The sequence below is a fragment of the Zonotrichia leucophrys genome, chromosome 2, assembly GCF_028769735.1.
Source record: "Zonotrichia leucophrys gambelii isolate GWCS_2022_RI chromosome 2, RI_Zleu_2.0, whole genome shotgun sequence".
In the NCBI taxonomy this organism is placed as follows: domain Eukaryota; kingdom Metazoa; phylum Chordata; class Aves; order Passeriformes; family Passerellidae; genus Zonotrichia; species Zonotrichia leucophrys.
In genome coordinates this window covers 69656080-69800258 of record NC_088171.1, presented here as the reverse complement: position 1 = coordinate 69800258, position 144179 = coordinate 69656080, and the positions used below count along the sequence as shown (strand labels likewise).

The 144179-nt window shown below is 42.9% G+C and overlaps 2 protein-coding genes and 3 long non-coding RNA genes across 8 annotated transcripts; 3 read left to right on the top strand and 2 right to left on the bottom strand.

The window, feature by feature from the left end:
• Nucleotides 1-26297: 26297 nt before the first annotated feature.
• Nucleotides 26298-32120, bottom strand: FOXF2 (forkhead box F2). The gene is made up of 2 exons (XM_064703431.1): nt 31094-32120; nt 26298-27230 (listed from the first exon to the last, which is right to left on the bottom strand). The coding sequence occupies exons 1-2, from the start codon at nt 32103-32105 to the stop codon at nt 27064-27066; spliced, it is 1179 nt and encodes a 392-aa protein (XP_064559501.1). The 5' UTR covers nt 32106-32120; the 3' UTR covers nt 26298-27063.
• A 15472-nt stretch (nt 32121-47592) lies between these two features.
• LOC135443205 (uncharacterized) lies at nt 47593-49399 on the top strand. Of its 2 annotated transcripts, none has more exons than XR_010438880.1 (3): nt 47593-47699; nt 48239-48339; nt 49117-49399. It is a non-coding gene; the product is annotated as an uncharacterized LOC135443205 (long non-coding RNA). The 2 variants fall into 2 exon arrangements; XR_010438881.1 differs by having other exon boundaries at nt 47650-47699; nt 48234-48339.
• Nucleotides 49400-65734: 16335 nt separating this feature from the next.
• Nucleotides 65735-68535, bottom strand: FOXQ1 (forkhead box Q1). The gene has a single exon (XM_064705377.1). The coding sequence runs from the start codon at nt 67857-67859 to the stop codon at nt 66621-66623; it is 1239 nt and encodes a 412-aa protein (XP_064561447.1). The 5' UTR covers nt 67860-68535; the 3' UTR covers nt 65735-66620.
• A 3090-nt stretch (nt 68536-71625) lies between these two features.
• On the top strand, nt 71626-74325 carry LOC135444148 (uncharacterized). The gene is made up of 2 exons (XR_010439178.1): nt 71626-72586; nt 74065-74325. It is a non-coding gene; the product is annotated as an uncharacterized LOC135444148 (long non-coding RNA).
• Nucleotides 74326-78699: 4374 nt separating this feature from the next.
• Nucleotides 78700-112524, top strand: LOC135443202 (uncharacterized). 3 transcript variants are annotated; one of them, XR_010438877.1, is made up of 5 exons: nt 78700-79066; nt 107597-107731; nt 111063-111185; nt 112055-112169; nt 112266-112524. It is a non-coding gene; the product is annotated as an uncharacterized LOC135443202 (long non-coding RNA). The 3 variants fall into 3 exon arrangements; XR_010438876.1 differs by lacking the exon at nt 78700-79066 and adding an exon at nt 86186-86324; XR_010438878.1 differs by lacking the exons at nt 78700-79066; nt 111063-111185 and adding an exon at nt 86121-86324.
• Nucleotides 112525-144179: the final 31655 nt, after the last annotated feature.

The window sequence follows — 144179 nt, the reverse complement described above, 5'->3', positions numbered from 1 at the left end:
ATTTCTTTCACACTTGGTGTAACCACTGTCACCCTTCCTGCTTTGTGCCACCAAGCACTGTGGTGCTGATTTTCACCTGTGCCACAGACATGGCTTCAAACGTTGAGAAGTAAGGGAGGAAAAATGGCTTGATGGCTTCTGTGCTTCCCTAATTTCCTGGTCTTGCATGGGGAAAGGTGCATTCAATTGGTTTGCTGAGGTTTCTACCACACGGGCCACCACCCCAGATGCCATGATTTCTTCCCATGCTCCCTACCTCTCTCCCAAACATGCCAGTCATGCTCCATAGCAGAAAAATTTAAAGGGTATGAATTCTTCCCACCACAGGTGCCCTGTGCCAAGTTAGCATTTCCCTCACACGGAGGAAGCCCCAGATGGCCAAGCTAAGGAATGTGCCTTTGGGCCAAGGCATCACTTTAGATTTTTGCTTAATATTGTGTTTCTCTAAAGGCAGCAGACAAAGTTTGGAGCTTTATAAATATAACTAGCTCTAATAACTCAATCATAATAATGTTTTTTTGGAATGAATTTATTTATATGAGTGTAAATACGTTGCTTGTATTTAATAATTCTAATTTAAAGACATTTCTTTACAAAATTCTTCAGATTAAATTGCAGTCATCCCTTTTCCTATGCAATGGTTTATGAGTGTATATTGGATCTACTCTTGCATTTTTTTTCTTCTCTCTAATCCAGCCAAACCCTTATAAGCAGTATAATTTTTTACTAATATAAGAGCTGTCTCTTGTTGATATTATGGGCACTTCAACCTGACTGTGTTTGGGGGTATTTATTTTGGCTGTTGCATCATCACACATTTAGACAAGAGGAAATAGCTGTGTGCCTTCTAAATTGCTAACACTAACGGGAGCACTTAATCTTTAGAATATCTTAAGTATACATCCAACATCAACACGTGTGTCAGAAAACACATGAATTCTTTGTGCTTGAACATTCAATGATCATGATTAATGCTTAAAGCGAAACACTCATGAGGTGCGTGGAAATGGAATACTGCTTGCTTTAGGTCCTATTCAAGAACCTCAAAATCCACATTTAATTATATTCCTGGAAAATCCTTTGTATACCTCCTGAGCTATTTGTGTTTCTTTACTGCTTGCTTGCTGTAAGTCTCCCAGTGTAACGACTGTGCCTTTTTGCCACTCTCCAGCCAGGAGTCAGTCACCCTTGGGAATGTGAACCTGGGGGTGGAGACAGCAGGAGTAAAAGGAAGAGGCTGTGCCCTGCCAACAGCTCACTTCCAGCTGAGTTAGTCAGCGGAATGCAAGGTGATTTACTCATGTGGCAGGGCAGAGAGGCCCATTTACTGCCCAGGGCGAAGGCAGGACAAGGGCTAATGGAACCAGTTCTTCAGTCCCTGCTGCTCCTGGGGCCCCTTCAGACAGGCAGCTCCTCACTGGACCCAGTGCCCTGTGGATGTGTGAGCACTGTGACTGCTCAGGCAGCCCAGGTGTGCTGGGAGACAGCCCCAGCAATGCTTGGAGCCACCACAGGTCCCCTGTGCCCTGGAACCAGTGCAATGCTGAGATTTCAAAAGCAGTTGTCCTGTGAAAAGCTGGGCAGATTCACTCCAGACACACCACAGCACACAGCAAAACCTGCCTTTGGAGGTCCCCCTTGGCCCTCACTGTAAGTGAGGGTGGCTGAGAAACCTGTAAACTCTGAGCTGCACACCTGTGGGGATCCAGTGGGTGGCCTTGGACCCGGCCCTTCAGCTGTTTTATGCTGTTGCATTTCCTTGGGAAAAGGCTTTTATGTAAATGCTGCTTCATCAGTTGTCAAAGCAGTGCTTTCACTCAGGCTCTGGTGTGCTTTGCTCCATGCACACAATCCTTAGATTTACTTTTGGTTTGTATCCTTCACATTGTCTCTAAGTACAATGCACACATAGTGTTCTCTAAAATGTCCTGTGAGTTGAAGGTGCAGTTTTTATGTCATTCCATTAATATGTTTTCCTCTTTACCTCCTCAAAGAAAGCCATCTCAATAAATCTACTGCACTTTCCCTAGATCCTATACTTACAGTAGAAGAGAAATTTTATTCTCTATAACACCAAGAGTTTGTGAGAGTTTGAAATTTTGTTACACATTTACTTTAAACCAGATTTTTCTATATTATTTATTTACCTTTTTTTAGCATTGCAAGACAAAGGTGGCTATCAGCAAAGAAATGCCCAGGAAGTTCAGAGTTATGTCAGGTTAAAGGTCTGAGATGACAAACAGCACTCAAAAACATTTTGACTCTTCTGAGCAAAGCAACACCTGCCAGAATGTTGCAGCCACTGACACTGGAGCAGGTGCAGAGATGTTTATTCTGTATGAAAGTACGTATCTTCTCTTTTTTTTTCTTTTTCTTCCTGAGATAGCTTCACTGTAAAATCCTATGGATAAAGAGCTGGTCTCACACCCAGTTTTACTGTGGAGGATATATCTGCCATGACAGTACTCTTTTGGCAGTGTATACAGATAAAGATAAGTGTAATAAGGACTCACAGGCTGCAGCTTTATCTGTTGATGAGCCAGAAAAGGACTTAAATAGGAGGCTGCAAGTACTAGTAGATACGGCATTTACATTGTTATGTTCTCCCCATGATAATATTTTATAGTCTACTGTTCCTGGGAAACAGCATTCTTAATCTCCTTTAAGTTGTTAAGGTGGCACTCATGAGCATTTTTGGGAAAATGCAATATTCAAGAATAATAAACTGCCAGAAGACACCTTTATTTAAGAGCCCTTCAGATCAGAAACTCTGTGAGCAGCTTTCCTGTTAAGAAGGAAAAGTTCAGTATTCAAGGCAGGCATTATCCCACTGCAGGCCTAAGACTCTCTCCCCTGGGGTTTGTCTTGCAGAGAAGCGTGCCTGTATTACCCACCCTTTGCAAGCCTTTCCTGACCTTGCAGGGAGAATGCCAGGCTCTGTGCCATGGGATCTCTCCCATATGAGACTTCTCCATAGCAAACTGAGAAAATCAGATTTAAGTTGGGAAAGGGATGATGATCCTCGCCGTCTTTTAGGAAGACCAGCTGTCTGTTTTTACTGATGTAATTGAAGAAAGCTGGTTGGTGTCTTGGTTCAAAGCATTATAGCTTAAGCAAAAGAGAGTTAATGTTTCAGCTTTTCTGGCAGTGGTAAATGGCCACTGACTACTTTTAGTAATTGATATACTAGGGAAAAAAAGGCTTAATTTTTTTTTTTTTTTTATAGGTGCAGCAGCTATTCTGTGATGTGTATATGTGATTTACACAAGAAGTTGAGTGATTTTGGAACTTAGTGCTATGTTATAACTTACCAGCAATTCAATTAAGGAACACCTGTAATGGCAGCTTTCCTTCCCTCATACTTCTTTCAGATGCGCCTTTCTTTCTTTCTTGCTATTACACTTGACATTATTTGAATCTCTTATTTCGTTTTCATTCAAGAATGAGTCTTGCAATGGTTCAGTTTTATTCCTGCCTGTTCCTGTTGTCAAGTGCAAATTTGGACACAGTGTGAGTCACTCTAGGGCCCATAACCAGAAATAACTCACAGATCTCATTAAAATTGTTTGTTTTCCACAGACACATGAAGAATAGAGACTTGAGTGAGAAGGTCCCATCTGGGCTGTCGTGCTGGACTGCCTGCATGGTCCTGCGCTGGCATTCAAAGCAGTGGGAACCCAAGCTGTTCTGCAGAAAGCTGGGAAATCTGTGAATTCTGGCACCTGCCATGACTTTAACCAACAAATCCAAAACAGGTTTTGTTGTAAATATTGGACTAAATTAAGACTTCTGGGATTCAATTTTGCTGGAAAAATACATGACAAAGCAAAGCATGAAGTAATAGTTTCTCATTCCTTCATTTTGCTATCATTCTCTTTACAAAGCCCAGGTAGAGAGGTTTCATTTTAAGGAAAAGTCTGCATTGCTGAAAACAGGTATATGATGCTTGCATCTTTTGGAAGTGGGCCCTTATGCATACCTCATGGTCTGCATCATGGAACCCAGCCATTCTGGAGTCTTTCCTCCTTACGTGGGATTGGGAATGTTTCTATTCAATGTAACTCATGCTGTGCAGATTTTCAGTAGTCGGGTGATATTTTAAATAAACAAGAACACGTATTACATCCCACTTACAGAGCCTTTCCTATTCCTGGGCCCACACAGGCACTGTATGACAGCAGGAATCTGTGTGTTTCCTTATGATACAATTTCCCTCAGTGCTCCTTTGCAATGGTGCTTGGATTAAAATTAACCTTGGAAAGAATTTAGATCTTATTTCAAAACAAAACTGCTGAGTAGTATGGGAACATCACATACATTCTAAGTTATTAGAAGCAGTCCTGTCAAGATATTTGGTGACAGACTTGCACTTGACCAAACAGAAGAGCTGTGGTGGGTAGACAAGCTGGATGGTCTTCTGTTTGCCATTTTCATTAAACTGCATTAGGACTGACAGAAAGTGCTTAACCCATATGTCAAAATTATTAGTTTTCCCACATAAAAATATGCTGTTATTGCAGGTTCTGCCAGGTGGTATTGATAAATATAAACTTTTGACTTAATTTCTCTAGTGTGAGAAGAAACATTTGATTTAATGTGTGGTTAGTAGGTTCTGCTGTTCAGAGTTATGTGAAGAGGCAGCAGTCCAAAGTGGACAAGGTAAGCAAAACAGTGTTTGCTTCTTGCCTGGTTCTCTGATTAGAGTAAACTTTTGAGGCAGAAATAGGTTTTATTTGACATTCCTGAAAGGATAATTTGTTTGCACATTCTCTGACCTGCTCTGTGCTGAGACTGACATAGATGGGTAAATAAAGCAGTTGATGTTTTGAGGCTAGCTAGGCCCAGTTTCACCAGGGTTTTTCCCTTCTCTCCAGAAAAACAAATTGTGCTGCCATTCAGAGACAGAACAGGAGCACCGTGTGACAGACGAGGTGCACTATCAATTGCATCATTAACGGAGGAATGATTGATGTATAGTGCACATTCCCTAGCCTGGCTGGTATGCTAGTCTGATTTCAGGATTCCCATGTGATCTTGACGCTTCAGCATATTTATATCCTTCTTTCTGGCGGAGAAGGGAGCTGATATTCTAGTCCCATATAAATAAAATTGCACTCAGTGAGCCACAGTGTGCCATATCACCATGGAAATACGTGGTGGAGAGCATTTCTGAGAGAGCAATCAGTGCTGTTGTCTATCACATCTCTCTACCAGCAGCTGTTTCCTGCCAAGCTCATTTCCTCCTGGTCTCGTCTGCTCTCTGCCCAGTTGAGTCTTTCTAGGCTGTGCAGATCATGAACAGCAAACTTAGGACAGTACTAAGCCATTCACTAAACAAACTTTAGCAGTGTATCTGTTCCTGATTTTGCCTGGTCCCCTATGGCCTTGATTCCAAACACTCATGAAAATATACAGCAAACATGGCATGACTTGATTCTCCCTTTGGAATTCTGTGGAAGTGGTGACAGTGCACAGTGGTGACAATTCATGGTTTGCTGGACAATACCTATAGATGTATATGTAGAAAAGTGTAGGTTGATGTAAAAAAGTGTATCAATCACCAGTAATTTCTACTAGGCCCTCCCTAAGAAAAAAATTCAATAGTAGCATTCAGTTTAAAAATCCTTAAAGTTGAAAAAACACACAAAGATCTCACCTATTTCAGATAAAATACTAAACTGTGTTTTAACTGCTGTATAGTTTCTACTACAATTCATGGTAAAATGAATACTCAGAAGTTCAGTCCTTATACATGCTATGACCATAAGATGGAGATATTGGGCTACAAAAGAAATAATGTACTTAATTCCCTCACCACTTTGGTTAGTGTGGGTTTATTTAAGGAAAAACAATGGTGATTAGCTAAAATAAGTATTGTGGTAGGGATTAGATACCAGCCAAACCAGGATGGCAGAGTACTAGGAATACAAAGTCTTGCTTGCAAAATGAACTATTAGAAGTGAAAATGTGAGCTTGCTACTGTAATAATTTCAGTAGTGGATTATGTGTGCTTTTGTTTCACAAAAATGGGTTGAAATGTCAGGTTCCCAATTAAGAGATGCCCTCCTTTTTGATAAGTGGGAAGCTATATGTGCTCTCAAGGCAGGCTGAGTGGCTTGTGGCTTACACAATCTGTACAGTTATTTTCTAATCTTCAAGGACATCATAACAGCACCGGGTCTAGCTTGTGTTTCACTCTCTGCAAGAGGCTCTGAGTTTGTGATAACTGAGTAGAGGAAATTTTTGGTGGCATTAAAGAGAGGGAGAAAGAGCTTTCAGGGGAAACTGGAAGGGACAGGTACACTCAGCTCCTTTGGTACATATCAAACAGGAAACCTTTGCCAACATCTGGGTGGTAATTTTATTATTGAGGGGATAATTTTACTTTGAAAAGCATCTTAAAAATGTTACGTTCTTGCTCAGCCAATCCACTTTTCTCTCTGGATAGGAAGTCCATTGTCCCCTCCTTTACTTGTCTCAGTCTGAAAGAGATAGTTGGCCCCAGTTTTTGGTCATGTGTCACCCTCAGAAACATCTGGAAAGTTTAAGTCAGCTGTACTGGGTTTCAGGTCAGTGCATGCAGTATTTTTGCACAAGCAGAAATGAGGGCTTAATTTAGTTGATTGAAATTTCAAATTATTAGCTGTTAAATATTAATGGGGGAAGATGATGATTAGGTAAGTGAAGGGTGTTTTATTAATGGCAAAGGGAATTACTGAAGGTATAACTCCATCAAGGGCATAGTGAGTTTGCCATCAGTCAGAATCTTACAGCCAAGTGCAGATACTTCTCTAAAAGTGACATTTTGTTCAGTTAGCAGAATCTGATGTGTGCATATGAGGAAGCCATGAATGAAACTGTGGGTTGTGTACAGCATGAGATTAGGCAAAAGGATTGCAGAGGTCACAGGATCACAGAAAAGCTAAAGTGGGAAGGCAGATCTGGAGACCATCTAGTTCAAAGAGGTTTCAGCTACAGCAAATTTCTCAGGACTATGTCTGTTTTTGTGTATCTCCTAGGATGGACACACTGCTGTGTCTCAGGACGGCCTGTGACAGTATCTGACCACCCTCTCAGTGAATTTTTTTTTTTTTTTGTATTTAAATGGAATTTCCTGTATTTCAGTTTGTGCCCATTTTCTCTTGTCCCATCCCTGGGTAACTCTGAGAAGGATCTGGTCCCATTTTCCCTCCTTACAGGTATTTTTCCAGATTGATGAGATTCCTCTGAGCCGTCTTTACTCTAGAATGTACAGTCACAGCTCTCCCATCTTCTCCTCACATGAGGAATGCTCCAACCTCTCACCATCTTTGTGACTCCCTGACAAACATGTTCTGGAATGTTCATGTATCTCTGGTCCTGGGGAGCCCAGATCCAGACCCAGCACTGCATATGGGTCTCACCAGAGCTGAACAGAGATGAAGGATCATACCCCTGGACCTGCCAGTAATGCTTTCCCTAGAGCAACCCAGGATGCTGTTGACCTTCTTAGGTTCATTGCTGGTTCATGGGCAGCTGGATGGCCACCAGGATCCCCTGGATCCTTTTCTGCAAAGCTGATATCCAGCTGGCCACTCTCCAGCCTGTACTGTGCATGGGGTTATTCTGCTCATATGCAGGACTTTGCAATTCCCTTTGCTGAACATCATGAGGCCCAGGTTGGCCAATTTATGCATCCTCTTGAGGTCCCTCTGAAAGCACCACACCTGCCTAGTGTGTCAGACATCACTTTGTATCATCAGCTGAGTCTCTTCATTTTAGAAGGCCATCAGGTCAGTCAGGCATGATTTCCCCTGCATAAATCCACAGTGGATACTCTGAATCTTGGGGTTTTTGTGTGTGTTTGGAAATTATTTCCAGAATATTTTGCTTCATCATGTTCACAGGGATCAAGGTGAGACTGCGGTTCTCCAGGTCATCGTTATTGCCCCTCTGGAAGCTAGCAGTGACACTTTTATCCAGTCCTGAGGAACTTCCCCAGTTGCCATGACCTTCCAAATATTATCAAGAACGGCCTCACAATGATATGTGCTCAGCATTCATGAACACTCAGTGATGCCTCAGCACTCATGGCTGCAGCCCATCAGAGTCTGTAGATTTGTGTATTAAATCTGCTTAAATATTATCTAACTAGGTGCTCCTCCAGAGAGGGTAAATTTTTATTGGTCCAGATTTTCACAGGCATGACCTATTCTTCCTCATTTGTAAGTAACAGGTCCAGGAGAGCATCTCTCCTCATTAGTCCCTCAGTCACCTGTGTCAGGCAGTCCTTTCTGACCTTATAGATTCAGGGAAATTGATTCTCAGCACTTGTCTGAATTCTCCATATTAGCCATAGGTAAAAAGATGTCTACCAGTAAGCTAATCAGAATTCATGGGGAGAACAAAGACAGAGAATTCAACTGTCTAGAATTCTACTTTTACATTGATTCTCCTGGCTAGAACTACACTTCAAGAATTCTGTTAAAATTTTCTGTCCATTTCAAAGTTAATAGCAGTAACTAAATTTGAGCCAAGGAATACACCTGTGACCAGAAATTTAAAGAAAAATTCCCTTGAGAAAAATAATTTATTTATGAGAAAGTGGACAGGTGTTGAACTTAATATGGCCAGATCATGTATTTCAAGTTTGACAAGTGTATAAAGATGCCCTTTTAAGAAGGCTGAATGGTGTAATATTTATACATGATTACTTCTTTAGTGTTAAATTAGGAGTTATCTAAATTAATTTGGGAGATTTTAATATAATAGAAGAAGTCAGGGGAAACATTGCTCAAAGAAATTTATGGAATATACCACATAATTTGGCGTAAGGAAAATACTGGGTAGTTGCCAAAGGTGGAAGCCCAGTGTGCCCAGCCCATTTATGGAGGCAGTGGGAAGAGACAGGATCCCCCTCGGAAGAAGCCAAATTTGGGTCTGGTCTGGGCAACTCAGTAGTGCCATTTGGTTTCCTGCATATGTGTGTGATCATTTATTTGAACACAAGGTGAGAGCCCCTCTAATCCTCAATGCCTCCTTGTCCTCATCTGTTTTCCATGAGAAAGTAACCTAGGCAAGGAGAAGTGAGAGCCCATTACAGCAGATGAGCAGCCTGAATGACAAGGGCACTGCAAATGGGGGTCTCCCTAGAACCAAAGTGCATTTCCTGCTGTAAAATTCCTTTGAGGATCCTCTCTCCTTACCATGCCAGTGAGGCAGCACAGATATGCAAACAGGTACAGCACCACACACTGACCCCATGGGAGCTTAGCTCTACAAACCATAGTGCTTATTTCTGCCTGTCAATCTGCTCTTGGGTGTCTAGGTGCAGTTACTTTTCCTTCTGTGTGAAGATAAACAGTGCTATTGACAATGGAAATTACTCTTGCCGAAGAGAGTTTGATCTTTGGGCAGCCAAGCTGGGGAGTGCTGGTGTCAGCAATCCATCTGGAGCTGTATGATAGATGGGAGCACAGTCAGGAAAGCACCCAGGTGCCCTGACACTGGGCCCAAGCCTCCCCACTCTGCAGCCACTGCACTCCTTAAGGTATTTTATTGCTTATGCCTTTCAGGACATGTGAAAAAGGCTTAAAATACACAAGACAAATTATCCAACATGATTCTCTGGAAAATGTTGTGTATCTTAAATGCAGCCAAAGTGCAGAGTGTATGCCAGTTGTAACAGTAATCACTCATTTTCTGTTTTGACCTAGCTGAGAAATTACAGACTTGGAAAGGAGTAATTTGAATGTAACAATCTTTGCTGTTTCAAAGGTTTTCTTTCTCTTTTACCCTTCTGGGAGCAGCATGTACTGTGTGTTTTTTCTCCACTTGTTCAGAACACATCCTATTTAATCTGCCCTTCTTTCTAAAGGCAGTTAATCTATTAGAGATACATAATTATATCATATCTCACTTTCTGTCGCTCAAGCTCTGTCTCAAACATTCATGCAGATGCAGATGCCTGAAGTGGAGCTGGTAAGGGTTAAACATTAGAAGATCAGTGAATTGCAGAAGAATTTATCGCTGCTTCCAGGTCAAGTATTCACAGGTTGTTTTGTTTTGAGCTGCAGCTTCTAGACTTGGATCATGTCAACATACAGAGCAGGGCTGACACTGAGACATCCATTTAATAAATATTTACTTTTATATGTGTGTTAGTGCATGTGTGTGTGTGTGTGCAGGCTTGCATGCCTATGCGTATTCACTGAGCTCACATCCAATGTCCATCCTCAGAAGATGGATTTATCCCACTCCCTGACTTGCCCACAAGGACACATATTTACCAGCAACAACATTTTGGAATGCATTTGTGGTTGTAGAGTGCATTTTGTGGTATCCTGCTTAAAACTTGCAATATTACTACTGTTTTTAACAGCAGAGTAGCTGCATCACTCAGCTGTTGGCACAATGAACTGAAGTAGAAAAAATTGTTCTTTACAATACAGTTTCCACTGATACAATAAGTTACATTGAAAACATTTCCTCACAGTTATTGTCTCCTTAGAAATTGAAATAAAACATTTGAAGGTTTTCATCCTTCCACTAGTTTGTTTTCAAAAATATGTGAGCTAAAAAAGGAAGCTGAGAATATTTTTAAGATGGATGAAAAAAACATTGATATGTCAGTATACAAGGATTAAAATTACATACAAAGGCATAGGCAATAAAAAACAGTTACTTTCAAGCATACATGAAAAAATCGTAATTAAGATGAGGCTTAAAAGCACATGTTGGCATAGCATATGTGGACACAACCAGTGTGCAATGGTATTTCTAACTTACACTTCTTCGAAACAATCCTGTTTCTGAAAGCCCAAACAAATCAATTCAATATGTCACAAATATTTGTCATGGTCAGGGCATTCTCAAATTCATCAGATTTCTTGGATTAGACTGTAATTTTCTCTTATTTATGTATTGAAAATTTATTCTATTGCTCTTTATATTGATAGCTATATTCTAAATTTGAACTGCAGGGCCTAAACAAGACAGTGAAGCCAACAAGTGATCTTTCATATTTGGCAATGGCACAACTCTTTCTAGCATGAATACTGCCAATTCTTTTGAACATTTCTGTATACAGCATTTTATTATTAATACTTTCTATAGATCTCAGCTGTCTTTGGATGAAGCCATGGATTGCATGTGACTGACTTTTCAAATCTTATGAAAAGTCCATGGATATTAAATTTATTTATTCATCTGTGGTATAACCCATTGATCTTCTGTACACATTTGCCTGCCATGAAGTGTCCTTGCCTTTTAATTAGAGTTATATTCCACTTCTGCCCAGGACCCATCTGTGGTAGTCAGACCACAAGGTGTTTGTCAGTAGGAAGTCAAGAGCAGCCTCCAACACAGTTTTAACTTCATGGAGAAAAATGAGGAAGGTTTCTCTTTCTGTTGGCATTTCTTGGGCAACTGCATTGTACCACCCACACTGTAAAGGTGATTGACTCTCATTCTAAGACTCATCACATAATTCATCCAGGCACCATTCACTGCTTTATATATGACACAATAATAAAATTTTCCCTTTGATTATGATATCTTAATATAAAATAACCTATTATCATTCATAATGGCCACAAGCACTTAAACCTATGCAAACCACAAAAAGAATCATTCTTCACCGTGATTTAGTAAGTTAATAATTCAGTGTAGTAATGCAAAACTGGCAGACTATTTAGATAGAACAACCTTCACCTGAATTACTAGAGTTAAAACCTTTTCCTCCAGGGAAATGTGACCCACAGAAATGTTTTGCATTATCCCAGGCAAGAGAGCCATGCTGAAAAGATTAGGAGCCATCTCATGCACACGTGCACACATGTGTCTGCATGCACGCACGCTCTCCCACCCCGAGCAGTGCTGTGGGCAGCAGAAGGAGCAGTGCCCTTCCACAGACTCCTGCCTTGTGCTCAAAGGAAATGCAGCAGACATTTAAATATTTCCAAACCAAACAAGACATCCTGAAGGATTCTCCTCCTGTGGCCTCATTATCTGCTTACATCTGTGTTTTTAAATTCAAAAGAAAGGCTGAAGCAGTCAGAGCCACCCTTGACAGGAGCAGAAATGGGAAGTGGAATGAGAAAAAGTTTGAGATCTTGACTCAAGCAGCCCTCACTTTCTGACAAGACCAGCTTTAAAATACAGTAGTTAGAAATTAAAATCATAATTTAAAAAGGCATCTTTCTTCTCTAAGGCATCACCTCTAAGTGTATAGATTTAAAACATATAGGAAAGCTGATCTTGCAAAAACAGTGATGACCTCTTTGTAAGTTCATTCCTCTAGAGTTTAGGGGCTAATTCTTCCCTAAAGCTGCACCTTTGCATTTGCTTTCCCATAGGAAGATCTGAGGCAGCAACTCTTCTCCCTGTATGACCCTGGGGCCCCAGCAGGGCCTGAGGCTGACGTGATGAGCAAGCTGCTGACATGAGCAATAGGCTGACACAGACAAGACCTTTTTCAGTGAGTGCCAAATGTCATCAAAGCCCCATCCAAGCCTGAGGAGGACCTTCTAAAGGGTGCTCCCCACATCACCTACCTTCACAGTGTCACTTCCTGTACCTAATACTCCCTGGATTTTACTTTAGTTTTGGACATCTTTGCACCAAATAAAAATAGAGCTTTCTCCATTCTCTCTGATGGTCTTGTGCACCTACTAACATGAGAGGGTACTCACTGAAAAATTCCCAATCATTTTTAATGCGTGGGGATGGAACTGCAAGAGTGTTTGAGCACCTCATACTTACTGCCTGTAAACATTCAGTTTTGAGGAAAAAAGAGTAATCAGTGAGGAATTTGGCTTCAAAATCAATGGCATGATACTGTGTGGTCAGGCTGCATTCTCCAAAGCCAGCTGAGTAGCCCTGGAGGGAGGGACTGAGCCTTGCTGCTGCAAAGTGTCTGGTAAGCATCTCCAGAATGTTTGCTCCAAAGATGTCTCATCTATAAAGCAGGTTAGCCACAACCTGTGAGCTGCAGTCACAGAGCCACCACCCATGTCAGCCTGGGAAAGGGCTGAGTGTGAGCAGCCCCATTGCTCCTTCCCACCACTGCTGGGAAGCTGTAATTTTGGCACTGGGTACAGGTCTTGCAGAGAAAGGGAACAGGGGACAGAAACAAAGGAAGGGTTTCAAATTTGCTGGGAGTGAGGTAGAGATAGAAAGAGAATAATCCTGAAGCAAAGGAGATGAGAAGTGAAAATGAGGAAAAGAAGAGCATCCTTGTTCCTTGCTCCAGATGCACTCCTCCCATTGAATAGGTGCTGTTTCTTCACCTTGGGAATGTCAACCTGTAAATAAATTATTTTTGTATCTGATAATAACAAGCATCTCTACCTTGGCAGGTTGTGTTACAACTGAGTGCTGACCAACCTTAGTGCTGCTTTTTGTTGTGAATAACCTCCTGCCTTGCATTTGAATTACCCTGCAGCAAAGGCAAAAGCTGTTTCAGGCATGCCAGGGAGCAGGCTGAGGCAAGGGCAGAGACAGAGCTAAGGAGAAGGGCATGCAAGGGGCCATGAGCACAAAGACTCTGCTCCCCTGGGCTGAAGAAAGCATGGATGAAATATGTTGGCCTAATCATATAAAAACACACAAAAAGTTAGCCCAGGGGCAGAAACTGGCTTCTTGCTTCAAAACCCTGGTGTTATTCCCGTGCTTCTGCTACCAGCAGTCAAGCTGAATTCAAATATTCTTCAGACTGGGTCTCTCAAGATACTGCAGATCCCAAAAGCCCTGGGAGTGATGAGTGACAAACAGCATCCAATTTTAGGCAACAGGCTTCTTGTCTTGCTGAAGTGGCACATGCCTTCCCTAGTAAAGGCATCCTGGGTTCCCCAGATGAAAGCTGAGGTTGATCCTGGAAGATGACACACAGCGTCCCACACCAACCACCCTGCTTTGCCAGTGCTCTTGTTGCCATGACACAAATCCTAACAGGAATCTGTCACACTTGAGTCTCTTTCCTTGGCTGGGAGGCAGTTTCTCAATACTGGCTGTCCAAAGGCTACAGATGAACATTTTTACAGCCTCAAACCAAACACTGTATCTTTCCTACTAGGAGAGCTGCCATCACTGAAATCCAGGACCTACTGGTTGCTGACATTTACATGAGAATTTATAGCTGTAATAAATTATGCTTCAGATTTTCCTTATTTGGAATAATTTTGGAGTATCTTTTCTCCACATTTTTTATGGCAATGTTGCAGACTACTTTTTAAAGGACCAGGAAGATGTTAATGCTACCTTCACTGCCTAAAGAGCTTGGATATAAAGCTTTCCAAGAAAGGAGTTTTTGGACAATGCAATGTTATTTATTTACTTAAGCCATTTTATAATAATCTGGCAGTGTAAGCCAATGGTGAGGTCTTGAGCAATTTGGATTCTTTATTTTTTTTTTTTTAGTCTCTGTGCACAGGATGTACTTATTTCACTGATAAGACAAAAATAAGACTTTTCTGAAGAAGAAAATCTATATTCTCTCAGTGACTTTATCTCTGCAGACAGACTACAGGTATAAGGAAAACAGGAATACTGAGACAGTTATGACAGCTAAAACTCATTTGAAGGAATCAACGAATGTTATCCATGTGCACACTAATTGCATTTTTATGGGGCAGCAAAAACCATTTTTAATAGGGGATACCATATATTGAGATCTCCATGTCCCTCTGAGCACAGAAACCACATGCGCTTCAGTAAGGATCTGATATGCCTTTAGTCACCTAGGTATGTCTTGGAGAGAGGAAAATAAAACCTCTAAAGAAATGAGTAGGACATGGCCTATCCAGGATTAATGAAATATCATTTTCACCTCCATGCAGATTTGTCTTTTCCCCATGACCTCATGCATTTTCATTGCATGCATTGCTGTGTTTCGGCAGCTGTTCCCCTCCTGCAGTGTACCAAACAGGAAGGACTTCCCCTCCTGCATGTTAGCCATCCCAACTTCCCTCTTTCATTTGGAAAGGCCTTCTCAGCATCATCATTTTATTCAGTCCTCCCAACCGCCCCAGCCTCCTTCTGTCCCACCCCACCCATTGCACAATGCTTTCCTTTCTTTGGGTTTCCCATTCTCTTTCTCCGTCAGAATGACTCTGACCACTTCTCTTTTGTCTTTTTCTTTATTCATATCTGTTTCCCAGACCTAATCCCATATGTGCTTTCCCATTCATGGATCAGAAACCTTTCTTTGTAGGCTAGCTTTTTGTAAAGCCATCCTTCTCCTGTAGTCATTCCTCTGGGTTTCCCTATTTTCCGGACACATTACTGGTGATACATCTCCTTGGTGGCACCTCTCAGGACCAAGGGGATGTCAGGCTTTCCCCAGACTTATTTCCCAGGCAATTTTGTGTCTGCGAAATGTAGAATCACAAATGAAAGAGGGGGAAACCCTGACAGCTGTGAAAGCCTTGCTCACATCAGCATGCCCCAGTCCCAAATTATGATGAGAGCCAGTATCCATCTGCCAATATCAACAAAACCCCTCCATGGCCAATGTGCCTGCTGCTCTCCCTTGCTCTCCTTGGGCACCCCTTCCCTGTGTTCTCCCTCATTTCAGATGGGGACCATCCCTTTCAGACTAGATCTCTGGTTTCAGATCCCCTTGTCTCCTCATTTTGCTGAGCTGGTTTGGAAGCTGGCTGGAAGTTCCCCACTCCTGGGAGCTCTGCAACCAGACAATGCATCCATCCAGTGACGCAGTTTGGCCTTTTCTAAACAAAATAGGGTTTAAAAAATCAACAGGAACACATTGCTTCTGTAACTGGGTTAAAATAACAAAAGAAGGCCTGCACGCGTGAATATGACTGAAGCTTCATTCTTCTCTCCCAAATTTTGGGCAAGTTCCATGGCATCTTGGCACCTCTGCTCTTGGGCTGGGAGAGGCAGGACACAGCTCTCTGTCTTTCTGTCGGAAATGGTGTTGGACTGGAATGTCTGTCAGTGCTGGGTCTGGATGGGGCTGGTGGCATGCCAGCTCCTGGGCCAAACAGGCCAGGACTGGGATCATCAGCTGCCTCCCGATGCCCTGGGCGTTGCTCACTCTCTCTGGGGGAACCTTAGAACCTCCTTTATTTCATTTCCTGAGCACTTCCTCCTACCCACCTCCTTTGTTTCTCACTGCACAGAAAATAACACTTAGGAAAGACATGGTGACATATCTCATAACAAATTTTATTTTTAATTTTCTATGGGTTCCTCATTTTTGCTGGTTTTCTTTCTCATTCTCATCTCTTCCTACTGTGTTCTCCAGATCACTGTTACTGCATTAGCATGTGCATTCAATAACAAAACACTGGTATCTGCAAGTGTTTAGTGTTTCCAGTGCAGTGGACAAGGTGATTTTACAAACGACATTGTTATTGAAAATATTAGCTTATTATATTTATAATACAATATCTGATCAGACTGTAAAATTCCAAAATATTGTTAGCAGGTTTTTCTTTCAGTTAGGATAAGTATGCCCAAGTAATCAGCCCAAACTAACAGCCCAAACTAACAAAGCTTTTGCTTGCTTTCTTAGTTTGCACTGGTGTAACTAAGTTGAGAAGTTTATCCACAGGCCTGAAAAGCAATGTATACACTCTGGGAATTGATTTTTCAATTGCATCTATATGTTTCCAGCCTAATTGTTGTATCAAAAAATACAACAATCCCAACCAAACAAATAAAAAATACCAAACCAAAATTCCAGCGTCCCACATCCTTCTATTAAAGAGCTTTGATGAGATCTTTATTAAGTTTTTACTAAAGAAATTAAAGCTATCACGTGATGAGAAACCATGAAACGAAGATATCTAAGAAATTGGAGGCAATTGACATAAAAAATAGTCAATTTTTGTCTCTGAAAAAATGTTGACACAGAAGTGCCAGAGTCTAGTACTATTTAACAAATATATTGGCAGTCTGGAGAGGGGAATGAGAGTAAGGATGCCAAATTGATGAAGTTATGTATTTTAGTCAAAGCTCAGTGCTTCTGTGGGGGCAGCATGTCAGTGCCACTTCAGTAAAGCAGGCAATGGCCCAATACAATGGCGGATAGAGGTAAGTGGGGGAAAATGCAAAAAAAGATGCAGTAGAGGGGAAGACGAAATATTCATGTGTGGGGGAGCACTTGATAATAGCTCTGAAAAAAGACTTGGGTCTTTCTGAAGGCAGCTTGATAGAAACTTCTGCTTCCTGTGGAGAATTGTGGGGACTACACAGCATGACTCTAGAAGCCAGCAATGCAATTTTGTCTATTACTTGTTGTTCAGGATTTGGCATCTTGGCCAGGATTCATGGTTTCAGGATTCAGGATTCAAGATGTCTTCACCTGAGCCTGCTGTCAGAGCTGTTTTACAGATGATGGAAAGAAGTGTGCATGCAGAGGTTGAGTCATGTTCTTCTAAAAAAGACACCTCCAAGAGATCTCATCACTCTTCCTCAGATTCCTATTTTGACTTTTTCTCTAAAAGGGGTTTTGTCAACTACTGTTAATATGCATGCTATAGAAAAATGCAGTCTCCTGCCCAAGCAGTTTTAATTTTCTGTGATGGGAGATTTAAAGGTATCACAGTAAAAAGCCAGAGGCCAGGATATCTGAAGATGGTGCTGAGCTGCTTCAGGAAGGGGACAAGGGCAGATGTGGCAAAATCAGTTAAAAATAATAAAAAAGTAATTGATATGAATCAAGAGCTTCTGTTTTGGCAACTAAGACAAAATAAACACAGAAGAATGCACAGAAAGAAATGTATCTTTAAAATACTAACTAGCTACCTCTGATATCCCCCAGCACAGGATGCTAGAGAGGCCAAGAGCTGAGTTTAAATATGAGTGCAAATCTCACTCTAAGAGAGATTGGTGTGGATACAGACTTGACTGCTGCAAAATTTCTTGCATCTCCTGAAGCACCTGGGGTGGAATAGGCTTAGCAGGATGAAAGAATACCTTATGTATTCTTAATATCTGTATGTGCATAATTCACCTATGGGCTCGGAAAATAAATCAATTCTGAGTTCAATCGGAAATTCTTAGACTGCTAAGTGGATATCTTGGGAACTGAATGCCCTGGCAAAATTATGTGTGATGACTATCTTTTTAAAACAAGGAAGGACATTCAGGATGTAGGTCACACCCTCCAGAGACACTTCACAAGGAGCAGGGGATGTTAGACTGTTAATGGTATTTTTAAGGTCCACCAATTTTCTGCTCCCTTTTCAAATACAAGTTCCTAGAGCACATGGGCTTTGAGACTGGACTGATGAGGAACTTGCTACATTTTCTTAATGATGTGAGTCCACCTGAAAGAACATGAAAGCTTGTGCACTTCATGCACAGATGGGGTTTTTTGTAGGCTTCTGCCTACTGCCTGTGTCTGTAAGGACATGAGAGAGTTGTCAGGTCCTCTTTCTGGTGGAAAAAAGTGACCTTGTGAATGACAGCTGTGTGGGCAAGAGACAACTTTATTAACATCTCCCCAGAGCAGACTATGAAGAACATATGCTATAAGTGGGGGCTTTCCCAGCTCTGGGGGGTCTTCTGTCTGCTCTCCCTGTGCTCAAGTGCCTCCTGAAGTGCTGAGCTTGGAACTTTTGCTAGCTGCATGTTTCTTCTTCTGTTTTTATTTTACTCTGCATTCAAAGGACTAAATAGTGAGAAAGGGCTCTGGCTGCTTCAAACAGCGTACAGGAAATGAACAAGCTGAATAGCATGTTTGCCAGCACACGGGTCTTTTTGGCATACTCAGAGCCTATGTGCACTATGGCTTGTCTCATTCTTAGCCGTTACTAGCCAACCATCAAAGGCTTTTCCATATAGAAGGAGCTCCATGTTTTGTCACGGTTCATGCTCCCGACTAATTATTATGTCCTGAAATGCCCCTAGATGGGATGGTCTGTTTCATATGACCATCTGTTTTCTGTTCCTCACCCCTGGAGTGTGGCTCCTGCCTGGGGACCCTGGGGGTACTTAAAGCCAGAAACAACTGTGGGCAGGTGGAAACAACTCAGATGTCTGTATTTCTGTACTTCTCTTAGATACATCCCTGAGGAGGCAGCCAACCCAACCAGTGGTGGTTGAAAAGGAGGACAGAGATCTCCTGGAACAGACAAATGTCAGCTGCTTACAGTAGATGCTCCTCTACTCAATGAGAACATGGAATTTTGATTACATTTCCCTTGAAGTTTGAAGGATGGGGCCAAGAAGGATCTAACCAAATACAGTAATGGTTGGTAGAAGACCTAGCCCACTTCTGCTGGGCTAAATCCAATGTTTGTCCTCTCTTGCCCCTCCCTACATCTCCCGTGGGTCTGATGTGTTGAGTTGCCTTGAGTCTGCCCTCATTTGTTCTGGTCACTTTCTCTCTTGACCCCTTCCTTCAGAAACTGAGTTAGAGGAAATTTCCTTCCACAGGTGGGAACTGAGAGACTCAGAATTCAGAATCAGCAGACAACAGTAAAAAAAATACTAATAATTTTGGGAATCCTGGTTGTTCCTTCAGATGTGGGAAACAAGTAGCTGTGGATGTCTTTCCTTTTGCCAAGGGGTATCATTAAACCCCGATCCTGTAGGAGGACTGCAGTGCAAGCAACTAATCAGTAACAATAAGGAGGAAATCAGTGGAAAAAGCAGAGGAAATGTCAAGGGCTTGCAGAGGTCTGCATATCTGGTGATATAATATTAGAACAGAAACAGTAGTGTATGAATCACTCACAGTCATTCCTTGCCCCCATAGTTTTGGTAACAAAGGCCATTGTCTGAAGTAGTATGGGAGCAAGGTTTGTGTCCCAGGATTGAAATAAAGCTCAATTTGGCAGACATAGAAATCTTCTGGGTAACCAACAGGCATGGAAATGTGAAAGGGGACAGCAGAAGATTAGACTCTTGCTGCTGTCATCACCTTCCTGAATATTCACCTCTGTTACCATCACAAACACACTGACATCGGGCATAAAGTGCTCCAGCTGAGACCCATCCTTGTCCTCGTTATGGCCTTGCTGAAGGCAAGCACAGAGCTGTGGTCCTTTCCTCTCTTGGGGGCTAGATCAGGCTTCACTGTCTGGAGGCTGCAGTGGGCTGCTATGTGCCAGTTGCACTTCCCAGGATGTTGGCAGGGATGAGCATTTGCCATCTTTGAGAAAGCCTGAAATGGCACATATCCAGGGATAAAGTAGTCTTCTGAAATTCAGAAGACTTGTTGATTCCCGTGGAAGAAATAATGCTTTAAAAAAAGGAATTTGAAGAGCTACCATCTCTGCATGTTTCTCCATACTGCCTACTGCTGGAAGCTTGAGCAAGGCTGGACTGCTTTACATGTGCCTGTGTCTAAGATAGACTTCACCAAACAGTTTCTACTGCTTTATTGACAGAGCCTCTGAGCCTGCTGAGCAACTTGGCTGAGTCCTGCACTCTGGTTGTGCTTGCTCAGACTACACTGGACACCTTCAACGAGTAGTCAAGCCAGAATTCTCCTACCCCCTGCTCCTCTTCTGCCCTGGAACAAGCTTATGTTTGTTTACTGGAGGTCACTTATCTTGAGCTATTGCTTTTTTCCTGTCCACTCATCCTTGCTGCCTCACACTAAGCAAGACTAAGCACACTGATGTGTGGGGTGTTCCCGCTTCCCAGGGCAGCTTGTTTCTCTTTCAGAAAGGAAAAGGGGGTACACTGCAATCAAAGCAGGATTTAGCACTTGATATGACGAGTAGAACTTGATATCTGATTTTAAGGGACCTAATAATTCTGGCTTTCATTATGACATAGAGGATTTTCCTATCTTGGCTGCAAATGTTACTCCTGTTCTCGAACCTTTTTTATTGATGATTGCCCCAACTTGATAACATTCACATCTCTCCTGGAATCTTCATCCTCTCTGTTATGGCTCTGCCTGTTAAGTCACCTGGAATCAAAGTACACTCCTTCAGTGCTTTTCTGATGCCCCTTTTTCCTCTGTGATGATCAACTCTGCTTTCCCTTCATTAATGGCCGGGACACCATCTGACATTAAGATACCATGTGTTAAAAGACAAGTGGAAGAACACGGAAATATTTCTGTGTTCTGCAATTTTAATTTATCTTTTATTTGAGCCTATTGAAGGCTCTTTATTCCTTTTTTAAAGAGGAGTGAATCCTGTAGCTGACTCTAATCTTCACTACATCTTCCCCCTCCCAACTGTTCATATTGTCTCCAGCACAGAGGATGAGAAGCACCATCCCATAACCAAATAACTTTCTCTAAGCCACCAGAAAGTGCTCTGAAAGCCACCAGTGGTCAACAAATCTCTGTCAAGGAAACATTCAGATTAAAAAAAAACAAACACCTCCCCAGCAAAAAAAAAAAACCAACCAAACAAAACAACACAAGAAAACATTTATTCAAGAAGGCTCAAGGTCTGATTTTAAGGCCTTGATTCCATAAGTAAGGCTGTCCAGAAAGTTATAGTATTGATCATGCTTTGGATCCAGTTTCTAACATTCAGCTATTTCAAAGGGAAAAGCTGCAGTCCTTTAACACAAGAACACCTAGTCACAGACACTGCCTTGTTTAGTTTCAATGAGTTTTGGGCAGCTGATACCACTTTAAAGTTGGTCGTATTGGTGCAGCTTGCAGCTGTACGTGTCTAAAAGAGGGATTACAGTAATGGAGTGTCCATAAACACCAGTTATGCGGTTTGAACTAAATCACACTTTTCATCATATCAGAAAATTGTTGTGCATGAGACACTGTCTCAAAGAATGATTTTAAACTAGTTAGAGAGATTTTTCATCAAGTAAAATGTGTTTGGTATATGTTAATCGGGACAGGTATAAACCAATCCAAAGAGGATCTCTGAAAATGAGATAAGATTGTGTACATAAGGGATTTCAGTAGCTCAACTAAATCAGTTATAAAACTTCTAATTTAAACTAATGCTACCTATATTTGGACAGTAAGAATTAATGGGCTACAACTCTACTGCAAGGAAAATGTTACCAGTGGGGATCCAGTCCAAGAAATCCTGTTCCTCAAAAGCAGCACAGTCTCTTTGAATCGCCCTAAAAACATCACATTACCTGTGAACTCAGTTGTACTTTGCACACCACCACAAATTCATTTTGCAATGCTTAAAATAATCAATGTAAGGCAGTTAGCATTTCTCCATAATCTTCTAAATTAATCTAAATCCACTGTTAAAATATCTCTAATTTCCAGCTGCAGTTTGGTAGCAGTATCCCAACATATTTTAAAACCTCCTCCTCCTCCCTGCATATTTCTTTTTAGAAAAGACCAGTGGAGAAGCCAATAGATTTCTATAAATCACTGCTGGATGAAAACAAGCATAAAAAGGAGGCTTGAAGTTGTTTAATATTACAGATGTTTTGGAGCTCTATTCAGTAGTTGGCAAGTCACATGAAGCTGCTCTGAATTCTTTATAATCTAGACACAAAGATCATTGAACTCTGAAAGAACCTCTGGGCTTTTATTCAAAACTATGTTGGCTTCTATTTACCTCTTTCTTCATTTATATCTATCAAATGGCTCAATGTATAAATAAAGCCCGGGTGTTCTTATTAGCTAAGGCAGTATTTCATGCAGATTAATGCCAGCAGGTTTTGCAGAATACATCTCTATTCAAAGCTGGAGTATGTTTTGAATTAATTTTCATCCTGTATATGAATCAGGTATATTCTACTCCTTTTCTTATACAGACCTCAGCTGCAGCACATAGGAGGAACCTGTAGTGTTTAATTCTAGTCCTATCATCCTTCTTCAGCAAAGCACTTTTAACTCTAAGCGTCTGCATAATCCCATTGACTTTAATGGGAGTACTCACGTGCTCAGGTATATTAAAATTATAATTGAAAACAGCACCTTGCTTTCTCTAAGTGACATACCTAGCATTTTATTGAACAGTCTTATTTAAATATTACTTCATGTATATGTTATGAGCAAATCTTTCTAGTTCAATAAAATCAGGCTTATTGTTATTGAGTTAAAAAAATCTTTACTTTTCTTGCCTCCAAAGCAGGCTAAAACTGTCACACTAAACTGAAAATATTGTGTTGGCTAAAGGTATTTTTCTAGCTGAGCCAAAGCACAGCAAGATGTTAATCTGCTGTTGGTCTTAATAGAATAATGGGCAAGGAGATTTAATGGGATTGATAAACTCATTTTTTTATAGAATGCTTTGGTCCACTACCGGCTAGAAATTCAACATCCCACATAAGATATCTCAGCATTTGGCTAATTTTGCCAAAGTTAAAATGATTACTCAAATGATCCCAGCTTTCAAGTGGTTGAGTGGGGTTTTTTCTGTGTAATATAAACACCCTCACAAGCAAAATCCCTCCACTGAGGCAGTAAGACTGTGATGAAACCAGAGAATGGAGAAAATATATATGTAAGATTACAGCGGATCACACGCAAACTGTTTGAGGCACTCCAGCGTGATTTCTTTCCCATCCCACGGAGACTCTGCCTAGCGTGTTCTAATAATGGAAATGTTTGGATTAGTCTATGTTCAATCCATTTACCTCAGCACCTCACCAAATGTGAGCTATGCCATCAGTCTACATGACTAACTATTTGTAATTTAGTTGTAGCTCTCTTGTAGCTGTGGCGCTCCGGGGTCATTAGGGAGGCACGGTTTGCATTACTAGTGCATTAGGCCGACCGGTCTGGTTGGAAAAGCTCATGCAGATTTCTGGATACACAACCTCTTCACTAGGATAGACTAGAAGTGTACCTACAAGTTCTCTGCTCACATCCTTCTTTGAGCCCACCTGAAAGGACAAAGTGACTGTGAGGGCTGAAGTCCTAGGCTGAAAGTCAGCAGTGACTTTTTTCCAGACACAGCAGAGGTGTGAGACTGTTGTTGGGTGCTACTTGGGTTACAACACTGCTAAAGGGGGAAAAAAGCATCTTGTAACTCCCTACAATCAAAACATAGGAAACAAAGCAGTCAGGGACATGTTAGCAGGCAAGGAATCAAGAGAGTAAGAGGAAGAGAATAGACTATTGTCAAAGAAAAGAGCGGTAAGGAAGAGCTGCAGAAACACAGACCTTCCCATGTTTTATACCCACTGGTGCTCCTTTAGCATAGCAGCCACAGGGATCCCTACAGACCAGCAAATGCATGCTGAGTTTTGGGTCTGCCTTCCTGGACTCTTTCACAATGCTGAGACTAAACGTATACATCTAGATTTCAGGGGTTTTTCTAATGCTGGAAATTTCAGCTTTCCCCAGCACTTTGACACCGTAAATCCCCACAAGTCTCAGAGATGAGTACTGCGTCACTGCTGCTGTGATTAGAAGTCTCAGTGTGCTGGATATCTAACACAGAATTTCTCTTTCTGAAATGTGAAGTATTTGGGAATGCTCAATGGCTGTTAACAAATGTTAAAAGATGCAGGGAATTTTTAACTGTATGGCTAAAATGTAAATACCTTGTCCTCACAGGGGCATAGCTCTTGGTCATGACTCTCGCTGGCTCTGCAGCCACTGGAGTTCTTTAGACTAAACAAGGGTTGAATTCCTAGGGTAGAAGGTACTGCAATAAAATCAAATATCAAAACAAAATCAGATCAAATTAACTTAAAAATCTGTCCACTTTTTTCTTCCCTGTCATTTTAGTCACCCTTAAATTCAGAAGAAGGAGTTTGAGCTCGTTTTACTGCCAGCACCCAGAAACATACTGATGTCTAAAGAGTACAGCTTCTGAAACGTCCTTTGTTTGAGAGGCTTAAACGGGGAAAAGGGAACCTTAATAGTCTTAAATTACCAAGGAAGAACACAGAAGTCCAAAACCGAAAGATGCCCTAGCAAATCTTTCCCCTCTCTTAGGAGACCGGCCGCTGGGAACGTTACTCACATCTTCTGCTATATAACAGCACTCAGAAGGTGAGGGAAAAAATAATAATAATTAAAAAGCATTCTCTGCGGCGGCATCGTGCGGAGCTGCGGGGCTGCGGGAGCCGGGCGCGGTGCGGGCCGGGGCCGCTGGAGGGCACTGGAGCCCCGCGCCGGCCGCCGGCAGGGAAAGGCAGTTTTTTTCTCTTTGAGGTCCTGTCATTCCTGTGTAAACAAGTTACGTTCAAGTGTTTAGGATATAAATTACGACCATGCAGGCTTGCCTCGGAAAGAATGTAAACACAGCACTGTGGTCGGAGCAAACGCTGAAACTGACTTTATAATTTATCACAGGCCCTGAGAAGCTCAGGGAAGAAAAGGGCATGTCTGAGCATAAATATGTATTTTAAAGATGGAGAGTTTTATGTCTATGTATAATTACATAGATATAATTTTTATATACATACATATATATATATATGGCTGGGGGGGGTGTGCGTGCATGCATATATGTGTGTGTGTGTGTGTGTGTGTGTGTAAATATATATATCTACACTTATATGTGTGCACACATGCACAGAGCATTTTGCTGAAACTCTCTGCCCTGTTTCAGCGCTCGGGCTCGGTGCTGGGCAGAGTCGGGGGTCGGTGCGCGTTGCGGTGCGGGGCCCATTCTGTGTCCCCGTCCCACGGGGGGTGGTGGCCGTGCCCAGCTGTCCCCGGGCCGGTCCCCGCGGTGGGCCCGGGGTGGGTTCGGAGCGCATCCCCCGGCCGTGGGGCTGGCGCGGCCCCGGGCTCTGCAGGATGCCCAGACGAGCAGCTCCTGGCGCCCGGCTCCGACTCTTGGCCGCTCGCCATCCACGGGGCACCGTGGGGACAGGGATCGCCTCGCCCGGGGTGCTTGAGAGGCCTCTTTTTGTTTTCTTTTGTACTTTTATTTTCTATTTTTCTCCCCTCTGGCCCGGTTCCCTGCCTTCACCTTGGTGGGTGCTTGCCCCAGACCTTATCAAGCCACGGTTTTATCGCCGCCCCCACGCGTGACCTGCCCTCCCGGGTCCAAGCCCGCATCGCACAGCGGCTGCTGCAAAAGTCCCCTCGGGCACAAAGGGACTTCGAGGGCGCTATGAGGAAAGGGGACACGGGGACACCCAGACGCATCCCCAAAGAGCGGGGTGGGCGTTTCAGACCTGGAGGCGCCCTCCAAAAGAGGATCATGCACTCCCGACCCTCCTGCTTTTGTGTCCTCTGCCTCGGTTATTCCAAAGCCTATCCAGCAGCTGTGGAAAGCAGGGTGGGAAGTGGGTGACGGCGGGAAGTGAGGCCCGGAGAGTGTGGCACTGGCCTCGCTCTCCTCCTCCGCCTGCAGTGACTGGAGGATTTGGGGTTACATCCTCAACTCTCCTCGGATGCCGGAGTGGAAGATTTTTCTCAGAAGGAGCCAAGGGAAAAGAAACGCCTGTCTAGTGATAGTCGTTATATACATTTTATTGGAAAAAAAATTTTTACATCAAAATATTTTGGCAAACTGTAAAAAGTATACATAAGTGCAAATATATTCTCCTTTAAAAGCAATAGTGTGTGAGTATACACGAGATTTATTTAAAATATTTTTTTAAAAAATATTGTGGTAGAAAACAGCTTTTGTAAAAATAAAAAACAAAACGTTGTATTGCTGCAATACTGGAAAAAAATTGAACTTTTCTTACAGTCTATACACGAAAGGGCTAAACAATACTGATTTAATAATATCAATTGGTCGGTGCTGAAGTCCATACAAAGTGTCCTTGGTGGGGCTCGGGGAGAGAACACAATAAAAAAGTACATTTGCCGCTAACGCAGTAACAGAAGGGGGAGTCCTCGCAGGTGCGGAGACATTTACTTTTCTTATGCAAAGACACTTTCTCGTATAAAAACATGTCGAATTGTTCCCTTTCCCAAAGCTCGGTTCTTTGGGAGATGGCAGAAAGGCGATTTGTGATTAAGGTGGTCAGACTTGGCATAAGGACACTTAGGTCCCCCCTAAGCCAAAACATCACACAAGGCATTTTTCTTTTAGTAAGACCTTTGGAGCACTATACCGGCTGTACGGGTCCTTCGGGGGGTGGAGTGGGACGGAAAACACTGCTTCCTTAGGCAAATTCGCTAAGTGACTCGTGTACTACCAATGCTACCAGAGTGCACATTATATTTAATCTGCGTGGCTCCGTCTACACCTCGGCTCTGTTCGGTGACACCTGATTGTCTCTGTTGGGGCGCGGCCTTCACATCACGCAGGGCTTGATGTCTTGGCAGACGCTTTGGTGGTGGTGGTGGTGGTAGTAAGATCCACTAGCGGACGGGTGAAACGAAGAAATGCCATTAAAATTGAGGACAAAATCTTTCCTGTCACACACCGGGGAGGGATGATGCTGGTAGCGAGGCAGTCCCACTGCAAGAGAAGGAAATAACAAGAGCTGCTCAGAAGTCGGAGAGCTTTGCCCGGGTGGAGCAGTCCTTCCTCCCTCACCCCAGGGAGAAGAGGCTGCCTGCACAGAGCTGGCACACCGCTCCCTCACGCCCAGGAGTCACCAAGGTTTGGTAACTCGTCTTTGCCTTTCCTGGCGGAGGACTCGGACGCTCCCCCAGAGGCAGCGCCTGACGTGCTGCGGGGCAGAGAGCCCGGGGGTTCCATTGCCCCAGCGAGGAGGAGAAGGGCATTCCGCGGAGCCCCCATCGCCTGCAGGTCGGCTTGGAGCTGCGGCCGTGCCCGTAGGAGCCCCGAGCCCGTTCCAGACCGCACGGCCGTGCGGCACGCAGGCTGAGGAGAGGAAGGCATGCGGAGGGGGATGCCCACGCACACGTGCCCGGCCGCATCCCGGCCTCGCGGGCATCCCTCCTGCGGGGGCACACACGCGCTGCTTCTGTCTGCCCTCTGCCTCGGTACTCATCAGCGCGGAGGGGTAGCGCAGCCCCCGCGTGGGGGTGGATAAGGGAGAGTGTGTTTTGTGCGTGTGTGTGAGAGGGAAAGAGAAGGCGATGCCCCTTGCGTGTTTTCCTGCGCTCACCACAGCCATTTGAACCCGATTCCCACCTTTCCTCGCTCTTCCCGCTCCCTACGCCGTTCCTGGGAAGATTTTGCTTCTGACTTGAGCGGCTGCAGGTTGAATTCCAGTCAGGATCCGTTTGTGTGTTGATACAGTATGTATTTATTTATGTGTATGTGTGTGTAAGAGCGTTCACGCCTTTTCGCGTGTGCGCTTTCATAAACACAAGATACACCCTACGGTTCATCAACAACAACAAGACGAGTACATCCGTGGCACCGACATGCAAATGACCTCGCAAATTCCCATTGTGATTTCCCACAGCCCAAGGCAGCCTTTCGGGGACCGCATGGGAGACGCCACCCCAGCCCCAACCCCGAGCCTTAGGACGGTGCTGGGATCCCTGGTCTGGCAGGATTCCTGCTGGATCCGGAGGGGAGGGGAGCACTGCCCGAGCAAGGCCCGCAGGGCAGAGCCAGAGAGGGTTTGGCGTGTGGATGTCAAACTCGGCTAGCGGGATCCTGTCAAATGTGACCGAGGGTCAAGGGGGAAAAAAAAAAAAAAAAAGGCGAGGAGAAAAAAAAAACAGCAAAAGAAAGAGCAGGAGAGTGAGTGTGTAAGGGAAAAAAAGAAAAAAAAAAAAAAAGGAAAGAAAAAGAAACAGGAGGGAAAGGTCCCCGGTTTTCCTCGGGACGGCGGAGCCGAACCCTTTGGCAGCGCCGGCCGGCGGCGCGCACAGCCCGCTCTCCTCCGGCGCTGTCCCCTCCTTCACCCCGCAGAGCTCACTTTATAAAAGTGATTATTTCGCTGGATTTCCTCGGCTTTCTAATAACCCTGCTGGTATGCTCACCATAAACTGGGGCACTTTATTACAATCCTGATTCAATCATTTAGCAGGATTTAATAGTCTGCGAAAAAAATCCGGCTCCCCCCGCCCCCCAGCTTCAAAATCCTTTTAGCAGAACCAAGCCTCCTGTTTCCAATTTTTACCTCTCTTATTCTTGAGTCTGATATAAATTCACGGTTTTAAGTCCTCCCTGACGCTGTCATGGGTAGAGAATTATTGACCGACCAACAGCGATTAGCCACTGAATTTGCTTTGCATTTCACTAAGAGAAAGGGAAAGGCGAATTTCACTTGCTACTGCTTTCGCGGGGACAGCAGGAGAAAGATTACTGCTGACTTTAAGTACAAATAAAAGAGCTCGGATCCTTTTTCCCATCTCCTTTCACTCTTCTGAAATATTTGTGCTACAGAGATTTTACTTATCGTGTACAAATGAGGACTGGATCTACTAAAAACAAAATTAAAAAATAAAATGAAATAAATAATTTTGTTTGATTTTTTTGTCCAGTTAATCAAGGACTGCGTATGATTTGCACTAAAGCCTTGGGCCCAGATACTGAAGTTGTAGAAAATAAGCGGAGAAACACCGTTTTGCAAAGTAATTGCATTAAATCTGAGCTGCTGGAAACGGACGCTGGTGGTCGACATTAAGACAGAGTCCAGCGGTTCGTATGAGTCTGTATCCGTCCTTGAACAGAAACAATTCGGATTTAAACCGCCCGGCCTCGGAAACCGCAGTGGAACTCAGGGAAGACCAGAACCCTCGCTGCCTCTCCCTCTGCTTTTTGTTTTGTAGAGGTATTCTCGGGCTGTTTCTGGATGAAAATGAAAAATTCTCTTCCAGGAATCAGCTTTCTTACCTCAGGTGTCTGGCAGGAGGAGGGGGCAGCTGCCTCCCAGCCCCTCTGCCCGGGCCAGCCCCACTCCTGCACCACGCGTGGCCCCATGGGCCCTGCGTGGCGAACTGTGCGGCCGCAAATAGTAAAACAAACAGAGGGGGGAAAGATCCAAAGAAAGAAAAAGAAAAGAAAACAAAAATCCAAGCAAAAACAACAAACCAAAGCAGAAATTCTTAACGGAGAAGGTACGTAGTCCGGCGGGGATGCCCCTGTGAACCCGCCGGCCTCTCGCCCCGGCTCCAAAAATCACGTGGAAGGATTCCCTATGGCTCCGAAAAGTTGGTTTGAGCCTGAGCAGCAGAGCCCTGTGGGCACAGGGGAGCCCGGCTGGGGACGCATCCCGTCCGCTTTCTCCCTGCGCGGAAAAGCCGGAGAGACGCGACCCGCTCCGGGGCCGCCTCTGCCCAGAAGGCGCATCAGGGCTCTTTAGAGGTTCGCCTCTTTTGTTGTTAAGGGGGGAAAGTTTGCAACCGCTCGTTGTCTGTGCCCTGACAGCCCCCGTCCCTTGTGCGGTGGCGGCGAGAGGACTCTCACCGCGCTGCTCTCCCCGCGGCACAGCGGGCTGAGGGGCGGCCAGGGCAGGCTGCGGCGCTCAGGGGACACGAGAATGATTGACAGGAGCCCAGCGAGGGGGCGGGAGGGGACCCAGGGCTGAGGGTCGCCTGTATTTGTTACTTGTTGAAATTCCCATAAAATTGAACAAGACCCCGCTCTCATAGGGGTTAAGTCAGGCTAAAATCCTCTTCGGTGTGGTCCAGCCCAGACTGTCTTTGTTTGCTTAACCTCTGGGACCCACGTTTAAAAGGGCTATTTGGAAAAATTCCCCGTAAGAGCCCAACATCTTTTACCCATTTTTGCGCTCGGATTTTTCTGAGCAGACATTGTCTGTAATCACCGGCCGGGGAGGGGGTGAGGGGGTGGGAGACAGCGACCAGAAAACTCTTTCCCTCCGGTTGCAGAGTTGTACTAGATCCGCTTTAATCTTTCTAGCAAAGATAAGCGGGTGGTTTGGTGTTGGAGGGTTTTTTATTTTCTTTTTAATTCTTTCTCTCTCTCTTTTTTTTTTTTTTTTTCCCGGTAGGGTTTGGAGGATAATATTTGACGCCTTTATTTGATTACTGCCGCGGCGCGTCTCCGCGGAGCGCGGTTTACCGAGGCGGCGGCGATGCCCGGCGGCGCTCCCCGCCAAGCAAAGCCTCAGCAAGGAGCGGAGGGGCAGCCCCGCTGCCTCCTCGCCGGCACCGGGAGGGGGACGCGACAACCGGGACGAAGCCGGGACGAAGCCAGGCTTTCCTCGGAGCGCTTCTTCTCGGCGCCGGGCAAGCGGGAGGGATGCTCGCCGCCGTGCCCACTGCCGCCCCCCTCAAACAGCCCCCCTATCCCGAAACAGAGCAGCTCCAACCCACGCGTATTTTTCCCCTCTCGCAGACAATACGCCTCTTTTCTCCGACACCGTGGCGGTCCGGGGCTCCCCCGAGAGAAGCCTTTGTGGCCGCGGTCCCCGCCGCCCCCGCCGCCCCTACCTGAGAGGTCGTCGCGGGGGCTCTGGTGCAGATATCCCTGCTCCAGGGAGTAGGAGGGCACGCTGGAGTGGATGCCGGAGGAGGCGGCGTTGGCGGCGGGGAGGCCCTGCTGCTTTATGTAGGGCGAGGCCCCCGAGGCTGTCCAGTGAGCCGAAGGGCTCGTGTAAGGCGAGTGGCACTCGATGGCGCTGGCCATGGCCGGCGAGGAGGGCACGGGGCTGCTGCTGCTGTCGGGGCCGTAGTCCCCGTTGGCAGTCACCGGGCAGCTGGCCATGTAGGTCGAGCCGGGGTTGGGAGACATGTGCGGGACGTGGTGGCCGCCGCTGAGTCCCTCGTAGCCGCCGGCCATGGCGTTGGGCATCATGTCCAGGTTGTAGCCGTTGGAGTGGCAGGCGAGGGAGGCGGGGGGCGCCTGGAAGTCGAAGCCCTGCGGGATGATGGAGGCGCCGAAGCCCAGCCCGTTCATCATGCGGTACATCGGCTTCAGCGCCTGGCATTTCCTTCTGAAGCCGCGGGGCCGCCGTCGGAAGGAGCCCTCCTCGAACATGAACTCGCTGGCCGGGTCGATGGTCCAGTAGTGGCCCTTGCCCGGGCGGCCCAGGCCCTTGGGCAGCTTGATGAAGCACTCGTTGAGGGAGAGGTTGTGGCGCACGGAGTTCTTCCAGCCCTGGTAGGAGCCGCGAAAGAAGGGGAAGCGGGCCTGCAGGAACTGGTAGATCTCGCTGAGGGTCAGGCGCTTGGAGGGCGAGCTCTGGATGGCCATGACGATGAGGGCGATGTAGGAGTAGGGGGGCTTCTCGGGCCGCCGCAGCCCCGAGCTGGCCTTCTTGCTCTTGGAGGACGCCGCCGCCGCCGAGGAGGAGGAGGAGGAGGTGGAGGTGGAGGAAGAGGAGGTGGAGGTCTCCAGGGCGGAGGAGGGCGGCCGGCTCATCTGGAGAGCTCCGGGAGCCGGGCTGCAGGAGCGGAGAGGGACGGGGGGCTCCAGCCGCTGCTGCCCGCTCTCGGTGGTCATCTGGCGGAGGGAGGGGAATGGGGCAGGGTGGGGTGAGGCTGCGGGGGAAGGGGGGGAGCCGGGCGGGGTGGGTACCGGGGCGGGGGTGCCCTGAAGGGGGAGAGCGGGGGGGGCGGTGGGAGCCGCTGTCCTGCGGGCACCTCCTCAGTGCGGCGGGCGGCGGTGGGGCGGCGGCAGCGCCCTGCGCATCTCTCCCCGCGGTCCCTTGCGCAATGGCTCCTCTGCTTTCCGCCGGAGCCAGGCACTAGGCGGGATGGACCGGCCCAGCCCCGGCCCCGGCCCCGGCCCCGGCCCTGGTCCGCCCCCCTCCCTCCCTGCTCCGCGCAGCTCAGCTCAGCGCCGCTCCGCTTCCTCCTCTGCCCCCCACCTGGGGACCATCCCGCTGCCTAATCCGGCAAGGAGAGGAAGCGCAAAAGCCTGCCCCCCGCCCCGCAATCTCTTCCGCACTGTTACTCTTTCATATATCCTTTTTTTTTTCTTCGTCAAAGACACAGCGCGATCGCCTATCAGTTCCTTCAATCTCGCTATTATTTTTTTTCCCTTTCCCCGCAGACCCCCCTAAATCCGGTCGAGAAATCAGCAGAGATAGAGGGAGAGGGGGAGCGAGAGGGGGAAGAAAGAGACCACCCCTTTTCCAGCTGGCCTCTGTCCACCCGTCATCTGGGCAAGAGCCGCTGCTGCTGCGGCTGCTGCCGCTGCCGCTGCGGCACCATCCCGACTCGCTCCCGCTACCGGACTAGCGCCGGTCCCGCTTTCCGCCTTCCCGGGGCTCCCTCAGGGGCCCCACGGGCACCGCTTTGCCCTCTGCTCCCGACACGGCCCCGGGGCGAGGCGAGCACCCCGAGTTCCGCGGGTGCGCCCCGTGACACACGGGCGCTGGTGCGGGACACGCGTGTGAGGGATGGCCCACCGCTCCTCAAGCCTGCAAGGCATTTGCTTTGTAAGACTTTTAGCTACCCCTTGCCACCTCCCATGGCCCTATAAAATGTCATTCATTTTCTCGAGCAGCCGTGGCAGAGTCCGAGGAGCAGGGATGCGCCCTCCCTACACGCCCCGGGATGTTCCACCCGTGCAAAGCGGGGGTCACGCTTGCTGGCGAGCGCCCTTCGCTCGGGGAAACGGGACAGGCAGGGGGGGGCCGGCGGAGGGCACAGGCCTGCTCACGAATGATGGAGGAGGCTCCAGAATCAAACTGGAGACGCGAGGAGGACTGCGGCGGGGAGAAAGGCAGAGCAGACAGGGATGCTGGGGCGAAGGGACGGGGGTGGGAAGGACGCGGGCAGAGCGGGACGCCGTGTCAGCGGCGTGCCTGCAGTTCTCTGTGTGTGTCTGTGTGTCCGTCTGTCTCCAGTGCAGCTCCGTGCTGAGAGCTCGCTGGTGGGTACGGGCAGGGAGGGGGTGGGGCTGGTCCCAGACAGTGACCTGCAGTTGAGTGGAAGCAGGCTTTTTCCATCAAACTCTGCCTGGATACCACACACAGAGCCCAAGTGTCAGTTTACTGCCCTGAGCCCAGCTCCTTTTCCCTAAGCTCCACAGTAATTAGACAAAGAAAACCTAAATTAACTGAACAGGCGTCGACAGCTTCCTCCAGATCACCACTGCTACATACATGGGAATGTGTCCGAAAATGGCTTGATTGTATCTGAGGATAAGCTAAGAAAAACACTACCAAGCCCTGCTATGTTTATGACACATTTTAATAGAAAAAATAATAGGTCGGTCCATAGACCCATGTTTACCTTTCCTAAGGCATCGATTTAAATTGTTCCCATAATTACAAAAAAAAGAAAAATTCTATCAGCCCATCTGTCTTCTTATCTTTTTTTTTTCCTGTTGTTCCCTAGAAAGACAGGGAGGCCGATGTGAGATTCCTGATCTCGTTGTAACGACCTATTTTGCCTTTTTTTCCCCTTTTTTTTTTTTAATATCTGTGGTTTTATATAAAAACATCTTTCCTTGCTCTAGGAAAGATGTTCGGTGAGCGAGGGTGCTTTTCCACCTTCCTCGGCGGGATTTCTGTCTAAATGTCATCTTCGGATGACGCGTTGAAGTAATCTCTGCAATCTTCAGGAGACCAAAGGAATTAAAGGCAGGGGGGAGGATCATCGCCTGTAAATCACTCTAACCTGCCCCCGATTCAGACTGTTCGTTTGGAGCATTACTTTTAGTCGAGCGAGAAAAATCTTTTACACGCAGCACAAGGTGTCACGACGTACCGGGGTGTCACTGGTGTCTCGGCGGTGAGAGATGGGACAGGCAGCAGAGCAAAGCCAGGAGAGGCAGCCCGGTGGCACTGCCGAACGCTGCTTCCATCCTGACTTGACACGGCTCTGATATCGGGGCTAACACATTCAATCCTCTACCTGTCAGCAACCTCCTCTTCCTCGCAGCAGATACTTGTTTGAAGCACAGCATTAAAAAGTCTCCAAGACATGATCCCGATACTTTAAAAGATGATTTAAATTGCCTATGATTAAACAGAAGTGCATTTGCTGTTTTGTGGAGATGTTTATTTTGGTTGGTGTATCCATTTCTGAGCTGATCCTAGTTTAGGAGCACAACTGGTTTGTTTTACCAAAGTATACGGAAATTAAACTTTTTGGCAGATTTGGTTACTCAGATGTTGTTGTATAATCATAGTTTTTATTCTAGGAAATCTCTTCATTATTGCGGTTTCAGTTTCACGTTCATAACAGAGTCCCTTCTGCTTCGTGAGCTAAATGAAATAAGTTAGACTAAACCAGTTAAGAAAATGGAAGACAAATATGAAAGATAAATGTTTACGGTTATGTTGGAGTTCTTTCCTCCCCCCCCCCCTCCGCCTCTTTTTGTTCTTTTTCTGTCTTTTCCTCCCTTTTTTAACTGTGTGCTTCAGGCTCTTTCCTCTCCTCTGAGGTTCTGCAGATGAGAAGCGTTTTTTCAATTAAAGCCGAGACTGAAACTTAAACAAATCCCTCCAGTATTGTAAAAGTGCGTTTCCTTAAGCCCTGGAGGATTTTCCTCCAACTGTCAGTTTCAGGGTGCCTGGATTTAGATCTCGATCTGCAGCGGCTGACAGAGATCCCTTTCCGCATGAGGGGCATGCGGGCATTTTAACGAGATGGAAGCAGCCTTGCTGCCGCAGTGCAGCGCCCAATTCCCGGCTCCGGGAGCCCGGGGGGACCACCTGGAGGGTGTGGAGGGGGGCAATCCCACCGCGGCGCAGGGAGCAAAAGGGCCAGCATGGGAAGGGACTCCCAGCGGTCTTGTCCCGTCCTTTGTGCTGCTCCCGGGACCTCTTGACTTCTCGGGACCTCTGGCAGTAGCCGTGCGATCCCGATGTTTGTTTAGAGAGGTTTTTCCGCTTTTTTTCTAACGCCCCCCCTTCCTTTTTTTTTTTTTTTTTTTTCTTAGCATACGCAATGGGCAGCAGGCGTGACCCTTTTTATAGAAGTCTCCCTGAAGGCCGCCATCAGGACCTTTCTTCCCAGCTCCTGTTGAAGTGTCGGTCTCTCCCTCCTTTCCGAAGCAGAGGAAAAGGGGAGATGATCACGGCAATCCGAGGGGTTGAGACGTCTCGCATCTCAAGGGCAGACAAGGACATTCAACTCTAATGCATTGCTTTTTCCCGTGTTGGGAAAAAACCCCAAAAATAAGCCTGACTCCAAGAGCATCCCCAGACACTCTCCTTGCACAGAGCGGGCACCTCTCGTAGCATTTTACAGGGGATCACCTGGGGATCACCACGTGGGTTTGGCTGGCTTTCCGTGAAGATACCTTAAGACATTTTTCACCAGTGTCTGAATGTGTCAGAAAGCTAAGCCAGGCGCAGGACACCTACACGAGTGTGGTGATCGCAAAATCGTAGGGCCGCACCTTTGCCTTTCCTCCCTGCTCCACAGCCCTCAGGGCCGGGGCAGCTTTGTTCGAGGACTGTTCAGCCTCCCAGTCCTCAGAGGACGGAGAGAAAGACCAGGGGGGAAACAAGGTTTGGGCGAGGAGCCAGCCGAAGGGCAGAATCTAGTTGCCTTTAGGGAAGTGTGTTCCAGGGGAAAATCGGCCTCAGCAGGTGGGAGAAGAGCCTCTACTCGACTCTCCCACGCTGGACCCGCAGGACCCGGCTCCTGGGGGCGTCCCGCAGGGAACCGGGGCTCCGCGGGCCTCCGGAGGACCCCGCCGAGGGGAAGTGCGAGCATTGAACACCGGGGACGAGAAATATCCGCCCCCCGCCGCCCGTCCCATCCTCCGCCTCCGGACAGGTCCTGCTGTCACAGGCATTTGGTCTCTTCAGAGGGCTGGAAAAGAGTTTCTCAGAGTTTAGACTTTCCGGGGGACACCTAAGCCTAAGATTTTGTCGCATTTAACCCCCCAGCTCTCCCCCTCCAAGACTGCCCGCATCCCCCGCATCCCACCGCAGCCTCCTCGCTGCCCGGGAGCCGTGGCACTCAGACATCCTGCGAGCCTGAGGTGCCCGCTGAGCTCCGTCTGAGCTCCCGAAACCCAGGGCTCAGCCTCGCCGAATCCCACCGGGCTGCGGGGCTGTGCCAGCGACCCGCTGGCGCTGTGCCGGGCCCCACGGGCACCCTGTCCCGCACGCCCTTCTGTGCTGTCCCGCGGTTCGGGATGGTGGGACACGGGATAAAGGGGGGTCCCCAGATGCGGGGCTCTGACACATGGAGGGGACCTGGCTGCCCTGCAAATAACGCGGGTGTTTCAACCACCGGCCGGAGCTGCGCGGACACCGCAGCCAATAAACCTGCCCAGAGACCCGCTCCTCTTGTAGCAACAGCGCTGGTTTTGTGTCAGCCCCCGAGTACTTCCAGCCGGGTGTTTTTGTGCGTAGACTTTGAGTTTCCTATACCAGATGACAATGTTAAAGATTTTGTCCCCTCCCATCTCTGCACAGCTCCAACTGAACTTCCCGGAGCATCAAAATAAACCCCCTACAGCGGTCAGGATATAGGTCACCTCTCTAAAAGGAAACACAACCCTTCCAAAAATATAAAACATCTTTGACGTAGAAAAAAAAAAATACTCTTTTGTCTCCGAGCATCCTCTGTCGGTGTAAATAAAACGTGACAGGCGCGGGGTAAAATAAGAAGCGGGATGTTTCGAGATCACAGGAGAGGCGAGGTGCCGGCGCAGCAGAGCAGAGGCTCCGGGCAGGTGGAGGCTCCACCGCGCTCCCGGGAAGGAGTCAGGCTGGGGGCTCGGGCAGAACTGCGAGGGAAGGCTGCAAAAGATGCGGGTGGGACGCGATGCCCTCCACCCGTTCACAACCTAAAGGCTTCTCGGTGGTAAAGGTCGCGCAAGTGCCAGCCAGCAGCGCCAGAGCAAAAAATGTGAGCGGCAGCCCTCGCAGGGATTCATCGTGTCTCTGCAAGGCTGTAGGAAGAGCCCCCCCGTCTCCCGATGCTGCTCTGCATACCCCGTTGACAGCCGCGAATAAGGGCAAACACGCTTTGGCCCGAGATCTGAACACACGGCACCTTTTTGACTGGTTTCTCCCCCGCCCAAGTTTACATTCCGATCAAATGAGATTTCTAACTTTACACATTGTCAATAATTTTCATACATGCGCCGACCTTAATTACTTTCCATACCATTTGCAGCAGACAAATAGTTTCAGTGGGATGAGGGAGCCAGCGGTGCCCCCGGCTCTGGCGGAGGGCTGCGCTTTTCTCCCGCCCCAGGAACTCCTCCCTCACCCCGAGCCCTCCGGCCGCCGCCGCTCCCGGCCGGACAGCATCCTCTTCCCGCAGAAACCCGCGTGGAAAGCTCCGCGGGACGCCCCCGGAGGGTGGGCAGCGAGAGGGGAGCCCTCGGGGGCTGCTGGCGTGTCGGCAGCATCGCAGGGTGTGTGAAGGGGTTTTAATTTCGGGGGAAGAAGGGCTCGGAGCTATGCGCGCAGCCACCGCCGGCGACCCTGCGCCCCTCGCCCGCACCGCGGCGGTGCCCGCAGCCCCGGCCCCGAGCTGGGGAAGGCGCTAATCAGGAGCAGCTTTCGCCGCTTTCCCTCTCCTTCCCTCCTCGCCGCCTCCCCCTCCGTACCCCCCTCTCCTTTCGTGAGAGGTTTGCATTAATTTTTAAGTAAAGCCCATAAAACATAACGACCCACTCAAAGGTAGGGCAGAGTTACTGAGTGCCGGATTATTACATGATTTACGAACATAGTTTGGAAAAAAGTAATAATCCAAGATCGCACCTCAGCAGCGAGCCTGCCAGGCCCGGGCACGGCTGCTGCGGCCGCGGTCCCGCTACCTCCAGCCTCGGTGACCCTCAGCAGGGCCGGTTCAAGGTGCGGGAGCAGGAAACCGTAAAACCAATTTTAAATTTTTTTTTGTTATTTTGTTTTTGCTGCTTTATTGTTTTTTTTTTGTTGTTGGTTTTTTTTTTGTTTGGTTTTTTTTTTTTTTTTGGGTTTTTTTTTGTTTTTTTTTTTTTGGGCTGTGGGTTTTCCGGCTGCATCTGCCCGCCTTTCCCCCTCCATACACACCTTTTTTACACCGATACGTCCGAAGCCCCGTGTCTGCTACGATTGCCCGTCAGATCAAAAGGAAAGGGGGAGCAGTTGTGTCTCTGGGGTCCATGTACCCCCCACTTCCATCACCCTTTCTCGCTTTGCCTCCTCCATCCGGGAGGCTTTTATTGATGAGCTGCCTTCGAGCCCCCGCACGAAATGTCTCTGAAGGGTTTAGACAATTCATCAGCCATCACTTTCGGTATCTGCTTCCTCCCTTTCAAATACAATCCTCGCACACCACGCTGGGAGGGGAGGCGAGCCGACTTGAGATCAGAACAGCTACATAATCAACGTCAAAATGATACCACTGACCTTTCGGAATCATGGAGTCCTGGCCAAAAAACCCTCCTCATGATTTATTTTTCCTTTTTATTTTATTTTTTTTTTAACTTTCACTGCCACACCATTTACACCATTATTGCTTGCTTTCCCAAATTCTTTAAGGCTTTGCAGCTTGGCAGATCCAGCTCCTCCACTGCAGTAGAGGAGCAAAAATATGAGAATACAATGTGAGGTTGTAAAACCATGTCCTCGCAAGCTGTCCATCTCCTCCGCGCGGTGTGTCCGGGCGAGGAGGGAGGGACCGTGGGACCACCGGGATGCTCGGTCTGCCCCGGGAGGGGACCCAGGCGGCGGCCCGGCCGCTCCGCTGGGTGGCGCTGGGATCCTGGGAATGGGGGCTCGGGCATCCCTCACCTGCCGGGGCAGGAGCCCGGGGACCCCGCTGCCCCAGCCCAAGGCTGCCAGCCTCGCCCCGCTGGGCGCCTTCCCACAGCAGCTCCCGAACAGCCCGGTTTTAAAGATACGTCTATATCGATATTTTTCGCCCCCTACCCAAATGGATTATGTCACTGCGTGGAGAGAAAGAGGGGGGACCCCTCCGATTTCAAAGGGCCCCTTGTTTGGCTCTCATGTCATCCCTACCGATAACGCCAGCCATGCCTGCTTCTTGCCACGAAAATAAATTCCCAAGCTGACAGGCGGAGAGGGGCGGCCCCAGCCGGGTCCCGCTCCTCCTCTCAGCCAGGCTGGATTTGAACATCCCTCATCACTCCAGAAGCGAAAGCTGCCGCCTCGGATTTGTCCCAGGGCAGAGCAATATCCTCTGCTTATAAAGACCTGCTATGCCTTTTAAACACGAGGCTGACATCACACAGACATTATATATATGTTCGTCTTTATTAAAACTTTGAGAGAAGTTTTTATAGTTTGGACCAAAGGGAGAGGAAGGGTGAGATTTGTTGGGAGGGACGGTGCTGGTTATGTGGACCTGAATAAACCTCTTGTCCTGGGTCTGGGCGGTGAGCAGGGAGCCCGGGGCTCCCTCTGCCGTGGCCAAAGGGGGAACCTGGATGCCAGGCACCCCGGGCAGTGCATGGGCACAGGCTGCTTCATCCCCGAGGTCTCTCAAAGGCAGCTTGGCACCGACTCTGGCTTCTTCTTCCTTCCTTGGAAGGAAGAAACACTTGTGGTTGCTTGGGTGTGAAAAGCCATTTGAATGGCACCAGAGAAGAAGCAGAAAAATGTCCAAGTGATGCAGTCGTGAAGGCATTTTTCTATTCCCCTTCTGCAAACCCAGACAGCCTTTAAAGCTGCATGTGACATGCAGCTTTGGATGTGACATGCAAAGCAATGGATCTCTTCCAGCACTAGATATAGTTAAATTCCCTTCTCTTCCTTGTCTTCAGTCTTCAGAAAAACAAAAAGGCAAATAAAAATAGGATAAAATGGATTTGAGGGACAATTTTTCTTTAGCCTTTCTTTATTTCCTTTCCCTTGTCTTCTTCATGAAAGGAAAAGAAATGAAAAGAAAATACTTTCATCTTCCCACCCTGGTTGAAGGACCTCAGGATGGAGGGATAGCTCCTGTGGTTAGAATCTGACTCCATCTCCAGCTGTCACCCCAGAAATACAGTGTCATGCACGATAGAAGTGAGGAGAGCAAATTAATGCTCTGGGAGTTTACAGATTTCTGGATTTCATCACAGAGATCCATGCCATGTCCAAGGAAATATGTTCCATACTCACTGTATTCAGGAGTCCTTGTTGTGTGTCTCCTTGTTGTGTGTCCAGCCCCAGGACAATGCAGCCACGGTGTGCAGTGGGAATTGACAGATGCCCTTGTTGCACAAGATACACAGTGAGAGAAATTGCGTGGAGTGCCTGATTCAGGCTGCACATGAAAACAGAAATATGTCCTCTCCCCCCTTTTCCAGAGGCTCTGCACTGGAACAACAGTGTACATCTTCATGGGATAGAGGCTTAATTTCCTGCATCCTCAGAAGACATTAGCTAAAGTGTCTTATGGCTAACCATGCATCTGATTGCTTCAACAGATCAGACAAACAGGCTTGGAGGCTTTGAAGACATCTAAGAGAGAGCCAAGAAATAAGTGGAACAACAGCCGTGAAGAGGATGAGAGGTAGAGATTCCCCCCAGGGAAGGCAGCTCTGCTGCTTCTCATGGTACTGAGGCTAGAAAGTCCTGTATTTATTCAAATTCAGCTATTCAAATCCTGCTTAATTTTAATTAGGCTTCCCCCCCCTCTTCTACTACTAACCCTTCTACTCTTTTTGTTCTCATAAGAGACAGAAAGAAAAGGAAAAAAATCCCATGGGCCTTAATAGAGCAGGAGCATATCTATTTAACAGAAAACATCACATCTTTCACTCTCCAAATTGAATCTTATTACCAACTCATTCCAAGAAACACCAGACCCAAGAGGAAGAGGACATGGCCTTTTTCCCCAGCTAGAAGAATGCTAGCAGAGCAACTGATTGGGAGATGAATCTGTTGCCAAAGTTGTCCTGCCAGTAACTAATTTATTCTCCAAAGCATAACTTATTCCAGCTCTTGAAATCTGCAGTGCGGATCCAAGGGGAAATTGCCTCACAGAAGGCAGCAGGTTCAAGTCTCTGAGCTCCACACAGAAAAATGAATCTGGTGCTGAGGATGAAGGTATGTAATTCTCCTTAATAATTTGAGCACTTGTAAGACTCTGGCACATTCATCTCACCAGGATGTCTGGATGTAGAAATAACTGGCAGTGATATCTGTGCACATCCAGATCATATCTCAGTGGTTGTCTGTCTTTCCAAATCATCAATAATTTTATTTTAAACTTATTTCTTCCCAGAGACTGGACCTAGCCCTGCAAAGTGGCACATTCCCAGCTGAGAGTTGGGAGCAACCGGATTGTCATCAATTACTGAGCTCCTAAATGGAAAACCATAAAAGATTTTTTTATACATTGGTATAAACACACGTTTGCACATACACACAACTTTTACCTTTGTATCTTTACGTAGGCATACATATAGCATGTACCTAAAGTATTTGCATAAACTCACCAGCAAGTGCAGTCCAGACAGGCTGTGTGTTAAAGGAACAATTATCCATGTACAATTCATGTATCCATGTACAATTATCTTTCTTTCCATGATGTTCCCCTCAGCTGTGGCTCAATCAATTCCCAACACAACTACTCAGTAATGTCAGAGTGACCAACACAGAGGTGAAATCTTAGCCATCCTATTTTGCAAATGGTATTTATGCATGAGGTAAATCTGATATCACTGCACTTGTCTGGATGCATTGGTGATCTCTGATGCAGGTGAATAAGATGTGGCAGCATAAGTATTCTCCATATAAGTGACTTGGTGATGCCTTTGATTTACAGGATTGGAGGGATGTGATAGAAATTTGCCTGGTTTGTGCCTTGATCCCCTCTCTGTGCACACTGTTGCCTTTTGGGCCTTGCGTGTTTTGATGGCACAGAGAAATTCTCAGACCTGGAGGACTATTGTTAACTAGACACTCGTTTTCTGTGGCCATCTGAGTGGATCAATAAGTACCTCGAATCACTGACAAATTGTCTGCTGCCCCTGGGTAGATCTGGCAAAGAAGGAAGCCCAGCAGCAGAAGGAGGGAGGAGAACTGAAAGACTGGTGCAAGAGTGAACTTAACAAAATGGCTGTGGAAAGCAAGAAAAGGTGTAAAATCTTAGGTGACTAAAAAAGCCAATGATAAAACTAAACTTCAGTTCCAAAACCAGAGCAATCTTGATGGACAGGATAATAGGATTGTTTCTTATCCCATTTGCCTTGATTTTCCACTCACTTCCACTGCAATAAACAAGGACTAATTCAGATAAGTTAATGAAACTGTGATAGTGCTAGTCTGGAATACAGAGCTTATTGAAGCCAATAGAAATTTTACTGTGAACACGAGTAAAAGCAGGGGGGAAAAAAGCAAGCTTACAGTTTTCCTCCATTTTGCATGTTTTTGTACAGCAGAATTAATCAGCAGTAATATCTCAGTGTGACTGGAACAATGCCGGCACATTGAAAAAAAGTGGAAGTGGTGGGGTTATTTTTGGGCTCCTGCCATTGGGTGCAGTCCATTTCTGAGGCTGTGAGCTGGTCCCCCATGCAACCACCATGAGAGGGTGTTCAATTGGCCTTGCTGTCAGGAGTTGGGGTGGGGTTTGAAGTAGCTGACAAGTGCATTAGAAAAAATAAATATAACTGGAATGCTTGGGAAGTTACCTCATCCAGAGCTAGAAAATAATTTGGACTGCTGTAAGAAGGAATATTTGAAAAAAGATTATTCAGTAGGAAAATGCTTGGATTGGCTATTAATCCCCAGTGCTAAGCATATTTTTCTATATTTTTGCAATTATAATATTGCCAGCTACTGTGGGACAATTGACAAATAACATCTGGTCACAAAGCCTGTTCAGGGTGATGGAAAAATCACTACAGCAGCAATTAAAATGCTTAGAGCCAAAGAATAAAACAGCATGCAGCAATCAAATGAAACAGAGCATACTCTACAGTCAACAGTTTTTCTCCCTCAGTTTTAAACACAGCAGTGCCAGTACTGGTTGTTACAAGCACAGACTCACTGCTTTCTCAAGTGGTTCCTGCAGACTCTCCTGACACATTAAACTAACCAGGGCTTTTGCATCAAATTCTGCTTGATCCTAGATGCTTCATGCATCCACAGTTGTTCTGTGAAGAAATACATATTTCAATTAATGCTTCAGTCTCTTTTTGATAAAATACCTTTAGATTTAGAAAGCTTAAAACGTTTTTGTTCCTTTCTGTGTTTAATTCTTTGCTGTTCCTCTTTTCTTTATTTGTTTCCTCTTTTTTTTCCTTTTTGTTTAAGTCTGAATGGGGAGTGAAAAGAGGGCAGTGAAAATTGTTTTCAGTTTGTCTTATTTCTGAACACCTTATGCATATGCTTAAGTTATAATTTAACAGATAACTTTTGCATAAAAATAAATATCTCACAATTACCCCTGTACATATATATAATTCTGTATGTGGCACATATGAAGAAACAATAGTGGATGTTTACAACCCAAGCCATATGATTTTTTCAGTTTACAGGAACAGTTTAAAAGATCTGCTCAATAGCTGAGGTGTATACATCAGTAGAATGATTACCTTTAAACTTTTGAAACAATATTTCAGCAACAATTTCCTTGTCTACAACTTTACAAGGCTGTAAATAGCCCCTGTGTGCATAATGAATTCTGACATCATAGGCCAAGGTTCTTATACACAGCAGGTTTTCCAGAACTTTTATGAGCAAGTTACACCTTGAGGCAAAACTAAACCCCCCAACTTCTATTATAAATGTTACAATAAAATGTTCCTTTGAGTTTTCCTAGAGCTCAATGTTCCGTCTTTCTTCCCGTTCCAAGTCATTCTTTCTGTGTCGTGCCCGGATTTGATGCATGAAAAATGTGTTTTGCTGCAGACATATTGGATATTAGGTATGGTTACAAGGTGTTTTTTATGGCTAGGCTTGCAGGACCAATGTAACAAGGTGATAAAGAACAAAATCTCTTGCTCTTACAGTGCTGTACTCAAGGCTGTTGCTATTCCTACATGAACCACGCGCGGTGATTTTATTTATCCACGTGCTGGGTGTAACAAACCTCCAGTATGTCACAAGCAAGGACTGGGAGGAGAAAGAGTCAAATGATTTTTTCAAAAGATTGAATAGAGACAGGCTTGCAATGAAACTATTCTGTGTAGCCTGTGTTTCTCTTCACCCAGTGCTGTGGTGAGCCCACCGAACAGTGCTGCTCTAGGTCCCTTTGTATTCCACTACAAAGCTGATGAAAGGTCTTTCTCCTCAATTTTTCCACAGTAAGCCCAAGCTTTAGAAATACAAACAAGTTAAACTAGATATATAAGGTAGATATTAAACTGATTCTTGCAATCTCCTTTTAATCACTAGAGTCATTCCCAGCAGCTAAAAATGACCCTGGTTAGAGAAAACAAAGAAACATCCCTTCTGTCCTCTGCATTGTCACTGAGCAAACCACTTCCATGTACATTTCTGAGCAGTAGACTAGCTAAAGGGTGGGGACAGTTGAATTAGCCAAGAAAGCACTTCAAAAGAAGCAAGCAGGCATCATTCCTAGGTGAAAAATGCAAATGGTAGTGCATCCTCACTGTGTAACGCCCCTTCCCAGCCCTTCCTGTACAGAAAGGATTTGATGACAGTGTGACCAATACCTGACTGTGCACAGGAAAAAGAAACCTAGGCAAGGTGAACTGAAGGTATTTATACAATCAGCTGCTTTCTGAATGTGAGCTGCTGTCAATGGCCATGCAAACAACCCCCATTCCTGCTTTTGACCCTAGTTTCCCCTTCACTTTCAATTCTGCATCTGCACTTGCATTTCTGGTATCCTCTGGTATGAATGACCAAAATCCACACTGAGACTATAAATCTAAGGCAGAAGAGCTTGATTTGCCCACTCCCTCTGTGCCTTCAGGTTGAAAAGCTGTGTACAGTGTGGAGCTACTTTTTCTTTGGATTCCATTTCACCTTGGTCTGTGGAAAAGCAGAGTTGTCAGGTAAGAGGATCAAGGCAAGTGGAGGCAGCACCACTTAGCTGGTGCTGCTAGGGCACAAAAATTCGCTTCAAATCTCTGTCAGGAAATAGTTTTTTAGAAAGCTGATACTCTTCTCCTTTTACAAACTCATCAGACGAACATCAAAATGATGACAGAGTTTTCCTTGGCCCACTTCCTATGGCAGCAAAGCATCTTCCCATCGCTGCCCCTCCGCCTCCCCGGCACACTGTAAGTTTCATTGTTGCTGAAGTAGGTTATCTAGAGGTCAGTAGGCTAACAGGGTGTTTGGATTTCCTAAAATTGTGCCTGTCCTTAATCGTGGCAAATGGGATTGTTTACCCACCACGGGGTGAGCCAGGACCGCACACCAAAAGCCGCATTCAATGCTGCTATTCCTGCTTCCCTATTCCTGCTTTCCTGCTCCCTGCCCCCTCCCTGCAGGTATTTGGCTTTCCGTGGGGGGGCTCATTAAGGTTCATAAAACACAGTAAAGGACCTGGCTGGAGACACTTGTAATTCTACAGGTCCACCATGTGGGATATGCAATAAAAAAAATTGCATAGCTGGAAAGAGATGTCCTCAGTAAAAGGCTTAATTGAAAGCAGCCCTGATGGTCAAAGTGGTATCAAGAGGAAGGAACTACCATGACACTAAGGTTTGAATTTGTTGCCCCTGACACTGATTTCCTGTATGGCTTTGAGCAGCAAGGCACTTAATTTCTTCAGAGCTCTGTTTCCCACCCATAAAACAGGCATAAGAAGATTGCTTTTATTTTATTGCATTTTATCTTACCTATTTGGACTGTGAGTCCTTCAGCACAGAACCTGTCTCTAGCCAGCTAACAGTATCCATGTGGCTGTTTAAGGCGCCAGCATTACACTGTCTAAAGACAGACAATATCTCTGTTCTCTTCTGCTATTTTGGGGTTCAAGAGGGTTTTATTATGAAGTGCAGGAGTGAGTGTTACATTCTGCTCTCCTTCCTAGACCAGTAAAAAAGCCCCTTTGGAAGAACTCACTTGAATTATTGAGGGCCCTTTTGGGGCTTCATTAAGAACTATATTAAAACTATTTATCCCAATGTACTTCCACTGAGATAATTTCACTGTCTTGACAGGTATTTTACCTTCTGTTTTTTCTCAATAAAAATATACCTGTAAAAGAGCAACCCAATTAATATTCTAAGCTGGAAACTTTCCACTAATGTCAACAGCTTTGGATTGAGTATGAGAAACAAGGAAGAACCTCCAACAATAATTTTTTTACTGCTAAAGTAGTGGTAATCAGAAAAAAGTCCTGGTTCTGGTTGAAGTGAGTGACATTTCTATGGCTTTTTGCTTTTCCTAAACACAATATTCAAACTCAATCTTAACTTTGGCTGCTGTTCACTGAAAATACAGCATAGCACAAACACAGTACTCCTGCTACATTTTCTTGCCCATTTATGTAGTGTGGATAATGTTAGAAATCACCCATTACTTTGCTTACAGATTGACACTCAAACATTACTGTTAAAAAGGCCTTTAGGTGCATAGTGAAATTTTGGGCCAGAAAAAGACAGTTTTGGAGAGGCTGAAAAATCACACAGATTTTGAAGACATCTATGTCTACCTTAAGGGTACAGAAAGTTAAGGAGCTTTTACTGGAATATTAAAACATATATAATAAACTGAACTTATGAGGTTCACATCATTCTGTCTTTTTGTCATGGCTTCATATTGTCTCCCTCCTTCTGTGCATGCCTGGCACCCATCCTGGAAACCACCACTGGGGTGAGCATCAAGCAGTGTGAGGGATCCATCTACACACAGGAAAAGTAGCCAAAATGACAAAGTTGAGGCCATTCCAATAGATAATGCCCACCACATCCCTTCCAGTTGTGCCTGCATCAGACAGCTGCAGGAGAGATACCATGGCACTAGGAGCTGCACTGGGGACAAGGGACCCAACATCCATCCCAAATCCACTCTTGCACAGATGTGAGAGACCACTTGAAGGGTGATGACCATCACCTGCCTGCTCTTCTGAGGGAATGTAGGGCCAGGCTGAGGGCCTGCAAATGCTCTGAGCCCAAGCAGCGCAGTTCTTTTCAATATACTGCTGATCAGGGGCAACCATAAAAGTGAGGGTGGCCAACAGGTTGGGTTAGGGGGTTGCAACAGGGAAGTTGCTATAGTATGTGCTATGTGTTTTTTAGACCAAACAAAATCTGGTGAGTAGGTGTAGTGTGAGTTGTTCCAATCCCCTTTGGGTAACCTGGGAGAGACAGAAGAAAAGGAGTGGTCATCTTTAGCAGAAAGGGATCCAATGTATGCTTGAGCCTTTTGTTGTTTGGCTTTTTAACACATGGCCTTGTTCTTGGTATCTTTGAAGGTAAAGGTGTGTGATTCTTTATTGATATGGTGTTAATTAGAAATCATTGAGGCAGAGGGTGTGGATAAGACAAGTTGTAATTTTGTATGTGAGCCTGTGAAAGACTTTTTCTAGAAGAAAAGGCAGAAGATGACATGAGTGCAATGTCTGCAATATTGAGAGATGAGAACTCATTGGTGGTCAGAGAGGTTGTTGATCAGCAGCAGGCTTCAGAAGGGCACAGAAATGGTCTTCAGACTGCTTGCCCTGTTGTTCTGTGCAGTAGGAAGTACTCAAGGTGGAGACATGATGGGAAGATGACTTGTGATAGTGTTTCTCTGTTGTATTGCACTAAGGTGTCTCACATTTCTCTGACTGCTTTTTGTTATGTCAGTGCAGAGGAGCCCCAGCCAGATGTGACCCTACCCAAATGGGAAACAATTTTGGGGCTTGGGAGAGTCACAGCTCCTGTCCTCATAAGTAAAGTCAAGCAGGAACAGGTAAGTAGCAGAGGGGAGTGTGTGGCTGAGCAAAGGGACCAGATAGTCTCTGTGTCTGCTGATCATGAAATTTGTGTGCTCTGAGAAAGAAGAAATAGAAGGTGATGTCCAGTTAGTTAAGCAGGGAGAAAGCATTTATTGGCAGAAGACAGAACTAGATTTGAAAAGGTTTTGGCAAGAGTCCACAGCTAAATGAGTATCCTGACACCTGTTGGGGGTAGAATGGGGAGCCTTGTAAAAGCCATCCCAGAAACAGAACTGAGAATAATAGGGCAGTGAACTGAGCACTTGGGATCTCTCTATACTAATGCTAGTGGTATGGCAATTGAAAAAAAATGTCCAAAGCATTAGACCACAGCTGAAGATAAGTTATAACAGGTATTGTAGAAACTAGGGGGATGGATTTTATGGCTGCTACATCAGAATAAATTACCAGGGAAGAGAGACAGGGGAATGAAGGAGAGAGATTGTAGTACATGCCAAGAATTTTAGACTTTCTCCAGAGAAGAAGAGATGAGTACCTGGTTTACTGGATGCTTCTGGGAAATAGAAGTAAAGATCCTTTTGCCTTTTGAGGTCACAAAACTGAATGGAGGCATTAGAGCAGAATCTGCTTTGAGCAACTATTAGAAGGATTTAAAAGGCAGGCCATGGAAGAGCTTTAATAAAAAATATAGCAGGACAAGACTAATCAAAATTTTGGAGTGTGCTGAGAACATTTAACTGTGGGAATGTGGAGAAAGCAGTAAAAGATGTTATTTCTGGCTCTTATTTAAGATGCTGACAGAAGATCTGAAGTTCTGAGGTAATTTAAGTGAAGAGGATCAAGTGAAATATCTTGAAAATGGTGGTGGTAAAGCACCTGAGCTCCAAGGAGAGAAATATGTTAAAGCAATGGAAGGGGACAATAGACTTGAAAAAAGCTGCCCTCACCAGGTTGCCTATTGGGACTTTAGCAGGTTATCTGGCTGCTAAATCAAAGAAGGTAATGAGTGTTGGCTGATTTGGTCCCCACTTGTGTGTTCCTTCTCAGTCCCAAGTCTGTATTTCCCTGTTGTGCTCCCAGTTCTGTGTAAAATTATATTTGTTGTTCATCATCTTGAGGTTTTTAGAGTTTCCCATGCACATAAACATCTGTGGATAAATACAGAATTCTACAAATAACCTTCATCAAGTCCTTCAATTATTGAGAAGGGTGGGGGCTGGGGGGGAGACGGAAGGAAAGGTAAATAATTATTTCCTTCTAGTTATGAACACAGCCTGAATAATTTATTTTTTGTCTACTCAATACATACATATCCCATTGAAGTGACTTCAGAAGATCCTCTACTCTGTCACTGCCAGTGTGCTGTCCTCAGGGAGTGGAGAACAGGGGAGTATCCAGGTGTGTCCTGGTGTTATCTTAAAACACACCTGCAGGCTGCAGTGTTGCCTTGATTATCTGCTCACCTCCACGGAGGCTCTGCTTTGTTTTTATTCTTAATGGTGTACTAATCACCAGCTGTAGAAACTGGAGTCAAGAGAAAGCTAGCAAACTGGCTCCAAACTAAGACAATGCTGGTTAAACTTTTTAAATGGTGTTGCTCAGGCTAATTGGGGAGAAAGAATAATGTGGGTGTTTCATCAGTTCTAATAGTAATGTGTCTATTCCTACCAAATAAATCTAAGAGACACAACGTTTGTAAGGGTTGCTGATGTTCCTGCTGAAAGCTAAACCCATCTTGGCTTAGAAAAGTGCCTTTTCCTACAAGTACCTACAAATTCCCTCATATTGAAAGATGTTTACCTTTGAGTCCAAAAAGTAGTATCAAATTCTGTCTTATCTTTTTTCTTTGGAAAACATGAATCTCAAGAATAGAAGGAGGGCCAAATATGTTCTGTAGGAATAGCTTCTCCTTTTGTAAGGGTGGATGATAGAAAAGGGAAAGTTTTGAATCTGAGATTTTTCAGTCTGTGTAGAAAAGAGTTAGTGCGTCCAGGGCTTGTTGCTGAAGAACATGGAAGACTGAATACCTTGGGAAAGGCAAATTGACCAAATTATCATTTGGATAGTGGAAAGAGAGGGATCTCCTCATCACTGGGGGTTGTGTAAGTGTGAAGTTTTTTGTTCTGATCCTTGACTGCAAAGTGACTTTGCCTAGTGCACGGCACAGGCATTGCACTTGCTGGATCAGATTTGCACATCACAGAAACAGAAAATGGGGCATCTCCAGTGCCTCTATAGAGCTGAGCTCCTGGGCAAGTCCTCGGTAGATTCAGTCCCTCTGCAGACATAAGTCAAGACATGCAGACCAGCACCTCCTTGTGCTACAGGTCTCTGCTCTGCCGAGTGAGAATCAAATGGATTTAGAAATGGAATTTGGATGCTTTGGTTGGGTCCTTGGCTGCAAGGGTCAGCACCATGAATCGTTCTATCTAGAAAACAATTAACAACAAGAAATTGTGCCCCACTGAGCGGTACCAACTGTTGTGTTGACCTGATTAAACTACCAGACTGTGTCCGTGAAAAAGAAGAATGTATGTTGGAGCACTGTGCAGCTCTTCGTTGATGCCAAGCTTAGGCTTGTAAACTGCACTGAGAGAGCTGTGGGCTAAAGGAGAAGTTATGAATCTGGAGAGACCAAGGGTGTTCTGTTGGTCCTGAGTAGTGTCACTGTCAGATGGTGATCTGGAGATGTGAATTTCCAAATGAGTTAGAGGCACAGAAACCAAGTGAAGTCCCAGGTTCGTCTGCCCATGTGGGCTGTCCTGCTCAGTTGCAAGGAGACTTCTCTGGGAGTTATTAAACTTTTTCTTTTTTTCTATAACAAAAAAGGCATCTAGATCCTGCAGGCCTCATTTAATGGCAATTAAGTTTTTAGGAAAACTTAGCAATTAACAAAACTGACCTTGTCTACATTCACCCCAATATTCAAGACTCCGTAGATTTCTGTTCCCCCACTCACTTGTTGACTCTGGGTTAGTTATGTTAACTGCTACAGAGCAGCACTTCCACAGCAAGCTATTTTTGAGCCTGATCCTGCAGATTGTTACCCATCAAGTAAATTCAAAGTCTTAGTTTTGATTTTATGCAGAAGTCTTATGTTTTCTACGTCAATATATATGACTGTATGTGAGAGAATGTTTTTCTTTTTTTTTTTTCCTCCTAGTATTTCCCCACTGAGTTGTGTACTCCCCACAGCCCTTAACAAGCCTGGAGGAAGGGAATAAGTAGTCCTCACCTGCAGCTTTACAGATAAATTGTCTCACTAGAGTGTCCACTCCTATCCAAAAGGGCTTCCTGATGGATAGAGATAGACTTACAGCTGAGGACTCCACTTCCATGCTGCACATGTAATTTTCCTGTTATAACAGTACAGCTGGTCACGTGTTTTGCATTTTTCTTGACATAAAACTGCCTAGGAATAGATATATCCACTTGTATCTCAACAGCTTCAGATGCTTCCTGCAAATCTTGCTAGGATTGTCTGCACAGGTCAGAACATTCCCTGAAGTGAAATACCTAGAAAGTATTCAAACCTATATTTAGGAATATGAATTGATGGCCTGCTTTTTTTTTTCTTTTTTTTTCTTTTTTTTTTTTTTCTTTTTTTTTTTTCTTTTTTTTTTTTTCCTTTCCCTGGAAGGATGTAAAACAGATGCTACCACCACCAAAATCAGTGCCAACTCGGATTTCTCAGCTCCGACAGGAACATATGTCCACTTTAATTTCCAGTTCAAGTCCGTTAGTTCCACAGAAGCAAAAAAGGGAACAACATGGAAAACACTCAATGCCTGATCCAAAGCATGTTGAAATGTGTGCAAATCACTATCATGGGCTTTGGATCAAGTCCTAAGTAAACTAATTCTTGGATTGTCACCTCTGGTCATAATGACCCTTTGTTTTGCCTTTTTAATGATAAATGATTGTTATAAAAAGCCTTATGTAATTTCTGGCATGGTTAGGCATCATAAGCAAGGTGTGTAATCTTAGAAATGCTCTAGCTAGTTTCTTGGGTTGTGTAACAAATAATTATGGAATCTCGCAGAGTCTTGCTTTATTATTATACAGCTTCAGGCTCTTACCCCCAGTGGCTTTACATGCTTGTTAATATTTAAGCTATCTTGTAGCTTGGGTAATTTGTAATGAGTTTTTTTGTTGTTGTTACTGAAGCTAGTATTAAACAAAAGTAGTTGTTGGAGGAAAGGGGGAAAGATGTGATGGATGATTTGTTCTTCTGAAAATCCTTTTCCTTGTTTTAATACCTTTTGGCTCATTCAGAGATACAAATATGAACTAGAAAGCTCTTCCAAACCCTTCCTTGTGTGCTTCTCGAGCTAATCAGGAATACACAGCACTGTACTTCTCAGCAGGTGGGGCAGTGGTGAGCACTTAGTTTTGATATAAAGAATACTTTGGTATAAAGTACAGATCACTCTCAAAGATGGTGGTTTTGCTTACTAAGACTGAAGATCTAGACAAATACTATTAAAACAGAGGAGGCTTTCTGACTACAGAAAGTATCCAGACTCATAGAAAGGACAGAGAGAATTTGGTCAACCTTTGCTGTGAAAAAGGTGGACAAGATAGCTCTTGTCCCTGATGATTTTGGCCCATCCTGCTTAACCACGAGATCTTTCTTTGACAGCTCTAGTCAAAACCCAAGAACTTTCTAGTTACTTATTCAAGACATATGTGGTCTGTCTTCAGGGTCAGAAGAACAGATCAAAACCAGAAACCTTTTGTGGAGAGTTGGAGTTGGTCTTTGGCAGGCCAGAGTTTCTGCTTATATATGTGGTAGACAAGGTTTCAAGAATGGAATGTGAAACAATGAAAGATCCTGGTATGGATGGAATGGTGGGGGATTGCCTGGAGGGATTTCAAACTTGGCTTATTGTTAGCCTTACCCTCTCCCACCAGCCTTTGTGGCCTTCACAGGGACCTGAGGACAGCACGTGCTGCACGCTCTGCATGCTGCTTGCTCAAAGACAAAGGGACAGAGCTGGACAGCCCAATACTGATAGCATAGACAGGTCCAATCCTCCCTACCAAAGCTGAAGTATGTCTGGCTTTTTGAAAGAGAGCAATTTTAATGGGGAAAAAAAAGAAAAGAGCTTCGGGTAGGCTCTGAAACAACATTTACCACACAGGAGTGCTGCTTTGATTTTCCTAATGGGAAGTCCAGATTGAGCTGCAATTGGAGAGAACAATAGCAACCAGTAAAGGTATTTTGTTCATGATTATCAGTTCACTTGTGTTTGCATAATATGAGTCCTTGGTATACTCAGCTCTCAAATCCTGTCTGTGGTTGGAGGCCTCCCAGCCCTGAAGCTTTTGCCAACCACCTCTACTTCTCAAAGCAAGGTACAGAAAAGGCAGAATAAGGTTCACATGTATAATCAGGATGAGGGATGAGTTTATCAAGACCCTTTGAGAGATTTCTCATAAGGGAATTTCATGCAAGTCTGAAGTTAGGAGTGAAGAGCTTCGGGCAATGGTTGCAAATTTCTCCCAGATGGCGACTACAGTTGATCCTGTGGCCTGTTATCAGGAGGCACTTTTGTAACAAAATAGCAGCACGTCCTCCTTCACATGATAGAAATCTGAAATTGAGCTGAAAAATTTGAGTTGGGCTCAAAAAGTGACAGGACTGACTTGCTGAAAAAGGTTTTTCAGGGCTATTAAGCACAAAAGTCCTGTTTTGATTTAGGAATACCCTAATCTTCATGTAGAGTTAGGAAATGCGCGGGACTATGTTTACCTGCTGTTGACCATTCCCTAAGCTATAGAGAATAGGTGTACTGGAGATAGGGTCTTGGACTAACCAAAGTTCCTCTTTGATATAGGACTGGCAGAGTTTTGGACATATCTGAAGGGATTTTGGAATTGCACGGCTTCCTATGAAAAGATGCATAACAATTCTCCCAATCAAGCTTGGTGTTCCTCATGACATTTTCCCACCAATTACAGGAGAGTTGGAAAGCTCTATTCAGGTTTGCTGTAAATTTGGACTTTTAGTAAGGTATATTTCAGCTGCATGGAATGTGCTGGAGTTCTCCTGGACAGAGCAGCCAGGGAAAGGCTAATTCACCTGGCAGGCCATGCTGGTGATAGCCCAGCAAGCCTGTCCACCCTGCTTGGGTCTTCCAGCATCCCATGCAGGAGCAGGCTGGGAGATGCTGCTGAACTCACAGGTTCAAGTGGAACATGTGGGCCCCTGGGGGATGAACAGCACTGTCACCCGTGCCACTTGTGGTGCAGGTATGTGCTAGTGTCCAGAAGGACACATTCCTTTGCTTGCCCACATCAAAAGGATGGATCCCTTCTTCTCTGTAGCATGTGGGTCTTGCTCTGATTGCAGAATAAGAAACTGGCTCTGCAGGTCTTTTCTCATACAAAACCTTTATTTTTTTATGCTCCCATTGACATCAGTGAAACTTGGAGATTTAAGACCTGTACTTTTTCCTAGCTTTGAACTCTGTGTTCATTGTGCAAATATGAATATAAATAGTACATTTAATCCATATTTCTACTTTGTCATATTGCACAGCTGTTCACCAAGACATACTTGTTATTTCAGTGAATGTCAATATATATTTATCTCTGCAGCCATAAAAATATTATGCTTTCATTTTCATATAAGTGTAAAAGGCAATTTGCCAAATAATTGACAGTTTTACTTGTAGATAACATTTTGATTCTTATTCAGATTGTGTATTGATGGGGCCTTTGCTATTACTTTTATTGGATTATATTTAAAAAAATTTGGGTTTTTTTGTCCTTATTTTGTGTGGAGCTACTAAGTAAAGCAGGTACTGAAGTAAATCAAGGAAATGAAAAGTAGTTTTGACAGTGTTGATCAGGTCTCTGAAAAAGAAACCAAAGTTGAAATGTGAATAATTTAAAATAGGATATTTTTTTCCCTTCCTGACTGAAAATCAGATTCTGGTTTTGTTCTCACTATAACTTTATTTTAATGAAAAAAATATTTTAGTTGAAAATTTAGTTTTTCCTGTATGTTCAATCTGTAGAACTAACAGACAAGGAGAAAGCCTTATGCAAGCAGGGCCACCAGTCAGTTCTCTACCAGTCTGTACATATAAACACCTCAGAGTTCAGGTATGTTTTCAGCCTGATATGGGTGATCAACACTGCATGGTTATCATGCATCAGTGCAACTCGAACAGTAGTTGAGTTTACATGATAGAAAATGATGATAACATATCTATGCATTGATGGGCAGGAGGGAACCCCCAGGGCTCAGAGCTATACATGGTGATAAGAGTGTTTAGGTTGGAAGCTTATAAACCTTTAGACTTGTGACTGATATGGTGTCAGGCAGAGCTGCAGCAAGGCGTTCAGGAGACTGAGTTGTTTCCTCCTCCTCTCCCAGGCTCCTTCCAGCAGCTGCTGTGTTTGGCAGCTGATTGTCCTGAGAGGCAGCAGGGGTTGGCAGGGCTTGGACAAAGCTTCTATCTCTGCAGACATCCTGTGGGTAGTTTTAGTTGGAACATGAATCCGTGACGCTCTGGACCTCAGGATTGTCTCCAAGGTCCTAGCTCTGAAAGATTTTCCCCTTCTTTGTTAAAGAATGATGTGTCCTTGTCCAAGAGTATCTGACTAACTCCTGCCTATCATGACTCTCCCTGAAGAATTAGTGTGTATTTTGAAGGCTTAAGTGGTTTTGTTCTGCCCATTAAGGGGATGTGCCCTTGCAAGACCTGGTCTGTCAGACATTCCAGAGTTGTTCATTGATTTCACCTCCCACTGGAGTAAAAATTCTTCTATCTATGGTAAGGATGGCACTGCATGTACTTCTGGGTATGAGGTGGAATTCTCTGTTCCATGCTGAGAACCTCAGAAGAAGGGGATGCAGCCTGGCCCGTGGTAAGCTCAGTACCCTGAAATCCCTCTGGCTCCTCCCAACTTGCTGCCATAAGATCGTGGCCATAAGGCTCTTTGAAATAAGTTGAAGATCCAGGAAAACAGTTACTATGCAAATGATCATCTGTTCAGCATCTTGAGATCTCAAATTTGGCTGTTATAAGGCAAGTTTAAAGAAGTGCAACAGAGAAATATGAAAATATATAATAAATGATCAGGTGAAATTTAGGATTTCTTGGCTTCATGCCAAAACAAGTCTCTTGCTCAAAACAGAGTTCAATGTCAGTGTTTGAGCCTTCTAATTTGAACACCTATTTGGCCTTTTAATAATGCAGGGGACACAAAAATACCCCTTCATGCCTCTGGTTGCTCAATTTGGCTGGGGTTTCCCATTACCTTCTTTCCCAGACTATTTATAGAATAGCAATTAAGATTAATGTGTAGCTGCTCAAATTTAGTTCCTGGCTCAGCTGGGTTTTGAGCCACTCCCAACAAGAGCTGAGTGACTGGGATATTTAATGTCCATGAGAACTACTGCTGAAATCAGCTGGAGCCATCTGTCATGTAGGTAGATACTTGCCTATCTTGAAAACAAATGGACCTTTTTTACTTTTTTCACCATTGTGAAATACAATTTTGAGGCTGAAGTCAAATGGAACATACTTCTGAGTCAATCTATGGAAATATGTTTTCTGTTTTTCTCAGTCTATTTGTGTCATTGAATGGGAAATTTATTTAATAACTAAAAGTGACCTCACTATGTGCATCCAATTCTAACCCAGCCCTTTTGATGGGAAATATCCATACAACTCAAGTATTTTTCAATTGTTATGAAGTGATGAAATGCAGTGGTTGGTGAGGTTTTCTTTACTGCCTGCAAGTTTTGTGGCTAGGATGTGACTGGTACGAGTAGAAATTGTGTAGGCAGGGTCTGGGGGCTGCATGTGCCACTTAGAGGAACTTACTCCAGTAACAAGTGTACAACACCAAAGTTCTTTCTGTGATGGAGATCCTGTGATAGTCCTGTGCTGCACTTTGTGTAGTGGGGGCTGATAGATCCAGGCTACTGGCACAATCCCTGATCATAGGATGTTACTTGCTGGCTTTGATTCAGGGGATATGGATGGATGGTGCTTACAAAAGCAGCCAACCAAAATAAATTGAACTGGAGCAGTGTTCAATCCTGTTTTGCAAGCAATTAAATAAGAATGAATATGATGATATGGCTTTGTCAGCCCTCATCACATCTGGGAGACCTGTAGGCTCCAGCCTGCTGAGCCAGACTGCTTGTGCTGGTAAGGAAGAGCAGAACTGTGCCAAAGGGAAGGGTCCCACGGATCAGATTATTATCTGAGTTAGATTCAAGTCTGGGTGCCTGTGACTCCTCAGAAATTGCAAAACCTCATTTCTTAAGGATACTATGACAGAGTGTGCAAGTCCACAGGAGCCCTGCTTTTCCACAGCAGTGTCCCTTGGATTAGAATGGATTCTGGTAAAGTAACACAACTGTCTGTGTTCCTGATAAAACTAACTACCAGAAGTACTCCAAAAAAAAAAAAAAGGCTTCATTTACAACAGGTTTCTATATATCCTGACACCAAGCTGACTGAAAAGAAATTAAAGACTTTAGTTCTCCCATGTATATGCACATCTATAATACTATGACTTTAATATTTAAAACATTCATTCTTTTCCAGAGGTTTTTATTCTCACTTGGAATAAAAGTCCGGACTTCCACTGAGTCAGGGCCCTGAAAACAATTTTCCATTTAGTTCCACAAGACAGTTTCCTTTCCACAACAACTAGTTACATCGGATGGGGCAGCAATCCTAGAGGAAGAGAAGGAGTGTGGTCCTTTAATTTAAATAGTTCACTACACTGATATGTGCACTGAATTAAAAGGTGCTAAAATAACAGTGTACACTGGTCCATTTTTAAAATTTATTTGCTTTAAGATGTTTTATTGCAGGGGCTTTTTTTAATGTAATACATATAAATGTGAAAATAATTACTAATTGCTGATATCACACTGTATCAGCAATTAGCAATTAGACCTGAATAAAAAGGCTTTTATGGCATCTTAGAGTAAGACAGTAAACTACAGCTCTGGCTAATTAGCACAAGTACTAGCCCTAGAACTATATCCCATGCTCTTCTCTGTTATACAGATTTACTCCTCCAACTAACAGGCCTTTGGCAGCACTGCAGTGTTCATAAACCTGTGGGTGACCTGAATGACTTCTAGCTGCTTCAGCTTTTCCTAGTTTGAGTCATCTCCACCCTGTAGGAAACCCCAGCACAGTTCCCCAACATTTAAATCAAGCTATGAAAATTTACCTTTTACTTCTTTTCATACAGACTATCTCTTGGTCTTGAGGTTTCATTGGGCAAGAAACAAATGATGTCTAACATAAATTTTCTTGATGAAAACATTAATTAAAGCTTGGATAATCTTACAGTCCTTGTTCTAGTTGTTTGTAGTGGATAGGAAGATATTATAACAACAAGATGATTGTATATGTTGATTGTGTCAAGTCACCTGCTCAATTTGAACTTCTCATCTGCAGTGCTAGAAATAATGATGCAAAGAGGATATTCTCCCTTGCGTCCACTAGTAACAGTATGGGATAAGGGAAATTTATTCCCAGCAAAGAATAAAACCAATCTTCTTTGTATGGAATAAAGAAACAGGGAGCAGTATCTAGTTCCTGTGGAAAAGGAAAATCCTAACCTGAATTCTCCTTGGGAGCTCTGACATGCATTTTATCCTGTTAGCTGTGGAAGACCCAAGAATTTCCCAATACCCTTGGGAAATTGGCACTAGTAGTGCTATACTGTGGGTTTGCTTTGGCCAAGGTCTCAGCAGTGACTTTGCTACAGGATGAGTGGGCTTTGGTTTAGGAACTCTGATTAGACAAAATACAGTTCATATGCTTTATTGTCCCAGTTTAGGATCTGGAAGGACAGATGCTGTCTGTTAGAGACTTGGGGCAAAGTTCTCTTAGCAGAGGATGCTAAGGCATGAGAAAAATCTATGTTAAGTTCTGTCATTTTCTGCCCAGTGTTTTGTAGACTACATTCTAAAACAAAATTGTTTCTCTTTCCTTAAGGATAGCTTTGGATAAGAGCAAGCAAGAAGAGTGAGCAGAGGAAAGTGAAAGGGGAAGACTGTTTCTCTGACTGAACAAGGTTGTTGAAATGTTACACTGAAGTGTTTTTTTTTTTAATGATTATTGCTGAGAAGGTTGAGTAACTGCAGTCTGTACTCTGTTGTCATGTGTGAGCCTGGCTGCTTTGAACATAATTTATAACTTCTTTGTCCTTTTCTAACCTGCTTCTTCTGGAGCTGTGGGGCATGGGAAGAGCCTGATATGACTCCAGGTATTGTGACACAGAAAGCTATGCCTTTGCTGTGTTCTTACAATTAGTCAGAAAGAGATGATCCAGAGAAGTTCAGAGAAACACAGAAATGACTTGGGGGCTTCCTGGACTGACTTACGAGGAAAGAATTGGGAAAGTTGCTGCTGTACATCTGTAGAGTTCTGCTAAATGATTAATGGGGAATGTGATGATAACATACAACTAATTGAGGCTTGTGTAAGCCAAAGTGAGGGGAATTACTCTGGTGCTGTATGAGGATGAGTACTGAGCACTTACTACTGCAATGAAGATGGCTCTGTGAAGTACCCAGAGCAACAAAAGTTGCTTGATGCTGAAAGAGAACTGCATTATACTCTTGTTTTAGGAATAATACTAAAAATCTACTGCCACCTGGTTATGCAACTTAACTAGTCTCACAAAGAAAACCATATCTTTGTAGGGTTTCCTCTTCATTGCTTAGGATGCTTTAAACATAGCTACTAAATAATGCCTTGCTTCAGAAGTTATTAAAAATAGACTGAAAGAAACTGCACAGGAGGGAAAGTAACTGGGCAATTCCAGAAGATGTTCATGTCCATATTTTTTATACATGCTTATTGAAAATCTAGTGAAGCTATTTCTGTAGTAAGATCCTGTGATTTTCAACAGTAAATGCTGTGGAAGAAACTGAAATGGACAGTTTGGTGTCATGTCTGGTTTGAAGGACCATAGGCAATCTATAGGTTTTACAGAAAATTGTCTTTTCAGAAAACCAAGATTGACAACTTCTACTTGGAATGTTGAAGTTCATCTGCCTGTTTGTAACTGAATAAAGTAATAGGCCAGGAAAATGGAGTCCCAGGTTTCTGCTGAAACACTGAGGTCTTTAAGGCAGGTAACTTAAAGATCTACCAAATAAAAAATGAATTTCACAGAAGCGGTCTTGTTGAAGAGTCCTCCCAGTAAAGTATCCTGGGATACCTCAAGGCCCCACAGAGTGCCTGTAGTTAGGCCCAATTTGACTCAGGTATGTTATTCATTAACACTATTGTGGACTACAGTGGACTAAAAATACTTTAGCAATATTAAGGATAAACAAGAAGTGTACTATTTACGTGAAGGGTTACTAGCTGACTGACAGATGGTATTGGAATTATACTCCAGTACCAAATTATGTCTTAAAATAACAACAGCAATTCAAACACAGCTAAAATAAACCCATTGGACCCTAAACCAGATAAATTATACTTATTAAAGCATTTATGAACACATACTGCATATAAACGTGTTCTGTGAATAGTTACAATCAGGAAGCAACTACAGCGGAATTTGGAGAATTGGGTGTCAGCCTATTTTTCCTGTTTTTTCCCCTCTTACATGTTTTTTCAACTTTGTGGTCCTAGGTCCCACATTCTCTGCTCAAGACTTTGTACTGAAGACTAGAGTTGAATTGCTCCATCTTGAATATTCTCTGCAATTAAGGAGGGGAAAGAACCCACAAAAACATTGCTTTTCCCCATAGCAGAGGAGGCTATTAGTGTGCCATGCTGCTTGAAAGGGCTCTGAGATTTTGAAACAGGTCATAACAAAGAAAACAATAGCATGGTGCAAGAGCAAAAATGTGTAATGACTGTGTTCTCTCAATCCTTCCTCATGCTCTCCCGCTCTGGCCCTGGAATAGAGGACAAAGGCCTAGTCCATCCAGATGTGTGGAGGTATAACTTCCTGAAGGCAACAGCAATGTTCACCTCCTATGCAGGGCTAGAGACCATGAGAATTTGTAGCTTTCTGAAGCTGTCAATAGATAACCTGAAAAATGATCATTAATATGTTTGCATGTTTAGAAGGGCTTATGTGTTCTTAGCCATTTGTCTGATGTCATGATAGGGTGTTTGCACTCCATAGATGTCTTTGAAGCTGGTTTTGAGGCTTCTGAGAGTCAATGAAGACAATTTAGTCAAGAGGAAAATGTTTCCTCTTCAGGATGTAAGCAAAAGATGGAACTGTATTCACTCCATCATTAAAGAGCTACTGTAGTGCTCAGCAAAATTGCAACAAGCACTCTTGCCAAAATCACAGCTTAGTGCCTCGAATTTGGCTGGAGGTGGATTTCAACTTTGTTTTTGTCTACTTCAGACTTAAAAGGCAAAAAGCCTGGCACAAACAAAAGAACTGACTCTCTTACCTGTTATTAAATGAAACACCTCCCCCAGCCCAGTGAAGAGTTGTGCAAAATGTGGGCTTTGGTTAGAAGCACTACCCTTCTGTGTAGGGCTGTGCTTGTTCTCCTTGCTCTTGTGTAGGAGGTTTCACCTTGGGCTTCTTAAAGCATGGTGTGAAAAGTGAAGGCCTTGTGAATCTGAGTCCTTTGTATGTGCCTTTTCTGGGGTGGAATTTCTTTTTCTAAGGGTGCTCTCTTCCTGAAACATCCAGCCCTTAAGAATCACCATTTTGAAAAATGATTTGGGTAAGAAAAACCTGCAAATTCCCAAGACAAAATTCTATCCAACTTCTTTCGGTCTTTTTAGCATCGAGTATGATACAAAGGACAGCACATTTTTCCTCAGAAGCCTTCTTTAAAGATCTGTGTTAAACTGAGTTTTGTAGCTAGCACTGCTGTGCTGGCTGTTGAATAAAATTTATTTTAGTGGATTCCTTCCTGAGTAGCATTATGGATACTGATGGGATACTTATACCATCTTATGGATGATTTGGAAGGTAAGCTGAAAGGAAATTTCAGGCTTCATCAGATCTGGATGGTGAAAATTTGGGTTAATTAATCTGATGGGAAAATAACAATCAAAAGGCTGTCCTGCTGGCATGCCTCCGCTGAGATACAAGAGTTAAACACTTTGCCTCCACTACAGAGGAGACTAGGCACAGCTTTATTGTATTGTCCTGCTGCATGGACTCTATGTAATATATACAAGCTGTTATCTACAGATCACTTTTGCAAGCTTATTTCTTCTAGGATTTACTGTTTGGCAGTCATTAATTCCTCAAATGCACAAAATTCTTCTTAAACATCTCCTTTACATTGATTTAGTTTTATTCCATTCAGGAGAATTTTAGGCAGTTCTGCTGCTCACCAGGCTAAAATCTGAAGATATTTAGGAAAGTGGCTAGGACAAACATTATTCAGGTAACCATTTTAATCACTATCTGCCATAGTTGGGTTGGGACAGGATATGGAGAAGCTGCCCAAAATATTTGATGAAAATATTTTGATTGTCAGGTATGATTTTTCCCCCCTGCTTTAAAGCACATTTAAACACTCAAGCCTGAAAGAAACGAATCAGTTATAGGGGGGAAAAATCTCAGGAACAAAATATATTTATTTGGAAAACTAAATCTTTCCTCAAAAAAGTGCTTAAAACCAGAACCCGGTCTGAATCTGAGTTCTCATGCAATTCTGCTCGGGCTCGTGTTTCCATTGAAGAAACTGCAGTGGAGTTGGAGCAGCCAGCATGGGATATTTTCAGGTCCTCTCACGCGGTGACAGATTTGTTTTCCTCCTTGCTCCTGTCAGGCTTTCTTTGCTATTGACCTGATTTTGCCTGTGCAGTGTGTAAAAATCCCTCGAGTATCATCACAAACGGCACTCACCCAACAACCATGCTGTGGGTGATGCAGACACCGGTAGGACTAAAAGGCCATGGCGCCAAAGTGTTGGCTGGCTGCTGATGTGTCAAATATCACAAGGCAAAAGGCTTTGTCTCTCTTCTGTCACCCTGATTTATTAGACGTTAAAAAAGACAAAGTACCCAGACACACAAACATCGCTGTTTTGGGAAGGTCTGTGAAATGGTTAATGCGCTTGTTCCACACAAAAATGCAAAGTGTCGGTTCTCTGATTACCTGCTGCTGGAAAGTGTTTGGACAGGTGCTGTGTTTCACCAGCCGTCTGTCAGGGCTGACAGCTCGGATTTATGGCTGCGCACCGGGGCCGGCCGTGCCCCTCGGCCGGCTCCGCTCCGAGCGGCGGGCGGCGGCTGCGGGCCGGGGGCTGCCGGCCAGTCCCTGCGGCCGCTCCTCCCGCCCGCCCTCCCGGCGGGGCTGCAGCTTCTCCCTGCCCGTGCGCTCATTCGCTCGGAAGAAATCAGCCGGCGTGCTCTGAGAAGTAGCGCGAACGGGACAATTCCCGCCCAAAGGTCAACAGGGGGAAATTCGTCTCTTGCCTCCTCTTAGGTGGATGGTGCTTAAGCAGGAGGAGGTGGAGAAGACCTTCCCTACAGAAAGCCGCACAGTCCCGCCGCCGAGTGGGCTCCGGACAGCAGCCGATACCCGCCCCCTGCTCCCACCGCCCCGCACCGGGGACCGCTTTAAACCCTCATTTAGAGAGTCTGAGGAGATTCGAACAAGGGCTAAGAAACGACCGCGAGGACCCTGTTACTGTCCTGTTGACATATGTTTCTCGACATATCAAAAAATGGAGTTTCGTAGAAGAAGAATACAGAATAGAATACTTGTTAACAAGGGATATATGGAACTCTGTGGGCTTTTTTCTCCTTTTTTTTCTTTTTTTTCTTTTTTTTCTTTTTTTTCTTTTTTCGTAAGTAAAAAGCTCCATGTCATCCTGTTTAAGCATACGTTTACACACAATTCCCCCCTATTCACACTTAAATGCATCCGATTAAAATACACATTTGTGGCTATAACAACAAATTCCGCTTTCCATCAAGGTACTTCTAACGCACCCTGAAATATGACCTTTAGAGATGGACAAAAGCAAAAGATACTAGGAGCTGCATGTTAACAGGTCATACGGACTCCTATAAAAAAGAGATGGTAAAATACAAGCCAGAGGAAAGAGCAGATTATGGAAGGGTAGATTAATATTTGCACAGAGCCTGTCGAAATAGTGTGTGTGTATGTGTGCGTGCGCGTGTGTACATAAAAACCAATTCCTTCAAGGGCTGGATTACTTCATACATTAGTCACTAATCTCTCGCAATGTTCTGATGGATGTTATGGTCTGAGCTTAACGCACCGTGAAATCTGTTTGAGCTGTATTGAAACAAGTCGGTGTTTTCGGCCGCAGATTGTTCTGTTTAAAGCTTTCCTTTCACAACACACCTTTGCTTTTTGGAATAATTTTTGCGAGTAGGGCAGAAGATAGCCGCTGAGTCTCAGCGCTGAGAGAAAAAGAGGTGGGAGAGAAACTCCAAGGTCCGAAATAGGTGTAATTGAAAATTCTCCTTGACGTCGTTTTCTTTTTAGGTAACCTGTGCTTGCAGAGGACTTGAAGGGGAAAAACCCCTCCGATTTTCATACTTTTAAAAGTATTAATTAAAACAAGCAACCGAACAAACGAGCCCCGAATGATCATTTCAGCATTTGTATAAGCTCTTCGAGTTCGGGGACGACACTGATTTTACTTCAGCAGCACAGGCAGTTAGCCCCTAACCTTTCCTTTTCCCGATTTAGCCTTTCTGAGGCTTTGCTGATAACTTCTGCCAACACAAATCAGCCTTAACACAACGCCCGTCGGGAGAAGGCAACGCGTGCGAACTTTTTATTACCAGCAGAATCTCCCCAGCTTTCAACCCGCTGAGGATTCGTCCGCTGTAAGTGCCACCGGGGATGTCTCCACCAGAAGTAACCGGAGCCCGGTAGCGCCAGCGACCTTCCTGAAGCGAGTTTTCCTTGGACCGAGAGATGACAACAGGATTACATGTCACCTGCTGTCCTTCGTGGAAAAAATAACAAAAAAACCCGCCAAAAACAAACAAACAAACAAACAAAAAACCCCAAACCAAACCAAACAAAAAAAAAAACCGAGGGAAAAGAAAAAAAAAAAAAAAAAGGCAGGCAGAAGGCAGATGTACAGGATTTTCACAGGCTGCCCCTACGTCAGGCGGTTTTCCTTCAAATCTCTCTGCCAGCATTTCTGCAGGGCTGAGCCCCGGCGAGAAATTCTGATTTGACTCGAGGAATTGCAGAAGACTTTCATTCCTGGCGGCAGCCCAAGAGGAGAACCTCTCATGTCCCTGACTAAAATAAGGCGGGTCCATAGGTGGCACCTCTACCCGCCGGCAGGGATGGGGATGAAGGGGCGGGCAGCCCGGCAGCTCCCCCGGCCCTGCCAAGCCTCTCGGTCAAGGCTGTCCCACGACAGGCTTCCCTCCCTCACGCCAGCACAGACAGCACGCTCTTCTCCTTATTACCGCCTTTATTTAGGGGGCAGCTTTTATTCGGGGGAAAGGAGAAAGGAAAACATGGTGGCCGAGCGTCAATAAAATGCACACGCACATATATTACATACAAACACAAAAATAAAATACGAAAAAAATTTACTCTTCTCTTTCCAGTAGCAATAATCTTGGCCATAAACGTAGAACGCCAGCCAGTACAGGACATACCGCCTGACATTTCCTTGAGCCCTTTCCCCTCTCCCGCCCCCTCCAATAATTAATTTAAAAAGCTGCACTCTCATTGTGTTAAAAACACTACTTTTATAAATAATTTAATATCCTCCCTCCCCAGGAAATGCCAGTTGCCGGACAGGAGAAAAGGTTTCTTTTGGCACAGTGATGCATTGCTTTGCAGTACAGACCTACGGCTCCTCAGCAGACCCCGGCCCCCTCCCAGACTCTCTGGCTGCTGCTCCCGGCCCCGTCCCTGCTCCCCGCCCTCCCAAGCGCACAGCGCATCCCCCAGCGGCCGCCACCGCGCCCCTCCGCGGCACCCCCGCCCTGCTGCCCCCGCCTTCGGGAGCGGGAGATGTGGGGACAAGAGAGGGACACACAAAGGGGATGGCGAGGGACTGGCTTAAGTCAAGTAGTCTCAACGAACAGTAAGAAGCACTTGAGGCTCATGGCTTTGTCCAAACCGACAGTTGCTTGATTTTTTTCTAATTTTTCCTTTTTTTTTTTTTTTTTTTTTTTTTTTTGGCTTAAGTTAAACTCACTGTCATTTCACTAAGGCACAGTCACCGAGGCTTTTGCTTGGAGGCTGCGGTCGCCTCTGGAGTTTAAAGTGCGGGATCCAGAGCCTCCTCATTTCCCCCTCCACGCCTCCCCGGGCAGGTCCCTCGCAGGGGAGGAGGGGGGCTCCATTAAGCCAGCGGGGTCTCCAAGGCGTACGGCTGGAAGGAGGCCGAGCCCCCCGCCGCCGGCGGCAGCGGCCCGGCCAGCCGGAGGGGCGCGTACAGCGGGGAGCCCGGCGGCGGCCCCCGCCCGCCCTTGGCCATCCCGCCGTGGAACAGCGGCGCCCGCGGCCGCTCCGCCAGCGGCGCCGCCTCCCCCGGGGCCAGCGCGGGCCGCCCGCCCCCCAGCAGCAGCGGCGGCGGCGGCGGCGAGGGCTCTCCCAGCCCGTAGGCGCAGAGCTGCAGGAGGCCCCCGCCGTAGAGGGCGGCGGCGGGCGGGGGCTGCGCGGCAGGTGGGTAGGGCAGCAGCGGGTACGGGCCGGGCAGCAGGTGCGGGGGCGCGGGCGGCGCCGGCCACAGGAGGCGGCCGTGCGGGGCCGGCGGCGGCTGCGGGGCGGCGCGGGGTCCTGCCGGCCGCTGCAGGAGGCTCTCGATGGCGAAGGAGCTGGAGAACTTGGCACCGCCGCCGCCCGCCGGCCTCGCCCCGCCGCCCCCCGTCGCCGCCGCGTCCTTGGCTCCCGCCGCGCAGTGACAGGGCGAGGAGGCGCAGCAGCACCGCGGGGAAGCGCCGGGGGACGCGGCGCCCGCTCCGGCCGCCTCCTGCGGCACTTGCGGCGGGACGCCGGCGGCCGGGCGGGCGGGCTGCGGCGGCGGGGCGGCGCGGCTCAGGCGCTTGCGGCGGCGGCGGAAGACGCCGTCGGCGAAGGTGTACTCGCTGCTGGGGTTCAGCATCCAGTAGTTGTCCTTGCCCCAGGGCCGCGCCGGGTCGCGCAGCACCTTGACGAAGCAGTCGTTGAGGGAGAGGTTGTGGCGCACCGAGTTGCGCCAGCCGGTGTAGGCGCCGCGGAAGAAGGGGAAGCGGCTCATCAGGTAGTCATTGATCTCGGCCAGGGTCAGGCGGCCGCCGGCCGAGTCGCGGATGGCCATGGCGATGAGCGCGATGTAGGAGTAGGGCGGTTTCGGGCGCCGCGTGTAGGGCTTCCCCTTGGCGCTCTCGGCGGGCGGCGGCGGCGGGGGCTGCGGCGTGGGGGGCGGCGGCGGGGGATGCCCCGGCCGCCCGGCCCCGCCGCCCGGGCTGTTGGCCGCGCAGTCACCGTCCGAGCCCAGCTCGCTCTCCGCCGGAGCCGGGGAGAGCGAGCCGCTGCCTTCCTGGTCGCTGCCGGCGCTCAGCTTGTCCTCATAGTGCTGCGAGAACACCTCCAGCTTCATGGCGGCGCCGCCGGCCCCCCCGCACCCCGCGGCTCCGCTGGGCGGGCGCGACCCCCGCCCCTCAGCGCGGCCTCAAGGGATGGAGGCGGGAGGCAGCCGGGCGACCCTGCGGCTGCTGTCCCCTGGCCGGCTTGGACAGCTCCGCGGCGGCAGCGCCCGCCTCAGCGCCGCTCGGTGCCCGGGTCGCTGGCAGGGGCCGGCCCCTTCGCGGCCGGTGGGCGCCGAGGACGGGCTGCGGTGCCCTGCCGCCTTCGGGACCGGGCGATTCCTCCCGGGCTTCCACCTCCTTCTTCCCCACTGGGGTGCTCGCTCTCCTTTCGCCCCCTTTTTGTCCTTCTCGCCCCTTACTCTCGCTGCTCCATGGGGCCGAAGGAGGGGGGCGAGGAGGTCCCCGTGGAGCCGGTGCGAGCAGAGGGCGGGCGGGCAGGCGGCTGCCGGAGCCGGCGCTTCTCCGCGTCCGCCCGGGCTCGGTGCTCCTCGGGGGCGCTGCCGCTGCTGCCGTTCGGCGCTCCCGGGACGCGGGGAGAAGCTCTCAGGGCCGTCGGGGTTACTCCGCTCTCTCCGGCTTCGAGCGCTGTCAGTGCCGGGACGCCGGGCTGGCTCCTCGCTGCGAGGCGGGCAGCAGACGGGTTATTAGGGTTATTAGTGTTATTGTCATTATCTCTCCCTTCCCCTGTGGTTGTGTGTCTCTCCACCACTTTCAGACCAGCCCATTATAACGCCGGCGAGAGGCGGAGCCAGGACAAAGATCTGAAAGGGTGGTGGGTGGAGAAGCAAGGTAGCAAAGGTGGGTATGCCCTAATAAGCCGTATCAGAGCCATAATTAGCCAAGATGACAGCGAGGTCTTGTTGGAAAGTTATTTTACGAAACTTGTTTGTATTTTCTCCTGCCAGGTCCCTCCCCTTGCCGGGTATTTCGAACGAAGCCGCAGTTCGGCGCGACTAAGCAGAGCCGGCCCGCCTCCCAGGTGTAAAATGCAGAATGACTTATAGGTGGCAGAGCTGAACCTGTTACGTGCAGTGATTTATTTTAATAGCGCCGTATAAAGCAACAAGTTGTAATATGACAGCTCAACAACCTGTTGGAAAATAATACATGGCTTTGCAGTTGTGAATTCCTAATGATTTATGTAGCCTGACAAAACAGTTTCAGTCCTGGTCTTCTCTTTCCTTCTGTCATAAGCACACCTGGTGCAGAGGTAGAATGGGAACAGGTAGGCAATGCTTTGGAGTTTTGCTATGAGAGAGTTAGACAAAGCCTTCACCTCAGTTTTACATGTGCTACTCTTTCTGTAGCAGCATTTCTTAACCTCTTCTGGATGGTGTGTTTGTAACCTCTCTCTTACAACTGACACTCTCTAGTAAAATCTTTCATTGTGTAGGTTTTGGGTTCGGGTGTTTTTAATGGTAACTTTAACATTTTTTTAAATCACCGTGAGTCTGTAAATTTCCCATAAAACTTGGGACTATGTATTCTGCAATTTTACCTAGACACTCTTCTTCTTTAAAAAAATTAGTCATCCTTTTTGGGTTTCTTTTTAGGTTTAAGTTGTCAGGGTCTTGCCCTCCTTCAGAGTTTTTTATTTCTCCTTCAACATTATGCTAGGTAGAAGAACTCAATGAAGAGAGCTGGCTGGCAGCAGCTTCTCTGAAAGCTCCCTGTTCTGCTCACTCTTCAGAGTCCATTGCAAAATTCCATTTCACTTAATATGGCAGTAGCGCTGGCGTCTGCAAAACAATAACAATAACATCAGCAGAAATCCAGTGTGGTGCTTATGTTTTATTTCTCATATGTATGCTTTGAATTTTGTGTCCTGGAGTAAGAGTTGGATTGCTCCATATTTTCCAAAAGCACTCTTTCTAAATCAGACCTTATTTTAGAATAAATACATAATGCAGAGTCACTCTGGTTAGAACTATTCCACTGTGGTCTGGCTCTCAAGGAGTATTGGAGAGGAAGATGAAAAAAACGCAGGTTTAAAAGACTAAGAGGAGAAACAAACAGCCCTACTTTCTATCTTGGTCTCTCTTGAACAGAATATATGTTCCCCCACACACACCTGCATTTTGTTTCAAAGCTTTGCCATTTCTTCTGTCTGCATGATTTTACGTGGCAAATACTGAAGAGTGAGGGGTTCTTATGTCCCCCTCTTGAAAACTTTAATAGAAATAATAATACCCTGGATGTTTTGCTGGTCTCACAAAAGCTGTACCAGTTGAGAAAAGCAGACAATTCAGAAAGACAAAAATAAGAGGAGGGAGACCTCTCTTGGTTCATTGTTGTTGTTGTCTCCATGTGATGTAAACTGAAATCCTTCAGTAAAGTGTTGTCTTAGCTGTAGGTGCCAATGTTTGTGTTTAAGGGTATGGGAAAAAGGTATCATTCCTTCCAAAACTCATATTTTCTACGATGATGCCAATGGCAGGGGTAGGTTTGTTCCTCTTCCTGCTTTTGTTGTAAATAGCAGTGAAGTAGCGATGATTTGCTGGCTTGCCTTTGATGTTTATTTTATTACCGTTCCACTATTTGTGTGGAAAATGTACACATTGTCTCTTATCTTTATTCAAAGAACTTAAAAAGTCATTCAAATGCTGTAGGTAAACACGTCAGACATAACAGAAGCTTTTTCACAGCCATACTTCAAGACTAGGAGTGGATGGCAAAGCTGGTTTTGCAAGATTCAAGAGGGGACAGAAGCTTGTACTCAAAATAATACGAAGATAGCTATTAATGGGTGGGAGCAGGGAACCTTTCTGAGATCAGCGCTGATTCTTGTGGCTCAAGGCCCCTTTGCTATCTCTGAGCCAGTGCCTGTTGTAAGCTGTCCCTTGAAATCTCTGGTGGCTCTGACCTGAGAAAATATATGAAAGGTGCTTATGAAAGGTCTGTGCCGGGTTTAAACAGAGCCTTCCTGGCCTGAGTGAGAGCAATATCAAGCCCATTGCTAACGCTGCCAATGAAACACAAGCAAAGTTGTAAGAAGTGGTGAAATAATCCAACTACTCCCATCTCTCACCACTGAGAGTATATGTAACCTCAAGTCTTTTCCTGCTATAGTTTTTAAAAAGGCACAGTATCGCCTTCAGGTTTATAAAGATTAACACAATCATCGGAAAAACTGATTCTGTTAAGTAAACTTCACATCAAAAGCACTTTGATGTGCTGTATTATAGCGAAGCCAAACACCCCACCCCCATCACCCCAAGAAAAACCTCCAAAAACCTCTACTGAAGCAAGGTAAAAAAAATCTAATTCTTTGTTCTAAAATGAAATGTCTCTTCCTCTTTAGATCAGCAGAACAGGACTTTTTTGATGTACAATCCCCTCTTTTCCTACCCAAAACAGTATCCAGTCAAAGACAAACGGAGAAACGTGAATGGTTGCTTGAAAATCACGCAATCAGCTTTGCTTCCCATTTTTTGTAGTATTTCACTCATTTAATTCAGAAATAGTCTGCCAATGGGTACTTGGAAATGAGGTTGTATAGTCCTTTGCAATTTGCTCAAGCTACCAATTACAAAAATATTCCGTACTAAATGTAGAAAAATGCTTCGCTGTCTGGTGGTTGTGAGTGTATTTTTGGTTGATCCATGTTGTCTCCATGGTATTTTAAACCATGGAGATATGTGTTTTTTAGTTCAGCATACATCGTTCAAAGGTGTGTCATGATATGTTCTTGGTTCAAATTCTTTTTAAAAATTATTTCTTCTAGTTTTTTTTTTTCTTTTTTTCACTCTTTCTTACTTCTGTTTTCTGTCTCCTGTCTCTCCAGACCACTAACTATAGAATAGAGAGGGGAGTTTCCAAGTGAGGTCATATTAGAACAACTGGTCAGTAAAAGTCTCTGTGGTGTCTGGAAAGTCCTATAGTTAGTGGCAGGCAAGCTTATTTGTGCACCTGAGATGTCCAGCACAGCAGCTGGACAAAGTGCTCCATCATCCCTTCTCCTCCTGTGGCAAGCTGCAGGAGTGCCCTGCCTTGCCAGGAGCGATCGGCCTGGACAATGCAATACACGACGTGAGAAACAATGGAGCAGTTCAAAGAGCTCGCTCTGGACAGGCTGCTCGCAGCAGGAGATGTGCCTAGCATGCATAAATGAACTGCAGTCTATGAGGGCTGGCTAATTGCACTAGGTATATTTTTGTAGTTGAAGGAAATCCAGCTAGAGACCAGCCGTAAGAGAGGAGGTTAGTGGAAATTCCTTTAGACCTTGAGAGGAAGAGTTTGATCACTGAAGCAGAATGCATGTCTGCGTGAATTCCCTCATTGGGAAAGACTGGCACTTTTTCAGAAGAACATCCATTCCCTGTGGGTAGAGATTTTCTCGTGTCTTTGGCAGGTACTAAGAGCTGAATTTACAATGGGGAGTTCCATTTCAATTTTGTTTCATGCAGTCTTTATTTTCTTGGGAGACATTACTCAGAATGAAATTTTCCCATGCTGAGAGCTTAGTATCACTTCCTCCCTGTGCCCACTTCATGTTCCATAAAAAATGCCTGCATCTAAGCAATTTTTTTTTTTTCTCCGGAGCCATGGATTGTGACAGAATGGGCAGGCACAGATGTTCTCCTGTGAAGGAAGTGACATTATTGTTCTTGTTATTAGTGCTTAGTACTGGAGAAAAAAAATCCAGATTCTTACACCATCCTTTTCACCAACAAATCTCAGAGCTCTCCTGTTTTACAGGTGACAAGGAATGATGGCGAGTCCTGCTGAAAATAATTTGGTAAGTCAGTTGCAACTCTGTCTGTAGAACTGAGGTCTCTGGAGCCCTTGTCCTGTGCTGTGTCCACTGAGGTATCCACCACAAGGCCTCACTGGAAAGTGCTGTACTATTTAGCAAGGAGCTGTCAAAATGGAGCTTGCTCTGTCTCGAGACTCAGATAATTTATAGCTAATTCTTGCTTTTTACTACTGCTGTGTTAAGCCTCCAGGGCTTGAATGAGGTTCCACACTGGCATAAGATGAACCTCTCTGGAATATATTGCAGGTTTGCAGTCTGAGAAATACGTGACATAAAAGAGTGCAGGGTGAGGTTAAATCAACACAGTATTTACAACATATTTTGTGATGACTTAATTCAGTAACTGTCCCCAAAGGCTTTTCTCATGGCTGATTACCGGGTTTCATGTAACTGCACCACCAGAGACAAAATCCAAATGGTGGATTTCTTGTGGATCTCTTCAAGAGATACTTGTGGATCTCTTCAAGGAAATTTTTCTTACAGCAAGGAGGAAACTGGTATTGGAAAGCAGCATGTGTATTGATAATCCTGGATATATAATTGCTAGGAGGGAATTGCTTGCTAAGGGGCAGGCTCCACTGCAATTAGAAGTTACACTGTGTTACGCTTGTTATGAAGTTATGATGCAGAAGCCATTTGGTGAAATTCTGTGGCTCTCTGCCAAGCATAGTGAATGGTTTTTGCTACTGGTGCCAAACAAACTTAAAAAGAAACCATCATACCTTGTTTTTGCTGGTGCCAGACCAAATATCTGTTGGCACCAAACTTGGTATTGATGCCAGAGGCTTGCTATCACTGGCCCGTGATATGAGGAAACACCAGCTGAGCTGTTACAATAGCCTCTCACTGCCTTCAAATCCATGCATTGATGCAGGAAAGTGAACAACCTTGTGAGAAGAGAATTACAGCAAAGTTAACTAAGGGATGGAGGACTTAGAATATGTGATAGAGACTCACTGAACTTTGCTAGCCCTTGCTGGAGAACACCTAAGCCAACTCAAACCCACATATATTTTACATGGGTAAACAGTGACTTGAGATATGAAGGATATGTTTCAATTCAACAAAGTTAAAGTACTATTTATAGCACTGTGGATCAACAAATTAATCACCTTGCCAATAATATTCCAGTTGAACAGCAATAAGTATTTAACATTCTTACTTCTGGGTTGGATTTCTTTTGTTGTTTCTTTGCTTTCAAAAAGTTATTTCTGGGTGGAATCCCATGATTTATATAGGCCTTAACCAAATCTATGAATAAATAATGGTGTGAAAACCTTCTTGATTTTTATTTTTTCCAAGGCAAAGTGAAATGCATTATAATGGAGCTATTCGGGAGCAGGCTGCTGACAGTCAGACTTTGCTGTGTTAGGCAGGATTTGGCAGTACTACCCCTACATTGTACCTCTCTGCTGCATTTCTGTCCTCTGTTTTCTGTGTTCTGTTTTCCTTCTCTGCAGCCCTCCTGGACAGCTCCAGAACCATTGGAATCTTTGAAAATCTGGTCCATGCTGCTTCAGGCTTACTCCTGGAACAGAGAGCAGTTATACCGAGGGCGCATCCACTGCAGTACCTCAGGTGGCAAGGGATGGGGATTTATGTCCTGCAAACTGGTTCTAAAAATCAAGCATGTTTTCACCACCTTTCAGAGAAATGTAGCAAATACTTGGAGAGCTGGTCCTTCTGTTGCTGCAGATATAATAAAATCATTACTTTGTTGAGTTGCATGCAGTGTGTATTTGATTTCCAGTTCCTAGGTGAGTTCTTAAGGGATTAGCTGAGTTTCAGTCTTTTTAAGGTGTGAATAAACATCCTGTTGCCTCACACCCATGAAATTTCTTCCCAACAGTTGTCAGAGTGCTTTGTGCAGAGTGTTGCTGTTTTGGTTCTCTAAGTAAAGGTTCACAGGGTTTGAATGTCTTGGCCAAACTTACATGATCTAAGATGGGAATGGAACATGGGTTTCCTAATTCCTCCACTACTTCTCTACCTACTAACCCTGTTGTTTCCCTGAACCTTTACATATACTTTAGTAGATTAATAATTAACCTCCAAGTGGGGCACTTTGAAGCAAATGTAAAATGAAACCAAACACTTGTCATGGTTTTTAGTCATACCAGATTTGCAAGTAGGGTGTGTTTAAATGATGCAAGTAGATAAAGTCTTGTTAATTTAGATTAGAGTAAAAGTCAGTGCCTTATCAAAGCAAGTGACTAATTAGGAAAACTATTACCTTTTGGAAAAGAAACAGTTGAACTATCACTCAAAATTATTTTAACTAATTGAACTGTGCAACTGCTCAGGCTCCTGCAACTGCTGAGAAAGAGGAAAGACAGAGAGCTTTTCCCAGGAATTGCCAGTGTTCTGGGGACTTTTTGATAATTTTGCTTTTAGAAAGTTAACAATACTTGTCATCACTGCGTAAACAAGGAGAAGGGAGGAGAGTCCCATGAGTCATCAAGGAGCCAAATATACAGAATTTAAGTGAAGAACTGGAGCATTTGTACTAAATACACTGCCTTCATTCTCTTCACCTTACTGAGCCAACAGGACAGCAAAGTGCTTGTGAATGGTTCGAAATGATGAAGTGAATCTCAGGTCTGTAATGACAGACATTGGGCATTTGGGAACCTGCAAGGGTGGAAACACCAGGGCAAATTCATGGTGTGAAAAGAAAGATTACGATCAGACTGTATTTATGTTCAGACAGATACATGCAATTGTGAAGAATCATTAAATAACTGTTAACCACACCTGCACAGAGCCTCTGGCAATGCTGGCTTATACAGAATCTCAAGAACTGCCATGTGCCTGACGTCATACCTTTGCAAGGAGAGAAAAGTCTTGGGTGTTAGCCTAAGATTGGTAAGTAAAACATAGTCCACGGATTTGTGCCAGTTTAATGTCTGCAAGTGACTTTGTGGTGTGTCACACCCAGTATCTTCTGCCCTGTAAACCTGTCAGTAGTCCTGATTTGTTTGCTTATGACCAGGTCTTACTAAACATCTCCAAATCTGCTTTAATGCAATGGCTCCTTCCCTCTAAGTCAGTCAGGACTGTGAGGAGGGAGTGGGCGAGTATGCGTGCACAGAGGGAGTCTAGCACAAACAGGATCCTAACTTTTCCGGGATTGTAATTTCTACTGTGGCACCAGATGCTGCTTAGGGTTTCTTTTTACACGGATCATTTTCCATTTTAAAAATATTGGGAGGTTTTGACTTTTTTTTTTTTTTATGATGGAAATGACATTTCAGAACCTTTTTATTCTTACTGTAAAAAATAAATTAATGGAAATATATGGGGGAGGGAATCAGGCAGGTTAAATGTAGCATAAGAAAAAGAAAAGGGAGCAAAGCTGAGATGAAGAGGTGAAGATCAGGAGAAAGTTGGAGTAGAGAGCTCCAACTGAGAACACATTGCAGAGCAGTTCCATTTAGACTGCAGAAAATTTTCAGGATGCCCAACAATCTCCAATTTGACTGCTTCTGCTGGTGTAATTTTTTGGACTGCTTACCTCTACAGCTTTCCTCAGGCTAGGGAGTTCTCTGGCTTTTCGTTTCTCATGGTGCTTTTGGAAGTGATTGTCTTTCATCTACATTTTGTCTCGCGGAGTATACTTTTCCAGTCTTTCATGGCTAGGGGTGGTTGAGGAGTGGAGGGTTTTTTTTTTTTTGTGTGTGTGGTTGATTTTGGTTTGGTTTTGTTTTGTTTTACATGGAATAAAAATTACAAAAAAAAAAAAATAAAGCAAAAGTGAAGGTTGAACACCACTATGTAATTCCTAAACAGCTGGGGTGCATCAGTTTGAAAGTTCTTTCTGCCTGTAATTTCTGTACAAAATATTTTCTCCTTTTATTTTTCTTCCTAGTGAAAATCTCTAGCAACTGTTAAGAACAGGAGATTGTGAACGAGAAACAGAGCATGACTGATACACAAAGGGATTCAGAGATCTGCAGACTTCAGTATTCATTTATGAGCTCTGACATTGATGGATCAGGCAATGGAGATATTTACTCATCACTTATGAGAGTTCTTATTCATAGCTTGATTTATTTATGCCATAAGGGTTTGGAAGACAGTCCATTTTTACCTTTTCCATCTGACACACGGTCAGTGCCAAGAAACTCAACATGGCACAACACAAATTAAAGGGGTTTTTTTTAAGAGTTTTCTAAGTGGTGTGGGGAAAATGGCCTCCTCCAGTGCTACTTTAAAAAGTAGTCATGTCTGTGAGTAAATCTTGGTGGCTTGGATAGAGTTTATTTTGAAGGCAGGATGTAGCACCCAGTACCCTCTTGCCCCTACTCTAGCCTTTTAATGTACTATCACTAAAGTTTAGCCCCATGAGGAAAATTGGGGTAGTCAGGTGCAGAGGCAAACTGAATAGGTGAGGCTTTCACTCCAGTGGGCCTGCATTCAAACCTTCAAAACTTTGTTAAGACCCGTGACTATTCCCAGCTGAGACTTTAATTAAATGGTGTTGGATATGAGAGTATTCTATTGTACTGGCTTGTGCTGCTGAAAGAAATAGTGCCATGCTTCTTGATTGAAGAGACAGAGTCAAGTGAATAATTCACAACAAATAATTAGTCTAAATGTTCCTAGGTGATTCTTACAGAATCTGAGTCTGGTTGAGAAAGATCCCTATTTATTAATGTCATAGGACTCCCTTCCACAAGGGGAAAGTTTATTTATATAAGATGAGTAAGTTAAAGTATAGACTTGCAAGTTCTTCTTGAGTCATCAGACCCAGAAAACATGTATTTTATATTAAGGTTAGTACAATCTTTCAAACAACATTTATGAGAGTGCTTTAACTGATGGGTATATGATGACTGACATTCCAGGACCTCTTCTGCACACACCTACGCTGGCATACTTTTATTCATAGGAGTAATCCTAATTAATTTGGGAAAATTGCTCTTGTGCATGAATGTATTCATTAGTGTTTGAAACACCACGGTATGGTGAGTCTTCCAGATACAATCTTGATCTTGCATCTAGAGGTGCCCACAATGTCCCATCCGGTCTTTAGGGCTACCTGAGCTCTAATAAAAACAGGCCAGCACCCAGTCCTTCCCCTCAGGGCTTTAAGCATGGCTAAATTCTCTTCCTTACACAGAAGTGGCCTCATCTGTGATGTCTAGAGGGAACTGTCCTTCACTGTGTTATCTCCTGACCAGAGGCCTCTGTGTGGCATGAGAAAGTGCTGGGTTACAGGGACAGCCCTTGTCAGGAGGCTTATTGCTAGTTAAATAGTGTGGACAATCACATGCCAGCTTCTTGAGGGCATGTCCTGCTCTTTTTTATTTGCAAGTGCAAAATGTAACTTAAATGAATATTTGTGTTCATTTTATACCTTGAAGCTTTGATAAGGTATTGTTGTTCCCGTCTGCTCTTGACAGGAAAGAGCAGCACTGTTGTTCCCTTCAGCAGTGTGTTTTTGGGGGTGTATTGGCTGGGTTTCTGCCCCAGTGAAGCTGAAGAGTTTTGCCCAAGAAAATTGCAGGAAAACAGTCTTTTTATGCATGTTGTGAGTCTTCCTTTTCAGAGGTAAGATTTGATGTAAGCTAAAGATTTTTTTATTTTTATAAACACCATTTCAGTTTGTTACAAGTAAACTGTTGGCTAAGTTATTAAAGTGTTCAAAAGTTATAGCATTAGAAAGAGTGGTTTTATTTTAAACAGTGGAGAACACTGATAATTTCACAGGCAATGAGAAAATAAAGCCAAAGAACCAAATATATAATAGTCAGTTTGAACTGAAAATTTGTACCTTTAAAGATTTCTAAGTACATAGATTCTGCTTTGCAGATAGTAGGTTCTCAGTGATGCTGCCTGAAATTTTAAATGTCTGCACATGTTGTCACACCACCAATTATAATCTCATCCCAAAACAGGTGACTGTAGTTCATGAAGTGATTTTCACCTTGTAGTACTTATTTCTGTCAGCTGAAAGGAAGTCTAAGTCTTCCCAGGTGACCACCTGGGATGTATTACAGAGTTCTGAAAAGCACTTAAGGTCAATTCCAGTTGGTCTGTCTTCTCTTATAAAGTACCTAAAATGGAGGTTCCTCGGTTTTTAATGCTTGAGATACTCTGCTCATTAGTTAAGATTATTTATGAAGAGATTATTTATGTAAGGTAATTGATTGTGAAAAGAAAAGTTACATTCATCATTAAATCAAGCTTCATTCTGACATTAAGATAGGATTTAGCATGCTGAGCTAGACAAAAACATTGTGTAAGGTGAGAGGGATTGCCCCTCAAAATTTTTTTGCTGCTTAAAAGCTGAACACTGTGTTCCACCTCAAGCATTGCAGATATATTCTTCCTTTACCTGGCTGCCACTAGTTTATAGTCCTTTCTGCTATGACTTGTGCAGAAGAATGTTTCCCATCAGGCTATTTTGTAACATCTTTCTGCGAAGTGCTTGAACATTAGTGCTTGCTCCAGGAAAAGGTGAGTTAAGATGTGTTTTTATGAGTCCTGCTAGCTGCCTTGCTTCATCAATACTAAAAGGGATGTCTTTATTGACACTGAGTGCTTTCCAAAATTTTCTTTCCACCATTACTGATGTGTTGCTTAAGCTTGCTGCACTGAGTTTTGTGTTGTTTGTGTTGCATTGGTTGATTACCTCCTTCTGTTAACTTTCCATGCACAATTTAATTAAGCTGTGAATAATGGGATGTTTTATCAGATGGTACAGCGTTATTAACTTCAGTGAAGTGTTGTGTGATGAACCAGCTAAAGATCTGGACAATCATTTATACATTCTTCACGTTTAACTGTCAGTGCATTTTGGATGAAGATAGCTACCAGCATGTGTGATTGCAACCCTGCTGCTGAAAGAGGTGTGTCTGTTTATGCCAGCAAAGTGCTTGACTGTTGGTATAAATATAATGGCATGGTAATTACTGGTTATAGATACAAGGAAGATCAAACTTTTTTTTTTTTTCCCCATCCAGAATGCTTTTATTATCCTGGAAGTATTCTTCCTGTCTTTTCCTATAAATAACCAAGAGTACAACATTTCAGAGTTAGAAAACTGAGTGGAACAAGACAATCATAATGATTAATTTCTGCAAATATTTTTCTATGTATTAATTGCCCATGCACTGTAAACAGTATTCTCAGGTGGCTCTCTATACAAATTATTAATGACTTATTTTAGCTAAAAACCAACAACAACCAAAGAACCCCTTTATAATGTCTGTAATGTGCATACTTGCTATTTGTATAAGCAAAATGTTGTGGTTTCTTTCCTCTGATTAGATAACTTGTGGACCAAATTAATTCAATGCATATGTGAACAATGGGGAAAATTAGAAAATAATCTATTGCCAACAATAACTGGTTTTAAAGTTGTTTTTCTTATGTATCTGGAAATTTAAATAAGCCTAGTCTGATTTCTTAGTAAAGCAAATAAAATGTACATTTCAATAGAAATCAAACTACTCACAAATGTTTTCAGATGGAGGTTGGCTTTCAACAGCAAATGGCAATGCAAAGTTTTCCTGCTCTTTTCAGTTCATACTTCTGGCTCAAAGGTGTATGCAGTGTGACACAACATGTTGTGACTCCTCAGCAAAATGTTGCAATTCATATTGGTCAAAGTATGCAGTGTTTCAGAGCAGTGCATAATTTGTGATTGCAACAATCTCAAACAGAGCATAAGCAATGGGAGCACATAAAATGTCTTCAGTGTTTCCATCTCATTCATAATTTTGACTCAGCAGTTCCAGCTGATTATTAGTAGTTTCTCCAACCAACCTGGATTGGCTAAGGGAATTTACTTTAACATACTGAAGAGTATTTTCATTAAACTTGGCCTATGTAAAACTGGCTTTCTAAATTGAATTTACTGAACTAATCTTGGTGCCTTTGCTATTGTGTGTTGCATCAAGCAACAAAATAAGCAAGAAACAAAGTGGTAAAAAATATTATTTAAACTGGAAGCGAAGCAGAATTCATTAGAAGGAGAATATGGACCATGCTCATTATAGGATTTGCTAATGTTCATAAGTTCTTCTAACTAAATTTAATGTATGCAAATCATTATTTATGAGCAGTTATTATCAACAATACTAATAACTTCTATAGTACTAATAATAGCTATCTGGGCTAATTAACTGTTTTAAATTGAATTTTGTAATATTTGCAATTTTTTCTCACTTTTATGGGAACTAAATAAAATCACCCCCATTGCTTAACACAACTCCACTTCATACAGGACAATTCTGGTTTTGGAGACACAATTTGAAGCAGAATTAAGTGGTACTTAAGAAAGTCCCTGCTTGTGCCAACAAAATAGATAGAGGAATAAATTCAACATAAATTCATTGAGCATGTTTTCTCTGTTAGTATGAAAACAGTTCATTCTGGTGAAATGCAGGCGGCTCACTTAAAAGTTTTGTACTCTACCACTGTGTTTAGACGGTTCCAAATGGTGTGGGGGAATGCTCTTCTTGTGTTGGTTCTTTTCTGTTCTTCTGGTTAGAAAGAAAATGATTTTATGATCTCTAGGCAGTTGTTTGTTTGGGTGTTTTTATTATTCTTTCCTGTTTGTGAGGGGGAAAAAAAAGAGAAGAAAAAACTTGACCTTGCTATAAACAGAAAGTAGAAGGCAAATTGATGGGAGCACAGAGAAGGGTATCTCCTAGCTTTTACAGTTACATCTTCAAAATGGTTTAAGGATGGTAATAGTGTGCTTTAGTCTGCACATTCCATGGGACCTCGTTCTATTTGAACAATGAGATACCATGTATACGTACCCTATGCAAGGCATTAAAATAAGTGTGAATGATAGCAATGCAGATAATATTGCTTCTTATAAATAATAATTAATGCTAATTAATGTTGACTCTATATATTGTGGCTTGGATGAAACTCTGGCAGGATTGGCAGACATGCTGATATGAAATCTCCACCCACAAAGATCTGCTGAAAGAGCAGTATCTGGTGTAAGGGGACCTGCCCTTTTAAGTGCAAAGAATACAAAGGTTTTCTAATTGTTTTTCCCTTTTGCAGGGAAAACAAGCATGTAGCTTTAGAGTCTCCAGGAGCTACAGACATGGAACAAATGCGGGATCAGATCCTGTTCCTTATGTAAGCTTATAAGCAGTGTTGCACATTCACTGCAAACAGCACATGCAGTGCAGTGTTCTCCAGCTGTACTGGCCCCTTCCCATGCAAAGATGCAGATGCTGAAGCATTTGTTGAGGACAGGCGATGCCCTTTCCCAGACTGGGTGGGAGGCTGCTGAGCCATGCTGCTGTGTGGCTGTTCTGCAAGACGCAGGAAGGCAGGCTGCACAAACTGGTGCCAACAGGGAGGCTGACGCCTCCTCACTAGGCTTTGGTAAATCAGTATCTGCAAGTGTGGCCGCACATATGCAAACTATTCTCCCTCTGCCACTTCCCTCCCACTCTGAGCTGCCTTCCTCCCCACACTGCCCTTGAGTCAAGAGGTCAGTGCTACCACTTCTTTTTTCACCAGTCATGCTTTTCCTTCTGTATTTTTTCCTCTGGGTGTTTCTTTCCTTCCTTCCAGTGGAGGGGCAGCAAGAGCCATTTGGCTGATTTAATGTTTTTCTGGGAAGGAAAGGATAAGACTTAAACCAGGATGCCTTCAGGCAAAATGTCATTTTACAGTCAAAATTCTTTGCCTTAAAGGAGGGGATTTTTCTTACAAGGGACAGAATTTACCCCTACAGAGCAGTTTTACCCACATTCCCCTGAAACACAGGAGTCTGCATGCTGTCGGTGTCAGGGAGGATCCGGGACGGGATACCAGTTGCCATCATAAAATAATCCAGCTTCCCAGAGGGAGAGGAAGAGAAAGGGGTTGTGTGTGGCCTTGAAAACAAGAAGGAAAAGGAGAGGAGGAAGTGCCTGGTTGTCCCTGTCTTGGTGGGGAGCGTTGTGGGGTCCCTGGTGACTGTGTGAGCAGCAAACACCCCTGCTTAGAGCTGCAGACCATTTGCAAGAGCAGCTCTGTGCCTGCAGCAGCTGCCTCTCAGGGGGTAAATGCCAGAGAAGAACTGGGCCTGAGGAGCTGTATTTAATGGCATTTCAAAGGTGAGATATTCTGTTTTCTTGTTTGTTTATTTGCTTCCCACTGGGGGATCAGTTGTATGTTGAGATGGCTTGACTTGATACACACCTCCTTAGCAAATACATTGATTCAACATTTAGGAGATCACGTTTCTTTGTGGTGCAGAGTTATTTAATACAATATTTGTGGTAGGCTGATGACACTTGTGATGATCAAAAAGAATAAGTTGTGTATTTTTTTAAGAATGTGTTAAACCAGTTCTGTCAAAATAGAGACAATAAATACCAGTAATTGTTTAGTCAGTTGAAAAGGAATAATTCCCCACATTTTTTGAAACACCGTAGGTAATGTTTTGGTTGAATGTTTATGAAGAACCTATACTTACCTCTTCATTTCTTAAGCTGGGCATAGAGTACTGTACTTGTTTTGTACGATTCTGGGATTGGAAAAACTGGACTATATGCCTGGTCATGACAGGGAATGTCTGCATAAAGTAAACAAACTTTAAATGTTCAGATTTCTTCTGCTAAACTGTTCTGGCAGGAGTGAAATGCTAGGATAGCAAAGATACACTACTATAGGAGTCAAGAGTGAGACTTTTTCAGTTCATGTTCCTTTCTCTTCTTTCTTTTTAGATGTATAGGAAGGGTGAGCTGGACTACACCTTCTTTTTTAAGCTGAGGAAGCTGGTAGGAAGGTGGGCAGGGACCAGGAGGATGGCACAGGTTCTGCCAGTTTGGTGGAAGCTTGTTGGTGGAAATCCTCACAGACCAGCTTGGGACTGATCTTTCTTAACCAAGGCATTTTCCTTAATGCCTTGGGTGTAGAAGGTTGGAGCTGACTTATGAAACACTCTGCTGACACAAGACAGCAAGGCTTTGTCAAGGTTGAGATAATGTCCAATTCTTCCCATACAGGGAGTGTGAGGGCAGGAAAAATAAAAACAGACTAAATTTTTAATAATTGAAAGTTTCTGCCTTTAGTGGAAATGGCTTTTCCTAGGAAAAAGTGCAGCACAAGGTGGGAAAGAAAGTGGCAGAGAAAGATTTGCATATGATAATTGACTAGAGAATAACTGTGAGCTTCTGGTGCAATCTGGGAAGAGCCAAATGGAAAGAGAGTGGTCATTAATGAATTAGGTTTGCAGTTAGGAGGTGAGTAAAAATCAGATTCTGTTACAATCTTACAGCCGGAGTAGGAAGAGCAGCAAACCTAACTGGACCTCCATGAGCTCATGAACCGGGCTTTTGATTCAGAAGTTAGCAACATCAACATTAGCATGACGGCACAAGGCTAACAGAGGTCTTATGTTTTACTCAAAAAGGCATGGGTACATTATTTAGCTGTAGAGTGCATATGGAACGGGAAATTACTGTAGACATTGCTGATTAAAAGACTGAAATCAAACTAATATTGAATGATGCTAATGTACCATTTTATTCATCTTAATTTTCATTAATTTCTCCATGTATGACATATTTTAGACTTTAAGGAACTTGTTATTTATAATTGGTCTTGTGTCAACAAGCAGTGAAGATCAGGCTGTCTGCCTTTACTGAGAGTTGGCTTAATTTAGTAGTAGTACTTAGCAGCTATGTAGTGCTTTAAAATTTCAAATATTATCTAATTAGTCGTCACACCAATTGCTTTAAATACTATCAGCCTTCTAGAACAATGAGTAAATAGCTGTTGTTTTCCATATTTCTGAGATGAGGAAATTCAGACACAGATGGGCTAAATACACATGTCCCGTTGTGTATTTATATATAGGTATTTCAAAGGCACATATAGTTTCAAGTCTATCCACTTGTTAGACCTGATTTGGTGTCCACTGGTGCCAATGGAAATCGTTCTATCAGCTTCAAAGAGTTCCCTTGCTGCCTAATTGAATTACCCTGCAGAAGACAGCTTCCAAATATTACCCAGCTAGTATGGTACACTTTGAGATGGGTTGTGATGAAAAGCACATCTGCTCTGGCTGTCAGAACCCTTACTGTGGTCACAGGGGACAAACAAGCACCAAAAGTGATGAGGTTTGCTCAGCACCCAGTGAGCAAGTCCTAGAGGTGAGACTCCATGTAAGCTGTTTTCTAGGAAAATAATATAAGAGCTTGAAAATATTAATTATAAGATGATGAGATTTTTCATGTGTTCCTAAGCAAACATCACCTGTTGATTTTTGGAAGAAGTAGCCAGGTATTTTGACAGTCCCAATATGTATTTCTCAGTCTATTCAGACATCCAGATGACTTAAAAAAATCTCTCTCTACGCTTCAGTGCTATGTGGGAGTTTAAACTTAGATAGAAATGTCTGTTGACCTTTTCCTGAAAACTCTAAAACTCAGCAATGTTTTTTTATGTTGCTTTTCAAAACCTGAAGTTCTATGAAGAAGTAAAAAGGAAAGGAAAAATTCTTACCCTCAAGTGTAAAGCTGAAAGATTGTAGAAATCCTTAGTGATGTGGCCAGCAGCTCTGTAATGTCACCTAAATGTGACATGCCTAGTCCAAGTTTGACCAGTTATGGGCAGTCTTATGGTTCAGTTGTGTTCCTTGAAAGATGGAAATAACCCTTCAAAATGTAAGGATCATATTGTCATGTGTATTAATTCAAAGTTCTCATTCCTTGAACATTTACAATGCTTTACACAAGAATTATTTGTTTCTGCAAATGTTCCTGCCCTTAAACTTATTAGGATTTGTGACAGCATAAAATGAGCAAAAAAGTGCTTTTACAAAATATATTATTGAATTCCTTTTGATGTTAACATTTACTTGATCCTAGTTGTGAATAGTATAGTATAGCCCAAACTTTGAAAGATGAGCTTAGAGTGGGAAAGCTGGACAGACAGCATTTTTTTCACTGTCCTGCCACATGCTGCTAAATGCATACTTCTTTTCCCTGCTTTCCCAGGCCAGAACATTTCAGTATATTTATCTAAATATATATATATAAAAAAATATATATTAATAATATCACAGTAACAAGAACATACAGAACAGCCCTCTCTCTGGGTGCAAGCCCTATGCTGGGCTCCCAAACAAAGCTTTTCATGTTTGTTAACTTGCTACTCCTGAGCAATTGTGAAATGACAGATGCTGTAAGGGAGACCCCTCCTTAGGCTTATTTCTGTAAAGAAAAAATTATGAGAAAGGGAGTTGTGTTCCTCCATGTGCCTCAATGTGTCAGATATTATTGGGGCACTGCAGTGAAGCCGGTGTGTTTGCAGCACTTCAAAGGGGTGAAATGAGCCGGAGATGAAGGCTGCTGAACCAAAACCCCCCCTGCTGCTGGCGTGTTGGCTGCACGTGTTATACTCAGCAGTGTGGGATCAATACTTCTGCAGCAACGTTGTGGAGGGATAGAATGTAAGAGAATAGTGCAGAAGGTAGTCTCACACCTGAGGAGTTGCAGCAGTGCTAATCACCAAAGATTAGGAACAGGCCTGCCCTTAATAGGCCACAGCTGTGTCCAATAAGAAGAAGGGTGCCCCAAAAGAGTGGGGTAGCTGGGTGAGGAGGGAGTTGGAGTTTGTTGTCTGTGCTGTGGAGAAGGGATCAGTGCTGCATGGAGCTGCCCATGAGAAAACACCAAGAATGTATGAGAGCTTTGCAATAAGATGACAACACAACCTGGCAGCTGTTGTGCTCAGCGTCTGCTTTCAGGTAACCTCCAGCATGTGTGGGGTTGTTTCTTTATGTCCTTGTAAATGTTAGACTAGAATATAATAGAATCATAGAATGGCTTTTGTTGGAAGGGACCTTAAAGATCATCTAGTTTCAACCCTGCTGCCATGGGCAGGGACACTTTCCACTAAACCAGGTAGCTCAAAGCTCTATCCAGCCTGGCCTTGAACACTTCAAGGGATGAGGCATCCACAACTTCTCTGGACAACATTGCAGTGCTTTGCCACTCTCTCAGTAAAGAGTTTCCCCTTGTATCTAATCTTTAAACTTGCTCTCTTTCAGTTTGAAGTCATTCCCCCTTGTCCTGCTGCTCTTGTGAAAAGTCCCTCTCCATCCGTCTTCCTCCTCCTTTCAGGTACTGGAGGCAGAGGAGGACCTGGATCTCCTCACCAGGATGTCTGCTTGCCCTCCAGAGCAGCTGCTTTCCCTGTTTCCTTTTGCTTCTGGCTATGATGTTCATCTTTCTTGGTTGATGTTCCAGAAAAGACAATTAAGTGGAAATTCAAGATAGAAGATGTTTTACTTTGTGTCTGATATAAAAGTGGCAGCTATGGTCTGCCATCATGCTGACAGTTTAATTGGCTGTATTGACGTTTCTATCCTTGTTCTCCGTGTTCTCAGCCTTGGAGAGGAGATGCCCCTTAATCCTTGGGGAATTCTTGGGGAATCCTTGATTCCCAAATTTCTCCAGTTACCTTTATATTCTTTCCTTGCAGCTTATATCTGTTTAGGCATTTCTGTCTGATTGGCTTGGGAATAAATTAAATCAAGGTTTCATTTCCTCAGTCTTCCATTCTGCCTTTTTTGAGTGGTGTGGGATTTGTTGCTTTTCCTTGTGTGTTTTCTCCATCAGTAATGTTGTTGCTTTTTGCTTAAAGGGTATTTAGGAGTAAAATCTCACTCCTGTCACCCAGATACAATGTGTGCTTCAGACACCAGAACCTTTTTCCACAGTTCTCCTCTCCCCTTGTGTTCCTGCCCCTGTGATAAAAAGGTTTGTTTGGGCAGAGCACCAGAATTGTAGTGGTGAGACAATTTTTAGTTTGGCAGTGTGATGGTGTACGGATGATCTAAGGGAAAAGCGTGGCTTTGGAACGTGGCTGAGGCACAAGAATCTGCTTCTTAAACTTGACTTGTTTCTCCCACCTTGTGAGCTGAGCACATAGCTTGACTCTGTGCCCCACTTTTCCAACATGCAGCTTGAGCATAGTGGTAAGGACTCATGTGTTTCACAAGGCTTAGAATGAAGTGCAACATAAATGACTCCCTTTCCATATGAGAAGGATGTCTAAATCATCTGATCCTCCTATGGCCAATTTTAGATCCTACTGTGGCCAATTTTGTGACATTAAAAACCATTGAAATTAGGTTTATTTTTACTATGAGATCAAAGTCACATCATGAATTGTAGAGGGATGCATGAAAAGTCAGGTGCAGTTCTTGCCCTGGGATACTGTGAAGTCAACAATATTGGTTTTTGAAAAAAAAATGGCTATTATTCCATATTGTGGAAAACTATTAATGGACCCTTTCTAGAATTCTTTGGAATGAAGACTGCTAAGGGCAGTCTCAGGCTGTCTTCTGTAGTCAAGCAAATTTCCTTTTAAGAAAAGGAATAGGAGTTTATTGAAATTATTAGATTGGAGTCACTAGGTCTTTTCTGGTAGTCCTTCAATTCCTCTCCCCACAGTGCCTGAAGCCATACTTAAGTTTCATGAATCTACATATGCAGAGAGAGAAATGAGATTATTGTGCTAAAGATCACTGTCTCCAAAGAACACAAAGATATCTTACACACATACACATACTCTGAGATGAATATGCATAAAGAAAGGAGAGATGATGGCTTTCTGTAAATTAGTGTAGCTTAATTGAAGTCAATCAAACTGCTAATTTGATTTAGTCAAACAGTACTAATTTATAGCAGCAGCTGAGATTTTGGCCCTTACTGGTTTAATTTCATACTAATCTGTTTATAGCTTTCAAATATATGGAGCCAGTTGATTGCTAAACTGTTTATTGGGTGTGGTTCCAGGATTACAACAGTAATTATTTTACTGAAACCCTTTATTTTCAAAAATGCATGCTTCAGATTTACATAATAGGACTAGACAATGACTAAGGGGCAAATTATACAAAGATTATTGCATGCACTTACGCATGTGTTATGTTTTTATGACTCAGAATGGAGCTTGTTTGTGTTCCACCTTTGGACAGAGGTCTCTTTGTGGAGGGGGGGAACAATATTGTAGAGCACAGAATTACAAAAGAGTCTCAGCCTGTGGAATTCTGTGCCAAGGCACGATGCTAGACGATAAAATATTACTTAAGCGTGAAGGTGGGGGACTTGATTATGAAATGCCAAACGGTTTTCCAGGGCTGTGCTCCCTCCATGTGGTGATTATTGCATCCTTAGAGCTGAGGCCTTCGGTGCTAATCCTCAGTGCAAAACACTTCTCTTTGCTACCTGATATCAAGTGCTGGCACCAGGGGCATTCAGAGTGGTATTTTTGGTGATGTTTGTCTGGAATTGCCCACTCTGAATGCCTTTCCACATGCCAGAGGTTGATGTTAATAAGAACAGTGGCATGCTGCTTTGAAATTGTTGTTTTCCTCATCTTCCTTTGGTGTGCTCCAGAGAATAGTTTGCATCCATTTTCTCCTCAGGAAGGCTGCCAGCAATCTTGTCTGTAGAACCATTGCAGCAAGAAGAATTTCATCTCAGCACAGTGCCTGTGTTGGGATCGATGGATCCCAGTGCTCCGCCCTGTGTGGTCCCTTCCCTTCTGTCAGTCAGTGAGCCCGTGAGTTGCTGCTGGGTTTGATGAGTGCTGAGGGTGGGAGGACACTTCAGTGTAAGTTTGATACTTGAATGAACCTGTTCAGCCTGGTTGTTGGTGGGATCTGCAGTCTGAAGGTGGAAGGCTTTAGACTCACATCTTTTGAGCTGTGCAGCTTCTCTCCTGACTTCTTGGTGTTTACGATAATTACCTTAATGACACAGACCATCATCTCTGTGCTGTTATCAAGTGCACAAAATATTTGTTGGAGAGTTCAGGACTGCAAGATTTGCTTTCTTGCAGCCAGAAAAGAAATTCATTAAAACATCGCTCTAATAATCCCCATCCCTGACCTCTTTAATGCATCCTCAAAACTAAATGCGTATAAATAATCACCTGGGTTTTGTAAACAGAGCTAAGTAGAAAGATACAACCCACTTTGGGTTCACCAACTCTGACAGCACTTTTTAAAAAAAGAAGTGTCTGTGAAACAACTTACTGTAACTCTTACAAGTTTACAAAATGACCTCAATCTTCACAAATGCTTGTTAAAGGATTTTCTAAAAAGAGCAGCAACACCTGGAGACTCATTTATCACTGTCTCTGCCTACTGGCAATCCCACCTACACACTGAAGAATGACTGCTAACATAATATTTATGCAATAAACCAGCTGAAATGTGTAAAAAGAAAAGTCTTCTGTAGGGATGGTAGAGATTAAAGAAGTATTTGATGTCATTGGTTATTTTTTTGCTGCCTGATAAACAGGCAGGATTCTTTTGGTTTCATGGCACAGTTCTCTTAAAAAGAGAAAACTTGGTATTCATTCTGACACATGAAGGCCACCTAAGACTGAGAAGATTTTCCTGTTATGAAAAAGGTTCTTTTTTTCCCCTCATCTTCATGGTTATAAACCATAGTTTCATCTTCTGTAACTCTACTACAGAGCTGGGCCACTGAAAATTTCTTGAAGTCATTTGTTATCTTTCAAGCCTCTTCAATAATATCCAAAGTACCCACCATGCAAATACCAGCCTCATAAGTCCTAAAGACCTTAAACTTCTCTAACTGAGAAATGGTGTGAAGACTCTACCTAAGACCCAGGTGTTAACTTCAGTCAGTCCAGTGGCTTTGATTATGAGTGACAATTGGGTTTGTAGAATATTTTGTTCTGCTTGCAAGCACAAGGCCTCTCTCCCTAAGCTTCTGTCTCTCCTGTTCAGTGGTGCTGTGCATTGAAATTCAGGAACGTTCATGGAGCACAAATTTTATCTTAAATATCTGGATTGTCTACCCATGAAATTCTTAAACAATGAGCCTGTTAGTACAAATATACAGTAGCTATGTTGGTCAGTTGGCATAAATGAAGAGGGCTATCACATAAGAGCACGTTGGTCAGTCTAGGAGAATAAGGACATTCTCTTCAGGTCAAGGAAGCCGGTCACCACAGGATTATCACTTTAAAATCATGTGTGATTATTCTGTTGGGTCATACATTCATACCCAGTGCAACTGCACTGATTGTACAAAGGAGGAATAATTTGTATGCAAATGGTCTGCAAAAAGTGACTCTGTCAGGGCAGAGAGATCAGCCACTAAAGATGAGCTGAGGGACAGAAGAGTCCTCGTGGTCTCTGAAAGAGTTTGTGACTAAGCACATAGCAGCTATGCAAGTATGTGGTAGTCAGCAAGAGCACTAACTGATGGTGCGATCCTTCTTCTGTATCCATCTTCTCCCTGCCCAACAGCTTTGATCAAAATGAACAAAAATACCCCAATAAAACTAAAACAAAGCAAAATAACAAGAGCAAACAAAGAAACCTCCCAGGACACAGAACTAACATGTTAGATCTGTGCATCAAGGTTTTGATGAGAGGTAGTTTTTCCTTTAGTTTTGTTGCTTTAGCACTGTTTGTTAGTGAAAAACACCACCAAGTCATCAGCTGATGTACGTAAGTGTCTGGGAAATACTTCTTCATAATATAAAATCTTGTAGCTTGTATTGAATCACATGTGTGAACATGAGTTGGGAATGCTGTTTAAAAAGGAAAAATAAAAATAATTGCCAACCTGGGACTTACTTACAAACAGGAATACAGCTGACAAGACACATGAAGTAATCCTGCTTCACTCAATGCTGATAAGGCATCAGCTGGAGCACTGGAACTGATTTTGGGCTGTGCCTTCCTAATAGGATGTGAGCTAATTGGAGAGAATCCAGAGTGAACAAGGGGATTATCAAAAATCTGCAAAACCTAATGGTAAGAAGGGATTGAATGAATTGGGGATTTCTGCCCAAAGAATGGAGGATCTCAAAGGGAGAGAGAGTTTAATAAGGGTCCTCAAAAGGGTCATGAAAAGCTCTGGAAAAGTGGGGACTAATAGGAATATAATTATATCTAGTACAAAATCATGGGATTTTATGCTATTATTGTTCATATCAGGCTCTAATTGCATTTTGTTAAATGGTAGAGGAGATATTTCGGAATACTTTATAGCAATAAGAGTAGTGGTTGCCTGGAGTAGTAGCAGAGTTTCTGTAAGTGGAAAGAAATAGTTTAGGAAAGGTGGGTAAATATCTATGAAGAAGGATATAAGAGCAGATGCTTTTGCCTTGGAGCACCAAAATGAAGAAGTTTATTAGGCTGGTTTTAGTGCTGTTTTTGCTATTATTTTATGGGAAAGTGAAACAACAGCGATGGTAACAAGGCTAAAGGCTTATGATGATTTGTGCAAATTTTAAGATTAATTTCTAACAGAGTGCCATGTTTACAGACAGCTTCTTCATCATATTACAGGATGGCAATGCACACAGACCTCTCTCTGTGATACACCCAGCAGTCTGTAGGGGCTGGTGAAGGAGAAGGATCACAGGGTGGTGGCTGGCACAGCACAGATGTGGTTTGGGTTAGTCTCAGTATGTTGTAGCTCAGCCAGTTTTGTCTAGATCATCTCCATGTGGTATAATTTAAGGGATTTTCTTTTTCCTTGTAAGAAAATAGATAACGATTTGATTGAAACTAGTGGAGAAGATATTGACTAGATACTGGCCATATGTTGTGCATGAAATGCTACTTGCAAGTGCTACTAAGAACTTGTGTAAAAGGCATAGAATTATCAAAGTAATGCTTAGTGTCAGCAAATAAAGGAAATGCAAAACCTGAAACTATACAGCCTTAGAAACTTACCTTCACTTCTTTTTTATTGAGATATTAGGGCTAAGGAGAAGAAGAAAAATGTGATAAAAGTCAGGTTTTGATTAAAACAAGAACTGAAAATTTACTGTAAAAAAAAGGTTTAATAGAATCTATTAAAGTTTTCATCTTCAAATAACAGCAAATCAACTGAAATGGAAAATGTTATGTCATAGTCCTCAGGAGCTGCAAAGGCAGGTACTCCAGTGTGCTCTATTATATACTGGAGTTGAAGTTTTTGGACAAAAGTTTCTGCCCTATGATGAACCTCTGTGTGCCAGGAGAAAGTGAGACCATCAGGTGTTACCAGAGAGGGAGCCTGGCCAGCCAGTCTCATTGATAAAGGAGAATACATACACGTACCAGGAAGTACAATCATTGAGCTCTAAGTCAAGAAATTAAGATCTTTACTGTTTAGACATAAATTGGGACTTTTTGAAAGATATTATTTCCTGTAAGGAAAACAATTCTCTGGCCAGCTCTAATGGATAAGAAAAAGTTAAGATAATATGGCTGGTTTGTAGGGCAAAAGGCTTCTCCTGCATGTCTGACCAGTTGTTTTTCTTTGGGAGACAGTAAAATGGGCACAGTCAACTGTTCTGTTTATCTTTAAAAACATACAGGGATGAGAGTGAGCTGTTAATCTTTTCAAATTTCTAAATCATTCTATGTCATACACTACTGAGAGTGGAAATAACTACGTATCACCTTTAGGCCTCTGATTTGTTGTGCTGAAGAGATGCGTTTGCCAGGCCTGACAGGAGGAGCCAGATGGGTCACACCCATCCATGGGAACCTGTGGAGGGCTAACCCTGGCCAGCAGCACAACACTCACCCTGCCTCTTGTTTGTTCCTCTCTCCTGTATAATAGGAAAAGAAAGAAGGTGAAGAGCCTTGTAGATGGAGGTAATGATAGATTAGTACAGAAAGCAAAAGCTGAGTGTGCATTCAAAGGAGAGAGAGGAATTAATTCATTACTTCCCATCCACTTTCTTCCTGGAAAGCAGGATCTCAGCATGAGTAACTGTTGCTTGAGAAGGTGAATGCTGTGATAGCCAAAGACTCCCTTCCTCCTCCTTTTCCCCGAACTTTTACAGGCTGACCATTGTATTAGATGTGGGGAGTATCCCTTTGTTCGTTTGGTGTCCTGTCTGCATCCCCTCCCAGCCTCCTGCCCGCCCGTTTGCCTTGTGGGGAGGAGGGAAAGCTTTGATGCTGTAAGCACAGCTCACACACTGGTGCAGGTGCCAGAGCAGGGCACCACAGGAGCAGCTGTGAAGGAAGTTAACTCCATCCCGGCCAGAACCAGAATGGATCCAAAGGGCAATACTTGTCCTTGCAGTGTTTGCCTCAATGTTGCAGTTCTTTGGTATCATGCTTACAACTTTTTTTTTTTTTTTTCTTTTTTTTTTTTTTTTTTGGATGAGGTGTGGGTGGAGAGGCCTTGAATGTGTGCTAAAGATCTATTCACTAAGAGTTGTATATACAAAATGCATTTTCAGGAAGCTCCAGATATGATGAAATTACAGAGACAAAAGAAAACTTGCTGCAGAACTTGTCCTTTAAATAAACAGTTGGGAAATACCAGATATCAAAACACTCTTGGTTTCTCTGGAGATTAGAATAACTTTTTAAAATTAAGAGATTTGGTTTGCTTGTTTTTAATAATGGAACATTTTGTCTTGCAATTCTCTGCATGCAAAAGAAGAAGGGAGCCTAGTTTTAGCCTCAATTTCTGTAGCAACACAGCTAACTTTTCAAGTTGCTTGAGCTCTGAATGTGATAAAATACAATTATCCAAAGGGAAGCAAAAGCATTCCAGGAAAGGTGATGTGTGTATGCTTCCACTCCTGTAGCAGAATGGAGTTGAACCCAGCATTAAACACCACCAATGTCATAATGCTATCCTCCATAATTAAGTGGTTATTGTGCTAAATGTAAGGATTTACTGTTTTGTTACTGTTTTAGCCTCTCTAAAACAACTTCACTATGGGGCTGAGATGAACCAATTTATCATATTTTGCCATAAATCAGCAGAAACAGCCATATTTTCCCCAAAAGACAGGTTTTGGCAAAACATCAGAGCATTTCAAATGTGTTTTTCTATCATTTTCCCCCTAACTTTTCTGTGAAGGTAAAGTATATATTTTAGCTTTTGTCTAGACTTTTTGAAAACTAATTATAAAATAAGAAATATTTAAATAAAATCTGAGACTTAGACATAGAGGGGGGGAAAAAAGGCTGGTGGATACTTGAGGAACTAGTGCAGGACTTCAGAGTCTCTGCTCTGCCACAGGCTTCCCCTGTGAGCTTCGTCAGGAATTCAATTTTCCTGTGCCTCCATGCTCAATGTGTAGATGGGATAAGAGCTTTGTTTCCTCACACTCATCATTGCCTGAGTGTTTCATGGGGTGATGACTAGCAAATCTCCCTTGTCCCCCTGAAACTGCTGCATTGCACATAGATACGTAAACAGTGGAAATATTTGAAGACTGTACTCACCTGTGCGACAAAATGGGATCCTTCTTTTAGAGCAACTTCAGGCTGATAATTGGTCTCTTTTTTTTTTTTTCATTGCATGATTTACAATTTGCAGCAACAACAATGGGTATTCTCAGGCTATTATTTCTGATGAATGGGGATATAATTTTAATCTCATAATGAAATGATGACAGATAGACATAAACATATAGTAACACATTAAAAATTCCCACAGAATTGTATGTCAAGTGTCATCTAGAAGAGACCAGAAGACTGAGCTACCATGTTATTACAGGCAGACCTGGTAATGACACAGATAATTAAGACTGACTAACTTTATTCATTGTATGATTTTTGTTGCAATTGCTGATAAGATTGCCAAAGTTTAAACCACTGGGACTCAAATTTTCACGCCAGTGCTTTGGCTAAGATAGACTTTTGTTGTAATTTTTGTAACATTTGTAGCATTTGTAAAAAAATGATTTGACAATTTCTGAGAATGGGATAAGGAGGAAAATTCTCTGCTTTTGAGCAAAGACTTGAATCTTAACTTGGAAAGCTGTCTGAGACATATGCATTTAATTGACCCTGTAAAAAGACCAGAGAGAAGAATAGGCATAGACATGAAGGTTATATGGCCTGAAGACAAAAAAATGGAAAGAAAAGTTCTTGTAAATTTGACAGAGCCAAACTTGTCATAGTGCTCTGTTATCCTTCAGCAGCTATATGACATGCCTGCAGAGAGATGCCTTGGTCAGCTCCTACCAAAGACAGCAACCAGCTACCAGTTATCCATAATTCCCTGCTAAAACTGTAAAGGTTGGAACTGCAGGCTGTAGAAACAGAACAGATCTATGGGGTAAAAGTGTTGAAGTTCATATTATGTCTCCAGAAGCTCAGCCTGTACAAAGAGAGGAATGTACCAAAAAAATGAAAGTTGCTTTGAAAGGATGGAGGGTTGCAAAGTTAAGAGTTGAGGAGTTAGGGCATGTTTGAATAAGGGTTATCAGTGCAGTGCTACAGCAGTACTGTGACATGTGTGTATTCTGAAGTCATTTCTAATCACGTGTCTGTGTGCTGTTCTCTTCTAGTAAGTGTCTATCACGTGAGACAAGGTGTGTAGAGGGTCCATGGAATTGAATGCTGCCCTGGAGTAGTCCATAAATTGGTAGCAGTTAAGCATTAAACATAGGAAACCTTGCAAAAACATGGAAAAAAGTGGTTTTGAGCAGAGAATGCAACATCAGGGGGTAATTTTCAAATGCACCAGTATTTCAGCTCTGATCTATATGATGGATATAGGACAACTCTTCCTTTCTCAAAGGAAACCTGCTTTGTGATTATAAATCCATCAACATTAGGTTGCTCCTTTTTTCTTTTCTCCTCTCAGATGCTCTAATGACAAGTATGATAAAAAATCCTGTGAATCCATTCATGAATGCTGGTTTAGTGTTGTTCTAAGAGGTTGTGCTGGCAATTCTGGGTGCTGAATAAGGCAGACGGCCTTGGGAAAATCAGCTATCATGTCACTGCAGAATGCAGACGTGCAAGCAAGGCTGACATGATTTTGCATGAGGAATCATTAAGTCTGGTGTTCTCAATCCTATTCATTTTTGTACCTTCATCTATTCTTTAATGCATTTTATTGTTCATGGTAAAGAGATTATGAGAAGTTTTCAACATGATGCTGTACAAGTGAATAAAACTCAAGGAGTTCTCTTCATGGTTAGAATTAATAGAATCGCATTAATATACCCTCAAGTGTGGCTTTTCAGCCTGCAAGGGATCCAGCTCTGGCTAAACTTCAGTTTCATTTGCATGTGATGGGGAGGTAGGGAGTGGGCTTTTGGAGTGCCTCTCCTGATCCCACCTGTTTCATGAAGTGGTTTTGTGTTACATTGTGCCATGTGTTAGATGCCTGTTTGGTTGTAATGCACCCACTGCTGGATTCCCATCCATGTGTGTGAGGTCAGCAAAAAACCTCACAGAAAGCTTAGGAAAGCCACCCACAGAGTGTTTCTTTGCTCCTTGCCTTTATTACTGCAGCTTGCTCAGATGGCTTGTGCTATGCACAGTAGAAAAAGAGTGCAAGTCAGTTCTTCTCTCCAAGATATTACAATAGAAACAAAAGACAAAGGACAACAGGTGGAGACAGATCAGCAAGTAAAGAGCGGAGGACAGGTATGGAAAAGGACAATGAGGTAGCAATTGCAAACGTAAGGGATCCTCTTAGAAAAATGCAGCAGTGTGAGAAAGCCCTAAATTACTGGGTTGAAAACTTACTGAGTACAATGATGGAGTCTGGCCTCCTGGGTTTATGGCAGGCAGAGTCCTTCTGCATGAGGGTGATGAGAAATCTCTAGTGAAGATTTCACAGTCTACTCATAGACTGTGAAACAGTGCCATGAAATAGCTGAGGTGTCTGAGAGAAATAGTTTCTTTTCCATTTTGTTTTGGAATTATTTGATCTTGCTGCAGCAGGAGAAATCCTTCTGCTGGTATAAAATAGTGGCGCTCTTTTTCAGGAGCAGGGATATGACAGACATTGAACACTATTGATTTTGAGGCAGTGCACCACTGTTTTGTGTTCCAAGAGGAATGAAATGTTTGCAAAAAGGTGGCAAGCAGGAAATAAAAAAAGAAAATATATGAAAAAGGAACAAACATAGGTAGTGGGGAAGGTGCTATGAGAAAAAGGAGTATGTCAGATCTTCAAAGAGTACCATGTTTTGTGGAAGATTAGCTTCTGGAGGTAACAGAGGTAGAACATTTCATTTTATTTACTTTGATGTCTTTCAGTCATATAGAAAAGAGTTGATTCTTCCCCTTTTAACTGAACCACCTTTGCAAAAAATACAGGATTAAGTTACAAAAATAAGGTCTATTGTAGTCAAACAAGTTTTGCAGACACAGACGTTACTCAGAAGCTTGCAAAACCTGGAACTGTGAAGATTCATATGTTCTAAGTGAATACCTTTGCAGTATCTCTTTTGCCTTCTGAGTAGAGTTTCAACTCCTCTGCATGGTTTTAATGTGATTATCCTTCGTTATCTTTGGTCATCTTCTCAAGTGATGGTGAATTTACTTTTTTGACTAATCACCTGTTCTGTCTCCTCTGAAATAGTTGTAAATATTCTAAATAATTTCAATGAGCTTTAGCAGTCAGCCCTGAGCCACATGGTTTGTTTGGAATCTCAGGCCTTTTTCTGTGGCCCCAGCTCTTCCTTTACTGTTCCTGTTTTGAATTGCGTGAGTGAATCAGGCCCATGTCAGTTATTGGGCACTCAGCACTTGCCAAAGTCAAGGGGATTTAATTTCCTATATAATTCTCAGATCATCCTCTTCCTCTGCACCTAGAACTGGCAGATATTTGTAAATGTAATAAATTAAGTTGGCCCCACTTCTGTTCTGCAGAAATCAGTGGCCAGTCTCATGATTTCCACACCCTGAGGTGCTCCTATGGAAAAGTTTATGTTGTATTTACTTCTGTGTCCTATATACTGTCTTGAGCAAAGAAAACATTAGAACTGCTGCAAGTGTCTTGTACTACCTGTGTGCCTGTGGAGTTATCAGAATGATCAGAGCTGCCAAAAGTCATCACTCTCAATCCAATGTGTGTATGCCTGGGGGCTCAAAGAGTGAAACTGAGCACATGGATTAATTGTTTCATAAGCAGTCTCAAAGTTTTTATGCAGAAGATGGCCAGACTTCCCTTCCTCCTTCCTCAGTGCTTTCTATCACTGACCTGGGTTTTGTTGTACAAGTATTCATTTGCTCCTTTAGCAAGTTCTTTCATGCACTTGACTTACACCCTAACTTCTGGAGCACTGCAGAAATTACCTGTTAAAGTGGCTGTAGGAGAAGAGCTGAAGCACATAGGTTTGTGCTCCTGTTTGAGGCTGAAACAGAAAAGGGTAAAGGAGGGAAGGACATTTAATCAAAATTAGGCTTGATTTTTATAAAATTTTAAAATGTAATTTAATTAATTGTAATGTCAGAGAATGGGAAGTGAGAAAGCATAATTTCTTTGTTGAACTTCTTGTGCTTTTGAGTTGGTGCACTGAATTCTACATGTAAAATCTTTAGTATCAATTTTAAAAAAATGTATCAAATTGGATAAAATTGTCACATTTCCATGGCAGGTATGACCAGGATATTATCTTGACTTAAGATCAACTGGAGTAGTCATAGTTTAGAAGAAAGCTAAAGAGCTGGGAACAGAGCTAAATAGAAGGATGGAAGGAGGCACCTCATATGAAGATGCAAGAGAGAAGAGGAAGTTATGAATTTGTCTATCCACAGCCTGATTTCATGCTTTCCCTAATAATGCATGTAATATGTCTTTGTTTTTATCTTCAAATACGTCATTGCTAACAATAGGATGAATGTGGTATCAGTCAGCATGGTTGGAAGGGGTTTTTTTGCTCACCATGCTTTCCACCAACGCATCTTTGCATATGGCTTATTTTGTTGGAACATGGGGAATGAAACATTCTGGATCCGATTCACCCCAACTATAAATCTGGTTGACATTAAGTGATTTACAGCATGGGTGTTCTCGTTTCAGTATAGCTACTGGAAGGAAATTATTTGTTTATTTTAGACTTATTTTTCTAAAAAATGCAACGACCTGATCCTGACAGGGGGAGGGAAAGCACGATTCTCTACCCACATAAGTCAAATGCCTGGCTTGGTTTTAGTGGGTACTAACTTGGATTTAATTTCTTAGAGGAAGAAATTCCTTGGTAACCTTGGTTTGTTCATTGGTTTGCTCAGAGGAAAGTTTTTTTTCGAAAAGAAGAGCTGTCTGCTTTTCCTCTCTAATGTGCTCTGCTACATCTCTAAGCAGCTCTTTAATTTCAACCATCTGTTCTTCTGCCACTACATCAACAGACAAGGGGAGGAAATGACTTCAGATTTTCAGCTATATGTATTTTTTGATTAGTATGCCTGTGTAAGCAGCTATTAAAAGCAGGAAAGAACATAGAAATGTAGCAAGATATTAATACAATTTAACTAGGTCATCAAAAGAGATGAGTTTTGCCTTAGCCACAAAACTACCTAGAAGTCCTATTTCATTTTAGAAGGAAAGAAAAGAAGTGCAACTTGCTTCATGAGACATTAGTAGCCCATATATGAAGAATGGATCTAAAGATATTTATTTATGCCTAGTAAGGTTGTAGGTACAACAGAAACTTCAACTGATGTTAGAACATCATAGAGATTATTTGATTAATATTACCACATTAGATATCCTCTTTTTATTATTTCCATGTACAAGTAAAGTGCTTGTGTAGAATCCCATGCTGCCCAGAAGGGGAAAATAAGTGGAATCGAATGAGTGTGAGCTCTATGAACTGTTGGGATGTACAGTGATGCCCATTTCTTCCTTGGGCAGTCAGCTCTGCTAGCACTTGCTCAGTGCATAGGTCAAGCAATCAAGACTTTTGTCACACCCCTTGAGTTTCCTCTGAAGTCACTAGCTTATAATTTGTACCTACATTTTGAAAATTCATTATTTCACCTAGTTAGCTCACAGGAGTAATGCATTCAGTGGCTACTCTCCTTTATGTACAGCAGGTAGGAGTGTTTGCAAAATCAGTGTTAGGCAGGCTGAAACCTCCTTATCTCAGCCAGATTTCTGCCTGGAAATGCAGCAGCCTTTCTTGGTGCTGCATACCGGCTCTCCATATTGGCTTTAATGGAGGTTACAGGTAGTTAGGAAGCAAATTTGGGGATTTGAATAGTTTTGTAAAAACTAGATTTTATTTGGGTTTATTTGAGAAGGTCAAGAGGTTTTCCTACCTGGCCCATAAACCAGTCTACTGTTTGTCATCTATTTCCCCCGAGGAAAATGCAAGTTAAACAACTTCAGCAGCGATTGTTGTTAGTGGTCCCTGTTAGTCTTATGAATTCACTGATTTTGCTCATAGATCTGTGGGATCTACAAAAAGCAAGAAGGCAGGAGACTGTACTATTTCTCTGTGCCTCAAAAAAAAAAATCTTTGCAGTGTTCTGTGCAGTATTACCTTACTAAGTCTTTGGAGGTGAAGTAAGGTGAACCTCACAGACCAATGACTTGCATACACAATTAAGGTAAATGTCTGCAGCCAAAAATAAAGGGTGTCATCTGTGGTGACTAGCACAATATACCAATATACATGCAGAGTCAGTTTTGGAGGTGAGCAACCAGAACAGTTGCTGAAGGCTCTGAAACCTGAGGACACCCCTTCAGGTTGAGTTAAGAAATTATAAGTCATCTAATGTGGGAACGAAAAGAAGGGTAGCCTAGCCTCTGCCTAGAGCCCCGACAGGTAAATGGCTCTGCATAAATGTCTGGATCAATTAAATTGCTTAACAATAACTATTGTGGCATTGCTGCTTTTGTTAGGCTAGAGTCAGTTGTTACAGTAATGAGCATCACATATGGTTTTAAATCCTGACATTATAAATTACCTCTGGTAGCAGCCTCAGGCTCGATCCAAAGTGGGACTTTGATGCTGCAACACTGAGTGTTATATTGCTGAGCTTTTATGTGGCTGGCCCAAGGTAAGCAGACACCTCTCTTAAGTGCCTTGGCCCCATACAGGTATGTGGGAAGAGCGAGGTGCATCAGGATCAAGTGCTCAGCTTTCTATTAGGAAATGCTGAGGATACTGTGGGATCTTCACCAGCACGTAGCTACCTGTTACACTCTTTATTCCAAAAACAGAGCTTGTCTCTCTCTCCTTCTAAAGCATGGCAGAAGAGTAGGTGGGGGTGGCCTTTTGAACAGGAGCCTAGTGATTAAAGCACTCCCCCAGGTTGTGGGAAATCTCTCTCAGTTATTGCTTTCGCCTGAGGGAACTCAAACTCACCTCCCAGAGAGTTTCCTAAATAGTGTGTCTATCTGCTCTCTGCAGTGCAGATACTGACCCTGCTGTGGGATGAAAGAGAACTGAAAGTGAACTAGGCTAGAAACCAAAAATAAGACAGTGCTTCCAAGGAGCACGGTGACTTTTCTCTCCAAGGGCCATTTCAATCAAAACGCCTTTGCTGAGCAGAAAGTAGGAAGTCGAGTTCAAAATTTTCTTCTCCCTGTTAAGTGAAAAGCAAGGACTTTCCCTTCCAAACGAAACAACTCCAGTGAGAAATGAGGGAGAGTAGCATATTCTTCAAAGGCTGGGGGGCTTTCAAAGCAGATGCTTAATGTGCATTTGAACTCTCTGGGGCATGGTGGTGGCAGGCAAGTTTCTTGCATGCTAGCAGGGCGATCTGACAATGGGGAATACTCAGGAACAAAAATGCTATGGTAGCTGTATCTATAAAGAAAACAGTTGCTTCTGCTGTGCGTTATGTAGTGCCTGGTGTGTAGGGACACCCTGCAGACTCTTGGTGGATCAAAGCAGTGAGGAAAGAGGAACGGAAGAATGACCAGTTCTTGGATTTTGTTTGGGTAGATGGGAGATGCTCAGTGCGTTTGAGGCTGAAGTGCTTTGTGGCACATGGAAAAGCAGAGCTAAAGGTAGCAGCAGAATTGGATCCACTTGAACATGGGTGGAACTTAGGCATTTTGTTCCTTTTTGCATCTATATTCTTGTCCTGCATCTGGTCATTTTAGTTACCTTTACTACTGTGTAAACAAAACCATTATGTCATGAGTGAATTTGTACCATTGCATTTGGGGCATGTAAAGCAGTGTAAGCTAATATTTGCTCATGATGCATTTCTACACACGCTCAGAGCACTCAGAGCAGCCAGTGTTGACAGTGGTAAATATGAACACAAGTGTTGCTGAATGGGCATGTCTTGGGCAGTCTTAGCAGGATGATTGTCTGTAACTCAGTGCAGAAACTTTCAGCTCAAAGTCCACTGAAAGTTATACCAGCTGATGCTACAAATTTAGCATTCTGTCCTCATCACCTGGCTATGTTAGGGCATTTCCATTTCTTTCAGTCCAGTATCTGAATGCAACCCAAGTGAAGGCAATGACATCGCCAAAGAGAAGGGGCTGGTTACTCAATTCAATGTTGAATAGTGTTATACATATAACCAAATGGTTAAATCCACATCTTTCCTGTTTGTTATTATGTGATAGCCTGTCATCAGGCATTTTATTTCCTAATGCAGTGAAATTTTCTGAAGTGGAGAAATTTAGATCACACTCCTAATATCAGTGCTGCCTGGAAGAAATATTTCTTCATTTGCAGCAATTTGTACTGATTTGATAAGATGAAGTCTTTAAACAGCCTTTAAAGCATAGCTGATGAACAATCCTTTACAAGTAGGGCTAAGCAAAAATAAGAAGGGTTTCTCCTTGTGAAAATTTACATTTTGTCAGAGCTGGGGCAAAAAAAGTATTTCATTCTCAAGGGACAAAAAGATCCAGGAAATGACAGTTCAAAATGTTATGTTGGTGGTAAAGAAATTACAATTTTTCAGGTTCTGAAATGACACAAGGAAGTTGCAGCACATTAATCTGTGTGGAATTCAACTGACTTAATTTCTGGTCTTCTGACAACCTCACCTGAATATGTGTCCTGGTTCTGGCCAGGACAGGGTTAATTTTTGCAGTAGCCAGGAGTTGCATGTCTAGGACCCAGAGGCTGTCTTGAACCACTTCACAGCATTTTCCAGGGATAGGGAAAGGCCTCTTTTCCAATTGGCATAGCATGGTGGAGGGAGCACTTGGGTATTGTCTAATTTTTGGGGAGTTTCTGTGTGAATTGTTCATTTCTTGTACCCTCTTGTACCCTTGTCATTGATATTGTTGCTATTGCTGTTCGTTTTCCTGTCATTCCTGCTCCAGTGAATTGTTCTTATTTTAACCAACAACTTTACCTTTTGTGCCTCCTGTTCTCCCCATCCCCCCTAGCAGCAGGCAGAAGGGGAGAAGGAAGCATGTGAGCATGGAGACACTTGGTTTGGATAGTCTCAGTGGGAGCACTAAATTGGGGAGTATCATTCCTAAACCATAACAGTATGTCACTCCAGGATTCCTTTTACTCATTGTAGAGAAAAACTCATTTTTCTAATGACCCTAATTTCATGTTAAGCAAGCTTTTAAATGGGTCACACTCTAGAAGTGTAGCTGTCCATAGTGATCTGAGATGGATTCTACCCCATACATATTCCCTGTTATCCCACAGCCAAGGAGAAGTACCTGTCCTGTGGTGTAGTGCTGTTATGGCTCCAATAGCTCAGTCAGAGGGAGGGACTATGTTTCCTAGCTGGAAGTGTTCACTGACCAAAATTACAGATAACTGCAGTTAGAGATGAGATTGTAACTACAGAGTCATCTTCTCTTGGCAAAACACTCCTAAAACCACCACAATCCTGTCCACCTCATCAACTTACCATACCAATTATTGGACTACAGGCCACTAATGAAGATTCTGCTCAAACTGTTGTCTTTGCATTCCCTGCTGGGTCACACCACTTTTCCCCCCCTTCTTTTTAAAGAATAAGAGCAAATTGCAAATGAGGCTGTTCTGATGGAAATTTTCTGAAAAACTGTCATTCATGCTAAAATTCATGAAACCTTTTTAAAAAATACTTGGCAGTTGTCCACATGCTCTTAGGAAGAGAAGAAAAAAGGGGTAATGTAATCTCACAAATCATTGTTCATCTGAAGCCAGCATTCTGGACTCGATTTGAAAATTTTTTTGCCACCAAAATTATTGGATATACACTACCTTCCTTCCTCTTGTGGTAAAGGCTCAAATTCACCTCTTTCTAGTGATTCTTATATTTCTGAGTTAGTAAACAGCTTTCAAGCACGTGCTTGTGTTTGCATGAGTCTTTGATAACTTTAGTTAACAAATATATTTGAAATCTAGGATAACTTCATCAACAAATATCCTACTAGTTTTGTTATCTCCTTTTAACCCAAGAATTGCTTTTGATGGTTGGATCTTTTGTTAATATAATTTAGTTTGTGAGCTTATAGGTAAGTGTGAATGCATGTTGGGCAGTAACAAGTTTATGATTATGCCTTACATCCTTGGAATGGAAGCTTTATGTTCACTTGAATTGAGACATTGGAAAAGAATTAAGTATTATAATGATCTCCACAATGATAATATACGTGATTCTTCTTGTCCAGACTACATAGTCAGGAATATTCAGGTACAAATATAGCAGTGGAGAGATTGCTACCTCCTGACATTGTAAACAAAGAGGCAAAAACCATCCAAATTGGGTAGTTCAAGTAAGCCAGGGACATATGTAGACTACTCTTAATCAAGTACATCATTATTAAAAATAATAAAACACAAATGCATTTTTATAGGATTCTTGTGTGGGAAAGCCTCTGGGCATTTTACAAATACAACCAACACCAAGAATTTTGTTTTCCATTAAAAACTGTAGAATGCCCTGTTGAAATTGGAAACTGGCAAGAGAGCAAAAAATGCCTACTAAACAGCTAGTAAAGCACAAAAGATAGAGCAATCACCCACAATTCATTATATTTCTCTGTATGCCAATCCCTCCTGATATCAGAGTGAGATTTTTCACAACATCAGTGGGAGAAAGATCAAGCTCAAAATGAACTGTAGGAAAGGTCTCAGTGAGAGAATAAGGGCAGCAGTGCTCTCAGCTGTGCTTGCACAGATTGAACTAAAGGATGCCTTTCTCTGAGCCAACAGTAACTGGAATAATGATATTGCCATCTTTTAGAATTTAAACTTCCTTTTGCTGGAGAAGGATGACAAGATGGGAGCCCTCTGTGTTGATGTTTAGACCTTGGCTGAGATCTCTATTTGAAATATCTTGTGGTGTAAAAGAATTCTGTACCATTTCTTTATGGTTTTCCTTGATGTTCTCCTCTTTGTACATATTCTGGCAAACTGCTCTTATCTCAGGCAAAAGGTGATCAGAATAAGCTTTGATTTTTTTTTTTAAGGGGGTTCTTTTAAAATCTGCAGAGTTGATAAAAATGCAGGTTTTTCAAAAGGGTTGGCATGGTGAAGATGTAACTACCTTTTGGGGTGGATAGAAAGGGAGCTAAACTGCTCAAAAAATGTTGTGCTACTTTTAAAATGTCTGCAATTCTTCCTCAGGCTTGTAAATCCTCATTTATGTAAACCACAGTCTTTTGTGGTGAAACTGTTCTCTAACAGAGTTTTTCAGCTTTGTAATACGCTGTTTCTCTCTCAGTTGTTTTGGGTAAGGATATGGTCTGAATTACCATGTTATCAAAAACACCCCCACAAATAACTTTCACTTCCAGCAATCATAAACTGCATAGTTTTTCCTATTTTGGCTGACGGTACCTTCACAACATTGCATACTAGATCAGATCAAAGCTAAAAAAAACCATTGATGCCATGAAATAAAAAGGAACAGATATCACAAAGCTTGCATTTGTTCAATTCAGGAAGGGAGAATAAAGATTCCAAATGAATTGGAGAATAAAAGCACGATCATTAAGAAGGGTGGCCTTTAGTGTGGTCACCTCTGTTAAGATTCAGTCTAAGAGAAGGTTGTTGTTGCCTCTACTTGTTCTGTAATGGCCCCACCCTATTCATTTCTCTAGAAGAATGGATCAAAGTGTGCTTGAAGATAGACAAAGTTTATAAAAACAGAAAACTCATTTTCTCATACGTTCTTTGGTGCCTGAGGCAAAGGTATTGATTGTAAGGCAACCGAAACAAGCTAAGCTATTCTTGCCTCCTGTGTGCTTGAATACTTGTAATTGTGCAATGTGCAGGGAAACAACCCAGAATGACGCACAAAGTGCGGTACAAATGAGAGACAAAAGGAGATGAATTGTTTAAATAAGGCAAGGCTGTGAAACCAAGATTCAGATGGGATTTCATCTTGTAGATGCCTCACAGAAGGGATAAAAAAATCATTAACTTGCTCAGTGGTTTTGTCTTAACTGTCAGTTCATATGGCAACTCTATACTGTATAAATAGAAGTATGTTTGGTTTGGTTCCTTTTTTTAAGTCTGTGTACTTTGCACAGGCACATTAACTTGTTTATTACAAAACTGGCTTGTGCTAGATCCAGGTGTAGAATGTTAAGGAGAAAATTAAAAGGATCTTTCGTAATGGAGTATGACTCTTTTGCTCTGCTTGGAGCCAGTGGGAATCTCTTAGGCATGACTGACGGCTCAAAGAGGGACTTTGGTGATTTTGGGTACTCTAAATAAATAGGTTCTCTGCGTTGGGCAATGGTATTTCCCATGAGGAGCTGTTGTTCAAGGTTGCTTGCAAATCACTTAAAATACATGGGGCTGATCCATGATGTATGTATTGCCTAATCCAAATTGATTTTTGCAGTTTTGTCTCTGTTTGCCTGCACACCACCTTAACCGTAGCAGCACGTGTCTCCTGCTCGTCCTGTGTCCACAGGAGTGGTTTGTGGACAGCCTGTCAGACACGTTCGGCTGTCCGCTAGCCTGCTCCATGTGTCCAGGCACGCTCAGGTCTGCTTGCTTCAGCTGTGTCAGCACCTCTGGGCGCTGCTTTGCTGCTTGTATGGTCATGAAGCTGGTTTGGAAGAGGGCTTTGAGGTCACCCTCTGTGGCGTGGATTGTGTACACATGGTGGGCAGATCTGTCCAGAGATGAAAGTGCTTCTCCAGGGATATCTTATTCCTTTTGAGGGAGTGGAATTAAGTTCTCATGTGTGAGATGCCCTGATACTGGTGTAGCTGTACCCTTGCTGGGATGGGTGTGCTTTGCTGCTGGTTTTCTGGTAGTGACCAGCAGTAAAGAGACTTGTGCTGCTGTGGTAGCATAGAGGAACCACAGTGAGGGAATAAATGCTGTTTACACCCCACAGAAGGTTTCTCTTTAATCCTAACACAGCAGAGAGTAGTCAGAGAGGAAGGAGGAACAAGGCTCCCAACTTGTGCAAAGAAGTGTTCATTACCAAGACTCTCCAGCTCATTGCCAAGTCTCTCCAGCCCCTCCTTTGGATTCACCTGGACATGTGCTTCCTCAGTAAGATAAATTATGTTCACTTTCCAATGTGCTGACTTTGGGGTAAGGGGGGAAAAAAGTCAAATCAGATACGTTCTTTTTTGTTTTAATTAAGTCATCTGTATTTGAAGGTGGTGACAACTCAGCTTCAGGCTCCTCTTGTTCATCCCATACTCTGGGAAAAGTTCCAGTCTGATTTTAGCTTTGCTCATAACAGAAAGTTTGCATTGGTGTCCTAGCCCTATAATAAATTGTGAATTCTATCATCAGCTCTAATGGTATAATGAAATTTCAGCAGTTACGCAATGTGCAATGTTCTTGTCTCCTGAGGTCCCCAGCTGAAATGGCCAGCTGCTGCTGGGGAAGGTGAGAGCTCCATATAACGCAGAAATATTCCTTTGGATGAAAGTGGATTTGCTGTTCTTGAGAATTCCCAATATTGCCTCAAGGGTCCCTGCCCTACTGTTTGTTTTCCCTTGAAATGTGAAATCTGCCACGTCAGTGCAGATCATTAAGATTTCACTCCTGGTATCCTGCCCATAGATAAATGTAAGGTGCTGTGCTTCAGAGACAGCTGGAGTCCCACTGGTTCTGTCTTCCACACCTCAGTCTCTGCTGTAGTTAACTTTACCAGTGCTGTGTGTTCTCCACTCCTCCCTGATCACTGAGCGTGCAGGGGATGCTCACTCAAGTGTTGCTGGGTGTAAGGGGAAGGATGTGTAACTCAATTGTTCACAATCATGGACAGGAGGAACAGCCCTTTCCAAGCTTTTTAGGGATGGATTGCTTTGCACCCTTGAATAAGAAGCCTAAATTCTCCCTTCAGATCCCATGCATGGAATGATTCCTTCCTTTCTTAAATCCATCAGTAGCATTTATCTTCACCTACATGATTTTAGTGAGCACCCTGACAAACTCTGGAATAAATAATTGTCTCGTTTCGGCTGTTGAAATGGACTGGTAAGGCTCTGGATGGCCTTGAGGCAGCCCGCGCTCCAAAGGACGAAAGGAGTCTTCAGGTTTTCCAGTTCTTCAGTGTTGTTTATTAATTCTTATCTATAATATTTTCTCTCGGCCCGACAGAGGTCCGCACAGCAAGCTGGCCATGAACACACTGCCCTCCTTCGGGTCGGCTGCTTATCTTTATACCAAAAACTACGTGTAAGATATTTACCTTTTCCTCCCAATACCTTTCACTCTTACTGACAAGTGCACATTCAGTAAGAACCAATCTCAAAGTGCCACCATCACCATCGAAGATGGATGACAAGAAGAAGAAGGACAGGACACGTCCTAATTCTTCTCTCTTTTCTCCTAGAACCCCCCTGTACCGAGATTCTAAAACCTGTGTTTTCACTCTATAATTAATCTATCTTTTCACCACTTATCCCCGTGTGATCCTCCCATCCTCATACAGGTGTTTTTTCCCATGCAGGATCAAAGTCTAGCCACCAAGCACTTCTGGCAATGTTCTAGGACTTCCGAGCCCCCCAAGGGTTGTCTCGGCAACTCTGGACATCAGGAACGATGTGCTGAGTTCCTGCAAATAATCTATTGCTATATACTGTCTTGTATTTCCCAACCCTGTCACTGAATTCATCTTATCATTAAGCTGTGTAATATAACAGGCTGATCAGAGCTTTGCATCTTGACGCTCTTACTATTAACAGTACTAGGCACTGCTCTCTCTTTCAATTTTGTCACCTTGTGGCACTGTGAAAGACAATATAATGTTGACTAATGCAAATTTATTCCTGCATAGATGGATGTAGCTGTATATTCCACTACTCTGGAGCATTTCAGGAGACACAGAGAAGATAGTCACAGCCTTACATCCCAGTGCTGCTCAGAAGCTGGAGTAGCAGTAACTTTACCAGCTGTTCAAGTTACTTAATCCTACATTGTGACTCAAGCCACAAAATTCAATAGCTACAATGAAAATATAAAGGCCTTTCTATCCTCTTACCTATGTTCTACATCTAAGAATCAAAATTATCCTTGTATTGGCATTTCTTAAAGTTGTTTCTGCATTTCATTGCTGACATTTAATGAAACCTCTTTGGATCTGTGGAAATAATCTTGTCAACCCTGCATTACTGCTTATTAGGACAAGCAGCAGGTAACATAGATAAAGCATCCAAACTGGTGGAATAGGTTCTTGAAAACAGGCTAGGTGTATTCCAGCCTTGAGAGATTCTACCTTAGTTTATGGGCACCGAGGACATGTTTAAGTCAAGACTTGCCATTTTAACAGCATTGCCAGGAAACATTTATTGCCACAGAGAATATAGAGTCCTTCATCTGACAAGCTGAAGAACCACTTATTCTGGTGGAGATGGCTGTAAACTTTGATGATAGCTTGCAGCCATTTGGTGCCCTTTTCTGATGATGCAAATGGTGCATTTAATACAGTAGTACCTAAAAACACTGAATAGTCTTCCAGATCTCATTGTGCTAGATACTGTATAGAAAGCAAAAAAAACCCCCAAAAGAACCCAACCCAACACCAGAAGGTAATAAATTGAAACTTTAAAGTGTCTTTCAGCTGCTGATTGATAGACTGCTAGAATTCTGGTTTGTCACCTTCCATTTTTATACTTTCTATAGGAGACATTCTAACAAGAAATTCACAGTTTTCTTTTAAAGAAACTTGAAATGAGGAGTTTCTGATGGGTGGTGCTGTTCCTGTTGGATCCTGTCAAATTTGTGGGTGCAAAACACCTTCCTCAGTTAAATCCTTGCTGACTAGGTCTTCTCCATTTTTTCCCTTGCCATCTGGAAAGTGCTGTGCATGATGATGCTCAGTCAGAAGAAAAAGCACTTTTTTCTCTAACACTTGGCAGGGAGCTGGCAACAAGAAACTTTTGTTGCCAGAATCTGTGTTCTCTGTGGGGGTGGCTCAGATGGCACTGAATTAACTCAGAGACGTAAAAATGAAGAGTATTTATGATAATTTTTATTGATGGTAAGTAACTAACTCTACCTCTGGGTCAACTAAACAAATTAGCTCTAAGAACAGGAAAATGGGCTTCTCTGAATGGCCCTTAGACTTTGATTTTATGAAGAGATTAATTTGTCTATTCCACGGTAATTCTTCAGCATACATAATGGCTGGTTCCTAGGAATCAAGACTTTATGACAAAAGGCATATCTCTATTCCTTCTATACAATTTTTTAATTCCTTCGTTGAATTAGATGGGGGATAAACTCTTGGCGCAACAGGCAAAGAGATTGTAGGTGTGTGTATTCTTAATCAAATCCAGTAGATAGCTGGAAAAGAGCAATTCCTATTAACACCTTGTTCCTACTAGAATGCTCTATTTCCTCCATGCTCTATTTTCCTCCATGGGAGGAGTGAAGGACTGGCATTCATGATCAGTCTCTTAGCCAGCCTGAGACCACAGCCCACTGACCAGCCAGCTTGTGCAGCTCCAAATGGGACGGACCATGTGCTGCTGCTTGTGCAGGCTGACAGGTGAGCACTGGGAGGGGAACAGAGGGGTTCTAGGATTGCCAACGCTGTTTTAAGTGGGGGTGTGGGGCATACATCTGCAGGAGACTCAGCTGCATCAGTTGTGTTGCTCACAGAACAGCTCATTGACCTTATGCCTATTAGTTCCCTAATTCTCCACCCGCTTCTGTGAGGGCTCAGGGAACAATAGGGAGAATATCAACCTAGTGAATCACTGTTGACTGTGTCCTCCACATTTCCCTTATTTGGGCAGCCATTTTTCTCAGGTATGCTGAACATCCACCGAGTGGCCAGGTACTAAGCCCTCAGACACTGAGGCAGGTGCCTCAAAAGACATTCGGGAGAATTACTCCAAGGTTCATGAACTAGATTTTTAAATAAGTCTAAACAATTTGGATGTGGGATTTGGGACCATACTTCCTTAGGCTTCTTTATTCTCCAAAGGCAAGATATTCAAATGAACTTGACCAAATTAGGATAATTAGTCCTTCATCTTACCCCTGCAGCATATTTATTATACTTGTCTGGTGAGTCTACTATTCAACCATGTCAGGGATCTTTGTTAATTTAGTGGAAATAAAGGATATCATCAGCATCTCTGCTAAGAAGCTTGGGTTTACCATCAACATGCCCAGTAGATGTGCAGATGTTAGCCTGATGTGAAATTTAGACTTCATCTTCCACTTCCAACTGGCCGGTTCATTAATTCATGTCTTACATGTCTTTGTGACTGCATTTGGCACGGGGTTAGAGATTTCAAGATGTGCTGGTGTTTGTTTACTGTGTGTGTTTGAGATAACATACCAGAGAGAGAGAAGCATAGTTTGTGCTTTGGTTTACTTACAAACCTGTAGCTTTTATGTGCCCTTTAGGTGCAACAGCTCTCTGGGGTACCGAGAAGCTTCATCTTTCACTGATATGTCTGGGACAAAATCCTGTGTCAGGTGATACAGCATTGCCAGACAGCTGTCACAGTTGAAGAACTGGGTAAACTTGGATTCCTTTGATTTTTTGTTGTTACCTAACAGCTGTAAGAACCTTAGAGCCTGAAGTTCACTGAAGCATTTTTGTCTCTTTCTGCAGCAGGACTTGCAGAAGTAAGAGAACTGCTTGTTTTCTTCATTTGTCATTGTTATTCCCACATCCAGCTGCCAGAGAAGGAATACAGAATCAAGTGCCAAATTGGAAAAAACACAACAGCCAAAACAAACTCCCCCAAAACCCCCTCAGTTCTGTTCTCCATGTTTGTCTTTGGAGGAGTGTATGAATGAACTACATTGTTGACTTTTCACTCAGCTTTTTTTCAGTAGATTATATTTGAAAAGCTCTTTTGGAAGAGATACTTCTATTTTGTTTAATTGTTTGTGTCATTCTCATTTTGTTTGTTAAGTGCCAACATCTCATCCAGATCTAAGAAGAGGCTAATAAACAAATCCTGACTATTCTGTAGCAGAAACTCAAAGATGAGCAAAAGCCAAGGAAGTCTTGAAACTATTAGTAGTGTTTAATTGTGCATTCAACTCCTTTTTCAATTAAGAAAATTGACTGAGAAGAGTTATATGATGGTTTGTGAGAAATTATGATATTAGTAGTTTGCAACTGACTATATATATTTTTTGAGGAGAAAAAGGCAGGACACCTGACTTAACTGTCCATCTCTGAATATTTTCCATGGGGGGTATTATATGAAACACAGAGGTGTTAAATGTTTTTGGTTTGTTTTTTTTTTTAATCCCCAAAAAGGTGCTTTTACATCAGTGAAATGGTTACTCAGAGGTATTAGAAGCAGCATTTTGGAACACCTTCAAAGATAGGTAATCCTTCAGGTTAATGAAAAGGTTGAGGGTGTAAAAACCCTCTGCTACTTTGAAATGCCATCTTGCCTTTGCATCTTGCCAATGGACCTTGCCACTGGTAGTTATGTCCTTTATGCTATTTGGCTCCTTAATGTTGCTTTAAATTTGCAAAGATTTGGTCACAAAAAGCATCACTTGAGTTTCAGGAGCAAGCCTGCATTCCCTCATGAGAGATCATTAGGTTTGTGAGGCAGATTGCCTCTGGTGTAATGATGCAGTTACACCAGGAAGAGATTTGGGACATTTTAACTGTACTCAGTCACATGAGCCATGCAAAGACAGCCTTCCCACGCAGAGCATTTGCACAATGCTTTCCTGGAATTTGAGGATGAAACATATCTTGCCTGTTGTGCTTCAGGCATTTCACCCAATGAGACAGAGCCCTGCGTGCTCGATCACCTTAGTTGGATTAGATCAGCAGTGACAGCTCTTCAGCTGTATTGCTGGGGCTTTTTCTTCATCTTGTACCTGCTGACCATCATCCCAGACAAGTTATTGATATGGGTGTACTTTTGCTTGGCTCAGATAAACTACTTCTATATTTTTTTTGAACAGCTGGTATGCTTTTAAATAGAACATTTGAGGATGTGCCAGGAAGAATCAATTTAGAGGGTGTCTGAAAAGGATTGTGGAGAAAATTCCTGAAATGCAATGGCTGCTGCTAACTTGTGATGACAATTATCACTGTCTGAGTATTGTTGCTGTGATCAGTTTTTACCTAGTCCATTAGGCTGAATGGATCTAATCAGTTTTTCCCCTAGGCATGTCTCCCAGGATTCCTTTTACTGGTCCTTATTTCCCTGGATTGACCAGGCTGCTGAAGGAGTACTGTGTCCCTTTGCTTTTGTCCTTAATGCGTACAATGCCAGAGCTGTTTGAATAGAAGTGTGTGTGGAGAGAGAATCATCCCCTTCTCTCCTTGGTGTGGAACTCATCTTGGAAGCTCCCTAGAGGTTTTGCCTCTTCGTTGTTGAGGCCACAGAGGAACAAAACAGTTGCTAGTTATCAGCTGCCTAAATCAGGATTGGTCTGCAACATAAATAAGGATGAAGGCTCTTTATCTTTTCAAGAAGTGGAGCACTACAGTTTTTTTTTTTGTTTTAATAGACCTCATCCATAGTTTGAAAGCTGTCACTGATTTATCATTGCACCTATTCTGAGCTCTGGGAAACCGTGCCCTGGGGAAATTATTTTTCACTGTGTTCTCTCCCTTAGGTTTTAAACATATGCCTCCATTCCAAATAATCTAGTAAAGGGAATTTCATCTTCCTGGTTCCTCCTGAAATCAAGTTCCAGCTTTGCCCTTTTGTAGATTGATGCTGAAACAAAATCTATTCAGAGGCTGCCAGGGAGCTGTTCCACTTGAGGTGTACTTGGGGGAAATTAGTGCCTAGAAAAGAAATAAATGGGTCATGGGTCTAGAGCACATTCAACCCTCCTGTTTTGGTTACCTGAGTTATGTGAAAGCATGTGGGAGAATCACAACGCAATCTGCTGACAAATAGAGATGAGAAATGATGAGTTGTTTATTTATCCAAGACCTGATTTATTTATTTACTTGCTTAATCCCTGTAGAAGATATATTTTGGTGATAAATTCAGCTTAAGCCTGCCCAGGTAACTCCCTGCCCAGGTAACTTGGTCAATATCTATTGGATTTCTGGTGGTCACCATTATTTTTTACCCCCTTGTTAAAATCAGTGGAACATCACAGGCCCCAAGGGACTGTTTTGTTTGGCATTTTTTGTTTCTTTTTTTGAGTTTGGTTTTTCTCTGCTAGGTTTTGGCAATGAAAATAGCATAGATTACTACATCTCAGTGTTTTATTTGATCAGGTCCATGGATCCTACTTTCCTGCATAGCCCTCTTGATGGTGTGTATCTGGTTTGGTCAGACAGAATCCCTGTCCTTTATATCAACTATACTTTCTCTTTAGTAGAGTATTATTTCTGCTTATAAAATGCATGCAGTCACGCAGTTTATACTGGGCTTCATGCTTCACTTCCTAGTGTTGTCATCTCTTTCTTCCCAGTGCAGCTATGAATTTGTTTGCTTATTGGTTGGTTAGGCTTAAAACTATGAAACTTCTATGATTCTCTGTTTATACAGGCCTATCTTTGGTTTTGCTTTTAGTTTTAGGAAACAATAGAGCTGTGAGCACCCACAGCAAACTGCAAAAAGCATAGGAATAGCTCTGCTATCCTGGAAAGAGGATATACTCTTTCTTGAAGCATTTTGACATTGAATGTTCCAGCGTCCAGCTGGATCATTAAATGTACCACTCAATATGATGAGGTTTAAATGGATTTGCTTCTTGTGATATTTAAGAAGGGATAATTCCATTTTAAAAGTTTCTCAACTAAACCATAGTTAGCAGGTGTACGTATGAGTCTGAGCTGCAGTCTAGAGCTCTGAAAGACATTGTTAATGAATATTAACAGCTTCATTTGAAAAAATACATTTAATTGCAGTCATACTCACTGGGGGAAGAAACAGCCTACCTAATATTTATGAATTAAAGGCACGTGCTGGAATGATTCCTACCTCAGTTATGAAAGAAAACGCACAAGAGAAATAAGTAGCGGGAAAGAGCAGCAAGAGGTCGTCTTAATATAGGCTGCATTAACGTCTTGGTGTACAAGAGGTACACATTAACATTGCACATTGTTTTTTTTAAGACTCTGAGTCTTGGCTTTACCAGATGAAAATACTTGTTTTTAACATCAAGACAGTAACAGTTAACATGTAGTAACAATTTGGCTTATATTTGAAGGTAGAAAAGGTACAAAAATGTTATAATGTGATGTTAGAATGATACTCCCATGCAGCTTATCATGGGTGTCTCCATATCCTGGCCTTTGCCATCACATGCATCTCATCTCCTGGTAGTGCTAGACTGGCGTTCTCCATCTCCACCTTTTGTCCACCACTGCCTGGCTGCCCATCCTGGGCTCTGATCAGCTGGCTCTGATCTTTCTTCTTCCCTCGTGTTTGGTGTGGCATATTCCTTCTACCAGTTTACCCGATTCTGGTCAGGCCTTTTGCTTTACTGCATTTCAACTCCAGTCTCTTTGTCAAAATGCTCTCAATTTCCCTTTCTCTCACCCTTCTGTTGTTTGTTTTCCTCCCCTACAGTTTGTTTTATTTGGGTGCTTCCTGCCCTCTCCTTGTTCTTGTCCAAAAGATGCTTCTTCCAAAAGCTGCCTGGCAATGAGCAGTTGCTAACATGGGTAATGGAGGATGCTGGATCTGATGCAATGCCTATCCATGTTCCAAAGTAACCAGGACTTTCAGCTGAAAAGAAAAAGGAAAAAAAAAAAATCATCTGTATTTTCCGAAAAAAGATTTTCAGTTGTTCTTTGTGATGGGATCATGAACAGACTGAACACAATAGGACTCCATTAGGTTGGAAGATGCTTGATGAAACTGCACCTGACTAATAATATTTTTCAGTGTGTTTGGCTAGCAGCTTGCTTAAAATACAGGAAAGATAGAAGGCAAAATTAATTATGTAGAGCACAGTAAATCTTCTCTTACTCAACACCTCCATAGCCTATATATGGCTCCCTTTTTAGGATTCAGCGTGGGCTTATTGTGGAGCTTAATGGCTGAGTTACCCAATCATAATGAGCCACTGTGTGCAAGAGTAGAGCATGATAAAGCACTCCTAATGCGTCTACAATGCAAGGCATTTTAATTCTGACATGAGTGCTGCAGGAAGACACGACACTCTTCCACACAAACACATGGACAGACTTAGGTGGGTGGTAGTGCTGCTGGCGGAATAAAACTTCTCCCAAATGGTGAAGTTTTTCTCACTGGTCCTAAATGCAATATCTGAGAAACCCAACTTATATTTGTCTGGCTTTATAAAATTGCCAGTCCTTATTTATATTAGAAAATAGAATCACAGAATATTCTGAGTTGGAAGGACCCAGAAGCGTGATCGAGTCCAACTCTTAAGTGAATGGCCCATACAGGGATTGAACCCCATATCCTTGGCATCATTAGCATCATGCTCCAACCAACAGATCTAATCTCAGGGTCATGTTAAATACATTTTTATGCCCTCAGCAAAATGCACAATTCTTTGCTCCTTTCTGGGGTCTCTCAGGGAATAAAGTGTTTCTGTTCCACTAATGAGCTAAGAACTGCAAACTCACAACATGAGTCAATTCTCCAGAGTAAGTACTAAGGCACCTGTTTAATTTTTGTCATGCTGAGATTTCAGTGTTGTGAGGTCACTCTTGACTCCAGAACTATTCAGCTTGTTACCTCAGTTTGGCCCCTTTATGTTTGTGAGGATTCTACTTTTACTAGGTGCTTTCCAGGTCCCTCTTCCCAGGAGCAGCATACATCTGTAGCATAGGTCTACCTTCTTTCCATATCTCTGAGCCACATCTCTTCTGGCACTCCTTTTGTGTCTTCTTTCCCTACCCACTCGTTATCCTTCTGGGTCTCAGGCATTGAAGACAGCCAATGTAATACCAGGAAAAATTATTAGGGAAGTGGGATTCAGACCTCATTCCCCCAGGTGTACAAGCCTAGAATAAAAAACCTGTTACTGCTCAGAAGGGCTGGTCTAGCCTATGAGAAGTATTTCTTTTGTACTCACCACTTCAATATCCATGTGTTAGCAATCTGGATAAAGAGAGAGATGAGACATAGAGGAAGCTCAGGAGCAAAGAACTGACATAGTTTCCCAAATCATGTGGTTGTGACAAACCTGTTGGGTTGTTTAGACTGGGGCTGGCAGAAGTGAGAACTGAGAGGGTGCTGGGACGAATAGACAAAGATCATTGTCTGTCTGGGTGCAGTTGTTGGTGCCATCTTTGACTCTAAATGACTTTTCAATTTCTTTTCTTTTCATGTACCTGTTTGCCTTCTTTCACAATTTTCTTCTAGCCAGCCATAAATTTAGTGATTGTTCTGGGGAAGGAGAGATACATATTCTTTGTCTTCTGAGACTCTCAGGTTAGATCAGGCCTCTGTCTGTATATCACGTCTGGTGGTCCTTTGCCTTGTCGTAGCACTTCCTGAGCAGCATGTAAATACCTTTACATTTGTAAAGGTTCTGTTTCCCTGCCTCACAGTTTATTGTGTAAAATGAGGGTACAAGGGGATGTAAAGGGGATGGTAGATATCACCCATCATGGTGAGCTTGCTGAAAGTAGGGCCTGTGACTCAGGCCTCACAGAATGGAAGTTGTGCCTCCTTGTATGAGGGAACGCTCCTGGGCAGCAGGAGGCTGATGTGACTACAGGTGTATCCCTCAGTAAATTTAATTCTGTATTCATCAGTTCAGTGCCATTTACAGGCATGGCAAATATCCTCCACTTCAGGAGGTGGGGAGAAAAAAATCCATGCTTACTGATAAAGAAGCACAGGATGTTGTTGGCACAATGATTTCTGTATCTATTTAGGAGTCCTATCATGCATGGTTGTAATAAGATAGCGGGAAGACAGTAATTTGGCACTTGGTAGAAAAACATATTGTAGAGCTTAATGAAATTTCATTGTGCACTCTTAATTGATTTCAGCAAGGAAGACCTTTACAAAGCAAATATAGCTACTACTCTAATTAGAGTTTCAGCTAGTATACTGAAATTATATTTGTATATCAATATATCAGACAAATATTTGTACGAGATAGGCATTTCAATGAATACGCAGCTGAAATGAACAAATTAATTTCTTTGATTATAAGGCTTTGTTTCCTACAGGTGTACTTTGTAGTTCATTTTCCAGCGTGAATGCTTAAATAAGGCTGTTAAGTCCACAGTTAATCTGAAATAATTGGCTTTTCATTTTTTCCCCAAGTTATCTGTGCAGTGGGAGTACTGAGCAGTATTGCTTGTTGACTCTGCTGCCAGGTTTTCCTGAGGACCGTGCCAATGGGTCTGTGTCACTGGGTCTGTGCAGGGTATGGTGAGAGCCTCTTGGAATGGGGTGTTGCCTGATATCCTATTACTCTTTCTGGAAAAGATGAAGCTGGGTGCAGAGCATGCCATTCTCTGTTACTCTGTCCTTCTGACTGTCCAGCTTGTGAAATAAATTTTTTCTTCTTTGAAGCAATCATGATGCTGTTAGGTGTTCCTGTAGTTCCTAGATGGGGCTAGGATAAGGCTGAGACCTGAATGCTCAAAAGCATTCCAGGATTTGCTGCTTTGACTGTGGTGTATCTTTTCACCCATCTCAGCTACTACTGGACAGCTTTCAGTGGGCATGAATACAAGGAAAACTAATCATACACTGTGGAGGATGCTCACTTGGTTTTGTGTTGACCTCTGTGGAGCATACTAAGAGCTTCATTAAGGCTGGAGTGAATTTGGTTCCACGCCCATTCAAATCTGTGGCAAAGCTCTTAGTGGAGTGCAGGATTAGGCACAGAATCACCTTGAGTGCAATCCAGATCTTTGGTTTATGGTGCTTCAGAGCCCTGTATAGTAAGTAAGGACCTTTACACTCTTCAGAATGAGATTCAAAACAGACAGCAAGTAGGCTCTGGATGTGCCACGCACCGGCCAAAAGAAATACCGAAAACAAGATGTCTGAAATGTTGCCATCCTCTTGGGCTAGAGCATGCGACACCATGCTCTGATCAAACATACCTCCATTCACACACCTGATATCCTAAAGAAATATGTCTGGAGGCCTGAAGTCTTTCCTGCTGATGGGTATTCACAGCTTTGGTCTGAAATTGCTGAACAAGACTCATTCCTTTCTCTTTTTGTCAAATTTTAATAATCTTTTATATAACACCTTAGTGGCTAGACATCATCCAAGATCTGTCAGATTCAAGTCCAGTTTCCTGCTTTGCTTGAGGTGTTCTTACTGTTGTCTCCCATCTTCAAGGGAAGTGTGGGAACATTATTCACTGCTCCTGCAAAAACTATTCCACTAGTTAGGCAATAATTCAAGGGAGTCATTGAGGGTATGTGATGAAGTTTGTGTAGCCTCCTGCTTAAGGAATTCAATCAAGATGAAATATAGGATTTTGATCCCTGTTTCTAGGACTATGTACTTTATTGTTTAATGTAAGGCTCAGGTGCAAAGGCCACATCTCAGGGCTCACCTTCTCAGGAAGGTAAGTTCATTCCAAGTCCCACCTTTGATATCCAAATACACTATCAGAGTTCTAACAGTTTTGGAGTTCAAAGATTTCTCACAAGGCTCTGGATCTTCCCTGTACCTCTGGCAGATGTACATCCTGGAAATGAATGGATTCTATTTTTGGACAGAAAGACTACCTAAATTTTTCTACCAAACTTGAACTTAATTGTGAATCTTCCTTTGAGTTCTTTGTGAAGTCATTCACCTCAGTGGGCATTACCTGCTATGTTGAGCTTTAGTGTAGTTATGGCAGTTCTCATGGATCCTCCATCATGACTCATAGTATTGTGTTCTTTCTTTTGTGTCTGGAAAGCAGTTGGCAACTTCTGCCCAGTTATGACCTTAAAAACCTTAAATGCTCTACTTAAGCTGGGCAGAATTTGGAATCCACAGCAGCTTGTTACTTAAGTCACTGCCATCACAGAATGCACTGGATAGGACTGTGTAAAGGGCCTGATGACAGTCTTGGATACAAACTGGGATGAAAGTAAATGAAGAGAAAGGATGTAAAGATGAATGTGAATGAATGTATCTGCACAGGAACCTAAAGTAACAAGCCATGCTGGGAGTTCTATTCCTTTTGCTTTGTGACAGCTTACTTTTTATGTCTGCTGGGAAAGTTTAGTGATACCATTTTCAGGAATGATGAAAATACAGGAATTGCTCTGTGTGATGAGACTCTTTGCAGTGGTATTACGGATAGCACTGTTTGAGTTATCACTCTGGTGTACGTTATAGAAAACAGAGATGGCAACAAAGAAAATGTAAACCAGCCATGTGATTTTGTTATGAGTTCTAACACCACAGACTGCTAAAAATATAAAAAGCACTGTCAAAAGAAATTTATTTGTTGGTTTTCTCAGTACTTTCATTTCAGCATGTGAAGCAAAAGGTAATATCAGCAGAAACTTAGTCACTGTAGTGGTAGGGATACAGTTCTACAGTCATAAATGCTTTAAAGGCTCTTCATGTTGTTTCTTGAGAAAAAAATTGCTGCCGTTGGAAAAAAAGGGATGGAAATATTTTTCTAGTCTTATATTTTGTTGCTTTCATAAAAGCCTACATTTTGACTTGAGGATATGGACCTCTAAATGGAGTAAACTACTGCCATTATTAAAAACACCTTCCTGGAAAAAATTCAGAGATGTTCAAGCCTATTCTTTTTTTTCCCTGGCACGGTATTCTAATTAACTCTCAACCATTTCTTGAGTAATATTTTTAAGGTCACTAGCTTGGCTGGGTATTTGGCAATAAAAATTACACCCCATGTCTGCAATAGGACCACTAATTTAAAATAGCCATTTGATTCAAACTGACCTGTTTGCCAGCATAACTAATGAAGTGTCACTTTAATATTTAAAGTACTGTTCTTTCAAGGTAATTGCTATTTACTGGTAATTCTTCTTCATTTGATGGTTTATTAGGTACCTATAGGAATTTAAATTGGGCAACTGAAAAACTGTAATTGTCTAACTAGCATAATTCTTTGCTATAAATAAGCCTGGACACCTGCTTAAAGAAGTTTTTCTGTTTTAAAGGAAGTTTTTTATTTCTGTTTTTTTAGACCATAGAATAATGGGGGAAGGGTGATTTGGAAAAGAGATTTTACCTATTAATAAGATATTAGGAAAGAGCCAGCAGAAGGTGCTGACATCCAAAGGAATGCAGGGACTTGTTTTGGCTAATTCTGCACCCACCCACGTGGGCGTCAACATTCCACTCAAACGTGGCAGGACTTTGCCTCTCCTTGTGGAAGGGGGGATAGATCTGGGGAAGGAGACAGAGGGAAAACAACCAGGAAAGAATTGATCTTAAAAATAATTCCAGCAAAAGCATGAAACCAGTGTTCTCTTAGGAAAAAAAAGTATTTGGAAAAAATGTAACTGGTAAAATAAATGCATTGTTTGCTTGTTGCTTTTCTGTTCTAGCTTGTTATTGAATATCTTTCGTCCTCAATGCATCATAAGGCTTTATTTTTGTCTGCAGAATATAGCTATACAAATTAACCTTCTAGTTAAAAAGTGAGGAGTTTTGTCCTCTACAATCTGATAAATGCATTAGAAAGGAGACAGGAAACACCTCTTTCTGAGAAACTCCTGCTCACTTCTGTTGATACTTGCCTCTTAACAAAAGCGCTTTCTGAGCAGGCATTGCAGGTTACTGTGTTATTAACCTTTTCTTTCTTCCTGCTTGAAACTGGTTCTTTTTTTGTTAAAGCTAAAGCCCCCAGCTCAGTGTTCTTTAATAACTTTTAGGATTGTTTCTGTGACACATGTTTTGTTGTTAGCCTTTACTAGTAATAGCTGTTGAACAATGTTTAGATTGCATGACCCTTAAAAGCAAGAGTTCTTGTATCTGCCTTTGTGTTTTCTTGGTATAATGTGAGTTCTTCAATTATTAGTAAATTTATCATTTTTGTATCAGTGGATTGGGAGCTAGGAGCCAAAGCAGTCAATGTTTCATTAGCTTACACAGATTTTTTTCATCAACCATTTTCATTGGTTATCTCCAATTCCCAAATGTAGGAAATTATTTGTCTTTACCATCTTAATTTTAAAAGAAAAAAGAAAGTTGGAAGAAGATCCTGCCATGGAAATGTCACACCTGACACCTTAGGTTTAGCCAATACAAAGTCCACCAAAAAGGAGGTACTTAGAATGGGAAATGTTGGGTAACCCTATCTTTCAGTAGGTTTACCAGTTCTTTTTTTCTGCTAGAATTTAAAGTTAAGAAAGCTAGCAATAGTGTTTTCTCCTTCACAGATCCATCACGTTAGGTTTGATTGGTGGCTCATCCATGCTTGGGCAATGGGGATCATTGAAATGTCTGTCTGCACCTGAATTCCAGTCCAGTGGTGTATACAGTGGGTGGTGTGAAGATGCTATGTCATTTGCTCCTGGGTGCATCACCCTGTGGAGATTTGCCAGATGACTTCATCATCCCACTCAATCTTGCTTCTATATTCTACACTTTCGCAGCATGGACGCAGCACAATATCCTGGCCATCTGTGTGTGCATTAATGAAGTGTCTGCCCACAGTTCTTAACACAGGGTTAGTAGCAATGATTGCCAGCATTATGCACTATTTAAATGGCTTGTGTGGTCTAATGTAGCTATATACCTGCATAAACCACAAATTACTTTGTCAGGGTTGCTATACTTTGTGCAAACATTTAATGAAAAGCACTGTTGCAATACATCAAATACTCACTTATATTTTTTGAGACTGAAGAACTTAGGTCTTCATAGCTGTGTTACTGTTTTGGTCCAGAAGCTTCATGAGTTATTGTTGACACAATTTGATCTGTGACAGATGCAAGAAAAGCCCAGAGACAATACCTTTTGTGATCAGACCAAGGAGAGGACTGAACCAGAGTCCAGATTTGCTGCTGAGGCCTGTTAGTATTTCAGACTTTGAAAACTGATTGAGAAGTGGATGCTCTTACTGAAAAGTGGTGTTCTCAAAAGCACAGATGGAACTCCCCATGAAAGAGTGGTAGTCACTGCCTCTGGGCGTGTGCATACGTGAACAAGTATGTGTGCTTGTGTACATGTTCATGCATGCATGCGAACACGCACTGCGTTGGTGTGTGATGGGTCTTGTGTTGGTTCACAGCAAAAGCTGTGTACTTTTAGGCTTTCCAAATGTAGAAGCTTTTCTGTATGCCAACTGAAAACTCAGTGTGAATAATTGAAAAACAGTTTCTTTGCATTAATAAACTGTTTTGCCCTCTCCTCCCTATTCTTCTACTTCAGGGAAACCCTCTTTCAGAGTAAGAGGGAAACAGGGATGTAGAGTGAACTGCTGTGAAAGAAGCCCATGGTATCCAAAACTGTTGCAGTGTTTGTTTTTTTTTCCTGACATGGCATGAGCTCGCAAATACCATTCTGAGCTCTTGAGACTCTTTCTTCATTGACTTACCTTCTTTTACGTCCAGAGTCAATAGGAAACCTTGTGAAAGCTTAAGTAAATGCATGCATTTAAACTGAAACCAAGCTGGCTTCCAACAGTCAGGGTTCCCATTATCTCATCTTGTTTCAGTCAAAACGCTGGTATGAAGCAATCCAATGGTATCACAGTAAACATCATTGCATACAAATTTATAAATACTCTGCCTTGCCCACAACAGTGCTGTGCTTGAATAAGGAGCTTCCCTGCCTTAAATGGATGCTGCGTTTCAGAGTACTGAGTAGGTGCCATTGCTCTCATGTAGATAGCTGTGTAAGCTATGGGGGGAAGGTGCTGAGAAATATCCCTTATGTCCATCCTTGGGTGATATTATATCTGTGTTCAGAGAATGAAAAGTTGAAGGATATTCACTAGGATGAAAAATCCTAGCATGGAGAGCTACTGGACAATGGTTCACAGGAGCATATTCGTCTTATGGTGAACAGTTCAAGTGGCAGAGTTTCTCTCTCTCAAGAGGAGGGAGTTCATGAAGGAAATGATGCTTTACCCTTCCTTTTTCTCTTATGGGTACTTGGGGTTTTGTACCATTTCCTAATGGCTTCCCTTTGTGTAATCTCATGTGTCAGAGATCTGTGCAACCTTCTCTCGCAGCATGGAGGACTGGCACAGCTACATTCCTGCAACATTTAGCTTCTGGTGAGTGGAAAGCTGAGATGTGAAGGACTAGTGAACAGGAGGCTGCATAAGGGATCTGCAAAGCATGGTTGCTGGTGCCAATGGATTTCTTGACAGTAGCCTCTAAGGAAAGTCTGTGCTCTGGAGCTCATCCACTGGAGTCTCAATACATGCTGGAAGAAGAGAGGATATGCCCAGTGCTTGCTGTATGTTTGGTGTTGGAAATTCTCCTGTGAAGCAGCTGTTGCCTTCTGCTTTCTAGCTACTGTCAGGTCCTGAGCTTCCCTACTCTGTTGCAGAGGGAATGAAAGGTTCTATATACATGGGTAAGCCCTTGCTTGATTGTACTTTTCTTTCACCTAAGCATCTGGGCCCTTTTTCACAGGATTTCCATGCTTTGATTTCTCACCATTCCTTACACTTAGAGGAGTCAGCTGTGTGTCTCAGATGTTCAGCCAGTCTTTGGCTCCTGCCACCTCCTTCTAATCCTGCTCAGAAAACAGTGAATTTAAATGTCAGCTCCAGTTCCCCCTACTCAATATCAAATTAACTCAGCTTAAAAGATTTTGAGGTTTTTTGGCTCGTACATGTGGCACCATCTCCCAACCTGTGACACAGGCAAGTTTTCATTGCAGTGTTTGCTCACAGCAGGAGCATGTGAAAGGAGCGCGTTTTGAGAATGACTAAACATCAAAGTGGTTGCACATGAGCTGTCCTGAGAAGTGTAATGCTTATCCTGGAAGATGGAAGAAGTGTTTATGTTATGCTAATGGCCAGAGGTCTCAGTTCACATTTAGTTTCCTCTCTACCACAGTTAATAGAAATAGAGATGAGAAACCTGTCTTATGCAGATACAAATTTGTTGATCTCACTCAGCTTAATTACAGTAAAGAGAAGTCAGGAGTGACTGTGATTGTCATTCCTGCCTGGTTGCACTCTATCATCTCTTGGAGGACTACATTTTTGCAACTCCAGAGAGAAAAGGCCTTTTTTTTTCCTTTACCCCTATGGGCTTGCCTAGGAAGATACCCATCTTTAATATGAAGCTTTGAAGCATTATTATGGTAATGTCAGGTAACTGCTTTTCAACGTAGATTGACAGCTAGCTATTAAATAAGGGTAGGGAAGAATGTGGCATCTGTGTAGTGAATGATGCATGTGGTTATTTTAAAATGTTTTTTTATAAGCAGAGACACGGCAATTGCAGGTTTTCTTTGCCTTTTTGTTTTAACAGCATTTCAGAGTCTTTTGCCAAACCACAAGTAAAAGCAACACTCAGATCAAACTGCAGTCTCAAAATATTTTCCCCACCCTGATTCAAACACAAAGGATTTAACTTCTAATCAATTGCAAAACGGGGTGCTGGAAGACAGTGTCTTTTCCACATGCCCATTTAAGCTTCTGAAACATGAAAAAATGTTTTACTGTCTAAAGTCACTCAGTTTATGACTAGTTCTCATGAGGGTTTAAATTGACTGGTACCTGTAGACTGTAATGGATTCATTTTCAATAACTAATTGAGCTCTGAATTGCTACTAGCTGACACTGGCAAGGTTACCATGATGATCACAGAGCTCGGTACCTGTGCTCCTTTTCACAGTCAAAATGACTTGTTCTGCCAACCCAAAGAAAATTGCCAGCAGCAAAAAATAACGTTTTTCCTCCATGCCATGGGTTTTGGGGCTACCATCTTTTTTCTATGCCTGGTTAATATACTTTAATATACTTATTTTTTCTTTTTTCTTACTTATTCTTCTTAATTATTCTTTTTAATTTTTTCTTAATATACTTATTTTATATATATTTTTTTTTTCATGTAGCAGAATATGACAAGGAACAGGACTGGATTGTGGAAATAGTGGCCACCTGCAGACAGAATATTAAAAATGAGATAGAGTTGTTAGTGATATGCTTCTCTCCTTTGATTCCAGAGGATTCCTGCAAAGAGCTAGTTACTGCTCACATATCACTTGCATAGCATTGTGTAAGTCTTCTAAGCAGAGGAATGCAAATTCTGTACTCACTTGGCTAAGAAAATTGTCAACTCCTGAACCTTTTTCCCTTGCAATTTTAACAGAACTTGACCTAAATACAAAGGTTGAAGCCTGCATTAACTTTTTCTTCTCTATAGTTGAGGTCAAGACAGGGAAAGCAAAAATATCAGACTGGCTGCTCGTTCTTACAGCTTGTCCAGCCTGACAGGCTGGTGGGAATGCCCGTTGGTCTCCCACCCAGCTTGCTGGTTCCTTGGGGCAAAATATGAAGTGGGTCTAACGTGGTGTAACTTGCATTCCAACCAGCGAGCAATTGCTTACTAAAGTACTCCTGAAGCTGTTTGTTGAGTTTTCCTTGTCTGCAGCAACTTCAACAAAGCTTGCAAAGTCTCCTTTCAACTCTGTAAGTCACACCATTTCAGGTTCCACTGCAGAACTGAGCAGGTATTAAAGGGAGTCTCCCTTGATTTTTAGAGTGGGGTTTGTTAGAGCATGGGAGTATAATGAAATATCACTGCATGTATTCACTGCTGAGTCTGGTTCAAGAGAATGAGTCCTCAGAGATCTCAGGCCCATTGCAGACAAGACTTAGCACAGGTTTCTTTGATTTTATTTTTGGCATTGCCATGGATGCAGCACATTCAAAGAGTTACAGATCCAAAGACAAGGAGTGTGTTGAGAGGTTTTAAAAAAAAAAGATCAGAGAATTGGCTTTAGAGTTTTTCCCCCTCAGGAGGAGAAGATAAATATGACCATGATTAAAAAGTCATTATGAAGAAGACGGTGATCAATCTTTTGCTGTGTTCACTGAGAAGAGGAGAGATTGACTTCATTAGCAACAGATTTAATTGATATTGGCTGTTAGGAGAAGTAGTCATCTACTGAGAGATGCATAAGCATTGCAACAGGCTACTTGCACAAGCAGTTGGCGCTTTCCCTCACGAGAGAATTTAAGGAGCAAGTAAGATAAACCCTTGTTTGGAATGGTCTAGGAGTACTTGTTTCTTTTTCTGAAACTTCCTCAGTTTTGTTTTGGTCTGGTATTCCTATGGGCTTCAGCTTTAACCCTGTAACTTCTGAAAAGGAATCATCAACATATGCCAATAGAAAATTGCCTGAATAAATACCATTAATGCAACAGGGCATTTAAAAGACCTCCCATGAATCCATATCCTTGTATGGTGAGAAGCATATCAATGTGTACCCACAATGCTTAGAATGCCTCTAAAGTTTATTGGAAAATAAAGCTACGATGGTATCTAATCTCTTAACCCTAACAGAGAATCTGTTCCTCTGCCTCAGATTGCAGGCATACCATGAAGCACTGAGATTGGCATGACCAGCGCACATTTTTATTTGAGGGGAACATAAATCCTAAGTATCTTGTTTGTGTATAATTATTCTTGCCCTGAGGTTGCAGCATCTTGTGCGCACAGCTGCATTGTGAACATTTTTCCAAGTTTATTTAGCAGTGAGTGCAAGTACTTTACATGTCAGAGCTGGGAACGCTCCTGTTTCAGCTGACTCCACTCCTTTGGGGTGTTGTGGAGCGCTTAGGTGACTAAGCGAGAGGCGGTTGCACAAGCCTGGAGAGACAGGGAGCTTATTTAATCACATTAGAGCAAGAGAGAGTAGGCGCCTGGGAGCAGACAGAGCTAATCTGCGAGGAGAAGCGAGAGTGAGCAAGTTTGTCCTACGGAAAGGCTCAGGAGGGCAGCGCGTTGGCAGAGTCAGTGCACCCTTGACAGAGGATTCCTACAGACTTTCTCAATTCACATATGTCCGCGCCCAGGAACCTAGCTAAGGGTCTCAACTCCTCTCAACACACAGCAGCTAACGAGCTAAAACTGTGTTCCAACAAAACACTTTATTCCTTGTTTTCTTTTGCTGCTCACCCACCCACCTCAGTTTTAAAGAGATCAGTAAATGTATTTTTGGCAGTAACCTGTCATTTGATCAACCAAGTATCTTGGTGGTTTCCTGTACTCTTTACATTGCTTGTTTCTTGTTAAATGGTGCAGAGGACAAAGTGAACATGCTGTGTAGCAGGGATGCCATCTGAAAACTGAAATCTCAGCAGTAGCATAGGGATTTTTAAGGCTCTCTAGCCTTAGTTTTACTGAAGATACAATGAGCAGACTGAGGAGCTAGGATGTTACTTTGTAGAGTCAACCTGTACTGTCTGTGCTTTGTAGAAACAGACACAAGGTAAAGAGGTAATCTCTGTGATTCTGACTAAATGTCTGAAACAGAGCACATCTGAAATGCCTACATGTATAATGCAGAATCATCTAGGCAGCAACACGTTATGACCCTTTCAGCTTCTGGATTTATTTTTTTAATATTTCCAGGAGTAATACTTTTGTAGTAAGTGATAAAATAATTTTATTCTTCATTCTGCCCTTTTATAATTAGCTAATTATGAAAGTACATAATATGGCCAGTGCAGCTGTAGACCAGATGAATATATAGGTGAAGATGGCCAGTACAGAACTCAGGAAGGTGAGGATTAGGAAGAAATTCCAATTGTATGCTTGCATGCACGCTTAGTAACTCTTTTGGTTATGGTTTGTATTCATCTTTGTTTTAAGTCAGATGTGGGAGGTAACCTATAAATGAACTCCATCTTTCAGTGTAGAGCTTTGAGGGAATCTCTTCTTTGTGTGTATGTGTATAGCATGTGCCACTTCTTGATCTCCAACCTGTGGGCAGTCCAGGAATAGTGTAATTAATTTAGACTTGTTTGGGGAAAAAATTGATCATCATTTGACTTTATGAGGTGACTGATCTGCTGGATGATGTCAGCATGCCATGGGGCCAGCCACATGAGCAAGATCCCATGTTCCAATATGGCTTTGGAAGCAGAGGGAGTGGTCAGGCCTGTGTTGGAAACAATGCTGTTAGAGCAGGTACGAAACTGACTCACAGGGGGAATTCAAAGAGCTGAAATTCAGAATCTGACTTGCGGTTCATTTTGAACAGCAGCAGTTCTTTGTGAAAAAGAAATAGGGATGGCTACAGCAGCAACAGGCCCGTAATATGCAGCTCTTTAAAAGTCCCAACGCAGTTTTCTGCAGATGACTTTATTGGAAGATCCATTTCTGTTGCTTTTCTTCAGGGTGTCAGAAGGACCAAGGAGGTAATTGTATAAAGCAATTGTCATAAACATTCAAACTAGATGAATCTCCATGTCAGGTTTTATTGCAGCCTTGCAATTTGGGCTAGGTTCTCTGAACTCTGCTAACCTTGGCAGATCTACAGGGAAAGCCTGCAAAATCCTTGAGTTCAAAGCAGACAAAATATATGACACCTTTTGAAAGTTTGGCTTTGAGTGTTGAGTTTATTTGAACTTACATTAACCAAAGCAAATAAAAAATGGTTTGCATGAGCTCCTGCAAGGTGAAATTCCAGCAGAGAGAATGAGTGTAGACAACCTGTTTGCCAAACACAGTTATTTTATTTGTGTTAAAGGAAGAAAGTTGAGTACTTTTATATTTGATTTAAAGTAGGAATAAGTAAGATTGTATCTTAAGGATATTATGTAAAAAATATTATCCCTCTGGGAAGGTATCCCAATCAACCTGGACTGCATCTATTGGGACATAACACAAGAGTTCTTTTTCTGGGCAGTTTGTTTTTCATTTTGCTAATACCTGGGAATACAGAGGAAGACAATAAAGTACCAAGGCAGAGATCAAACAAAATATGAATGGGTAGTACCCCATATTTTTGTGAAAAACAGGAAGATTGAATAGAAATAAAATCTGACCAAAATTCATTGCAGTTTGCTGTGGCAGAATCAGTCTGTGGACAACATCACACTTAAATGAGTGCTAAGGATTTACTGGGTAAGAAATGAGCTTTAATAGCCAAGACCCAAGGGTAGAAAGAGATTTTATGGGTCCAAAAGAAAAGTTTGGGTGGGGTGGGGGTAGGAGAAGGATTCCTTTTTAAAAATTATTTTTAGTAGAAACTCTGTCAAGGAACAATAGATGAGGATAACTACTGAGGTGCAACAGAGATGGCAAAACAATTGTGGAGATAGCTAGGGTGGTTGCTGATTGAGGAGGTGCTTCACATAAATTTTTGGGTATGACATAGAGAGTATGTGCCTTAAGACTAAATTGCTGGATTGCAGTTTCGTCTGGAAATGGTGGAAGGAGTTCAAGTGGGTATTTAAGGACATGACAAAAGAGATTGGGCAGGGGGCAATGTGAGTGTTTGTATACATGGAAAGAGAAGGAGAAGGTGAGGAAGGGGAGGAATAGCAGGAGTGCAGGTACTGGAGCATACCTGACTTGTGAAAGGCAGAAGTAAACAATCTGATGTTACTGTAAGCCTTTAATGAGGTAAATAAGGAGAGATAATGAGTTAAATAACAAACCTAATAGAGCCAAAGATATTCTGGGGAAGTCTGATTGCTGAGCAAGTGTGTTACATCTGCCAATGACCTCAAGAACTGGATTTGATAGATACCAATCTTGCTTGTTAGAGGTCTGTCATTATGGGAGGCTTTGACTTCCTGGATTATAGAGGGGAACAAATAGCTAAATTCAGACATTTCTGAATGCAATAACCAGCAGAGTTCCTTACCAGTCTCTGAAATAGCAAGAAGCAATACTTTTTTAAATCTGACACTGAGTTGTAGAATGAAGCAGAAAATAACCTTGCTTTGAGAGATTTCCATTTCAATTAAAATGAAGGGTAGGCAAATACAGGTCTATAGCTTCTCTGCTCCAGATGGATGGCATATCTTGTGAAGTGAAAAACATGGAAGAAAAGTTATCAGATATGACTGAATAAGCAGTAGAAAAAAGAACAGGTTAGCAAAGAAAGCCATGTGTAAGAGGTTAGGAAATGTAGGGGTAAAATGAGGATTGGCATGAGACAAGCTGAGTTTGACTCTGCAAAATAAATTAAAACAAATAGCAAAAGGTTCTTCAGCCACATAAATAAAAGGGGAAAAAAAGTAGCTTGCCCAACAATTTATCAGATACTTTGTTTCTGTTTCAGTCAGGATGCTGAATCTGAATATTCAGGCATTGCAGGTTTTTAGTGGCTATGAAAACCTGGAAATTGTAACGGCTCCTGCCAAAGTGGGAGACACAGCTTGAGCCAAATATTGGAGAATGGCTGCATCATTGTCATCTCAGTATCTGGAAGGAACTGACCCATATAATTGCAGGCTCAAAAACACTATTTTCAATAACACTTAAGAGAGGAAAAAAGACCCTGTTCAGCTGCAGAATGTGAGCCTGTCTTTGACAAACAGGCAAGGACAGCCCTGTTGGAGAGCAGGCTATTCATAGCATCTGTTCTATTCTTTTAAAAGTAAGAATAGGACATAAGGTAGCAGAAAAAGGAAAGAAAAATGCAGGAGGCCAGATCAAGCAAGATCTAGGTAAACCTGGTGACTGATAAAAGCACTGGTGTTTCTAGTCATGGAAATGCAGTCCTCCCTGCTTAGCTCCTAGTGTGGTGTGGTATGTGAAACTGAGAGACATGCTGAGTAATGCCAGTAAAGTTGTGACTAATAGGTAAGCTAAAGGGCAGATTTCAGTGAAAAGAGACCTTTCTGACTGGAGGGAAGTTGTTATTGAAAGCTCTTCCTAATGATTGATTTTGGGACCAGTCTTCTGTGCTAATTTTACTAGAGACCGCTGCCTAAAGAATGGAAGTGTGCTAGTGAAGCTAGTTGCAACAGAGTTGGGAGGTTATGGTAGAAGGACTAAATCACTGGAGAACAAAAGGCATAAAATGAAAGACAGAGGAAATAGGTTTGAGATTCGTTATAAAAACTTTTATAGTTAAAAATTATATAGTTTTATATACATAAAACATATAGTTAAAATATATAGTTATTTAGTACAAGTAAATACAAGGCCCTTGCTAGAAGAATTTTGTCTGTAACTGTGGGGTTCACGAGTCTGGAGCAGCTGAAGAGGAAGAAAATACTATTATAACTGAATGTCTCCAGTGCTCTGTGTGTGTCTGAAACAGCCATCCAGGAGTGTGGCAAGCAGGTTATTTTCAGTTTTGGCAGGTGTAAATGTTGCTATGCTATGTTATACTGTGTTACCCAGTCTGGATCCTAAGGTGGGTACAAGCTGAGGGATTTCTTTAATGACAGGCATTTCTGATTTGTGTTCAAGTATGAATGCAGTCATTTGCATACATTACTCACCCCCTTCCTTCTCCTTTGTGGCTGATCCTGGGATTTAGAAGAGCACAGACCTGTCCAATGTTTCTTAATCCAAAATTTGGTATAGACTGTCATTGGCAGGTTGTATTTTTAAGAAGCCTGCTTTGAAATGTCAGATCTTATCCTAAATGAAATCCTCTTACCTGTTATGGGATTTGTGAGACCAATTCACTCAGGATGTCTTTGCATGAGAAGATGGATGTTCCATTGTTGCCAGTGGAGAGGAGTTCCTTGGGCTCCAGCTGGAGGTAGATAAAGTGAAGTCAGCTCTCCTACTATAGCCATTCCTCCTCTCTGCTATCCTATCTCCTTCACAGAATATATTTTTTTTTCCTTTCCAGTAATGGCTATCAAAATAAATGAGAGACTGATAATATCTAGAGTTTATCTTTTCAGTGTTTCATCACATTTTGAGATACTGGAATAGAAATTATTTCTACCTCTATCTCTCTAACTGCTGGCAGCATAGCCCCTTTCCATGGGCTAAAACAGTGCTTTATACCTGAAGATTTACAAGATGAGTTGCAAAATCAGATTGTGCCACATGCTGGGAATTAGCTTCTATTTGCACCCCTCTTCTCTTGGACATGGATGATGTGCAGCATGGTAAATCTGGTCAAGGCTCTGCAAAGATCTGCCTCACTGCTGGTTCTCATTTAGGTGAGTGATTGATTATGTTCACCACAAACACTCTGTGTTTGAGCAAGAGTGGTTTCTTCAACAGGAAGATGAAAGGGATCAAGCCTGGCTTGTGGTGCTGTATAACTTACTGCCATAAAAATGCTGTGATGGAAAGGGGGAGAATTTTGCGTTAATTTCTGAGCTTGTGCTCAGAGAAGAGGGACATTTTGTGCTTTGAGAGATGGCTAGGCTGGCACCTGAAAATGTCTGTCACCTCCTTGGAGTTCAGTAGCAGGCCTGCTTGCTCCCAGTCCGACCGGCTGCCTCTGCATGCCGAGCAAGTACAGCTAAGAGGAATGCAGAGGATTTCAGTTGTTTGAGAAGAGGTGGGTGGGGGCCTTCAGAGTCCGTGAATTCATTAAAATTCCACGTTGAGTTGCAATGTAAACGCGTGGGCCTTAATATGCAGGGCTCCAACAGGTAAATACTCGAATCTTGGATACAAGATGCAGCAAGTTTTTACCTGCCCTTCATCCAAAAATCTCACCAAGTACTCTACACCCACCCAAAAGGCAATGCTCACCACTACCTGAATATAATGCAAACTGATAGATGCAAGCACAGATTAGGGGCAGCAATTCACCTTCAGATGGATATCTGCCACAGAAGTGTGCATTGTTTACACTTAAGAGAACTCAGAAGAAGTCAGACACTCTTTTTCCATTGCTGTTCTCTTTGAACACACATTATGTTGCTTACAGCATCTATTTGCATTGTGCATCGTATAAACCTCTCTCAGTACCTCAAGCTGCTGTCTTGAACCCCAAAATTCACAAAACCTCCGCTGGGCAAGTAATCTCATGGATCAGAAGCACAGAGAATAGGGCAAAAATCTGCCTGCAGGCACCCTGCCTTTGCACACTCCATTTGAACCCTGTGAGGTAATTTGGCCCTTTTTTGGGAGCAGTCTGCTCCATGTGCCGCGATCCTCTCATACCAGAGCTGGTAACTTTGCTCAGAGCAATTTCACCCTGGACTTGACTCTGCAGCCACTGAGCCCAGGGCAGTGCTTCTTGCAGCAGGCGTGGGATGAGGGAGCCACAGGGCTCTCTGTCCTGTTCCAGCATCCAGTTGCAGCACAGTATCTGGGAACTGAACTTGCTCTTCTCGCCTGAGAAGATGGGAATGTGCAAAGGTGACTCCTGAACTCCCACAAAAATGGGACTGGGTAACCTCAGGAGCTGTGGTGCTCATCTGCCACTGCAGTTCTCTGCAACTTGTGGGGTATCTGGAGGGCTTGTTCCTCAGTCAGCATGCCTCTTTTCCAGTTACTTGCTCCTTTCATTGGGCAAATCAGCTGGGAGATGTGAAACAACAGAGCTTTAGATCTCTTTCATTTATTTCTCTTTTTAAAAATAAAATGTTAACAGAGAGCTGTGGTCACAGGAAAAAAAAAATCTCTCCTGTAACAAGGGAATGAAAACATCTGCATGAAGAGAAAACACTGAAAGTAGAGAACTGTGTTATTCTTTGGAGAGAATGTTGGGATTAAGGTTTAAAAAAACCTTTTTCTTCTTAAGGCATCCAGTTTTTACAGGTCTCAGTTACTTCAGGGATCAGATATTTAAAAGATATTTTCTTGATCTGACTCTTTTGCAGGACTTGAGTATTTTGAAAGACTTCCTGCACATACATGCCAGTTATTTGATCTGATCATTGTTTTAATAAAACTATTATTTAACTAACCACGAGTTAATTTCTTTGGCCCTTTGGGAGCCAGCCACAAATAGTAGCAAGTTATTGTGTAACCTGGCTAAAGCTGAGCTCCTTGTCTTCCTTGCCAACTCCCACCATTGACAAAACCACTTACAAATGTATTTTCTTTTCTTAATGGAGTTAGACTATTATGAAAAAAAATCTTGTGAGATCCTTAAAAGTTGTCTTCATGTAACCTTTTTCTAATCCCTTTTAATCTGGTTTTTCTTCTGCCTAAGGATGTAAGTAGATGCTCTGTAAAGAAAGAGGGGATTGTCTAAGATAGTTGTGTGGAGCAATTGTCAGAGAAACACAGAACACACAGAAACAGAAACACAGAAAACACAGAAACAGAGAAACACTAACCACAACTGGAGTGTGCCTGGCCTATACTTCAATGAGAGGATACTAGAAATCTCACTGCAATTTTTTCCATCTGGTAACCTCCACATCGGTATAACTTGCAAGGAATTTTCCAAGAGAGGGGCAAAATTACTCAAAATGAAAGGGTGTTTATTTAAACTATTCTGGAAAATTTCAGAATTTTGGTTCAGGAACAGGTAATTTTATTTTCACTGTGACATGAAGGGTTTCAAAACTTCCTCCTCCACTATTAATGAAACTTTGAAACAAAAATAGATGATTGTGCAGATAAGCCAGTGAGCAAAGAGCAGTGTTTACTGGGCATGACTGTGTGAGACTACCAAGTTCCACAGTGATGTGTTAGTAAAACATGCCTGACGTAAAAAAGAGGCTGCATTTGTAGCAAACACATTTCCCTGCACACAAACATTAGCTCCAGTGTTTACTGCTCACTGAGTCAGAACAATTGTAGGCTACAGCTTGATTTCTTCGGGACATCATAGCTGTTGCTCCAGTGACCTATTCTAGCTTAGGTACTTTGTCTAAATTCAAAATAAACAAATCGTTTCCAAAAAGATGAGACAGCTGTTGTGTGGTTTGCAAGTGTATAGTGCAACACAGGAAACTGTGGCTTTATTTTGAGGAGGACAAGGTGTGTTGAGTCACCAAGACCCCTTGCGAAACAGCCTTGCACTTGAGTACAAGCAAGTGGAAATGGATGCACTTGGGAAAGAGAAGTGCTGTGCCAGGACAATGAGAGGGGGCCTTGGGGTGGGAGAAGGAGTCTGGAGGACAAGGACTTCAGATCAGCAGGCAGCTGACCTCAGAGGCCTTCCTAGGCTGGTGTCATGGCCAAAAGGATTAAGGTGGCCTTTGAATATAAAAAACAAGTAGGAGTAAACGGAGGCCCAAGTCTTGTTTTCAGCTAGGTGAAGATTGCTTTGCTGGTGCAGACCACATGGAATGGGATGTCTTCTGCAGCAGCTCACATCCAGAGTTGAAAAACAAGACAGGGCAGAGAAGACTAAGAAAAGACCTGTTGGGATGGGGAAATGGAGAATACTCGGGAAAGATTTTTTTCATATTTCTCTGTAGTTGAGGTCATCTGGTACTCAAAAATTTTCAGAACATTGCTGAACTCTTCATCTCCAGAGATGGCCAAATGAAGACCAGGAGATCAGCTCTTTCCCAGAGATATTCTGTAGTTGAACACAACACTTAAGTTTAGTCCAGTAACAACAAAGAAAAACTCCTCAATCTTTTCTACAAAATGCTATTTGCAAAAAACATTTTTGGCTCAAAAATATATCAGCTCTATAGATGGAGCTAGTAAATTTATTTTGGCTAACATTTTCAGGATGCATCTTTTGCAAAAGTAACCTGGAAGTATTTTCAAATAACTGCACAATAAGGCATTTACTGGCCTTGTAGCTGTCTCAGTCAGACACTGGAGAAAGAATTTTCTGTTACTAGTGCTCAAAGCTAGGCAGACCTGCCTGGTTTCTGTGCCATAGATAAAGCTGATCAAGGAAATGTTAAAGAGCAATGCTATGCCACTTGTCCCACTACTACTGGGCTTTAAGTAACCATAAACATTCCTTGGAATGGCCCATGAGCAGACAAATGAAACCAAAAACAATTTAAAGGGGATAAAACTCTGTTGACATGAATACTGTTCAGGTAAGCCACCTTGGACATATTTACAAACAGAAGCCAGCACCTATTTAACTTTATCCCAGGAGATTGAAGTTGTCCACGCAGGAGGCTTTGTAAGTATAGAAAATAGAGTCACCTACAGATTCTCCTGCCTGACAGCTGTCCTTGACAACAAACCTATGTTTTTTCAAATCAGGTGAGAAAGTTATGCCTCTGTGAAGGTTGTTGTTGAGCCTCAGTTGGGAGGGAGACTTTGAGAGCATTGCTAACCCTGTACTCTGTTGTCTGGGGGCCAGTGCAGGTGCTGGAAGGATCTGTGCCACTTGAGCTCCTCCATCAGTGTTTTTGTTTGGATTGAGAGGCAGAAGGAGGTTTTTGACAGACAGATAGTCTTTGTGAGAAGAAAGCAGCCAACTTTGTTGTAACTCTATTTGAGGGTCTCCCAAGGGCACCTGAGCCTTTCCAGGTCTAGAATCACTTTTAGGTACTGTTTCTTTGGTGCAGAGGTATTGAGAACAACGTAGGAATGTAGATATCCTTTCTGGGTCCTTCAGTTCTAAGGAGAAGGCCAGGTCAGTGGCAATGTCTCTATATTTTCTCTGTTAACAAGGCAGAGCCACCACTGGAGTTTCCCACTCTGAAGGAGCAATGGTATTTTGCTTTGCAGCAGATTTCAACGCCCTGGCTCTAATCTTCAAGTGAGGCTGTTTCCCTTGGGAGTGCATAGCTCCAGTTCACACCAAGGAACTCCCTACACTGGGAAGCATGGTTGTTTTAGCATTGTTTCTCTTGCAGGTAGCACGATGGAGGAGGGTAGGAATTAGAGCCCTGTTTTCTCTAAACGTATGTTGTTTCCCTGGGCGAAGATCTAGAGCAGCTTCGCTTCTGCTGGGGAATGAATCTACAACTCATATTCAGGTAAATGGCTTTATCTCAGGATGCTTGCCTCTGAAAAAGGGCAGGATAATGAATACACGGACAGTGGTCCATACACATTGCTTTCTGCACTCATTGCTCTATCTTGCTATTCTATTTCTGTTCAGAGAAACAACCACCAATTCACCATCCTTTTAGGTACCATGAAAAACAACAAAAGCATGGTCTCCTTGATATACAGAAATTCCCAGCCTAATTATTCCTCAGGGACAGGAATGAGTGGTGGGTGAAAGTTAAGATCAAGAGGGCGAGCACATTTTAGGCAATGAAGAAATTCATTTGTGTAGTTCAAGAGAGCTGAGTTGTTTCTTCTTTCTGGTCCCCCTTACCTCTGCTTCTAAGTTCATTATTTTTCATGTTCTGAAGGGACAAAAACCAACACCTGGGGGGAGATATACCATTTGAAAGAAAGCTATTGAAGTAAATGCAGAATTTGCAAATGTACCTACCAAAAAGAACAAACTGAACTGATGCCCTGGAACAGTTTGGCTGTGGGAGATATTCTGAGGTCTTTAGGAACAGGTACAGAGAAATACACCCAGCAATTCACCTCACCATGCAGTACTTAACTGACATGTATGATTTCTGAAAGTCCATTCCTTTCCTTCTAATAGCAAAGTCACTGATAGTCTCAGTACCTGAAAATCTTGACCTAAGGTAAAAAAGTGGCCTTTTTCTTTTAATTTTTACATCTCCTGTCCTCATGCTAACGCGTTTTGGTCTTGCAGACTTTATTTCCTCCTCTATACAATGAGGATATTTACAGCACTTCCCCAAGCAGCTGGACTGGTGTCCTAGAAGGGTGCCGATGTCCCAGCTGTGCAGGGATTGGGGTCCTGCTCGCAGGCTGGGACTGCTGCTGACCAAAGCAGGGCAGGGAGGGAGCTCTGGGTGCTGATCTCTCCTGCTGCTCCCCTCTTCCTTCACCTGCTGCTGGGCTTCACTTGGGTTCACACCACCCCTCCAGGACCCTCTGGGACTGGTCCCTGACTACAGCCCTGGCTTCATTGCCATTTCTTATCACTCTCTCACTGAACTCATTTGGGCTTGACTCACAGGTATGCTATGTTAATACAGCCCAGCTTTGGTACAGGCCTGCTGAAATCACTGATTTGGAGAAATGCAGTTGACAAAATTTTTAACATGTTGCCTTGCCATTCTGTCCAATGACAAATATCTTAAATAAATTTTTATCTGCAAATGGCTAACCACAAATAATTCTGATAGTACTATATTCTGGATTTTCTTGCTGTCTCTCTACTGTTGGTGGTGTATTCAGTTCAGAAGTTTTTTGTAAGAGACAGTGTACCCTATGCACTTGTATTAAACTTAGCGGAGAGGCTGCAAGTTTTTTGGCCTAACATCAGTTTACAGTGAAAATAATGCAGGCAGAGCTGTATAGCTGGTAATTTAAATCCCGTGGCTTTGTTCATCTGACCTGGTTGGCTAGAAAACTTTTGGAGGATTTTTGCTAAGACTCTTTTTCTGTCATTTTCCCCTTTGATTTCATACATTCCATAACGTACAAGAGATAGTAGGCAAAATATTTTTAGCATGACGTATTTAGATGTGCCTAAACATAGTAAAACATATATTTTTTTGTGGAAAAATACATAAAAATATGTTACATGTATGTTGAAGACACTTAAAATATATATGCAGTCCAAGATAGTAATTATAACCAAAGACATACACACACATTTACTTATTTGCCTGCCTGTATATAAGCAAATATACAGGTGCAAATTTCACCTGTAAATTTTTCTTGTATTTTCTTATTCTTCCTGTATGCTTTTCTTCACCTGCGCAAATTTACAGGTGAAGGAAATAATATTATAATCAGCATGCATGTGAAAAGAAGATATGAGGGGTGTCATGACAAAATGTGTTTCATATGTATTAATTTTTGTTTTGTTCTATTTGGAAAATAGTAGCTACCATGCACCTATTAGATAGCCTCTATATAATCCCAGTCTGCTGATATGACACTGGATCTGGGTTCATAGGTGGGTTTCTTGCTCAGTTCTTCTACTTTAAAGAGACATGTCTGAGTAATTCTCGATAATGTCCCTTTGGATTTCAAACACTAAAGTACACATAACTACTGACATAATGTGTGCATGTATGTGTCCTGAGGTTTTAGTCTTGCATATGGCATGGCAAGAAAGTGGAATCTGCAGATATGGAAAGGCAATGGGTCAGAATGCAGGAAGAAAGTGAGCTACCTGTCTCTATTCTAACTTAAGCCAGGCTGCTGTGAGCACAAGAGGCTGTATATGCAGATCAAGGTTACCAAGGGACATAGACACCTCTGGCCTAAGTTATTTTCATTATTAAACTGGCAGTGGAAGAAGTAAGTGATGTAAAATTCTCTAGATCAACTCAAAAGCACCGAAATATCATCCATGCCCTAGAAAATTAAATTGGCTTTTGGTCAGACAATGCCCAGCAGTGTAATCCTGAGACACAAGAGGATTTGGATTGTAAAGTACTCAAATTAAAGGAGTGCTTATATTCTGGGAGTTTGATTCTTCCTACCACAAGTGGTGTTTGGTTCTGGGATTTTTGTTTGGACCTGCCTGCGCCTCTTACAAAACCAAAACAAGCAAGCTGTCATTTTTACAAAAGGCCAGATGTATTTTTACTTTTTGCAAAGACAGAAAAATATCAGTGCTAAGGTATTAAAAAACATAGGTACTAAAAATGTGTCGCAACTCTTTCTGTTCGTTTCCCCCCTTTCTACATTTGCCTGCTTTTTTGTGCCGTTCAACTTGTTTGCTTGTAAAATCTTCCTTGGAGCCACGTTCGTGCAGACAGACTAAAACATTTTTGACTCTGAATGAATCCCCTGAGGTAAAATTTACCCAGATAATATCTTGGTTACTACCTAACCTGTTTGGGTTATTTTTGAACACTATAAAGTGGTAGAACCAACAAAGGAAAACTGCATAGTACATACCAGTAGCAGCTCACTTCAAGTAACTTAAGACCTCTGCTTTTGCACAAAACACCTACATCTTGTGGCTCTTTGTAGAGATCAGAAATCAGAAACTGAAATGTTTCAGGTGGTCCCCTAAACTCCCCAACCAACATTATTTTTCCTTTCTGCAAAAGCAAAAACCCATTTTGATTTACCTGATCACAGACATAACTGTTAAAGAACGCCAAGTGTACATAACAGCACAGATGTGAACGAACTGGACAAGCAGTGCTGAGTAATCACTCAGCTGTGATTAGGCACAGTCCCACAGAAAAAGCCAGGCTCTGAACAGGCCTGACTTTTCTGGTTCAGATCAAAACCTCATGGCTCTTTGTTTCTATAAAGCACTGAAGCAAGTCCCCGGTTCTTCAATTTGCAAACAAATTCAGATTGGGATTCCAAACCTGTAGCTTAGCTTCATCTCCAATAAAGCTGATGTTCCACAGATTTGGGTTTCCAGCCATTTCTCCAGATGCCTGTTGTAAGGCAGATGCTGTTCCAGCAGAGGCTGCCAACCTGGCAGCTCTGCTCTTTCTGCTGTGTGCTGCACGTGGGCTGAGAACAGCAGCTCTGCTGACCAGCTCTGCCAGCACTCCCTGCTGGGGGAAATGGGGCGAAAGAGATAAGCAAGGATTTCCTTGGCTGATAGAGAAAACAAGTTGTTTTACTCTCTGCTGCTGCAAACTTAGGAGAGAATATAAATCAAAACTTATCTACTTAGGGAGTGCAGGACAGGTCCTAAAATGGTGGGAAAGTTTTTAAAGGGAAAGCAGGTTAAAAGAAAATCTATTGGGCATAAGAAAAGGCCACGAGGAACAAGTCTGGACACATTAGTCAGAATGAATTGAATTATAGCTATGCCACTCTTAAAAAAATAAACATTAAGCTCTACAGACCTATTCCCTAAGAGGAATTTCTGTTTTGCAGGATATTTTGGGCTGTGTTAGGAAGACTGTAAAGCAGTCTTGTCAGATTCCTCTCAGGTGCTGAGGCCTTTAACCATCTGCTGGCAGATGAGGAGCTCAAGGCCTGGGGAGCTCCAACAACTTGATGATGATCATCTGCTGAGCCCTGCTGGGGTGGGAGGGGAGAGCCTGCTTCTCCTGCAGGATGCTCTGAGGCCCCTGTACAACAGTTCTCCTCCTTGGGGTCAGCATGGACTCCTTTTCAAACGTCAGGTGTATTCTGTTGTGTTGTGTGAGGATGGTGATAGCAAAGTTTTCAAGGAGAGCTGCTCTCCTGGCCCTGGGATGGAACAGTGCTGGCAGGTTCAGGGGAACACGGCTTGCTCCTGCAGCAGGAGAGGTGAGTAACAACTGGATGCATGAGTAGCTGCATGCAGTGGCAGGAGCTGGCCTGGCCAGGTGTGAAGGTTTGTCAGCTGGGAAGAAGTTGGGCTTTCCCTTTTTGGCGAGTTTTTAAAAAATAGGGGATGGAGCCTATTCTTGATTCACATAGTTTTTATCTTCCATTGATTTAAAGGCTGGAAAGGCAACACAATGTATGGAAGGATTTAGAGTCAGCTCCAATTTCCTTTCTCTTTCATTGTATAAGGACCTTCTCAAATGAAATCATGGAACAATTTGCACAGTAAGAAGCTGTTCCTCTAGTAAGTTGCTGGTAAAGATGGGATAAACTGTATAGTTTTGAATATAAAAAGAAACCTCCAAGGATGACATCTACTAAGAGAAATTCAGAGAAAAATCTAGCCCAGAGTATTTTTAAAGCTGCTTTATCTATCAAAGCCTGTAAGCAGTAATCCTTCCTGGACCAATGCTAGTTTTAAAGTCTTGGCTTTATCTGTTCCCTGTCAAATGTAAATTTTTTTCTTCTTATATATAGATTCTTTTATAAAGGCTCTGTGCTTGCCTCCACTGCAATTCTTAAGTTTCTTTTTATTTTTCTTCTTAGGAATCTAGATTAGAATGATCAGAACCTACTTTTAGGGCTGGAATGCTTTTAGGATTATTTCAGGGATCCAGAGAACTGTCAGAGTCCAAACCATTCCTACTTACTAATCTCTATGTGAATTTTGGTGCCCATCATAAAATATGGGGGTCAGTTCTGGCCAACAAGTTAATGACATCAATTTTCCAGCCAGACTCAAGCTCTCTGAAGTTCCACAGAGGACCTTGTTGAAGGTCTGCACTGTGATCCAAAACAGAAAAGTACTAATAAAAAGAAGTATTTCAGTTGATAAAGTACTTGGTGTAAACACCAAACTATTGTAATTTGCTAAACAATTAATCTGTAGTTCTCTAAAGCCAGTAAGTGTGGATGTGTTTTAGATGACCTTAGTAAGTGCTTACATGCCTTGCTTGTGTCTGATATTCAGTCAAGACCTTCTGGTTGTTTTGTGTGCTGAAGCTGTGAATGCCCTGTTCAGCAGATATCCTGACAATCTGTGTGTGTTCGTGCCTTGCTTATTAATCAAAATATTTTATTTAAAGCTGAATTAAATGGTATCAGTTTGGTTTATGCTTTCAGGAGCAGTCTGAGATACCTATGAGACACTGACTTACTCAGTATTTCTCTTTTCTTATATTATTTCTATCTACCTAGATAAATTCAGGGTAAACTTCTCCTCCCTCTTGAGGAACTTGGGCAGTTCCTCAGATTACTGCGCCTTGCTTTAGCTGGGTGTGCCTTCAGTTTTTAATTAAGGCTGTTAAATAAACAAAACAACCAACAAACAATTCCCAAAGGCAAGTAAACCACAAGAATGATGTTGAAATGCTCATAAGAGCAGAACCCTGAGCTCAGGAGCTGCAATGTTATGGCCATGGCTCTGCCCTTGACTTGTCCTTTGGCTCTAAGTTACAGGAGGTGTTTGTTCCTGAGCAGAGAGGGAAAAGTGGTGTTTCAGTGCAGGAAGCAGTAAGGCCTGCTCAGTGCTGGTCCAGGTACAGATCATGACTGCCCTCCCAAAATCTGCAG

Coding starts and splice junctions, on each gene's coding strand:
- FOXF2 (XM_064703431.1), bottom strand. CDS start 32,105: ATGACCACCGAGAGCGGGCAGCAGCGGCTGGAGCCCCCCGTCCCTCTC. Junction 27,231..31,093: donor CCCCCGCGACGACCTCTCAG/GTAGGGGCGGCG, acceptor CTTCTCTTGCAG/TGGGACTGCCTCGCTACCAG.
- FOXQ1 (XM_064705377.1), bottom strand. CDS start 67,859: ATGAAGCTGGAGGTGTTCTCGCAGCACTATGAGGACAAGCTGAGCGCC.